General features: G+C 45.1%; 1 protein-coding gene and 1 long non-coding RNA gene across 5 annotated transcripts; one reads left to right on the forward strand and one right to left on the reverse strand.

Annotated features, from left to right (window-relative positions):
• Positions 1–13,339: 13,339 nt before the first annotated feature.
• Positions 13,340–91,657, reverse strand: SLC1A4 (solute carrier family 1 member 4). Of its 4 annotated transcripts, none has more exons than XM_075596115.1 (8): positions 90,912–91,657; positions 61,582–61,624; positions 49,796–49,858; positions 41,898–42,064; positions 35,089–35,322; positions 30,894–31,088; positions 27,666–27,800; positions 13,340–20,074 (listed from the first exon to the last, which is right to left on the reverse strand). In XM_075596115.1, exons 1-8 carry the CDS (start codon positions 91,445–91,447, stop codon positions 19,840–19,842), a joined length of 1,608 nt encoding a protein of 535 aa, XP_075452230.1. In that variant the 5' UTR covers positions 91,448–91,657; the 3' UTR covers positions 13,340–19,839. The 4 variants fall into 4 exon arrangements, with proteins under 4 accessions (XP_075452230.1, XP_075452233.1, XP_075452232.1 ...); XM_075596118.1 differs by lacking the exon at positions 90,912–91,657 and adding an exon at positions 66,594–67,071; XM_075596117.1 differs by lacking the exon at positions 90,912–91,657 and adding an exon at positions 62,054–62,316.
• Positions 90,647–94,949, forward strand: LOC142492903 (uncharacterized). The gene is made up of 2 exons (XR_012800933.1): positions 90,647–91,210; positions 94,289–94,949. It is a non-coding gene; the product is annotated as an uncharacterized LOC142492903 (long non-coding RNA).
• The last annotated feature ends 49,230 nt before the right edge of the window (positions 94,950–144,179 follow it).

Below are 144,179 nucleotides of genomic sequence, written 5' to 3' on the forward strand. Positions count from 1 at the left end.
CCGGCAGCAGAGCTTCTCGCTCTCCGGCTCGAGCGCCCACCGTCTGTCCGTAGGGGATCGACTTCCACTGCTCGACCGCAGAGGCGCGATCACCTCCCACTCGATGCCGCCCTGGTCGTCCGGAATCTCCTCCGTACACGCACGTGCTTCGACGCCATCTTGGGTTGGGTCCCCAATCGAGACCTCTTCCTCCACGAGGACATCCGGCAACGCCCGTCTGCTACGCGGTCCAGCCTGACCCTGGATCCGCTCCTCCTTTACCTCCACCCCCTCGGTCTGCGGCGAGCACTGAGCTAGCCTACTGCTCCGCATCGTCGGGGTGGATCGACCTCCTTCCGACCCGCTAGTCACCACGGCAGTGGGACTCCGGCGATCGGGTTGTCGCGGTATTGGAGACACTCGACTCCGTGTCTCCACACCACGAGGAATAGCATCTCGCCACGGGATACCACTGGTATGGTACTCCGTCAACAAGTCCTGTGCATCTGCCAGCCTGGCACACTCCTCGTCCGAGGACTCTAATTTACAGTTCGGGCGGGTTATTCCAGTAGGGGACCGTCGATGGGCTCCTTTCCGGTCACCTCTCCGATGGCTAGTTTTCTCTGGCTTGAGAGCCCGGCTTGATTCCTGCTCCGCGGGGCCTGTACTCTCACGCCACAGTGCACCCGGAAGCTCCGCTGCCGATATCGGGGTAGAATCCTTCATTCCCCCAGCTTGTACCGGCATAAACGTCGTCATGGGCCACATATATTGCAGTCCACAGTGAGGACAACGAGCCTCGCTGCCCACAGCTCCGCCCGGCAGTCTGCACTGCAGGCAGAGACAGACTACTGTCTCCACACCCTCTACTCGGATAATCAGGAAACCTCCTGGAACCGAATAGGGATGGGTAGATATCAAGGGACTCTGATCCACTTTCTCGGAATGTTCAGCCATAGTCACCAACGGAGGCACTCTTCGTAGAGGTCTGTATCGATCAATGGCTCTTCGCAACTGAAGGGCAGGGGATGGTTGAACAATCCCTCCCCCTACTTCCTCCATCGGCATCCGGTGGAATTGCAGACTACTCCCCCTGGTTGAAACTAGGGGGATGTCTCGTAGACTTGTAGGCTGACCCAGCACAGGGGCAGAGTGAGTCATAGTCCATGAGGGCGCGGCTCCAGCTTTCACGCCAAACTCCACAGCAGGGTGGAGTTTCCTCGTTGCCGCCAATCCTGGCCAACAATTAGCAAACTGCAAAGTTGCAAGACTTTCTGCAGCTGGCCCACGCGGTGTCCCGGGAACGCGGGAACCGCCATCTTGGTGAGTACTGTCCTTCTTCATATTTGAGGTAGCGTCTGGCTGTTTGTTTATTGGTGTATAACAAAGTCCATTTCGTTCCTCCCATCTTGCAAGGCTGTCGTCCTCACTAGTCTCGAGGGTACTTTCTCGAGAACACAGGCAGGACAGACACGGCGCAGCCACGGCTTTCACGCTCACAAAAGTCTCCTCTGTAGCTTGTTCTTCTTCCTCAGTCCGACATCCTGGACCTTCTGCTCTTTGCAGATCCTCCATTCTGACGGTTGTTTCTCGATCACTGTATACTGGGTTATTGTACATGGAGCTCCGCTCTGCGGGGCAGCTACCACATCAGTACAATAGACATGCCTTGTACACCACCTTATGTACCTAACGTAGATCTAACTCGTGTTTGCACTACCTCAGGCTAGGCTCACTCTCTCAGTGTCTGCTGTATCTCCTTCCTCCCAGTCTGTGCTCCCTCCGGTAAGTGATCTGGAATGGCTAGAGTACTCTGGGGCTTCCATGCAGTACTTGGGCGTCTACCCCTCTTGGTCAGCCTAGTGCAGAACCTCTCCAGGAGTCTTGACCTAGTTAACAGGCTATCCCTTCAGGCATCCTACCCCTAGCACGACCTCAAGGTGACTCGGACAGCTATAGCCCCTCTCCAGACCCACTAACTCCTCTCAGGTTCCCAGGTTACTCCTGCGGTTCCATCCCAACACAGCACAAAGTGGCAGCATACACTCTCCCTGTTTCCTAGTGTGCCTAGCAAAAGCCTGTCCTGTTAACAGGTCTCTCAGCAGCGCCTCCAATTGTAACGGGTTTCCCCCCCCCCAATCTCACATTGGCCCGGGTACTCTAATAACCAACCCCCATTACGTGTTAGTGTTTGGTGGTGCACCTGTAGGCAACAGGACTCCTGAGTCTCCCGCTTGATGGTATTAGGGGATGTCATCAGGACAGGTAGCTGAGGTAGTGGGTGCGAGTTCAACTTACATCATGTGCAGCGCCTCCACCTCATCAGGGTCTATGCTTCCACAGGGAGATGGTCCTGGTGAGGAACTCCTTCTTGGTGGTGACTGCCACTGCTGAGTAATCTCACACTCACACAGTGGGGGTTTCGTTAACAAGGTCATCTTTATTGCAGATTGGGATGTAGCAGACTGCCCCATGCAGCTGCCGGCTCTAGCTCTAGCTCTCCGTGCTGTCCCTTTGCCAGGTACGCCCTCCCAAATTGAAGTGGGATTCCCTCTTCTCCTAGGGAGATCCTCTCTGTGCCAGGTCCCTGGATACAGAATGGCTTAGACAGGCTTGATTGGTCAACCTGGACCGCTAGTTACTGCACTAGGTTCACAAAGTGTTCCTACAATCCCTTATGCAGGAAAATACAACTTCCCAACAACTTCCCACAGCTGCTGGAACACAACTAACTAACTGTGTTGTGCCTTATATACTTCATATACTTATTGTGTGTATATATTTTCATATAGAAGAGTTTAAATAAAATTTTATTATTTAGTATTTACCTCCCTGGTGTTTGCATTATAAATGCAGGATATTGCTACTACTAAATTGCTGAATAAACTGATGACACTAGACATGTATATGGGGGATTTCTGCCCTGATGAGCTTGCAAAAGAGATATTATGATTATATAGCAGGTATGTCATCTGTGCCAGTACTTCCCTGCTCTGTCTGTAAGTCCTGATAGCTGCAGGCATGACAGAGTTAACATGTGGGCAATTGACCCCCCTTGTGCTTCTCCTGGGAGTAACTAGAGGAGGGTGGTGACTCATGGCAGGAGAGAGATCCTATTGTGACAGGCCTGATGTCATGAGCCCGCCCTTGCTAGAAAGCTCTTAGCAGAATGCAACAAAACATACTGTGTCTTTGGAGCCCTGTTTTCCCAGCTAGCAGGACCTGCTCCAGAGCTGTAAGTTCCTCCCCATTGCGAGGGCAGGCATGCTCAAGCCAGGCCTGAGCAAGATCATGGACCCGCACCCCAGAATACCAGGGGGTGTGTACCACCCAGAAACTGTGATCTGCTGCTATACTGTGTCGCTGTGTGATGAGCTGCAGCGGATGCAATAAAGAATACCCTTTGACATATACCTGCCTGGATGTCTTCAGTGTGGAAGAAAGGAGGTATGTGTGTGTGTCCCACAGGGAGTCCCCTGATTCTATCAGGACCCATGGGACTGGAGGCGCTGTCACTGTGGAGTACATTATCAGTCTATACCCCAGGAGCCTGTTCTAATATCCCCTACCACCATGCGGGAGACTCAGACCAATTGTAAGCCAGCATGTATGCATCACCACACTCCATGTAGCAGCAACATCTCCCGGGGGAGGGGGGGGAGGATATGGTCTACAATTAAATGTAGTGTAAGTGTCAATTAATGTGTTTAAGGTCCTTCTACGGCAGTGGACCTACAGACCTTAGTTATGTTTGGCTAATAGGTCCATAGCTATTGTTAGGTGGAGGGGTTTAGGTTTGTAGCCACTCGTTATTTTCCCTGACTGATTGTATATATGCTAGGTCGGGGGCCCCAAGTCCTACTCCCCCATGTGAACGATATGCTGGGCAGGGGTCGTCAAACTGCAGCTCGCGAGCCGCTTGCGGCTCTTCGGGCACGACCGTGCGGCTATTCTAGGATTTGTGGCGGCAGGCGTATCATGCTGCAGCAAGCACGTGGATGAGGAGGATGCCGTGCGAGAGCAGGTAAGTTTTTTTTTTTCTATGTTGAATGAATGGATGACGGGGGGCGGGACTTAGAATGCCGGCCGGGCCGCAGGGGATTGGCTGCAGGTCAGAGGGTGCCGGGGGCGGGACTTTCACTTCCTTCTGCAGAGCACACGTGGTGTGTGTGTCTCTGCCCGCTCCTGGCTCCTCTGCGCGGTGTCTGCTCGCCCGGGCCGGGGTGATAGGAGGTGGGTTTTTGTGCCTTTGCCTCCTGTCCTGGCGCTCCCTTCCCCCCCCCCTCGGTCCCCTTGGTGCGGGAGATGGCATGAGGTGGGCAGTGGTGGCTGCACGGTGTTCCCCCATTCTGCCCCAGGAACCCGTGGCTGCCCGTCCGGGGGAGGAGGGGTGGCAGTTTGTACCTTTGCGTCCCGGCGCTCCCATCCACCCCTCCCTCCCTTGGTGCAGGGGGAGGCGGGGAGCCGCCTGCTCGTGGCTGCCTCTGTCTGTACTCGTGTGTGTGTGTGTATACCAGTGTACCCTCTCTCTCTCTGCCTCCCTCCTCTGCCTCTCTCTGCCTCCCTCCCTCCCTCTCTCTGCCTCCCTCCCTCTCTCTGCCTCCCTCCCTCCCTCTCTCTGCCTCCCTCCTTCTCTGGCTGCCTCCCTCCCTCTCTCTGCCTCCCTCCCTCTCTCTGCCTGCCTCCCTCCCTCTCTCTGCCTCCCTCTCTCTGCTGCCTCCCTCCTCTCTCTGCCTCCCTCCCTCTCTCTGCCTGCCTCCCTCCTCTCTCTGCCTCCTCCCTCTCTCTGCCTGCCTCCCTCCCTCCCTCTCTCTGCCTGCCTCCCTCCCTCTTTGCCTCCCTCCCTCCCTCTCTCTGCCTGCCTCCCTCCCTCTCTCTGCCTGCCTCCCTCTCTCTGCCTGCCTCCCTCTCTCTGCCTCCCTCCCTCTCTCTGCCTGCCTCCCTCCCTCTCTCTGCCTGCCTCCCTCCCTCTCTGGCTGCCTCCCTCCCTCACTCTCTCTGCCTGCCTCCCTCTCTCTGCCTGCCTCCCTCCCTCTCTCTGCCTGCCTCCCTCTCTCTGCCTGCCTCCCTCTCTCTGCCTGCCTCCCTCCCTCTCTCTGCCTGCCTCCCTCCCTCTCTCTGCCTGCCTCCCTCCCTCTCTCTGCCTGACACCCTCCCTCTGCCTCCCTCCCTCTCTCTGCCTCCCTCCCTCCCTCTCTCTGCCTGACTCCCTCTCTCTGCCTGCCTCCCTCCCTCTCTCTGCCTCCCTCCCTCCCTCTGCCTCCCCCCTCCCTCCCTCTGCCTCCCCCCTCCCTCCCTCTGCATCCCTCCCTTCCTCTGCCTCCCTCCCTCTCTCTGCCTCCCTCCCTCCCTCTCTCTGCCTCCCTCCCTCTCTCTGCCTCCCTCCCTCTCTCTGCCTCCCTCCCTCCCCTCACTGCCTCCCTCCCTCTCTCTGCTGCCTCCCTCTCTCTGCCTGCTTCCCTCTCTCTCTCATGCCTGCCTCCCTCCCTCTCTCTGCCTGCATCCCTCCCTCTCTCTGCCTCCCTCTCCCTCCCTCTCTCTGCCTGCCTCCCTCCCTCTCTCTGCCTCCCTCCCTCTCTCTGCCTCCCTCCCTCTCTCTGCCTCCCTCCCTCTCTCTGCCTCCCTCCCTCCCTCTCTCTGCCTCCCTCACTCCCTCTCTCTGCCTCCCTCACTCCCTCTCTCTGCCTCCCTCTCACTGCCTCCCTCCCTCCCTCTCACTGCCTCCCTCCCTCCCTCTCTCCATCTCTGCCTCCCTCCCTCCCTCTCTCTGCCTCCCTCCTCTCTCTGCCTGCCTCCCTCCCTCTCTCTGCCTGCCTCCCTCCTTCTCTCTGCCTCCCTCCCTCTCTCTGCCTCCGTCCCTCCCTCTCTCTGCCTCCCTCCCTCTCTCTGCCTCCCTCCCTCCCGCTCTCTGCCTGCCTCCCTCTCTCTGCCTCCCTCCCTCTCTCTGCCTCCCTCCCTCTCTCTGCCTCCCTCCCTCTCTCTGCCTCCCTCCCTCCCTCTCTCTGCCTCCCTCCCTCCCTCTCTCTGCCTCCCTCCCTCTCTCTGCCTCCCTCTCACTGCCTCCCTCCTCTCTCTGCCTGCCTCCCTCCCTCTCTCTGCCTCCCTCCCTCTCTCTGCCTCTCTGCCTCTCTCTGCCTGCCTCCCTCCCTCTCTCTGCCTGCCTCCCTCCCTCTCTCTGCCTGCCTCCCTCCCTCTCTCTGCCTGCCTCCCTCCCTCTCTCTCTCTGCCTGCCTCCCTCTCTCTGCTTGCCTCCCTCCCTCTCTCTGCCTCCCTCCCTCTCTCTGCCTCCCTCCCTCCCTCCCTCTCTCTCTCTCTCTCCTCCCCCTCCCTCCCTCTCTCTGCCTCCCTCCCTCCCTCTCTCTACCTCCCTCCCTCCCTCTTTCTGCCTCCCTCCCTCCCTCTCTCTGCCTCCCTACCTCTCTGGCTCCCTCCCTCTCTCTGCCTCCCTCCCTCTCCCTCCCTCTCTCTGCCTCCCTCCCTCCCTCTCTCTGCCTCCCTCCCTCTCTCTGGCTGCCTCCCTCCCTCTCTCTGCCTCCCTCCTCTCTCTGCCTGCCTCCTCTCTCTGTCTGCCTCCCTCCCTCTCTCTGCCTCCCTCTCTCTGCCTGCCTCCCTCTGCCTGCCTCCCTCTGCCTGCCTGCCTCCCTTCCTTCCTCTCTCTGCCTCTCTCCCTCCCTCTCTGCCTCCCTCCCTCTCTCTGCCTGCCTCCCTCTCTGCCTGCCTCTCTCTCCCTCCCTCCCCCTCTCTCTCTCTCTCTCTCTCTGCCTCCCTCCCTCTCTCTGCCTCCCTCTCTCTGCCTCTCTCTCTCTGCATCCTCCCTCTCTCCCCTCTCTCCCTCCCTCTGCCTCTCTCCCTCCCTCCCTCTGCCTCCCTCTCTCTGCCTCCCTCCTCTCTCTGCCTGCCTCTCTCTCTCTGCCTGCCTCTCCCTCCCTCCCTCTCTCTCTGCCTCCCTCCCTCTCTCTGCCTCCCTCCCTCCCTCTCTCTGCCTGCCTACCTCCCTCTCTCTGCCTGCTTCCCTCTCTCTGCCTGCCTCCCTCCTTCTACCTCTCTCCCTCCCTCTGCCTCCCCCTCTCCCTCCCTCTCCCCCCTCTCTCTCCTCCCTCCCTCTCGCTCTCTGCCTCCCTCTCTCTCTCTCTGCCTCCCTCTCTCTCTCTCTCTGCCTCCCTCTCTCTCTCTGCCTCCCTCTCTCTCTCTCTGCCTCCCTCTCTCTCTCTGCCTCCCTCCCTCTCTCTGCCTGCCTCCCTCTCTGCCTGCCTCCTTCTCCTCTGCCTGCCTCCCTCTCTCTGCCTGCCTCCCTCTGCCTCCCTCCCTCTCTCTGCCTCCCTGCCTCCCTCTCTCTGCCTCCCTCTCCCTGCCTCCCTGCCACACGCACACACACACACACACACACACACACACACACACACACACACACACACACACACACACACACACACAACTATGTAACAAGGACTAATGGTAGTAAAGTATAAGTGTACTACAATAAATAAACTGTTATGTAAAAAAAAAATGTGTCCCGGTTTTTAATTTTCAAAATCTGGTCACCCTAGAGGGGGGGGAGCAGCCTGATGTGATGGGGGGGAGGGGTAAGATGATGGGGTCCAGCCTGATCTGATGGGGGGGGGGGGCGGTAAGGTGATGGGGGGCCAGCCTGATATGATGGGGGGGGGGGGAAATAATGATGGGGGGGCCAGCCTGATGTGATGGGGGGGGGGCGGGGGGGAAGGGTGTAAAAAATATATGTATGGCTCTTTGAAAAATTCTAAATCGTTGTGCTACTCATATTTGGCTCTTTTGGACTAAGAGTTTGATGACCCCTGTGCTAGGGAGAGAGAGAGAGACACACACACAGAATGGGAGAGAGAGAGAGGCAGAGAATGGGGGAGAAAGAGACAGAGAATGGGGGAGAGAGAGACACAGAGAATGGGGGAGAGAGAGAAACAGAGATGGGGGAGAAACAGAGAATGGGGAGAGAGAGAAACAGAATGGGGGAGAGAGAGACAGAGAATGGGGGAGAGAGACACAGAGAATGGGGGAGAGAGACACAGAGAATGGGGGAGAGAGAGACAGAGAATGGGGGAGAGAGAGAGAGACAGGGAATGGGGGAGAGAGAGAGACAGAGAATGGGGGAGAGAGAGACAGAGAATGGGGGAGAGAGAGACACACACAGAGAATGGGAGAGAGGGAGGCAGAGAATGGGGGAGAGAGACACAGAGAATGGGGGAGAGAGAGGACAGAGAATGGGGGAGAGAGAGACAGAGAATGGGGGAGAGAGAGACAGAGAATGGGGGAGAGAGAGACAGAGATGGGGGAGAGAGAGAAACAGAGAATGGTGGAGAGAGAGACACAGAGAATGGGGGAGAGAGACACAGAGAATGGGGGAGAGAGAGACACAGAGAATGGGAGAGAGAGATAAACAGAGAATGGGGGAGAGGGAGACACAGAGAATGGGGGAGAGAGAGACACAGAGAATGGGAGAGAGAGAGACACACAGAGAATGGGAGAGGGAGACACAGAGAATGGGGGAGAGAGAGACACATAGAATGGGAGAGAGAGACACAGAGAATGGGAGAGAGGGAGACACAGAGAATGGGGGAGAGAGACACAGAGAATGGGAGAGAGAGAGACGGAGAATGGGAGAGAGAGAGAGACAGAGAATGGGAGAGAGAGAGAGAGAGAGACAGAGAATGGGAGAGAGAGAGACAGAGAATGGGAGAGAGAGAGACACAGAGAATGGGGGAGAGAGAGACACAGAGAATGGGAGAGAGAGAGACACAGAGAATGGGAGAGAGAGAGACACAGAGAATGGGAGAGAGAGAGACACAGAGAATGGGAGAGAGAGAGACACAGAGAATGGGAGAGAGAGAGACACAGAGAATGGGAGAGAGAGACACAGAGAATGGGAGAGAGAGACACAGAGAATGGGAGAGAGAGACACACAGAGAATGGGAGAGAGAGACAGAGAATGGGAGAGAGAGAGACACAGAGAATGGGGGAGAGAGACAGAGAATGGGGGAGAGAGACAGAGAATGGGGAGAGAGACAGAGAATGGGGGAGAGAGACAGAGAATGGGGGAGAGAGACAGAGAATGGGGGAGAGAGACAGAGAATGGGGGAGAGAGACAGGGAATGGGGGAGAGACAGAGAATGGGGAGAGAGACAGAGAATGGGGGAGAGAGACAGAGAATGGGGGAGAGAGAGAGACAGAGAATGGGGGGAGAGAGAGACAGAGAATGGGGGAGAGAGACAGAGAATGGGGGAGAGAGAGACACAGAGAATGGGGGAGAGAGAGAGACAGAGAATGGGGGAAATAGAGAGACACAGAGAATGGGGGAGAGAGACAGAGAATGGGGGAGAGAAACAGAGAATGGGGGAGAGAGACATGGAGAATGGGGGAGAGAGACAGAGAATGGGGGAGAGAAACACAGAGAATGGGGGAGAGAGAGAGACAGAGAATGGGGGAGAGAGAGAGAGACAGAGAATGGGGGAGAGAGAGAGACAGAGAATGGGGGAGAGAGACAGAGAATGGGTGAGAGAGAGAGAGAGAGACAGAGAATGAGGGAGAGAGACACAGAGAATGGGGGGGGGGGGAGAGAGAGAGAGACAGAGAATGGGGAGAGATAGAGAATGGGGGGGGGAGAGAGAGACAGAGAATGGGGGGAGAGAGAATGGGGGAGAGAGACAGAGAATGGGGAGAGAGAGAGACACAGAGATTGGAGAGAGACACAGAGAAGGGGGGGAGAGAGACACAGAGAATGGGGGGGGAGAGAGAGAATGGGGGGGAGAGAGAGACAGAATGGGGGAGAGAGAGACAGAGAATGGGGGAGAGAGACAGAATGGGAAGGGTGGAATGAGAATGTACAGTAGGGATGGTGGGAGAACGAGAATGGAGGGATATGGGGGGGGAGGGAGAGAGAACGGAGGGATGGGGGGAGAGAGAGAATGGGATGTGTGTGAGAGGAGGGTGTGGGGGGGGGGGGCGGAGAGACATAAAGCAGAAGGGGTGCAGTTGGTGATGTCATTTGTTTTATAAATATTTTTTTTAATGTGTCCCGGTTTTTACTTTTGTAAATCTGGTCACCCTATGGTAGACCTAATCTAGATATCTACAGCTCTCTAGCACAACATTTCAGGGTCCGTGCCCTTTTCCCAGGCCTTTTGTTCCTGTATGGTCTGTAAGCCTATTGGTGAAGGCAGTGGAACTGAGCACCAATGCTAATGGTGAGTGCAAGTTGTTTCTATTTTTTTTTTTGTCATGAACAATATAACATTTTCAGAAGTGTGCACTTCTTACAGGTGTCAATTGATCCTCCATAATGGGTACCAAGGAGCACCTTGTTTTGAATTACTTTTCTTAAAGCAGCAATCCCAACGGCATTTTTTAATAATTTTTTTTTACTCCCTCCTCCCTTTTATTTCACAGGATGAGAAGCTTGAGGTCGGAATTGCGCTATTTTCAGCTCCATGGACCCCCAGGTTCTAACCCTTTTCTTAAAGGGTGGGTTACGTAGGGCGTTTGCTGCTTTAAATATAAACAAAATCAACAAGTAATTTGGAAGAGATGCTAAACTTCTTGTCTGAGGTTTTTAGATCTCCAGTTTCAGGACCAGCACCTGCTCCGTGGTTTGAAGTCAGGACAGTCTCTATCCTCGAACATTAGCAACACATCACTGGGAAATTGGTATTGCTTCGGGTTGCTGGGGCAGCTTTCTTTTTAAAAGGATGAAGTTCTTCTTTTTTTTTTGTTGCAAAACTGCAACAAAAATACTTCAGATCAGATGCACTTCATGGGGGGTCCTCCCCGAGCAGTAACATGATGAAATAAGAAGCAGCCATAAGGGAGCTTTCCATCTGTCTTGCTTTTGATTTTGTTGCCACTAAATATTGAGAAACATTTTATTATAGTCTATGTTGCAAATATGTATAGATCTCTTTATAATTGCTGTTTTAATTCACCGGAGATTGCAGTTTTGAATAAATGATTTACCATGAAAGTTTTTCAAAGTTTTGTTTTGAGAACAGTTTTGTTTTGAGAACAGGGCAGAGTGAAGATCTCCAGAGTGTTAAATGTTTGGCCTTGAGCAGGACAGAGCTGTTATAGATCTTATTCTTCAATTCTTGGATTCCGCACATTCTGATGGTTTAGGCTAAATTATTTGCAAGTGCTTGAACCTTGAAAAAGTGTTTCAGTGGTGAAAATAATGTTTTCAAATTAAAAATAGTATCAAATAATGTTGTACACTGAATGGAAGATCGACAAAGCTCGGTTAAATCAGGGAAACTAACGTGTCAGTACCTAAATAGGTAATGGGCGTTACCTTCCTTGACATTAACGGTGATCCACAAAGCTAAGTATACGCAAAAACAGGGGCCCAAAGATCCCTAATTTGCACATGGCTAATGTTTTGTTAACCAGCTAATGTATGGATAAGGACACACCGGGTAAGGAATATGTCAGGTACTGTATATATTGAAATACAATTACAAATAATTAACACTTTGGAAGCCATAGTGGCCATAAGGGTATGAAATATGCATGCCATCATGGTCATTAAGGTAAACAAGGGGTTAATAGAAATACCCTACCTACCCTATACTACCCATTGTATGTCATAGTGGTACAGCCACTAAAGCAGGCCTGCACAACTCCAGTCCTCGAGGGCCGCAAACAGGCCAAGTTGTCAGGATACCCCTACTTAAGCACAGCTGGCTCAATTAGTGGCTCAGTATGACTGAGCCATGAATTGAGCCAGCTGTGCTGAAGTAGCGATATCCTGAAAACCTGGCCTGTTTGCGGCCCACGAGGACTGGAGTTGGGCAGGCCTGCACTAAAGCATACAAGGGGTTTACCATCCCCCTGGATGACCTAACCTCCCTTTCTGGAGCACCTACCCCATAACACACCCTCTCTACCCCACATCCCCAACAAACCTAACCCCCTATTTACAGTACTAGCTGTAAACCCTACTATCCAAAGGTGGATAATAGGGCTAATAGCCAACATAAGCATAACATACAATACGAGTTCAAGGCAACATATACCAACAAAAAAATAACACCACTACACATATTATGTCTGCATATATATAGCCAAGTGGATCCATCATTTCAAGTAGTATGATTATTATTATGAGTAATATCCTCAATTAAATGTGTGCTCAAATATATATGCAAAAAGTCCCCCAGCATGTAGAGAAAAGGAAGAGAACCCATGAGTGTATCTGCATGTTTTCCACAGGTCCTGCAAACCGACTTCATTGACCCCATTGTCACAGACAAGGATTCTGGGTAATGACATACAAATGAGCACACTTTTTGTTTTGTACATGTTTTGGAAGCCAGAGGTCTCCGAAACTGAACTGTGTTAATTTCAGCTCCTGGTTCCCTAGAGACATACCGTACGAGGTGCCACCGCTACATCATGGAGGTTTTAATTCCCTTCAGTCACATGGACCAGTGTAAGCCGAGAGATGATGTTGCAGCTTCTAAGGCTGCGGTCCCGCTGCATCCGACTGCGTGCGCGGCCGCGTGCGCATCACTCACCTGCTCATGACTTCCTCCCGAGTCGGCCCCAGTCCCTCCTCACTGCCAGGCTCACTACGCACTGTGACGCGTCAGCCGGCAGGGGATGCAAGAGGATTGTGATCCCGAGCGGTGATGCGTCACGTGGTGCGCTGGTGAGCCTATCAGCACCGGAGGCTGTACGGGGGGGGAGTGTGTATATATGTGCGTGTTTTTTCGCACAGCCCCAGTGTATCTCCCCCTCCTCTTTCACACACACACACACGCACGGGGGGGACACACTTTACAGCACCCGATCTATCTGCCCAGTGTATCACTCCCCCCCCCTCTCCCGAACCCACCACCCCCCCCTCTCCTGCGGACTCACAACCTCCTCCACCCTTCTCCCTGGTGCTCAATGGGCGCGCCCTCCCGACCCATTTTGGCCACGCCCTCTCCACACCTTAAAAAATGCTCCCTACGGACCGCAGATAGCGGTGAAGTGCCCCTCCACGCGCCTCCTGTATGCAGTGCGGGCGCGCTGTCGGATGCAGCGGGGCCTCGGCCTTATTGGCCCACATGATTCAAACCTCTAATTTGTTTTCCCTGGTGGGGGGCCGTACCGGCGGCATTTTCCCTGTTATCTCAGGAACCAGGGGGTCACCAGAGCTAAAATTAATCTGGTTCAGCTCTGGAGTTCCCCTATTTCTTATACATGTAAAAAAAAGAGGACTGGGGGCAAAAAACAGAGTAGGGGGAACTGCTCCTTTAAGAATGTTTACTCTTTGTGTTTGACCTAATGCATGATGTTTATCAGAAACAGACGCTGTACTAACAGCTCACAAAATTATACAACCTGCATGTAAATCCAACCTTCAAATGCTACACATCTGAATGTATTTTATTAAAACCCCCAAAAAAGGAAAACAAACCTAAAATCACAAACAGCTTTGAGTTGACTGATTTTACAAATGAAAACCCCCTTGCTCACTTGCAACTATAAAGAAAACGAGGCAGACAAAGGAAGTGTTCAAATCGTCACAAGGCTCTAAATCAGTGGTTTTCATCCTTGTAAGAACTGTGGAATCCCGTCACAAATGTGTCTCAGGCTGCGCTTATAGTGCTGGTGACTGCGACGTTGCGCAGCACCGTAGCAAGTACATGCAGTCCGTTGCCGGTCCCCATAGTGGGCGGCGCTGCAGAGCAAAGGAGCGGTCACGATGGCCGGTAGTCAAAGGACTTTTATGTTTTCGGCAATTGCGACGTGACGTCGGCAGCACTTGAGTGGTTCAGCCAATGAGGGCGAACCGCTCACGTCCACGCCTTCACCACGCCCCCCGGTCGCCCTCTCGTCTCCTGCACTATAAGCAGGAATCGCTATTACAATGGTGACAGCTGCCGTCACGCGGTTGCGTCACCGTCGCCGGTACTATACGTGTAGCCTTAAGTTGAACCCCAGTCATCTTATTCTGCTTACATAGAAACACCAGTGCTGTGGTAAGGCTTTCACTTTTAAATAAGGCAACAGCATTGATAACATTACATTGCAACAATGAATAACCTTCTTAAATAGTAAATAACAAATATGTCAAAAATAGAATTATTGAGTGAAAGAATAAAATGTTCCATTACCACATTTTTTTTACATGGAAACCCAGTAATCATCCCACAATACTCCAAGGTTATATGGGACACAGTGAAAACCATTGATCTGTGTGATTTAAAGAAGACATTTAATATAACTTTGAACTGTCTGATCACTTTCCTTCTCTAAGGCCGCGATTATACTCCTTGAGTTGTTGCTTGCGCGAGCGCGACAAGGATATACTTATGAATCCCTACAAGAGCTCCCCTAGTGCACGCGCACAAAGGAGCATGATGGCGCAAACATGTTTTGAAAAGACAAAACATTTTGGGGCCTATGCAGAGAGCAGCGAATTTAAAAATTGGAGAGTTTCAGAAAAAGTAGCTTTAATGGAGAGTTTTATTTTCCATATGCAGAAATGGGCAAAATCCGCTATTTTTAGCATTACTGCATGTGGAGAATTGTAAAGGAGGAGATTCGCGCAGCTGAAAGGGAGAGAAAAAAAAAAATCGCGCATTTTTTTTTCTTCCCTATAGCCGGCTTCTTGCCAACTTTAGTTGGCGGCGAAAATTGACGAAAATCGCGCCAAAAACAGCCGCTACATGGCGAGCGCGCCTTTCTGAATTTGGATATTTTTCAGACTGGCGAGATGTAGTTTCTCGCCAGCCGCGCGGCGAGATTTTCAATTGGGAAAAAAAAAATGGCGCTTTTTTTCCAAACTCGCCATTTTCGCCTGTTTTTAGCGAGATTTTCACCGGAAAATGGCAAGATTGTTCATAGCGCTGCTCTCTGCCTGAGGCCCTTTGTCTTTTCAAGTGACGGCCGCGTCACGTAAGTGTTTCAGCCAATGAGTTGTGAACCGCTCACGTGACATCACGGTCACGCCCCCCCATTGCCTGAACATCGCTGAATCCACAGTTCACACATCGCGCCAGGATGGAGGGTATATGCACTACACAAAGTGTAATAATATGTATCCGTTTCTCTTACATGGCAACCACTTTTTTTTTATGCCATCTGCATAAAAAAAAGAAATAACAGGTCCGTGTTGGAATAAGTCTCTTTGGATAACAGACCTTCATCCAATCCAAGAAACTTCATTAACAAGCTTTTTACTTTTGATGCAGATGCAAAAAGGAGAAAGATAAGATAATGTCACTTGATTCATGGCTCATTTTTCTGGCTCTTCACACGTATAGTCTACTACCCCTTTATTCTACAGATGCAACGGCTGTGAACAATATAAAGGAGAAGCAATCAATACACTACACAATTCAAACACATTAGCTGCACGTTTTATTACATATTACAAAATGAATATGTATTTGTTGAAAGACGTAAGTTAGAGGCACCAAGTGACTAGTGCACATACACAGAAATAACTAACACGGGCAAGCAAGTTGTTTTCATTTACAAGATCCCCGAAAAATTAGCTGACAAGTAAGGCATACTGGAGGTATTAGTGCTTCTTAAATGGAAAAGTAAGATAAATGGAAAATTAGCTATATACAGTACTACACCACAGTTTTAAGCTGGATCCATGTAACACTTACGATGAATGGGTGTAGCAAAATGCTACTCCAGTTTTTCTATAATACAAAAATTACCCATGCTTTTCTCTACTATTTTTATATTGTAAACAATAGCTTCATGTGATTATTAACTAATGCACTATTGTGCCCAAAAGCACAAGACTACTTGCTCACTTTGACAGAAGGGGAAATTATGTTTAATTACAGTTTTAATGTACGGCAACAGACTCCCAGATTTATTAATAAAGCTATACCAACACTGGGAAGAATTTAAGTGGAAAACTAAAGTTACGTGGAATCAATATCCTTCATTATGCCAGAGTCAGCCGATTTTATAAGTTTCTCAGCATACATACATTACGCCATGTTCTACTTCCATTAACATTGGAGCTTTGTAGAGTGAATGCATTATATGAAAGAACAGATATGGAAACAAGCCAAAGTTTCGATGCTGGGTTGAGATACAAATACATGGGTGCAAGTTGTGAAGATCAAGACATCCATAACTGTATCTCAGTGCTAAAATGGAAACACAAAGGGCTATATGCTTTAAACTTAAATCAGGGACAATAAAGTGACGTTACCTAAAACAGTAGCTGGCGTTATTTCCCCTGAAATTAAGGTGTATCCACAAAGCTATTATATGCAAAAACAAAGACTGCTGTATGTCTCATTATCATAGGCCTATCGTCACTTTATTGTAGCACAATATTGCGTGATCTGCTAGTAACGTAACGTAAAGACTGACTTAATGTTACTCCCATTCAGACTCTGAAATAGTGTCATGTCTCTCTTTCTTGCTTTCCTCTCCTCAAAAAACCTTATTTCAAGGTCTGGATGGGAGCAACACCAAGTTTCAATATGACTTAACTAACATAACGTGAAGTCCCTGCGTACACGTACGGACGTTAGTGGATAGGTGATGTTAGGTCAAACACCTCGTTTGCATCTAATTATCACTAAGGTCCGTGAAGCCTATCCTATTTAAATGAGTAAAACTGGGTTAATGTCACATTATTCACTTTAGTGGATAAGCATTGCTATTAACATTATATTAATTTAGGTTAACTTCACGTTAAATAGCCTAACAAAGATTCGTTTTTAGTTTCAGAATTCATGCTTCAGAATAGATAGTGAAGGACAATGGGACATGCAGTTGGATTCAGAAGTTGCCTGAGACCAAAAAGGTGTCAAATTTAGTTGCTACTGTACTTTGTAAATGTACATAACTTTCAGAATGCACAGGACAACTTTTTATACACAGCAAGTACTGTAATATAATAGTAATGATTAACTTAGTACATAGAAGTATGTGCATCAAGAGAGGGGAACAAGAACCCAAGTAAATCTCTACTAGCGCGCACACCAAGGGTGTGCGATGAATGAAGGTGCTTAATACTTAACCTTTAATTAATAAAATTAAAAATAAAGCAACAATTAAAATAATGGTTTAAAACTAGGGGAGGGGGGGTGGGGGGGAATGCTGTTAACAGGTCTGATAGGTAATCAGATCCAAGGTAAGCTGAAATAGCTGAACTGGTGGGAATTACTAACCAAATGCTGACAATTCTAAAGTGATTAAAGACAGAGATATATTCTATACAGATACCTCAACAGGAAACATCTCAGAATGTACCGGTGCTGTTAGAGATGCAGCTTATTAGCTACAACATGGGGGCAAAAATATAAGTGCTGTACATCTGTGGAAAACCACAGTGCTGCAGTATGTGCATTGCATACAGCCACAAAAAAGCCCCAAAGTCTCAGGATATCTGGACTCTGCAATTAATACAGATCACTGTCCAAAACGTATTGCAGTGGAATCCTACCCATCCGAGGAGTGAATAATATATAGCAGTGGTTCCCAATCTGTGCGCTGCGGCGCCCTGGCTTGCCTAGAGGGGCACCGCGATTATCCTCCCCACCATCCCTCCGATTATCCCTCCCCTCCCGACCATCCCTCCTTAATGCCGGCCAGGGCCGCAGGGGATTGGCTGCAGGTCAGAGGAAGCCGGGGGCAGGGCTTCCGCTTTGTGCAGAGCACATGGTGAGTGTGTGTCTGCCTTCCCGCTCCTGGCTCCTCTGTCTGCTGGTGGTTGCGCGGTGTCCCGTCCCCTTCTGCCCCGGGTGATAGGAGAAGGTATGGGGGGAATTTGTACATTTGCCTGTCCTGGCGGTGGGTGCAGGGGGAGGCAAGGAGCCGCCTGCATGGATCTCCTGCCTTCCCCCCCCCAATTAACTCACATCCGTCGCTGCCTCTGCTCTCGTGTGTGTGTATCAGTGACTGTGTGCAAGGAGCTGCCTGCACTGATCTCCTGCCTTCCCTCCCCACCCCCCAGTCACTCACATCCGTTGCTGCCTCTGCTCTCCACTGCGTGTGTGTGTATCAGTGACTGTTTGTGTGTGTGTGTGTGTATCAGTGACTGTTTGTGTGTGTGTGTGTATATCAGTGACTGTTTGTGTGTGTGTGTGTATATCAGTGACTGTGTGTGTGTGTGTATCAGTGACTGTGTGTGTGTGTGTGTGTATCAGTGACTGTGTGCAGGGAGCCGCCTGCACGGATCTCCTGCCTTTCCTCTTTCGTGTGTCTGAGAGAGTGAGAGTGTATCTGAGAGAGTGTTTCTGAGAGAGTGAGTGTGTCTGAGAGAGTGAGTGTGTCTGAATGTGAGAGAGTGTGTCTGAGAGTGAGTGTGTGTCTGTGTCTAAGTGTGTGTGTGTGTGTGTGTCTGAGTGTGTGTCAGAGAGTGAGTGTGTCTGAGAAAGTGAGAGCGTTTGAGTGTGTCTGAGAGATTGAGAGTGTGTCTGAGAGATTGAGAGTGTGTCTGAGAGAGTGAGAGTGTGTGTCTGAGAGAGTGTGTGCCTGAGAGAGACACCAACTGCGCACTGCAACTATTAGGTATGTATATACAACTTTGTTTTTACTTTGGGCGCCGCGGAAAAATCCTGATCGCCTTGGGGAGCTATGAACCGAAAAAGTTTGGGAACCACTGATATAGTACATTAGTGCTAGCTGTATATAGTGTGCCACGGCTCTTATCATAAAGAAATCATGTACTGGACTTGTACCCCAAGTTGCACTCATAAGCCAGAGCAAGCTGCCTTTAAATCCTCCACTATGGTAGTCAGACACTGCCCTGATAGTATGCAGCATTCAGAGCACAGACAGCCTCTCCAACCCTCAGTTCCACCCTCCCTGTGTCTGACTTCACTCCAAAAATCCCAGAACAATCGTTTTGTTCCAAGCAGGAACTTTTTCAAGGGTGACCTCACCCATTCATGATTTCAAGTATTAAGCACTTTCATTCATCATAACACACGTTTACCCTTGGTGTGCGCACTATTAGAGATTTACTTGGGTTCTTGTTCCCCTCTCTTGATGTGCTATCTTTGATTATTTATCTCACTAGTGGAGCATCCCCTATACCATTTCACTATTATCCTGAGCAGTCTGTTCTTCTAGCTCATAGAAGTATGTGACATGCTGATGACTGAAGTTGTACAATGCAGACATTTTTTTTCGTGTCTGAAATAAAACACACACACACAATGAAAGGGAAATTACTTTTGTCTATTTCACTGAAATGATTCGTTTCTTGAATTCGTTATTGCATTACTTTGTATGAGCAATTTTTCTTCTGGATTAACATCACATTTTTTGCCTTGACATTTTTTGCTGTTTCGCAGGTTTATTTGTGTCCAAATGGTATTGTATCAAATTTTACCAATACCGTCCGACAGATGTGCATTTATACTTTGAATTAGCAACACAAAACATATAGAATACAGATGTTCTGGGACAGATAGGAATGCAGAATGTTTATAACACAATTTAAACTGGTAAACAAAAGCAGGCAGACCACATTCCTTTGTCCTTACAAAACATTGCTTCCTAACCATATCTTCAAGGAACCACAGTAGGATCACACTTGAGATATAAATGAATGTGCAAGGTCCTTATCTAGGCACCTTGTAATTATACACGTGTCATTATATTTAGTATTGTCTTTTGTCTGGTGTATACTAATGCTCTCTGCAATATATTGCCACAATATAAACTAAATTAATAATATGTATAGTGAGCAAAATCAAGCTTGTTTGCCAAATGCATTGGTTTTCCACACAGCTTGAGTTTGCTGGGGCTCTCTGGAGGATATGGTTAAGAGTCACTATAATAAACTCTATAGTGGCTCATAATGGCAGTGAACAAATGCCGGTCTTAAGGATGACTAGCAGTCTTAAAGTAACTTCACAGTACAGATTCCTTTGATTCGGGCATAGTTATACTGGGAGGGTTTGACGTCTGGTCCCTGTGTGTTACAAGGGGAGAGGTTTCCTCTTCTGACTTGCAGTTTGGCACACCCTCAACATAAACATCATTCAGCTCCTGCTGGTTCTTCGCCATTTCCTTTTGGTTGAGGTGATGAAGAATTCCGGCTCCAAGAGCATCTCCTTCAACGTTTACAACAGTGGTGGTTCGGTCCCTTTTGGGATACAAAAAAATAAATAAAATGGATCCATGGAGGCGGTGATCATTATTATCATTTATGTATAACATGCAAACATATACTGTAGCGCTGTACAATAGGGTTGGAGGATGAAAACAATAAAATATAAAAAAAATAACACATTGTTACAGTAGGTAAGGAGGGCCCTGCCCCAATGCGTTATAACTAGAAGGAAGGGTAAGTGGAAACATAAGGCACAGGGGGAGGAGAAGTTTGGTGTGTTTGTTGGATAGCTGCTTGTTAATTGAAGGAGTTGGTGTTGGGGAAGCAGTAAGTGGGATTGTGCGAAGTTAAAGCTGTGGGAGCAGATAATGTGTGTTGAAGATGGAAATGCTTCAATATACATCTGAAATATTTTAACTTAGGATCATTAACAGAGTAGCTTTAGCATCAGCAAACAGCAGTAAACGTCTAACACCCTTTGGTTGCTGCCTTTGCTGAATCTCAGGTGTTGTTTCGAAAAGCATCTGAAAACAGTTGAGTAGCAAACAGACCACAAAGCAGAGATGCAGGGGGGAGGTGCTGATAATATACAGGTCTTTGAAGTTGTGTCTGGCTTTCCTCATGATGTTAACCCTGTCCACGCTGGCATAGTGGACCAGAGCAGTTAAAGTGAAGCCTAGTTGGAAGACTCTTAGGGGGCCGCCTTTGCTGTAACTTGGGTATTGTTTCTAAGAGCGTCTAAGGACCATGTTCAAATGCACCAAGATAATATTAAAAAAAACTTTCAATATTTGTAGTATTCCTATGGACTATATATTCATAGTCACTTTCACAAATCCTGTGTCATATTTCAATGGCCACAACATGACACAGAGGAATGCAAAACTGAAATAGCTACTATTTCACACTTTCATCATAATGTAGCAAACATTTTGCATGCCCTAGTGTCAAATCTGATGACAGTATCTACTAGAAGTTATGAAATTTGAAAGCTTTCATCACAATCACCCTGTAACCTGTTGCATGTAGATTCAGATACAATGCATTTCATTTTCTACAGATGCTAGATTATATTATTTAAAATATATATATATATACACCTGAATAGAATCCTAAACGCTAACAACATCTTTGAGTGTACACAGAGCACCAAGCATCCTCCCTTAGGTGTTAATGGTAGAATTATGCATGCAGTCCTAAAACAAGTAACTAATGCCAAGATACTGTAATCAGCCCATCGGGACAGTAACGTTGGATTGATGCAGGATTACGATGACCTTTTAGCACCGTGGGACTCTGTTATTGACAGCAGGTGACTTTCCAGAGTTGTATCCAAATAGGCAAAAGAGCATTATTATTTGCGTTGCCTAATTTCACTTGGACAAACTCAGACAAGGCAAGATAGGGACTTTCCAGCAGCTAGATGGATATATAGTAAATTGGCAAATGTAATTCATGAGTAAAATTCAGTGTGATTGCTAAATTAACGGAACACTCTTTAAAACAAAATCCACTTGACAAATCGCTACTGAAAAAAGATAGTATCACTTATAGTAAAATCCAAACCATTTAAATGGAAATATACAATATATACAACATACTTATAACACTTGTACACACACACACACACACAGTATATATATATATATATATATATATATATATAAGAAAAAAGGAAGAGAGAGCGCACGCCCATAGCGTAAAATAGTAAATTTAATGAGGGGGAGGAGGGGGAAGTGGATAAGAAATGCACTCACAAAAGTACAATAAAATCAAGCATTGCGTGATATAATCACCACCATCCGGTAAATATCTGCAGCGTCTCGGGGTAATTCCGGTCTTGCAGTATCAGGATAAACGTCCCAATAAATGTCCAGGGCAGGTATCCTCTGTAGAAATGTAATAGAGTCCTGGAAAGTGGCTCCGTGTAATACAAGCCTCTGCAGCAATCGCGCGGATCAGTCAATTCCAGCGCGCGGTGATGACGTCAGTGTCAATGCGTCTGATGTAATGACGCTCCCTGACGCGTTTCGTCACTCACGGGTGACTTTCTCAAAGGGAAGTAAGGAGAAGGGGAAGGTCCGGTATTAATATACCCGATCCAATGATCTTAATGGCTTAGAACGTCCCCCTCTCAGCTGAAAAGGTGCTTGGTGTAACTAGATGTAATTAGCAATGCCCGAAATACATATTAAAACCATAGAGTTGAATGGAGATGGACTATAGAGATAAACATAGAAATTGAATAAAGAAAAAATAAAATAAAACAAATGGAACCGCCACTAGTGCATAGAGAGAATAAACCTCTCATCAAACATGACAATAATTAAACAAATGATAAATAGTACTCACGAAGCCGTTAAAAAATACAAAATATGTATACATACAAATGTCTAACAATCACTCAACCAATCAGGTATGTGAAGCTCTATGGATCCAAAGGGGAGGAACCCCCCTTGTACTAATTTATAATAAACAATCTTACCAGTACCATTCATCAGAGCCATAACCTGTTACAAAAAACATAAATGTACAATTTAAACAGTTAAAACAATTAAAAACAACACAGTAAGAAAACCGTAGTAGCCAAATATTGAACCAATAGTGAATCAGTGTATTAATGTGAATAAATGATCAATTATAAATATATTTAATTGAAGTAATATATTTATAATTGATCATTTATTCACATTAATACACTGATTCACTAACACTATATAACATTCAGTTTATTCACATGAGTTGTTATGTCCTCCTGAGACCTCCTTTGTTCGTGGCTTATAGACTCCATAATTCTATATGTCTGTTTAATTACAGGACCTAGATGAATATGGTAATTATCCATTGTAAAGGATTCAATATTTGGCTACTACGGTTTTCTTACTGTGTTGTTTTTAATTGTTTTAACTGTTTAAATTGTACATTTATGTTTTTTGTAACAGGTTATGGCTCTGATGAATGGTACTGGTAAGATTGTTTATTATAAATTAGTACAAGGGGGGTTCTTCCCCTTTGGATCCATAGAGCTTCACATACCTGATTGGTTGAGTGATTGTTAGACATTTGTATGTATACATATTTTGTATTTTTTAACGGCTTCGTGAGTACTATTTATCATTTGTTTAATTATTGTCATGTTTGATGAGAGGTTTATTCTCTTTATATGCACTAGTGGCGGTTCCATTTGTTTTATTTTTTCTTTATTCAATTTCTATGTTTATCTCTATAGTCCATCTCCATTCAACTCTATGGTTTTAATATGTATTTCGGGCATTGCTAATTACATCTAGTTACACCAAGCACCTTTTCAGCTGAGAGGGGGACGTTCTAAGCCATTAAGATCATTGGATCGGGTATATTAATACCGGACCTTCCCCTTCTCCTTACTTCCCTTTGAGAAAGTCACCCGTGAGTGACGAAACGCGTCAGGGAGCGTCATTACGTCAGACGCATTGACACTGACGTCATCACCGCGCGCTGGAATTGACTGATCCGCGCGATTGCTGCAGAGGCTTGTATTACACGGAGCCACTTTCCCGGACTCTATTACATTTCTACAGAGGATAGCTGCCCTGGACATTTATTGGGACGTTTATCCTGATACTGCAAGACCGGAATTACCCCGAGACGCTGCAGATACTTACCGGATGGTGGTGATTATATCACGCAATGCTTGATTTTATTGTACTTTTGTGAGTGCATTTCTTATCCCCTTCCCCCTCCTCCCCCTCATTAAATTTACTATTTTACGCTATGGGCGTGCGCTCTCTCTTCCTTTTTTCTTTTAGATTCCCTGTGGATGTGGTTTGTCCACTTTGAGAGCAGCCGGAGACCCTCTACACCAGGACCCACATCATCAAATTGGACTTTTTTTGAGGACTGTTTTTTACACTCTTTCCCTTGTTTGGATAACATATATATTGTATTACCCTTGTTATTAATTCTTATGGTTTACAGGCTTTAATATTATTATTTGTGTTTGATATTATTTGCAATTTATCACCTTATTAGTTTATATAGTGTAGATTTTTACATTACAGCCAGTTCCATTGTACATATTTATATAACCGTAAGCAGAGGCGCAGCTTTTTTCTTTTGTTTGTTTGTTTTTATATATATATATATATATATATATATATATATATATATATATATATATATATATATATATATATATATATATATATAGTCATTGATATGGAGATTTGCACTCACGTTTATCAGAAGGCAGATGCTTGTCCCATAGTGAAAGTATAGACATGTATAACCAGGAAAATCCTGATAGCAGAAGGCAGCACACCACAATAGTAGTCCAAAAAATGTGTATTGTGAACACAGGGCTGCCAACGTTTCGGTCCTCGTAGAGGGACCTCCCTCTACGAGGACCGAAACGTTGGCGGCCCTGTGTTCACAATACACATTTTTTGGACTACTATTGCGATGTGCTGCCTTCTGTTATCAGGATTTTCCTGGTTACTACATGTATGTATGTATGTATGTATATATATATATATGTGTCTGTCTGTCTCTCTATCTATATATATCTATATATATATATCTATATCGAATAAGTGACTAGCACTCACCCGACTTGCAACATAAAAGCAGATTCTTTACTGGAAGATCAACATTTTGGTCCTGCTCAGAGAAAGATTCTGTGAGTACTGGTCACGTATTCGATTATACTCCTACTCACCGTGCACCCAGGTATGTAACCATTGATATGTCCATTAGTGCTCACCTGCTGTCTATAATATACAGCTGAACCCCATTATAACGTGGTGCTCGGGGTCCACCCGATGCAATCGCGTTATAACCGGATCACGAAACAAAATGGCCGCGATCAGGGGTTCCGTGTCCGCCAGAGGGGGAGAGCTGGGAGAACTCTCCCAGCTGTCCCAGACCCTGCGGCACCACCATGCAGGACTTACCCGGCAGTGTGTGTGTGTTCACACATCCTGGCTCCTGATCTCATGTTTCTGGCTCTTCTTCTCTGCTCGGATTTTCGGCATCTTCTTAACTTCTGCCCCCGATTCTACCCAGACAACAACGTGCAACGCAGACGTCTGACATCAGAAGAGTGACACAGAACGACCTGGCAGGGAGGGAACAGGATTTGCATGGTGGGAGTTGTAGACTCCAGACAGTAACCTGGGCACTAGAGAAGCGCCTGAGGCGTCGCGTGTCCCGATAGTTGTATGTCACAAGTCCCCGCGCAGGCGTGCTGATCACACTGTGTTAGAAGTTCTCGGTGTGAGTGATGCTGGTTGCGTTGCGTCCTCAGCTGCAGAAGCTGCATGGTGGTGCCGCGGGAATTAAAAAAGGTAGGAGATCTTCTAAATCGGGAGCCACGCTCAGACCGTGTTATAAGCGGATCCGCGCTGTATGTATGTATATATGTATGTAGATATATATATATATATATGATCAGCTCTTGTTGATCCACTGCTGGATGAAGGCTTCCCCAAGGATCTTCCAGGTACTGCGGTTACAAGCCTCTCTTCTCCACGTTACTCAAACAATTTTTCGGATTTCATCCTCCCATCTTACTTTTGGTTGTCGTTTTGGTCTTTTAATCCCTCTAGTCGACTACCATCTTTGTCCAATGCTGATAATTTCTTCTTGTGATATGTCCGGCCCACTGCCATTTTAATTTCTTCACCCTTGTGAAGATCTCACAGACTTGTGTTTGGTTTCAAACCCATTCATTCTTTTTTCCCATCTTTTAGAGTAATACCCAGCGTACATCCCTCCATAGGTATTTGCATTGTCTGAAGTTTTTGAATTATCTTTGAATTTAGAATCCAGGTTTTACATGAGCACAAGCAGAACACACTGGTCAAAACTTTCTTCTTGAGGCACAGTGGAAGGTTCTCTTGTTTCTTCCAAATGCTCCATCCCATCTTTATTCTCCTATTTATTTCATTGAAAAGGTTGAAATGATCGTTTGACAGGCCCTACTTTACATAATGTAGTAGATATTAAAGTTTGCCGGTTCTCACAACTCCAAAACAGACCTTACTGATTGGTCCAATATCGATATACACGGGTAAGAGGATGAAGCACAAACAAGCTTAGGCATATACATTTATTTTCCCAAATCCGACATTTCCATTGAACTGAGCAACTTTCATCTCATTGATAAAGGTTGCTCAGTTCAACGGAAACATCGGATTTTGTCCCCATTTGTGCCCTTCTCTTTATTCTCTTACATTTCATTTAAAAGGTTCCCATCTATTATTATTTGCCGGCCAAAATAGACATATTCCTAGACTTCTTTTAGTTCTATTCTATTTCCTTCGATCTTTGCATACTTTAAAGATTTGTTGAATATGACTGTTGTCTTGCTAAGCTTCATATGGCAGCCCGCATTCTTATTTGCTTTGACGAGTTCTCCAATTTGTTGCTGGAGGTCTTCTGGACTTGTCGCAAAAATAACAATGTCATCTGCAAATCGTAGGTGACTGAGTCGATTTTCATTTCTTTTTCTTCACAAGCAAATGTCTTAAACAATTATTATATACTGTAAATTTGAGCAGCAGTGCACAAGCAATTTTTATTTTTACTCACCTGAACAAGGGCCCCCCGAAGCTGATCAGTGGCCCCCCAACCTGCGGTAATCCCCATTTCCCGAGATGACTGCACTAGTCAAGAATACTTGCTTGGGCTCCAGCAGACAATAGACGTTGCAACTTCCTATTGGTGACCAGAGCTATATTTGTAGATTTTTTGTGTCAAACACTGACACAAAAAAAATCTCAGGCTCCTACTCACGTCTCCTTCTGGAACCTAACCTTCCAGAACATTTCCTCTCTCCTTTATATCTCCTGTGACACAGTACCCCTATGTCACCACAGAGCATCTCCTACTTACTATTAACCCATAATAACACACTAGTATCCTCAGGAGGGGCGGGGGTGTTGGAGGGTTAAACTTATTTCTTAAATAATAACTTAGATCCCTAAGTAAATATGCTGTAATGTGTCTTAGGGCTCCAGAAGGTGTCATATGATATAGAACTGCACAGTAAATATAGGCCACTGTGTCATATCTCACAAACATACCACTTTTGTCATAAAAACTGCATGCAAATTAGTTTTCAGTAGCTACTGTATATCTTTATCAATATAATTGTTACTGAATACAGCAAGAACTCATGATTTTTACAGTTACTAACATTCTTTATCAGACAATTTTGCAGATGAATGATTGCAGTTTTATGAGGAGGCCCCCACAGTATGCTTAACGTTTGTAACCTTTATTGTGTTAAGTTGTTTTCATTTTCTATTTACAGTTGACAAGTCATGATATCAAGTGCTGGTCATTTTCTACAAATATTTAACTATTTCCCCTATATCCTTGTGTAAGAGTACGACTGATGTGGTCCTCTGGCATCAAAAGCCTGATTCAGTATTGTCCAAAGATGCAGATTGTACCATGACTGGCTAAAAAACTGCCATTGACGTGAATGGTAGTGTTTTGCCCATCACCGTGCAATCGGCCACTTCGGACAATGTTGAATCAGGCTTTTGGTGCCAGAGGAGCACGCAGTGTGCTGCTTGTCTGTCTATCGGTCGTGCAAGTCAAAAGTCAAACTGCTGCGGATGATTTCATCAATACTTACACAATCCAGTCTACAGCGAGTATCAATGACAGGTCATTAGTGGGAAGTCCGATGGCTTCCAGAATAATGGCGATAGTGAGGACGCCTCCTGCAGGGATTCCAGCTGCTCCAACGCTTGATGCTGTAGCAGTCACACTGACAAATAACCATAAATAAAGAATAATTAGCAACAAGGTGTTATAACATTGAGGCACCTATTATTTAGCTATTACTAAAACATGATATATATATATATATGTGATGTCCTCCTGTGTCCAGTTTAGGCTTTCAAAGAGCAACTTGTATATATACTGTTTATTCTTTTCCCCATTTCCCAAGGTCACCTAGACTGGGGAACCCCGGAGCTCAACCTTACTAATTTTAACATCCCAGAACCTCCCTGTTTGAGAGATCAAGTTTTTAGTCGTCAAGATAATATTATATCCCACGGACAAAAAATTTCTTAACGCAGTGGTCAGCTTTAATTCAGAAACCAGCACAGAGCAGCAGCACTATCAGGATATGACATGGTGGCTTTCTATTCAGTGACTCCGGTGGATATATTGGAAATGTTTTTCTTTATCGGCACATTCAAAGCTTGATATCCCAGGAATTGCAAGACCTGAAGCTGAAAGTTGCATGAATCCGCTCTGCAAGACTCATAGTTCAAATAGTGTAAAAAGAATAAAAGGACAGGAGTTTGTTTCTGGTGGGGGAGGATGTGTCTGCTGTTTTAAGGGATCGGAGATTTCAGTCGAGTTCATTCAAATGCTTCCATGATCCTGTTTGTAATCTTATCATTTTAGTTCTAGGAGAGTCTCAGCACATTGCTCTTCAGACTGCTTTTTCTTTAATTAACAAATTAATTAAAGAAAAGAAAAAAACACAAAATCACATGCTTGTGTAATCATCATATGGAAATGTAAACAAAAAAGTTGGACGCAGGGGAAGATTTCTTTTTTCCCAAACAGCATCACTTCTGTTTTATAAGTCTGAAGTTGAGCACCCCCTGTGTTATTTGATACCTCTTAAATACTATTATCACTATTTTCACATCTACAGTACTGTATAGAGAAACGTGTCCCTCCATCCCTAGTTTAAAGACATATTTTACACATCATTTGCTCACACCCTGTTGGTGGCAGCCATGTGCTCTGATGCACTTTCTGTGATTGTCATTTCATTGCTTCTAAATTTCCCCTGAACTCTGATTTCTAAAAATGTGGCTTTTGCAGCAAAACATACTTTGTTTGTTTTATGTATGCCCCCGGTGACACTGCAATAAGAAGCAATTCATCAGCAACTGAAAGGGTTGAACAAACAAATAAAGGAATAAACAAATGATTGGATTTAGCAGTGTAGTCAATACTTGGATATAAAGCTATAAAGTGGGAAAGCCGAATCATAATGATTCTTCAAATTAACGAGGACGTATCCGCAATCATTGTTGTTTACTTTATTTGATGCTAGACGCAGCTATTTGAGAAACAAAGTTACAAAATAATTGGGTTACCAGTTGGAAAACATGAAAGCCTTTAGGAATTAAGTATGGGCTAAGGAGTACAAGGTTTAGTATACTATAGAGTTACTATAGTACTATAGATGGTATAAGGTTAATTAGTATAAGCAGTATGAATGTACTACTCTATAAACTGAAACTAATTAACCTTTTCATAAACACACGTCCCCTTTCATGAACATTCACCATCATGTTTGTTTTATATGGGAAATTGTAAACGACTAATGACTTTCTAACTACAGTAGCACTCTGTTAATGTTAATGCCCCCCGTAGTATACTATTAAAATGTAACCAGCCTCGCACTGATGATACCCAAAAGAGAGTAGGTTTACTGCAGGGGTGATTGACTCCAGTCCTCAAGGGCCACCAACAGGTTAGGTTTTCAGGATATCCCAGCTTCAGCACAGGTGGCTCAATCACTCCCGGCTTCAGCACAGGTGGCTCAATCACTCCCAGCTTCAGCACAGGTGGCTCAATCAGTGGCTCAGTCAAAGACTGAGCCACTGATTATGCCACCTGTGCTGAAGCAGGGATATCCTTAAAACCTGACCTGTTGGTGGCCCTTGAGGACTGGAGTTGGCCACCCCTGGTTTACTGGCTGTGCACTTCTTTAACCCCTCTATTCGCCCCTCACATTCAAAACATTTCTAAAACTTGTCGCTTTTTCCTCCGCAATATAACAAAGATACGCCCTTTCCTCTGTTGCTCGACTGCTAAAACTCTGACTCAGGCCCTCATTCTCTCCCGTCTCGATAACTGCAACCTCCTGCTGTCCGGCCTTCCTGCCTCTCACCTGTCTCCCCTACAATCTATACTAAATGCTGCTGCCAGAATCACTCTACTCTTTCCTAGATCTGTCTCAGCATCTCCCCTCATAAAATCCCTCTCCTGGCTTCCGATCAAATCCCGCATCTCACACTCCATTCTTCTCCTCACTTTTAAAGCTTTACACTCTTCTGCCCCTCCTTACATCTCAGCCCTAATTTATCGTTATGCACCATCCAGACTCTTGCGTTCTTCTCAAGGATGTCTTCTTTCTACCCCCTTTGTATCTAAAGCCCTTTCCCGCCTTAAACCTTTTTCACTGACTGCCCCTCACCTCTGGAATGCCCTTCCCCTCAGTACCCGACTAGCACCCTCTCTATCCACCTTTAAGACTCACCTTAAGACACACTTGCTTAAAGAAGCATATGAATAGAACTGTGGATATTCTGAACACATGATACATAAAGCTTGGCCCCCTGCAGACGCACTTACCAGAACTCCCTCCTACTGTCTCTGTACGTTCTCCCTACCTACCAATTAGACTGTAAGCTCCTCGGGGCAGGGACTCCTCTTCCTTAATGTTACTTTTATGTCTAAAGGACTTATTCCCATGATCTGTTATTTATATTATTTGTTATTTATTTGATTACCACATGTATTACTACTGTGAAGCGCTATGTACATTAATGGCGCTATATAAATAAAGACATACAATACAATACAACCCAGGCTGTGCTAAAAAGCTGTGTAATATGGCAGACATAAGCTTATGGGGTCCAATGTTAAAACAGAAGTAAAGAGTGACACACTGTGCTCATTCACGTCATTACCCAGAATCCCTGGGTATAGTGGAAGCACTGTTTGCTAAGAGATAATGAGGAAAGACAGGGTTGCAGGCCTGTATGAGACATGCAAAAAAACCACAAACGGTATATTTTATGCAATATGTTTTTCAGAATCTTACAGAATTGTGAAGATCTGTCCAGCGTTTAGATCGAAATTGTTCATTTGAGCAATGAAAACAGCCGCCATACATTGGAAGATGGCAGCACCGTCCATATTCACCGTGGCCCCAATTGGAAGAATAAACCTGCTAATCCGCTTGTCTACTCCGTTATTTTCTTCAATACACTTGATCATGGATGGAAGAGTCGCAGAACTAAACACAAAAGAGAACCAAGCAAGAATTGGTCATCTGGAACGTCAAGCGCAGAAGTAACATTACAATGGATAGTTTCCATACGACGGGGGCTTTGTATTTTTGTATCTTTTTATATAATGGGTCTATGTAATAAGAGGTGCAATAGACCGTTTTCCTGTAAAACCGATACGGAGTGAGATATTTTGAACTTGTGTTTTAAAGGAGCAATCCAAGCTGCTTTTTAAAAAAAAAAAAAAAAAAAACATATTTAAAAACATTTTTTACTTGGGATTGAAGCAGGGGGGTCTCCGGAGCTGAACTCCATTCATTTCAGCTCTGGGACCTGCTGCTTCCGGAGATACTTACCTCCATTGTAGGTGCTGGTAGCCGCTCTGGCTGAGCTTGTAAAGTTTAAAGCTCCAGCGTCAGTGGGCTAATAGGAAGCTCAACCTGATGATGTCATAGCTTCCTTTTGGCCCGCAGGAGCTCTGAACAGCAGCCATAAAGTGAACCCTGGTAACTGAGCAGGAATACCGGCACCTACTATGGATGTAAGTCACTTTGGACGCATGGGGTCCCCTGAGCTGAAAATGTTGGGGTTCAGCTTCAGAGACCCCCTGCTTCAATCCTGGGTTACATTTTTTTTTTTTTTACAAAAGAGCTTGGATTGCCGCTTTAAGGGAGATATGTATCAAAATGACGCAATTTGTCCCATAATGGGAAAGGTAATGGACGGACATTGAAAGAACATTATACCAGGAGGACACAATGCAAGAGAGAGAGAGAGGTAAGGGCCCAGTACTGCTGAAAACAGCATGTAACTCTGCATTATTGAGCTTTGAAGATACACGTTATCCCTTAATGAGGCGTTAACTTAAATTGCCGCCTCGCTAAGTCAATAACGGTGCTTCGTGGCCTTAGTGTTACCACGGTAACCAAAAGACTTGGGAAAGTGTTAAGAATCGTTATTTAATCTAGTGTGATAGGAATGCTTGTCGGTATAAGAATATACAGGTATAATTTCCGTTCTCTCCTTTCTCTCCTTTCCTTACGTTATCAGATAAGATTTACAGATCCAATAAGAATAAAACTTGATTCTTTTTTTCTAGGAATGTAATAACTAAAACTCCTAAGTTAGGACTTCATTCTGTAGGTTAGGGTTGCCTGGTGGCTCCTCCAAAAATACTGGACACAATGGTGAAAGGTGCGATGCGCACAAGAAAAGTCGGTGGGGAGGTATGGTATTTATAAATGATCATACCGTTATGTAATTTTTTCTAAATTTCACTCCAAGTGTATCCAATTTGTATCATTTCATATTCTATTTCGTTAAATATTCTCCCCTGAATTTTTTTCTGAAACAGAATATGAAATGGTACAAATTGGTACACACGGAGTGAAATTTAGAAAAAATGACATAACGATATAATAATTTATAAATAACATAACTGCATTGATACTCTCACCCCACCCTCCACTCATTCTCTCTCCCCCTACATCCCCTCACCTTATCATCTCTCACCCCACCCTCATCCTTTCTCACCCCCCCATCCCCTCACCTCATCTTCTCTCACACCCATCCCCTCACCTCATTTTCTCTCACCCCCATCCCCTCACCTCATTTTCTCTCACACCCCCGTCCCCTCATACTCTCTCACCCCCTGTCCCCTCCCCTCATCCTCTCAACCCCCATTTCCTGACCCCCTCAACCCATCTCTCACCACCATCCCCTCCCTCCAGAGAGGTAATGATAAGACACATACATGTCCGATATTACCTCTCATTTTTTACTGGACAGAGTGCCCAAATACAGGACAGTCTGGTTCAATACCGGACATTTGGTAACCCTGTAGGGGAAGTGACTATGATGAGATGTTTAAAATTATTAGTTTCCTGCTTTGGCGCCTGACAATTAAATAAAGATGTCCCTTAAACTGGTTGCTTACCGATAATTATGAAGCCAAACACTGCTAATTTTCTATAACCTTTAAACCAAATGTTATTGAATTATTTTACAAGAATGGAAGGGTACAGATATAAGGAAGGTTTAATTAGGGGAGTGGGATAGATAAGATGCATCAACAGATTTCATAGCATTTTTCAGATAACTATCATACACAAGAGTAATCCCCTCAACACAGTGTAGTATAGTATAGTTAGGGTGACCAGACGTCCCGGTTTATCTGGGACAGTCCCGGTTTTTCGGGTTCTGTCCCAACTTTTTGTGGCTCTGTCACGGTTTTCTGTCCTGCTGGTGAGCCCCAACTGCGTATGCGTGATGAGCGCTTGCCGACTGTGCACGTGTGATTGTTACTTCCCGGCTGCTCGTGCGCATGAGCGACCAGCAAACGCCGTTTCCGCATGCGCAGTCAGCAAGTGCCGATCGTGCTTGCACACAAGCAGCCAGGAAGTGATGATCACTCATGCGTGATCGGCATGTGCCCTTCACGCATGCGCAGTCGCTAGCGCCAACTACGCATGCATGACATTCGTCCCAGTTTTTGCCGGGACAAATCTGGTCACCCTACTGTAAGTATAGTAGTTGTGTAAAGAGAGTATGTTCAGCAGCTGAAAAATTAACGGTATGCAAGAGAACGGAAGTGGTAGGGAACTCAGATGTGTGTACGGTTATAAACCAGGTAAAGGGGGGCTAGAATTAAAGAGCATGAGGCATAAAAAAAAACGAGGAGGGGGTGAATAGGATGAGGACGAGGAAGGGACTAGGTCAGTGGTTTTCAACCTTTTTTTGGTTAGAGAATCCCAGAATTCGATTGTGAAATTCTGGGGAACCCCTACCCTCACCCCTGTCTCTCCCCCCCCCCCTTGGCTCTCACCCCCGTCTCTCATGTCTCTTCCCCCCCTCACACTCTCCCCCTTATACTTCCTCTCACCCACACTTTCTTCCTTATACTCTCTCCTCTTCTATATACACACTCCCCCTCTCACTTACACACACACTCCTCCCTCACACACACACACCTCCCTCTCTCTCACAAACACACACACACTCCCCCCACTCACACACCCCCTCTCACAGCCTTTCACACAAACACACACTCCCCCGTCTCACACACAAACTCACTAACAAACAAACCCCTCTCTTCCCCCACCACACACACTCTCCCCTCTCACACACACACTCCCTCACACACAGATACACGCTCTCTCTCCCCCTCTCCCATACACACGCACACACACACACACGGAGACACACACACACACTCTCCCCCTCCTCCACACAGACACACACACACACTCTCTCCCCCTCCCCCCCATACACACACACTCATCCTCCCTCTACACACCCTCCCCTCACACACACACATGCACACTCCACCCCCCACACACTCCCCCTCTCACAAACACACACACACACACTCTCTCTCTCCCCCACACACACACACTCTCACCTCTCTCAGAAACACTCCCTATCCCAAACAGACACACACACACACTCTCTCCCCCACACACGGAGACACACACACACACACACACACACACACACACACTCTCGCCCTTCTCCACACAGACACACACACAGACTCTGTCCCCCTCCCCACACACTCTCCCCCTCCCCCACACAGACGCACACACTCCACCCTCCCCTACACAGACACACACACACACACACTCTCTCTCCCCCCACACACAGACACAGAGACATACACACACGCTCTCTCTTTCTCCCACACAGACACATAAACACAAACACACTCTTCCCCCTTCCGCCCCCACACAGACACACACTCCCCCACACACACACTCTCCCCCCCCACCACACACACACACTCTCCCCCTTCCCCACACACAGACAAACACACACACACACACACACACACACACAGAGACACACTCTCTCTCCACCACACAGACACACACACACACACACACACACTCTCTCCGTCACACAGACACACACATTGTCTCTTTTCATTGTCAATTCTATTACCTTTTTAATAATAATATCACATCATCTATTAATAATTAGCAAAACACTGCATATTTAAAGGGAACTTACCTTGAGGATGTTGCAAATGCTGTTGCAAAGGGTGTGATCAGCCCTACTAGGAAAGTGTATGGGTTCTTGCGTGTAAAAGCAAAGTAAATAAGTGGGAGAACTATTCCTCCGTGAATAATGTGACCCAAAATGGATGCCATAATATACTTCCCAAGGCTGGTCACCAAGAGGACAACGTTACCCATTTCAACAATCTTACTTCCAACGAGAAACATGATCCCAATAGGGACATACCTGAATGAAAACAATGGAGAAAACCCATCAGCGCAATCACAAGTGTCCTATGATATGAACATTTCATCATAATATACTTTTATTTTTTATACCAAATAACATGTTCACTCGTCGTGTCCTTGATGTAATACAGTGGCTGTATTCATTTGTCAGACTGTAAGCTCTTTGGTGCAGGGCCGATCTTTTATCGTTATGGTCTTCGCACCCCATTGCCCTGTGCTGCTAAATATGTTGTCACATATATTTTTCGCGGTGGCTATTTTTTTTTTTTTACATTGAATGTTTTTAATGAATAAAATGGAGGGATTCTCATTTTAACGAGCATTTCACAAATATGATTTGAGTGTTAGTATAATTATTATTATTATATTCCCAACAGTACAATAATTTAACCTACAACAGTAATAATCCCATCAAACCAGGCCTTTGCATCAGGCCTTCCACTTCCCAACCGCTGGCATTAATGGCCAGGTACTGCACGATTATTATTTAGTTAGGCCTGTAGTCAGTATGTTTGTGCTGATATAGTTGTGTCAACAAGAGCGCAAATACTCCCCAGATATAAAAGACAAGAAAAAGCACACAATAGTGCAATTCTGTGCGAATAAATATGTAAAACACACACATTCCCAGCTAGCTCAAACTCCTAAACCCAGCACATCATGAATATATATTTATGTCAAAAAGAGTGCTACTGAGCGTGGCAAATGTATACAACAAAAGACAGGGGTGCCCAATGCTACATCCAATTGACAAAACATATATGGTAATAAGTATAAAGTGCTGCAAGAACAGGATCTACTATGGTTCTTTCCCCTCATACAGAGGTAAAAGGAAGGGTTCACAGTGTAGTGTAGGACCTGCATTAATTTGTTTATACCTTGACGTTTGGTATGCAGGCTTATGACGCTTTGGCCAAAGGGTTTAACTAAATAACCAAGCAATTATTATTATTATTGAAGTATTTAAACTTTATACTTATTACCATATATGTTTTGTCAATTGGATGTAGCATTGGGCACCCTGTCTTTTGTCGAATAAATATGTACAAAGTAGACTGAATAGGTATCTAACTCACAATGGTGGAGTTAGTAAAGGCAGTGCGGTTATTCGGAGTCACCAACTCATAGAGGATTTCTTCAGATATATATTGGAGGCCGACCCTCAGGAACAGGATAAGCGGACGGGGACATTCACATATGTGAAGAACAGAACAGAGGACACAGATAGTATAGATCAGGCCTGCACAACTCCAGTCCCCGAGGGCCGCAAACAGGCCAGGTTTTCAGGATATCCCTACTTCAGCACTGCTGGCTCAATTAGTGGCTCAGTATGACTATGAGTATAGATTGTTTTTATGATAGTAAAAGTACAAGTAATGCACTTACATAAGTGCTAAGGTGCAGGCATGTGCCCCACCTTGGGTCAAATTGTGTATTAGATTCTTGTCACTGCTTCCTGATGATATCACTTGTGGTGGCTGTCCACAGGGAATGATGTTCAGGTACAGGAAAGGGAAAACCAGGAAGACTGCGTCCAAGATCCTCAAGATAGTATTCCACGGGACTCATGGAGGCTCCAAAAGATCTGCATTCTCACCCTACACGTTTCACTCAAAGAGCTTCTTCAGGGGAAAATGTTCAACGTTTTTCCCCTGAAGAAGCTTGTTGAGTGAAATGCGTGATCATCAGGAAGGAGTGACAAGAACCTAATCAACAATTTGACCCAGGGTGGTCCACATGTCTGCACCTTTAGCACTTAGTAAAAGTACAAGTAATACACTTAAATATCATAAAAACAATCTATACTATCTGTGTCCTCTGTTCTGTTCTTCACATATGGGAATCTCCCCATCCCCTTATCCTGTTCCTGAGGGACGCCCTCTAATATATATATATATATATATATATATATATATATATATATATATATATAGTGCAGAATAAATGAGTTCTTCAGTATTAGGTGATACCTTTTTTATTGGACTAACAATTTATGTCATAGGACAAGCTTTCGAGAGTTCTCCTCTCTTCTTCAGGTCAGCAATATTGCAGTATTGCTGACCTGAAGAAGAGAGGAGAACTCTCGAAAGCTTGTCCTATGACATAAATTGTTAGTCCAATAAAAAAGGTATCACCTAATACTGAAGAACTCATTTATTCTGCACTATCGCAACTGGACTAACACGGCTACTTTCTGCTTTATATATATATATAAAAAATATAAAACAGAAGAAAAAAAGCGCCCAATCCTAGTGCATTACTGTGCAAAAAAGTATTTAATTCCCAATAAAGGCTCATAAAATGAACTCACAAACATAAAGGATAAAAAAGCATGTTATGAGTTAATACTCATGCTCCAAAGGATCTGGAAGCGCCGCTGCTCTGCTACACTGCTCCGTGACTCCACCGCATCCGGTATAGCCCTCGTGTATCTCTGCCAGCAGGAACCCACGACGTCAGGCTCTCCACAGTTTCCTTTCCCCGGGAACACACCTCCAGATGATCTAGGTTCCCACCAGGGACACTGTGTGCGGCGGAACGGACAGATGACGCCACTCAGTGAACGAAGATGTCGAGCAGGACTTTGAAACGACGCTGAAAGGATCCACAGCACACCTGGCCCTACGCGTTTCAACAGCTAAACTGTTTTCATCAGGATCCCCTGATGAAATCCGCTGAGACGGATGAAACGCGTAGGGTCATGTGGCATAGGAACTACGGTGGTCGAGCAGTCCAGACACCAGAGTGAGGACGTCAGTGAAGGATTCTCCTGGTCCCTGATTGGTGAGAGTTCGTTGGCGGCCGCACGGACCAGAGGCCTTCCGGTTTGAAGGAGAGAGATCTATACGGTGATTACAGCAGTAGCAACATCCATTGCAGTGATTTCAACCATATCCAAACGGAGGACGGCTGTGAAATCTGACGTCAATCTGGTGCATGGGCTGGTCCCATAACATGCTTTTATTTTACTGACAAAGTGTGAGTTTGCAATTGTCTGTCCTTGGAAAATTAAACCTTTTTATATCTGATTTTACACAAGGATCGGGCGCTTTTTCTTTATCTTTTCTAATAGGTTTCGTTGGGAGGTTGGTGAGCCCAAGAAGAAGCTGCCCGGACCATTCAATTTTCATGCACAAGGACTCATATGGACTTAAGTATTTATTCATCTATTTTGTGATTTTTATTTTTTATTTTTTCTATCTTTCAGAAATTTTTCCTTCATTTTTATTTATTTTTGCTCCATATGACAATACATTCATCTTATTGTGTTTTTACATTTGTTCATTTATTTTTCTGTTACACACACTTTATTTCTATTTTCATATACTTTTTTATACATTTTTTAACCTACAACATTAGTTTTTATCACACAATCACTGGTTCCTAACCACCATTAATATATCACTTCCCATTGCCATTAGGCATCTGTGCTGGGTGTGTCATCTTGCTGTGCTGGATCAGGGTTGCAGCAATTTGGGTGTATGCTGAGAAGGGCGCTGTCTTTCATATTTTTCCCCAATATATATATATATATATATATATATATATATACAGTGTTCGACAAACCTATACATTTGCACGCCCGGGGCGAGTGGATTTAACATCGTGGCGAGCTCCTATTGGCCCAAGCAGCACACGTGTGGTACTAGGTGGCGAGTAGATTTTTTTGTTCGGCGAGTAGATTTTTTGGTGATTTGTCAACCACTGTATATATATATATATATATATATATATATATATATATATATCTGAAGAAATCCTCCATGAGTTGGTGACTCCGAATAACCGCACTGCCTTTACTAACTCCACCATTGTGAGTGAGATACCTATTCAGTCTACTTTGTACATATTTATTCGGACAGAATTGCACGATTGTGCTTTTTCTTGTCTTTTATATCTGGGGAGTATTTGCGCTCTTAATCCTCTGCTCCAGTTTATCTGTTTGGACTTCGGATTGAGTCCTTTTCTGAAGCTGCACTACTCCCACAAAGTAATATTATTCCATTTGTTGTCACAAGTTTGTTCGCTTGTTATTAACTTTACGGTATGTGCGCTTGAACCCCCCTTTTATCCCCGTATAGTTATGTGTCAACTGAGCATTTGTTTAACCTTTTCAATGCCACAGGTTCGGCAGCACAAGAGTGCCACCGGATTAGTGTGACCAGACGTCCCGGTTTAAGCTGGGACAGTCCGGGATTTTAATGAACTGTCCTGGTGCCCCGACATTTAAAAAAGTCCTGGTTTTCCAGAGGAGGAGCAGGGCTGCATCGCAATGACTCCTCCAGCCATTAGGTGGCGCTACGCAGCTCCTCTCCCTGGCTGCAGCCTGTCAATGAAAAGGTAAGGTGCGTGCGTGTAAAGAGACTGGGGGAGGGGGGGGGGGGGTTAGGAAGAGAAGAGACACAGGGGGCGTGGGGGGAGGGAAGAGACACTGGGAGTGAGGGGGAGAGAAGAGACTGGGGGGGAGAAGAGACACTGGGGATAGGGGGGACAGATGAGACAATGGGGAGAGGGAGAGAAGAGACACTGGGGGGGGAGAAGAGACACTGTGGGGGAGAGAAGAGACTCTGGGGGGGAGAGAAGAGACACTGTGGGGGAGAGAAGAGACACTGGGGGGGAGAGAAGAGACACTGTGGGGGAGAGAAGAGATACTGTGGGAGAGAGAAGAGACACTGTGGGGGAGAGAAGAGACACTGTGGGGGAGAGAAGAGACACTGGGGGGAGAGAAGAGACACTGGGGGGAGAGAAGAGACACTGGGGGGGAGAGAAGAGACACTCGGGGGGAGAGAAGAGACACTCGGGGGGGGGAGAGATGAGACACTGGGGGCAGGGGGCAGAGAAGAGACACTGGGGGCAGGGGGGAGAGAAGAGACACTGGGGGGAGAAGAGACACTGGTGGGGGGGAGAAGACACTGGTGGGGGGGAGAAGAGACACTGGTGGGGGGAGAAGAGACACTGGTGGGGGGGGAGAAACACAGGGGGAAGAGACACGGGGGGAGAAGAGACATGGGGGAGAGAAGAGACACTGGTGGGGGGGAGAGAAGAGACACGTGGGGGGGAGAAGAGACTTGTTGGGGCGAGAAGAGACATGTTGGGGCGAGAAGAGACATGTGGGAGGGGAGAAGAGACACTGGGGGGGAGAAGAGACACTGGGGGGGGGGAAGAGAGACACGGGGGGGGGAGAAGAGGAAGAGACTGGGGAGGGTGAGAGAAAGAGACTGGGGGGGAAGGAGGCAAGAAAAATAGACTGGGATTAGGGAGAGAGAGGCTGGGGGGATAGAGAGACTGGGGGAAGGGGAGAGAGAATGAGACTGGGGGCAGGGGGAGAAAGACTGGGGGAGAGGGAGAGAGAGAGACTGGTTGGAGGTAGAGAGAGAGAGAGGGAGACTGGGGGGAGAGGGAGACACTGGTGGGAGAGAGAGACTTGGGGAGGGGAAAAAAGAGAGACTTGGGGTAGGTAGAGAGAGAGAGAGAGAGAGAGACTGGGGGCAGGAGAGAGACTTGGTTAAGGAGGAGAGAGACTGGTGGGAGAGGGAGAGACATTGGGGGAGGGGGAAAGAGACCTGGTGGGAGAGGGAGAGACTGGTGGTAGGCGGAGTGAGAGACTGGAGGGAGGGGGGAGTGAGAGACTGGGGGTAGGGGAGAGACTGGGGGAGGGGAGGGAGATAGACTGGTGAGAGGTGGGAGAGAGAGACTAGGGGGAGAGGGAGAGACTGGTGGGAGGGGGAGTGAGAGACTGGGGAGAGGGGAGAGAGAGAGACTGGGGGGGGGGGAGAGAGAGAGACTGGAGGAGAGGGAGAAACTGGGGGTAGGGGGAGTGAGAGACTGGGGAGAGGGGAGAGAGAGAGACTGGGGGGGGGGAGAGAGAGAGACTGGGGGTAGGGAGGAGATACTGGGGGTATGGGGAGTGAGAGACTGGGGAGAGAGAGAGACTGGGGGGGGGGAGAGAGAGAGACTGGGGGGGAGTGGGGAAGAAAGAGAGACTGGGGGGAGGGGGAAAAAGAGACTGGAGGAGGGGGAGAGAGGCTGGAAGTGGAGAGGACAACTGCCCCTAAAAGAAGAGCATTTGCCCATGATGTATTTGGTACATGACTTGGCAGGGACCATGATGTACCAGGTGCATCAATTGGGCAATGACAAGGAAAACACTTCTCCTTTTCAGAAGCGCATCACAAATGCGACCTGATTTGAAGGCTGCAAGTAGATCCAATTTCAGACAACGTTTTAAGAGGGACAATGTGAAAACATCTAAAATAGCAAACTTCTTGTCAAATAGTAACATAACTTTTTGTATGTAACAACACACACACACACACACTCATAAATAATACACCATCACTAACATAGTATATCAGGGGTGGGTAACTCCAGTCCTCAAGGGCCACCAACAGGTCAGGTTTCCAGGATATCCCTGCTTCAGCACAGGTGGCTCAGTGATTCTGACTGAGCAACTGATTAAGCCACATGTGCTGAAGCAGGGATATCCTGAAAACCTGACCTGTTGGTGGCATTTGAAAACTGGAGTTGGCCACCCCTGTAGTAGGCCAAGCTTAAACATCTGTAGTCACTTACCACATAATCCAAGACACAAGCACCATAGTGGCCTCATTAAATGCGTTGAAAAATCTTATAAGTTCTTCTCCTTCTGGTCCTAGCTTTTTCAAAGCAACTCCTAATATCAGCGCAAAGAGGACCAATCCTAGAATGTTCATCCCTTCAATCTCTGTACCTACGGGGACCTGCATAATGACATTATATATATACACTTACTCATCCCTTCAATCTCTGTACCTACGGGGACCTGCATAATGACATTATATATATACACTTACTCATCCCTTCAATCTCTGTACCTACGGGGACCTGCATAATGACATTATATATATATACTTACTCATCCCTTCAATCTCTGTACCTACGGGGACCTGCAGAATGACATTATATATATACTTACTCATCCCTTCAATCTCTGTACCTACTGGGACCTGCAGAATGACATTATATATACTTACTCATCCCTTCAATCTCTGTACCTATGGGGACCTGCAGAATGACATTATATATACTTACTCATCCCTTCAATCTCTGTACCTACGGGGACCTGCAGAATGACATTATATATACTTACTCATCCCTTCAATCTCTGTACCTATGGGGACCTGCAGAATGACATTATATATACTTATGTACTGTCCACCGTTAAAGTCTGCCAGGAAACAGTCCCTGGTCAGAAAAACCATGGATGCCTAAGAATGGACTGTATTCCTTTGATGCCAGAGGGGCTGAGTAACTAAGGCAATGTTAATAAATGAAGACAACACAAACCTTCTGAATATTCCTTGGTACTCATGTGTGTGTCCTGCAACTCCTCATCTCCCTCATCATCTTTTGCCTAAATTACATTGTCAAGGGTTATTGGTAGGGAAAGACACCAAAATAAACCATTGGACCCAGAACAAATCTAAGGAGCAGCCCCTTCACCCCCCCCCCCCCCCGGGCCCCTATAGTGCGCCTAGGGGGGGGGGTGCTCCTTATATTTGAAGGTATTGGCCTGGGGTGGACAGGTGAAAGAAGGAATGGGCTAGGTGAGGAGGGGGATGGGAGAAGGTATGGAATAAGGGGAAGGGGGATAGGTATTTGCCTGAGGGTATGGGGGACAAGGAGGGTCTGTGGGGATAGGTATAGATCTGGGGGATAGTAGATATGAGCCTGGGAGGCAGGGAAGGCCGCAGTAGAGGGGTTTTTCTGTGGCGGATGCTAGAGGCCTATGGAGGAGCCTGTCTGAGGGTGCGCGGATGAGGGCCATGGAGGGCTGGCGGTGGGGAGGGACCTACATGTTTGGGTCCCATACAAGGGGGCCCGGACCCCTTGACTCACTGGCCCTCGGGATGGCAGTCCTCACTGTCTCCCCATGTCAGCGGGCCTGAGGATAGACCAGAGTGTCTAAAGGAGAAGCCCAAATGATGTGTGATTAGTAGGATAACTAAGTACAGTAGGAAGCCTAAAGGATGTCAAGAATAGAGAGGGGGATTGTCAGCTTGCTTCAAAAGGGGCAGAAGTGTGGGAAGAAGCTTCCCGAAGAATGCATGGGAGCAGCAGGATGTCCTGGGAAAACCCACAAAGCTGGGGCACGGCAGACAAAATCAAAGCTGTGCCACTTCTAGGGGGAAACAGCAGTACGTTTAAAAATACACTGAAGGCCATCCACACTGCACAAATACATGTCCTAAGCATTGTGTTGGTGATGGAGCCCAGTGGATCAGAAAACAATTCCAAGCGTAAGGACCAAGGGTATTGTAACATAACAAACATTTCAAATGAATTAAAAAGGTAATTATGTCCCACCTTCACCATATATATTTGTTAGTTTAAAAGCGACTTTCAGTTACTTGCAGGCCAGGCGATGAAGAAATATTTATCAAGTCTCCCTGCTTCAAAACCATTGTAAATTATAATGTCAGATTTTGTGAATAATAAAATCCCACTTAAAGTGGTAATGGGTTGCGTAATTGTCACTTGCACTTTGAAAGGTGTCTCTTCTCATGATTAGTTCTGAAGTTTTCTACAAATGTCCTAATGTCTACAATATTAAAACTACTCGCAATTCTTTGGGGGATGTCAGAGAAACACATTACCAAATGACATTAAATACTTATTAATTCCCAGCGCCCTGTCGTGCTGCAGATGCTGGTTCATTAGCAGTAGCAGAGACTGTTCTAATTAGACGACATTGAGTTCTGTCTGCTCTATAAAATATATATTAGTATGCAGATACAAGCATACTCTTATTGAGATTAAGAGATAAGTCAAAAGCAAGAGGATCTCAAATGAGCTTTTATGGGAAGTGACTTCAAAGCAAAAAACATGCTTTGCATTCTGCAATAAATATAATGCTGATCACTGCTACTAATTAAAGAATTATATGAACACTGCAAAGTTTTAAATACAATGTACTAAGACATATTTGGAGGGTAATAACTAACACAGTGTTAGGTTGTGGTAAGATACATTGTCCGAGCCAGGGTAGCTTCTTTATACATTACAATGACATAGAAGAGGTTATCACCCGTGCAGGAGATAACAGAGAGCACACTCACTATGGCCAAGATCCACAGCGCTCTGTTAAAGGAGCAGAACATGTTGAGTTTTTTTAATAGGTGAGAAGCAGGGGGCCTCCGGAGCAGAACCACATTAAATTCAGCTCCGGGAACCCCTTGCTCCCCGAGATACTTAGCTCCCTAGTAGGTGCCGGTAGCAGCTCCGCCGGTTTAAAGGTCCTGGTCACCCGGGCCAATAGGAAGCCGCAACGGATGACATCACGGCTTCCTATTGGCCCGTGTGACGCAGGGCATTTAAGCCGCCATTATGTTCCCCACATACAGCCCCACCGGAGCTGCTACCAGCACTCCCCCACACTGAAATATTGGGGATGGTGGAGAGATAGCAAAGATAAATTAAAAAAAAAAAAAAACACTTCTGGGTACTTTCACAAACCTGCCTCTCCCCAGTCAACCAGCATACAATAGCTCCACTGCAGCTAAGAATTCTGGGTCATGATAAGCTTATGCCTCCTGTTTTACCCGGCTTTTACAGCACAGCCGGAGAGAGGCCCATTTTACTAGAGTTCCAAGTGCTGTATATACCACCCCAAACACACCTTAAGATAACATGTGGAGAAACACCTGTGCACAAAAACTAGCACCCCTGAGATACCTGGAATATAGCACTTGTGACTCTAGTAAAATATGACTCCAATGTCTCTGCTCTCTGTCTCTCTTCACCAGTAAAACCCATATTTCAGGGTCTGAAGGAGCTCATGCCACCTTTAGGTCAGTCCTAAATGACATCAGGTTAAATCCCTAAGTTAACTATAATGGAGTGAGGTGTTGTTAGAGGGAACACCTATTGCATAACATTAGCACTAATGGATGTTCTAGTTAACACGAGGTTCATTACAGCTGACAACAGCACTTAACACTGTGTTAGTGAGTTTTGAAGATACCTTTTAGCACTTAAGTCAATAACGGACCTCTGTGGATCTGGGCCTATGGGTTCACACTCAGATTCACCAAGCTCTGTTAGCCTATTTAACATAATGTTAACCTAAGTCACCGCCCATTGATCTTAACGCTGTATTCATTAACGTCAAACAACATAACGTTAACCAGGATTATAGTTATGTTTAAAGACCATTAGTGCTAATAAGACGTTAATGAGGCTAACAAAATACTGAAGCCCAATTCACTAAGCTCTGTTTTGGTTATTGCCAGGAAATAACGAAATACCTGGGAAATAGGCACATTCTAGGTTTGCCAGGTGTCCTGTATATATGCAATTGTCCATTTATTGAGCACCTTGTCCTGTTGTCTGGGAAACTCTTGTCGGGACACTGAAATGTCCCCTAGGAGGAGGCGGATGGCGGTGGCAGTAGACGGCAGGGGATGATGGCTGCCGCCTCCAGCAGAGCTCCAGAGGCAGACAATGGTGGAAGCAGAGGACGGTAGGGCCGGAGCCCGAACCAGTGGTCGGACCCGGAAGTCAATTTCTGAGTCTGCCAGCAGGACTGACTCCGCAGCATGCACAGGTAAGAGGACTTTTAGCTTGGGGGGAGAGAGTGAGAGATAGATACATTTTGGGGGGGTGTTGTGAGATAGATTGGGGTGCTGAGATGGATGGACACAGATTGAGGGGGGCCGATAGATGGAGGGAGCCTTAGAGATGCAGGGTGAAGAAATGAATGGACGGAGGAGGGGGTAAGAAATTGAGGGAGAATGATGGGAGAGAATGACGGGGGAGGAAAGAAGAAATGAATAGATGAAGTGAGGAGAGAAACAGATGAGGGGAGGAGAAAAATGGGGGGGGGGGGAGGGAGAAAAGCTGTGGGTTTTTGTCACTAAAACATATAGGAAATGTATGGCTTTAAATTACCTTTTCCTACTGGATTTCGGTGTCCCCTATTATAAAAACTTAAATATGGCAGCCCTAAATTCAAATATGCTAAATACAGTATGTTAAAATGCTTTACATTAGCATATTTCCTAGGTATCACAGGTGTGGGTATCTCCCCACGTGGCATATAGGTAACTCTATAATGGAGGTTTATAAATAAATTGGCCCTCTCACTTTCTCCACCTCTCTCTATTCCACTGTCTCTCACTCGCTCTCGCAAAAGCCCTATTCCATTGTCTGGATGTGAGTTATGTGAAGATGTTAAATAACTTCATGTTATGTGACGATAACACAGGCTCATCCTGAAATAACTTGAACCCCATGAGCCAATGAGCTCAAGTACGGTCGTTATTATTTTCTAAAGAGTGATCTTAGAGCTTAAGAAGTTAATAACTGCTGTTCCTATTTTAGGTCACGTCGTTTGCCCCGATTTAACAAAGCTTAGTGAATCTGGGCCATAGAGAATTAACCAAGATGCGCCATCTTGAAGGGGTAACCCCAGTGCGGATTTCTCATTAGGCCCGGGCCAAGGGCGGCAAATTTGGGGGTAGCAAATTTCCCTCCCCTCCCCCCCCTTATACAGAGGCCCCTCTCTCTTCCCCACTCATTGCCGGGGGAGAGTGTGGGGCCCCTGTAAAGTTCTTACCTCCTCCTGCAGTACTACCCTCCTCCTCCTTCAGCACATGGTGACGCATTGCCATGGTAACGCGACATTGTGGCATCATTTGACACAGTGACGTGATGTCACATTGACAAGGCAAAGCAATGCCATGTGACGTCGCAGCGTATTTTGACACCGGGACGCTGGAGGAGAGCGGCGCTACAGGCGGGGTCGACCAGGGCAGCACCAAAAGAGTTCCATTTGCACGGCATTAAAGGAGAATGCATATATGGTACTAATGAGGTGGTACCTCACCCCAGTAAAACTATCTAAATTTGTCCCGGGTTACTCTCCCTTGTGTCCTAAACAATTTGGAGAGCCAGCGGACCTGTTACACATGCTGTGGTCCTGCCCTCTAATAGCCCCGCTGTGGAAGCAAATTCATGATTGGTTAAAGAGGATTTTTGGCATTGAGATTCAGATGAACCCCTGGCTCTTTCTGTTCAACAAACCTGAACAAGAACTAGCCAGAGCGGAAAACAAATTAGTTGCTCATTTTGCAACAGCAACAAGGTGCGAGATCGCAGCACTGTGGAAACAAACTACAATTCCATCTATTGATAACATTCGGAACAGAATTTGGTGTGTTTGCCAGATGGAAAAGTTAACAAGTTTGGTTAACGACACTGGCACAAATTTCCAAAATTTCTGGCTGCCATTGCTAGCCCAGACAGACATCCAAGGGGTGAGCAATGCCACCGCGTGGATATAATAGAATCGGGTGCATTCTCCTTTGATTAATGCTAGAGGACATAGCGTCAGACAGTCCCCTCCAGGATACACGTAGGGACAGACATTGATCCGAGATACGCCGGCAGGGCCGCTGGAAAGTGGTTGGAAGGACTCAAAGCTCATCCGTGGTTGAAGAAAAGAGAAGTCGCAACTCACCCCCCCTCCCTTCTCTACCCCCCCTGGTTAAACGTGTTGTGTGTTTTCTGCCTCATGATGTATGATTCAGACATTTAGGTGAGGGAGTTAATGTGTTAAAATGTATAACAGTACTGTATGTAATGCCTTGTGGAAAAAACTCAATAATTAATTTGGTAAAAAAATTAAAGCAGTAAAATATTTGGTATTAGGACGGTTAGATTTGTTTAGTGTAGCCAATTAGACTGTTAACATCTTTACAGAAGGTTCTAGTCTGACTTGCTACATGTGATTGCAACTTTCATGGAACTGTAAAGACCTTGCTTATTTCAGTTTCTGCTGTCTCATAATGTCAGCCTGTTTGTGTTATGAACTTTTAGATCATCCGTGCAATTTGTTTGAATTTGGTTCATCAAAGTTGCATGACAAATGAGCCTAGTATCGTGTGACTTTAGTCTCTTTGAAGTTCAATTATCTTTTAAAAGAGTTTGGCATTAAACCAACACCCTGACATCTTATCATTCTGGCTTAGTTGGAAAAAGGATGATTTTATTGGCAGTATGGCTTTCTATTCCTTGGGGTTATTTGTTTAGATTTTGGGTTAAACAAAAGCTCACAATGGAAACGAAATATAATTCCCGAAAGTGTTGGCACCCCAATCCAGAATTACTATAACATAACCTTGCAAAAAAAGAAAAAAAAGAAAATGAACCTGGACAAATTAAGGAAACTTCATGGACATCTGATATAATATAAAGCACTGTCTTTTCAAGTTGAAGAGTTACAGTAGGCTGTCACTCTTATGGTAGCTAGTGACATATTATGCCTCTTAACCAGAACTGCTCAGATTGGCTTTTTAACCTAACATTAATCTTCAGTAAATAAACGTTAGGTTATTCATAACGCCGGTCCACTAACGAGAATAGCCGAATGTTAACACACTAGTGCTACTCCTTGAAATAATGTATGGTAAAAAAAATTCTGATGGTTCGTTATGACAAGCAAAAAAGGCGTTCCTACTAACATCACGTATCCACTAAAGGCCGTTCATGTTAGCACCTGGATTTAACCTGAGGTTATTTGAGAGAGAGGGAGGGAAAGAGAGGGTGTGTATGGGAGTAACTCCACCTTTCGGTAAAACAGGCATTATGGGAGCCTTGTTATTTGAAGATAACGCGAGCCAGTACTAATTGACCCTGATGTTCAGCCTATGCTAATAAGTTAAATATCGACCGTTGTTTTTGCATTCTTTGGTGGTTCTCGGTTATCCAATGGAATCCGTTCTGGAAAGTGGCGTTGGATAATGAAAGTGTTGTAAAGCGAGTCCCATATTAATCAGTGGCAGTGAGTGGCGGATAAGGAATTCCGGTGTCAGAAACTGGCCCCATAGGATTGCATTGTGACGGGTCTGATATGCCGTCCGTATTAAGTGAAACGACGGATAGCGAGGTCCTTCTGGAATTACCTTTGTAGATACTTGAACTCAGGTCAAATAACTGTTGCTCATCTGATACTAATTTAGGTAAACTGACGGTATTTGCTCTGATTTAACAGAGTTTAGTGCATATGGGCCATTGGGACTTTCAGTTCAATTACTGTAACTAATAAAGTAGATCAATTTAGCACAGTTTTAAATGGGTATTTTCTTTATCTATGGGATATTTTCCCAACGTTTGTGAACTGTATTATACACGTTCAAATAGGCTAGAAATGGTTTAAACTCAATACAAAGCTACATAAAAGATGTTCATTAATAAACGTCCTTTAACAACTATATTTGCTGCGTACCTACGTAAAAGTTAAGTATTATTTTATACTGGCTATTATTGTAAAACAAAGTGTGGCTCATCAAATATTAATCTTGTTTTGATTAGATAAATATCTCATTGGTACTTTTTAATTAATGTTATTTTGTTCTACACCCCATTTAACATATTTTCCTTCCTAAAAAATGTGTTCCTTCATCCTGCCCCAATACAGAATAATCACTTACCTTTTCAGTGGTGACATTTCCATTGGTGGTATTCTTTGTGATGGTTATGTAGTCAGTGGCATACTGTAAATAAAGAAAACATTGTGCATAAGGATATCAGATGCTGTTGGAAGTGGAAATATTCTGCACAATCGCAGCAGAGATGCATCCAGGCATGAGCTAATTGTATCTGTAAAATGTATCTTTCAAATCTTTATAGTTAATATAGAGCTCTGCAAACCCAGAACGAACCAAACCTAGCTCTTCTAGCACAGAGTCACATGGTTATCATCATTGCCACTGAACATACCTGGCCAATTCTTTTTCTGTATGTCCTTCAGGTTTTAGGGCCCTAATAATATTGGATCTGAAAACGTAACTGGCTTCATTGATTGTTGTATGGGGGAGAGTGGGAGTGCACTTGAAATTACAGAGGAGGACCATGAGATTGCTATAACGCTAAACTAAAGAGAATAAAATCATAACTGTGATCCATGTAATCTAATTACAATGTAATTTGATTGCATTTTTTTCCCATGAGTACTTAATAATAAAAACAATATAAAATATAGTTGTGACTTGGGGCCTCCAGGGATTGCTTGGTCCCTAAGCAATTGTCTAGCTCTCTTATACCTAGCACCTCTAATTTGTTGACGCTGAAAGACCTGAGAATGGGGTTGGTTGCAATGTTAGGTAGTCCAGACATGAAATAACATGGATAGGTAAGTAGTGTATTGGTGCATCACCATGAGTAGCTCATTATTATTATAATATTTCCATATTCCATAATAGATCCAAGTTCAAGGACATAGAGTATAATTCATAACATCCCAGGGTGAGAAACTAGAGGCCTGGTGGTCCCCACGCGTGTACCCCAAAATAGGTCTCCTAATAGTAGTGTACTATACCCTGGGGAAATAACTCAGTCAGTCCAGCACTGGATGGTAATAGTATAATGGGCCGAAGCCCTTTACCTTCCTTGGTGGTGTCCTTGATTAGTGGATCAGTTCCAGCGTGCTGTCCTCTCAGGGTAAACACAAACAGCAAGGATGTAGAGGAGCACAGCAGCGTTTCTCAGCAGTATACCAGCTAGTGGATCGCCAAAAAATGAGGGTAACTCCAAACAGGGATAAGTATTAAAAAAGTGATTTAATGGTCAGTACAAAAAACAAACAATGGTAGGAACGCACCTACGCGTTTCGTCTGTAAAGGACTTTCTCAAGGTGTTGAGAAAGTCCTTTACGGACGAAACGCGTAGGTGCGTTCCTACCATTGTTTATTTTTTGTACTGACCATTAAATCACTTTTTTAATACTTATCCCTGTTTGGAGTTACCCTCATTTTTTGGCGATCCACTAGCTGGTATACTGCTGAGAAACGCTGCTGTGCTCCTCTACATCCTTGCTGTTTATGAAATAACATGGAGACAGCCACCAGTCACTTCCTGTAACTCAGAGCTGCTTTGCACTGTGACTGCTCTGTGATCTTTAAGTTAACCTATTTATTGTATGATCTGACACCTGTGCTTTCATTTTTCTTTATGTTCTTCTATGTATTTATTTGGTTCAATGAGTTCAACTATATTGAGTTAACAAGCCTAAGGCACCTAGTGACTGGAATGGTGAACTGGTGTCAGATCCAACATGATTAGAACCCACACAACCTTGGTTATTCAGGACAGCAGCTCTAGCAGTGTGAGCTAAACTAGCTGATCGCTAGCACCAGTCACAGCATATGTTTGCGCTCTTCTTCTCACTGAGTGCTCATATCTGGACAAAGCATGTTACCCTCTTCTGGGATAGAGAACCATATACCAGCAGTCTTCTGGTGCTTGAAGACATCTTACAATCCATTTATTTGAATAAGCTGTAATGTATTCCAGCACATGAGGACAGACAAACAAGCAATATCAACAGTTACACAAGTCAAACAACCTTTGAAGTGCTTTATTATTTGTCTTACAACATATGTGGTATATCTAATAGATTGCAGCAGTGGGCTACAATACATTGAGAAGACCAAGCGCCCATTAAAATCAGAATATTAGAGCACTTAAGAAACATTAAAAACATTCCAAAAATGATAGAGAAGAATTTACCACTGACTCCTTTATTAAAGCACTTCAAGGAAATGCACAACTGTGACCCCAGTCAAGTTAAATGCATGGGTATAGACCACATACCGCATGCATTGAGACAGGGGGATAGAGACCTATGTCAAATAAAAAAAGAACAAATCTGGATTTATAAATTTAAATCAAAACATCCGGAGGGTTTCAATGAGCAAGTAGAACTCACACCGTTTTTAAAATAATGGTTTGGTTCTCTCTCTTTTTTAACGTTTACACTAGCAAAATAGGTCCATTCAATATTTTCTGTTCTCTGCATCTGAGTTGTTTTATATTCCTACTAGCTGAGAGACCCGGCGTTGCCCGGGATGTAAATGCGTAATAGGTAGTATTATTTATAAATCGTGGAACAATAGGTGAGTATTTGTTGTAAAGGTTGGATAATAATGTTGAAAAGAAAGATGGAATAAAATGTAATACGATGTTGTTTAAAAATGGTTTATTGTAAACACACCACAGTACAATGTATATTTTGGTGACATAACAGATGTAAAAATGTGAGGCGTGTGTCCTGCTAGGGTGTGAGGCGGCAGGTGGCGCGTGGGTTGTGAGTGCTGTCTGTGAGTGGGGGTCCTGCTAGGGTGTGAGGCGGCAGGTGGCGCGTGGGTTGTGAGTGCTGTCTGTGAGTGGGGGTCCTGCTAGGGTGTGAGGTGGCAGGTGGCGCGTGGGTTGTGAGTGCTGTCTGTGAGTGGGGGTCCTGCTAGGGTGTGAGGCGGCAGGTGTCGCGTGGGTTGTGAGTGCTCTCTGTGAGTGGGGGTCCTGCTAGGGTGTGAGGCGGTGGGTCAGTGATGTCGGTGCGTAGGGGCGGGAGGCAGCAGGTGTGTGTGGCGGCAGGTATGTGTCGAGTGTGGCGGGAGTCTGTTGAGTGCATGCAGCGGCTGTGAGGCGGTGGGTGAAAGGCAGAGGCGGGTGGGCGCGAAAGCAGAGGCGGGGAGGCAGGAAGGCGGGCAGGAAGGCGAAGATTGGTGGGAAGGGGGGAAGGGTGTGGGAGGGGGGGAAGGGTGTAGGGGGTGGGAGGGGGGAAGGGTGTGGGAGAGGGGAAGGGTGTGGGAGGGGAGGAGGGGGAGGGAAAGGGGAGGAGGATGGAAAGGGGAGGGAAAGGGGAGGAAAAGGGGAGGAGGGGGGAGGGAAAGGGGAGGAGGGGGGAGGGAAAGGGGAGGAGGGGGAGGGAAAGGGGAGCAGGGGGGAGGGAAAGGGGAGGAGGGAAAGGGGAGGAGGGGGGAGGGAAAGGGGAGGGGGAGGGGGAGGGGAGGGGTGAGGGGGAGGGAAAGGGGAGGAGGGGGGAGGGGAAAGGGGAGGAGGGGGGAGGGGAAAGGGGAGGAGGGGGGAGGGGAGGAGGGGGGAGGGGAAAGGGGAGGAGGGGAGAAGGGAGGAGGGGAGAAGGGAGGAGGGGGGAGGGGAGAAGGGAGGAGGGGAGAAGGGGGGAGGGGAGAAGAGAGGAGGGGGGAGGGGAGAAGGGGGGAGGGGAGAAGTGAAGAGGGGGGAGGGGAGAAAGGGGAGCGGGGGGGGAGAAAGGGGAGCGGGGGGGGGAGAAAGGGGAGCGGGGGGGGGGGAGAAAGGAGAGCGGGGGGGGAGAAAGGGGAGCGGGGGGGGAGAAAGGGGAGCGGGGGGGAGAAAGGGGAGCGGGGGGGGGGGAGAAAGGGGAGCGGGGGGGAGAAAGGGGAGCGGGGGGGAGAAAGGGGAGCGGGGGGAGGGAGAAAGGGGAGCGGAGCGGGGGGGGGAGAAAGGGGAGCGGGGGGGGAGAAAGGGGAGCAGGGGGGGGGGGAGAAAGGGGAGCAGAAAGGGGAGCAGGGGGGGGAGAAAGGGGAGCAGGGGGGGGAGAAAGGGGAGCGGGGGGGAGAAAGGGGAGCGGGGGGGAGAAAGGGGAGCGGGGGGGGAGAAAGGGGAGCGGGGGGGGAGAAAGGGGAGCGGGGAGGGAGAAAGGGGAGCGGGGGGGAGGAGAAAGGGGAGCGGGGGGGGAGAAAGGGGAGAGGGGGGGAGAAAGGGGAGCGGGGGGGGAGAAAGGGGAGAGGGGGGGGGAGAAAGGGGAGCGGGGGGGGAGAAAGGGGAGCAGGGAGGGAGAAAGGAGAGCGGGGGGGAGGAGAAAGGGGAGCGGGGGGGGGAGAAAGGAGAGCGGGGGGGGAGAGAAAGGGGAGCGGGGGGGAGAAAGGGGAGCGGGGTGGGAGAAAGGGGAGCGGGGGGGGGGGAGAAAGGGGAGCAGGGGGGGGAGAAAGGGGAGCGGGTGGGGAGAAAGGGGAGCGGGGGGGGGAGAAAGGGGAGCGGGGGGGGAGAAAGGGGAGCGGGGGGGAGAAAGGGGAGCGGGGGGGAGAAAGGGGAGCGGGGGGGAGAAAGGGGAGCGGGGAGGGGGAGAAAGGGGAGCGGGGAGGGGGAGAAAGGGCAGCGGGGAGGGGGAGAAAGGGGAGCGGGGAGGGGGAGAAAGGGGAGCGGGGAGGGGGAGAAAGGGGAGGGGGGGAGAAAGGGGAGGGGGGGAGAAAGGGGAGCGGGGGGGGAGAAAGGGGAGCAGGGGGGGAGAAAGGGGAGCGGGGGGGGGAGAAAGGGGAGCGGGGGGGGGGGAGAAAGGGGAGCAGGGGGGGAGAAAGGGGAGTGGGGGGGGAGAAAGGGGAGCGGGGGGGGAGAAAGGGGAGTGGGGGGGAGAAAGGGGAGCGGGGGGGGAGAAAGGGGAGCGGGGGGGAGAAAGGGGAGCGGGGGGGGAGAAAGGGGAGCGGGGGGGGGGGAGAAAGGGGAGCGGGGGGGGGGAGAAAGGGGAGCGGGGGGGGAGAAAGGGGAGGGGGGGGGAGAAAGGGGAACGGGGGGGAGAAAGGGGAGCGGGGGGGGAGAAGGGGGAGCGGGGGGGGAGAAAGGGGAGTGGGGGGGGGGAGAGCCGGCGTTGGCCGTGAGTTACATTTAGCGCTAGGAAAAGGGGGGGGGGGCAGGGGGGGAAAAGGAGGGGAGGGGGACGGGGGAAAAGGAGGGGAGGGGGAAAAGGAGGGGGGACAGTGGACAGGAGGGGGGGGACAGTGGACAAGAGGGGGGGGGACAGTGGCCGGGGGGAGGGAGGGGGACAGTGGAAAGGACAGTGGACAGGAGGGGATGGGAGGGGGGGCAGAGTGGACAGGAGGGGGGGGAGAGTGGACAGGAGGGGGGGGGAGAGTGGACAGGGGGGGACAGGTGAAAGGACAGTGGACAGGAGGGGATGGGAGGGGGGGAGAGTGGACAGGAGGGGGGGAGATTGGACAGGAGGGGGGGGAGAGTGGACAGGAGGGGGGGTGACAGTGGACAGGAGGGGGGGGGTGACAGTGGACAGGAGGGGGGGAGAGTGGACAGGAGGGGGGGGGTGACAGTGGACAGGAGGGGGGGGCAGTGGACAGGAGGGGGGGGGCAGTGGACAGGAGGGGGGTTGGTTTGCTTTAAATTGACGGGTCCCTCCTCTCCACTCCCCCTGTATCTTTCTCCGCTCCTGACACCCCCACCCCCCCCCCCCCCATGTGTAGCTCCGGTCCCCACTCTACAGTGTCTGAGACACAGTGTAACACACACACACACGCACACAGACACACACACAGTGTCCCCCACACACACTGTCACGCTGTGACACACACACACACACACACACACTCACACACACTCACCTCTCCTTCTGGCCGCCGCCATGTTAGTTAGTCCGCAAGGGAGGAAGGAGTCCTTCCGTCCGCCGCCATCTTAGGTGCCACGTGGCAGCGGTAGGCTGCCCTGGCCAATGCCTGTCCCCGCGCCAGGGAGGTGAGCGGGAGGGAGGTGAGGGGAGGTGAGCGGGAGCTGAGGGGAGGTGAGCGGGAGGTGAGTGGAGGGAGCGGGAGGTGAGTGGAGGCAGCGGCAGGCTGCCCTGCCCACTGCCTGTCCCCGCGCCGGGGAGGTGAGTGGAGCGGGAGGTGAGTAGAGGGAGCGGGAGGTGAGTTGAGCGGGAGGGAGGTGAGTGGAGAGGGAGGTGAGTGGAGCGGGAGGTGGAGGGAGTTGAGCGGGAGGGAGGTGAGTAGAGAGGGAGGTGAGTGGAGCGGGAGGTGGAGGGAGGTGAGTAGAGAGGGAGGTGAGTGTGATGGGGGGGGGGAGAGGACAGAGAGAGAGGTGTGTGTCCCTGTGTGTCCTTTGGCCCGTCACTCCGCCTCAGGCCAATGAGAGGTGTGCGGGGGCGGGCCAAGGGACCAATGAGATTGCCGCTAGGGACGCAGACATACAGTGCTTTCAGAAATATATAGTAGATAGATACCAGTTTTTAAATGTTATATAGCATTTTTAAATACGGGTATTGGATAATATTCTAGTTTAATTCATTTTATATGATGAATCCTCCGTGGATTATCAGTTTACAGATTTTAGTAGTACACTAATGTCTGCATGTATTTGTATTAAATTGTATTATTGTTTCATATGCATAAATTATATGGTTTTTGCTTTATAGTATACTATAATCAAATTGACTCCCTTTGATCACCTTTCTATATTGTTTATTATTTTATTATATATTACTTCTTAATATATATTATTATGAGTCATATTGGTTGCTTCAGTCAATATTCAGAGGCAATTCAATATTGTATCACTTTATATCACTTTCATATAGAAAATTATATACTTGAGAGTTAAATGCATTTTTATACATGATGTCTTTTTTTATATAGATTATATATTTGTAGTGCACATTGCATAGCATTATCTAATCATGTTTCACTCATTGCGTGTCATAGTTTTCAGAAGCAACTTAGCACGTGATTATTTATTTATATTTCTTTCACCATTACATAATATTATTATATCGGGATTTGGGGGTTTATGTTATTATGCATATCGCTATGTATTTTTATTGGCTGATACCTGCGCCAACCGTGTTACACAGCTCTGTGGAATTGTAGGCAATTGGAGATTTGGTCACAATCATTGGTTGGCAAAGGAGTTAAAAGACGCGCGGACAGCCTCCAACGTGACCCGCGGACGAAGCACGTAGTTGTGAAATGCGTGGAGGTCTCATGAGGTTGTTCAGCACGCCTTCCCATTGGCTAGTGCCAGAGTGCCGGGGAGTTGTAGCGGGTAGGAACATAAGCTGCTTGATCGGTGCAGTCAGGACATTAACATCGGCGCTGATCACAGCAGTCCCGCTTGTTTACTCTTCCCGGTCAGCATCTTGGCTCCCCCCTCTGTGGTTTGTTTGCTACGTCTTTTTGTATGCCGTCAACTGAGTTATTAGTTAGTTGTTATTTGTACTCACTGTAGTTGTATTATTGTATCCAATTGTGTGTGTATTTTTACAAGGGTTGTGTTATTAGTGGTTATCACTCATTTACATCTCCTTGTGTGTGTATTTTTTTTTCCATAAATATTGAGTTATACTATATATAATTATATATTTTTTGGTCATTATTATTGAGTCTTAATTTTATTTTTGCCAATATTGTTCATCTATTATTCACAACTATATAATCTATTTGTGAATACACATATTTTTTTACGTTATTTTTCATTAACCCCCGGTGCGCTGTGTGCACCTTTTTTTCCCGTTACATCTTACAATCTATTTATTTGAATCAGTTGTAATGTATTCCAGCACCGAATGTGCCTTATGGCAGAACACTCATTAGTAAATATGGCCCACTGCCTTTATCCTTTTAAGATTAAAAGTACTAATTCAAGTCACCAGTGCACTTTGTTGAATGACTTTCTCTCTGTATATGCTTTATCTGCCGTGCTTCACCTTGCTTTTACTTGTGTGTGTTAGAAAACCAGTTTTATTGAATGTCACCTGGTCTTAGTAACTCATAGCCCTCAGTGCATATTACTGTGTGCTTGAAGTCCTTTCAGGGTTACACTCAACAAAAGAGTTATCCCTTGGAGGTATGCTGTCCCAGCAGTTGGTTTAGCTCACACTTCTAGAGCTGATGCCTAAATAAAGAGTGGCTGTGGGTCCTAGTCCCGTTGACCGAGTCTGACACCATTATATCATTCCAGTCACTAGGTGTCTTAGGCTTATCAACTCAATATGTTCTTATGGACAGCCTTTTAGGAAGTGTGGGATGTGACTCATTTAAATATACTTTGCATAGCTCCCAGAGTACCTCAGGTGTGCTCCTTTTTCAGCACAGGCATCTCTCCCTAATTTATTTCGAGGGAGGATTGAGGTGACACAGCCCCCCCCCCACCCCACAAAAGTAAAGCCTTTAAATCTTATTTGTGTGCTGAATAGACAGGACGGCACTGGAGACTCTGCACCTTTAGGACACTGGTACTTCGAGTGCTAGGCCGCTGACTTCACTACTACGCACCTTTGACAAGGAGGTATAGCTTCCATGAGGCACAAAGGACATGGTGTTAGGAACCAGGATACGTCAACACGGGATCAGAGCCAGCAGCCAAGTACGCGAAGTACCATCGTCGTGAAAGTGCAGAATCTCTGGTGCCCTCCTGTGTACAGATAAGATTGAACAACTTAACTTTTGTGAGTGAGTAAAGCTCTGTTTGTTCTTCTTTTCTTTTCTCCCTATCTTGGTTCTCTCATGTCCTGAGGCTCTACATAGCCCTGTGGTTCTAACGAAGGGAATCAGCATTTATCTACTAAGTTCTCTCATGAATCATACTGATCCAAATTTCAAATTTGTGAGTGAATTATGCATATATTAGTTTTTCACTATGTTTTCAGAATATACTAAGCTACATTCTCCACTTTCCTTTTTGCACTCAGTGTACGTGTTTTTTTGGTGATTTGTTTATGAAAATTATTTGGGGGTCTTTTGGACTTTTAGTGGCTGCGGTGAATTGGTGGCTTATATTTTTTCCCAATATTTTCTCATGTTTTGCCCTTTTTTCCATTGGTAGCTATTTAACGTGATTATACACGCATTTTGTGCTCTTTGAAGTAATTAGGAATTGGCACGCTTACACTCCGCATGTCGAGTTGTTCTATTAACGAACCCAACACAAACTGGCTTTTGCACCTCTTTTTGGGCAACTCTAAATTGGAGTCTTTTTCCCCCGCAAACTGGCCATTTGCGCCCCAGCGCTGAGTTTGGGATACAACTCCCCTGTCGAGAGCCAAATCTAAATCGGCCCCTTAGAGTTATTCCCACATCATCCACAACTTCTGTAAAGACTTTGGGGCGTATTCTAGTAGCCTTCATTAAAAAAAAAAAAAAAAAATCGCTGGGCCGGTTACGCTGCCAGATTTTTTAGCGTTGCGATCATGGTTATCAGAAAGCCTGGAATACCTGCGATAGCAAAATACCCAAAACTGGCGAAGAGCCAGCGACGTGATGTTCCCTCTCTCTAAAGGGCTGACCGGGCGATCTGGCCCTGCTGCATACAGAGCTGCACAGAGAGAGACGCCTCTCCCTGCGCATATCTCACCAGCAGGCTTTTAATAATTTTTTTAATACTAGTGTACGTGAGCAGGGGGTCTCAGGAGCAGAGTTGATTTCATGTCCGGGGACCCCCTTCTTTCTGAGATACAGGCCCCATTATGGGGTGCCGGTATGTCCTATGCATTTAAATGTCTCGCGTCACGTGACCCTGGGATTTAAATGCATAGGAGATACCGGCACCCCATAACGGGGCCTGTATCTTGAGAAGCAGGGGGTCCCGGAACGGAAATCAACGTGGTTCAGCTCCGGAGACCCTCTGCTCACACACACCAGAATTAATTTTTTTATTAAAACAGCTTCATTACCTTTGCGGCTAGCCGCTAAAGCAATGAAGGGGTTCAACCTCAATGGCCTGTTTATTGGGGGCAGAGTGGGTGGATGAAGGGGGTAGTAGCCTCAGGGTGCGTGGTTAGGGCTGCCGGGAAGGTTGCGGGAGAAGTCAACCCCTTCACTAACATAGCGGTGGGAACCGCTATGGTAATTAAGGGGTTAACTAGCCCTGCTACCCCCCGGAAGGACATGGACCTGGAGTATGCTGACAAGGACGCCCTTCATGATGGCAGGGGTAAGTAGAAAGTTTTATTTACTGTATTTATGCTGGCTGGCTAACGTATGCTTTTAGAATGGGCAAATTAGCTATTATTCATATTTGTATATGTTTCCATATGTTTTGGGGGGCGGGGGTTGTTGGATGTAGTGGGATGTTGGGCTAGAGGAGGCAGGTATTAGTGTTGTTGTGTTTTTGAATGTTTATTGTGGGTAGCGAGGATGGGTTTAAGTTGGTATTTGGCCCTTGGTGGGTGGGTTATACCCCTTCATTACCTTAGCAGTATTAACCGCAAAGGTAATGAAGGGGTTAACTCAACCCACAAACCCCCTCCACCCCCCACCAGGCCTAAACACCCACCAAGGGCCAAATACAACCTTCACCCACCCCCGATACCCACAATAAACATGGCACTGGTAGTTAACCCCTTCATTGCCTTAGCGGTCAGCCGCTAAGGTAATGAAGTTGCCTGTAAATGCATTTTTATTGCATGGGATTCATGCCGGGGGTCTCCGGTGCTGATATTAATGGGTATCAGGTCCGGAGACTCCCGGCTTCAATCCTCTGCAGGAAAAAAGCATTTTTTTTCTAAGTCCTCTCTCGCCGCCTTCTCAGCAGCTTCTCCCCAGCCTCGCGCCAACCTTTCGTGGCGTGAGGATTTTGGGAGAAAATCGCCATTCTAGAGCCGCGAATAGCCTCGAGAAGCTAATCGAGGCTACTAGAATTGCACGAATTTTAAAACCTGCCGATAAATGGCTTATCGCCGCTCACCCGTCGATGTCTTTTGGACGGCCCCAAAAAATGGCAATTCATGCCTTTATCACCCACTTAGAGACTTTCTGAATAGCAGTAGGCATTTTGGCCGAAAAACCCTCGATAAGTGGGTTATTGAGGCTACTAGAATAGGCCCCTTTGTCTCCCGGTAGTTTTGGCTTGGCAATGACAGTACTGGCATTTATATTGTATTATATAGTATACAGAGCAACCCCATTCATAGAATTGCTTAGAAACAAAACATCAAGTAGAGTAGGTAAGTACCATTAAGGTGGCAAATTCATCTGCAAAACCCCTTTTTAATGTAGTTGAGTAGATTTGATGATAACATTCTCACCCCCTGTAATTTCTAGTTTCCAGGAATAAATATCTAGGGATAATTTAAAAAGGTACTGTATTTATATACTGCAGCGCCCCGCTTCTCGGCGCTCCGCTGATACGGCGGCAACGAGAAGGGGGCTGCCATGTTAAATCGGAAGTCGCGCATGCGCAGAATGGGCGGGGGCGCCCGGCGCACATGCGCACACCGCAGTTTGCGCGTGCATACCACAGTTTGCGCGCGCAGACCACAGGTCGCACATGCGCAGAACGGCGAAAATGCCGGATCCGCTTTCCAGAAATTTTCACTATACGGCGGGCCTCTGGAACGGAACCCGCCGTATACCCGGGGCCCTGCTGTATATATACACAGTTATTTATTAGGTCTCCTTTTTAGGCTGCAAAACTAGTGCAAGAATTTTTATTTTATTTTTCTCTCTGATAAATCATGTCCTCTTTTAACATCCGTATTGCAACTAGAAGTCTGAAAAATAGCTCTGTTGATGTCCAATAATATGCATATATACAGTGGGCTGTAATGTGTCTTCTGGCGCCCGCACGGGGTCCTATGAAATAGAAGCTTAGTAAACATGGCCTTACTGCTGAAAATGGAACTTGACAAAGTGATTCACATATTTTGTTCTACCATTCCGAAGCCCAAGCATCTCCTCTTTCTTACCGATCGAAAAGCTGCAGCTACGAGGTTGGAAGGCATCAGGTTTCTATGAATAAAAGTAAGAACACATTTTATTAAGAGGAACCAAAATGTAGCCAAGAAAAACATTTGTATATCAACAAATGGAACTAATTTGCTTTTCCTCTCGGTTTGTATCTGAGTCAGTCATGTGCTTAATAATGCTCTGAAACGCATCTTTAACGAATCAATTAGATCAGTTTTTTAATCTGCTTTTTCATCTAACCCAAGACATTCTGGCCTTATTCAATAAGCTGTAAAGACGATCATTCCCTTGCGTGGGAAATTTGAGTTCCAGTACACAAAGAAGCCCAAATGCACATGCAATATGACAAATTATATAATCTATATATATATATATATATATATATATATATATATATATATATATATAATATATATACATATACATATATATTCTCTCATAAGTGTGGATTATTTATTTCCATGTCTTTACCAAAACATGTTAAGCTACATCCACATCAAGGAAACTCTTTCAGAAGGTTCCTAAACTGTTACTTTGTATATGGTCTCATTTGTATTTCCTCCACTGCATAGAGAAAAGAGGAAACAAAACAATTATATACTCATCAGCATGGGGTGGGTGCGTGACATGTATGGGACCGAAATGCTTTTAAAAAAAATAATTATTATTATTCTTCATTTGTATTCCACACTATTATAACAATTAACATATACAATACAATGCAATACAATACAACTTGAAAACAAAAAACATCTCAGTAGAATACACAATAACATACTGACAATATAAATAATAAATACAATCACAAAACAAAAGATTTGATCAAAATAAAATCTAGGAACAAGTCAAACCCATATTTAGTAATCCAAATTGTCCCTATTATTCCTACTTTGGCAGATGTTTCCTCTATCAAATCTTTTCACAGTTTTCTATTACCAGTGAACTCTGACCATGGCAGCCAGAGGTGTTCAAATTTTAAACTTGTGTCCGTGGTTATGTATGATAGTTGTCCTAATAAACTCCCATATTATCAACTCCCATTGTTCCCTAGTGGGTGCCTCCAGCTTTTTCCAATTGGCAGCGATGGCACATCTTGCTGCATTTAGCATGTATATTGATAGAGATTACCTAATTCTGTGTCCCTTGACCTCTTCTCTGTTTAGTAATATAATACTCAGGTCTTTTGGGATTCTAATCTTGGTAATATTGAAAATCTGCTCCACTATCATATCCCAAAAACGCTTTATTTTCTTACACTTCCACCAAATATTGAATCATTGTTGCCACCTCCTCACAACCTCTCCAGCACGTATTAGAAGTTCCTGGATAGAATTCTTTCAGTTTTTGTGGTGTATAATACCACCTGTACATTATCTTATACACGTTTTCTAAGATATTCATTGACATCGAGGAAGATCCGGCATTGCTCCACATTTGTGTCCATTCAAGTGCAGTACTCTGCACTCCCAGCTCCTTTTCCCAAGCTAATACAAACCCTGGCTTAGATTCAGCATTGATGTCCATGTCTCGTGCCATTAAGTATTTTAAATGAGTTCGAGACCTGTCCATTTACCTTGACCTTTGCCGATGGGTTACTATATAATGCCTTTATCTAATGTCTAAACATATCCCCCGTTCCTATTCGCTCCAGCATTTCAAACATAAAACTCCATTGCACTCTATTGAATGCCCTTTCTGCATCTATAGACAATAATATCATAGCTGGAGTCTGTGTTTTATTAATCTGGTTCAGTATAGTTATAATTCGCCTAGTGTTATCTTTGGCTTCCCTTTTTGTTATAAACCCAGTTTGATCCCGCTTTACCAGTTCCGGGATATATTCATTAAGTCTGTTCGCTAATATTTTTGCGAGAATTTTCTACATCTACTGTACATTTATAAGCAATATTGGACGATAACTTGCACAATTGAATTTGTCCTTGTCTGGTTTAGTGATAACCGTTATATGAGCTTCTGACATATACAAGTTTCCCATATAATAATAATAATAATAATAATAATAATAATAATAGCATGTTCTTGTATAGCACTGCTAGTTTTATGTGAGCGCTTTTCAGAGACATTTTGCAGGCACAAGTCCCTGCCCTGTGGAGCTTACAATCTATGTTTTTGGTGCCTGAGGCACAGGGAGATAAAGTGACTTGTCCAAGGTCACAAGGAGCCGACACCGGGAATTGAACCAGGTTCCCCTGCTTCAAACTCTCAGTGCCAGTCAGTGTCTTTACTCACTGAGCCACTCCCTCTCCCCTATATCTTTCAAAGATACCCTGAATATATACTATCAGTTAGCAAAGGTTTTATAGTATGTATGCGGCAGTCCATCAGAACTTGGACTTTGCTGTTACGCTTTGGGACTTTGTTTGCCCCTTTACGGACGAAAACACTTAACACAGCGTTAGTGAGCTTTGAAGATCCCGTTAGCACTTAATACCTCATTAAATCAACAATGGGGCTATGTGGATCTGGGCCTTATTGGGGTGTATTTTTTATAAGGCAATAATTACCCCATACATCCCTTTATTTTCACCTTACCTCGCTCAGGGTTGAGTTGTGCAAACTGTCAAGGTTCGGTTTGCAAATTCCTTTTGCAAAATTTCAGGAAATAACAAAAGGTTTGTGCAGGTTTTTTTTTAAAGAAAAGTGTTGTCCCTTTCTTTAACAACTAGTCAAAAGTGCACAAAATTGTGAAATGTCACAATTTTTGGAAAAACATTGTTAATTTCATAGAAAAGAAACTAGATCACATGTCAGATGGGATCAGGGACATGGGACCCTGCAAAATTTGGGGGGGGGGGGGGGCGAACGGATATTTGTTTTAGCAAAACACAGCAAATATTGCTGCGTTCACGAACTATTGCAAACAGTGCATACATCTGTACCTGGAGCTGGTATATGGTCCCCCAACCTCAAGGGATTCCCCTTGTTCACAGGGTCACCAATAGAAAGCCACAATGTTTTCTTCTGATGAGGTGGCTTTATACTGGTCGCCAGGCAACAATACCTTTCGTCGCATGGGACCCGGATTGCCCCTCACAGATCAGCCCTGAGGACACCCCGCTTTAGGTAAGTAAAAAGTAAAACCAGAGACAGAACATAAAACACAGACAGAGCTCAGTGCACATCCAGTGAAACTCATACACGGTACAGTGCCTTAATATATATGTATAAATATCTATTAAATAAAATGGTCTTTTAGTTTAACATTTTTGTGGTTATTTTGGGGGTTCTGTAGGAGCTTGTTAGGTGTCCAATAGGAGCTTGTTAGGTGTCCAGTATGTTTTACAAGTAAAAAGTAAAGTAAATAAACGTTGAAAAGCACAGGTTGAAAAATCAGACCACGAAAAAAAAAAGATATACTCTTCAAAAACACCCCTCACCAAAAGATTTCATGAAACCCTTAGAGGGAAATTCTGTATCGGACGATGTGACTTCAATTTTGGGCAAAAACGCCAGGATCGGCCACTTCGACTGATATAGAACAAGCCCCTTAATGTCCCTCACTGAAATCTCAGAGTTTCATGGAACACAGGTTAAGAGAGTTGAGAGTTCAGAGATCTGCATCTTTATCCCAAATGTGTGAAGGAGAAACTATTTTATTTTTTCTCTTGGAGAAATCACATTTATTGTCTAAATGTGCTCCCCTCTGCCTCAAGATAATTATCATGATTTTCAGTGTAGGAGTTTACTTCAGAGCAAGTGCTTTGTTTATTAATATTCTTTAAATAAACAGTATTTTACCCCTACCGTATATCGTTTAGCTTTATATATTTTGATAACTTACCATGAAAGAAGGCTACATTATTACTACACCCAATAAAAATGTTCATTGGAAACACACTGCAAATTCAACAAAATAAAAATTCTGCTGTGGGTTATATTTACCATAGCCATTATTTATAATTCAGTGACCACATTTAAGGTAACAGGCAATACACACACACACACACGCACACACACGCACACACACGCACACGCGACTAACCTGTATTACTTTATCTACAGAATTTATTATAATTTTTAACAAATGACAACCAACAAACATAAACCTTCCAAAACGGTTCTTGTGTGAATAGTACCATGTGCAGGAAATTGTTCCCTAAAAACGGTGGGGAACAACACCTGTTTGCTATAGCCTGCTGGTTTATCATTTACTTATAACCTTCATTTCAAAAGAAATAAAAGCAAAACAAAAGTGCTGTAGTAAAAAACAAACAGTGGACACATTGGCATAAAGTCATGTTAGAGTATTAATATATTTCTCTCCTGGAAAAAAATACATTAATTGCAGGCAGATTGTAGTGTAGTGTACCTATATACAAGCTTTTTAGGTGTAGATTAATATTAACACCTGGGCCACGCAATGCAATGAACCTGTGCTGATTAGTTGACACTAGACTCTAGATGAACATTGATCAGCCTCTGAAAGATCTCACAAAGTGGATAATGACTATCATAACATTCATCTGATTTAGCTGTAAAAATGACACCACAGAATATCACTAATGTTTTCATGTCACCAGTCCTACAGTACTCAGATCCCTCCTGGTGGAGCAAAACTCCAGGACCGTTCCCCATCAATATTTCTGGGTCTGTTTAAACAAAAGCACTCTTTCTTGTCAGTTAACTCACAAAGAGTTAAGACCTGGGAGTTAAGACCTCTACTGCTGAGGCCTGAGTCCTCCTTGAATATACCTTACCCCCACACGTGGCCGCAGGTCAGACAAAAGGGAGGCAGACTACAGTAATGTTTATAACACAAGGGTATTTATAATGTAATTATCGCTAGGCCCCAATATAATACCATGATTCTCATACACAATGCAATTAGGTATAAACACTTCACACAAATAGCTGCGCAGGTGTATACCCGTGTCTCTCCCCGTGATCACCCGACCCTGCGTGTAAGGGCCTGTGCACACATGTTAGAGCTCTTAGATTGTGTATGAACGTAGCATGCCTGTACTTCACAAATACTTTGGTACCCTCTTACTTGGCTTGCGATGAGGATCCCCGTGCCTCCTGCTGTTGTCCGATGGATGCTCCGCTGGGCTCTATTCCCTCTTGCCAGCATCCGCTAACTCAGGCGGATCACCGGCTGGGCCCCTGGTGGACCCTCAGATATCTCAGGGTGCTTTGCCACAGCCTCCCAGGGATTTCCTCCCTTAGCCCCGCCTCTCCAGAGTCCAATCTCATTGGCTGAGGCCCTGTCCATAACAAATCCCTCCTGCATCAGAAGTGGCTCCCTCATTCAGCAAAGCAAGCTGGGAGTTGTAGTTTCCTTAGGAAGATACTGTGGTCTTCACTAATTAATTACTGGCATACACAATCTTAATTGATCTATGGATTAGATTCATATATGATATTCTTTTAATCTGGAGTTGCAACCAAGAGACACTATTGGAGTTCATTGAGATTCTGACTAACTTGAATCTGGCATCTTAAACTTGCATACAAATTTAATACAGATTGAATAAAGTTTCGAGACCTAACGATCACAAAAGATATGGAGAGCAACATACAGACCTCCGTGTTTTGCAAGAAAACATATACAAATAACCTACCAACATCTACAATCTCTCCTGACCGATATCCCGACAGGTGAGTACCTGAGACAGACGAATTTGCCCAACTCAAAGTGAGATCAGGTTTACTGTCACTTACAACAAGAGAGCTGCAGAAAATAGAGCCATTTTTGAGAAACGCTCGCACATATTACTATCTGACAAAGATCTAAAGGAAGTATTGGGAAAACGATCAATCATCTCCAACAGGAGGTCTAGAAACATAAAAGATACACTGGTTCACAGCCACTACAGAGAAAGGAAATAGATTAATTGGCTAGTAGACAGAATAAAGGGTTTATATTGCTGTCATTTTTGGATTCCAATCACACACGGGAATATCAAATATTTTTTTTTATTAACTGCAAAACCACCGGAGTGGCCTACCTCTTCCATGTAAATGCAGCAAGCGATAAGTTGGTAAGATTTTCAGAGAACTGAGGAGAGTAAGGGAACATGTCAACTCAGTAAGCAATGAACAAGACACACCAATAACCCGTCATGTAGATCAATTTCATAATGGAGGCAGCAACGGTTTGAAATGTATTGATGTAGAATTGGTCCCGACAGCTTATACCATTGGCTGGTGGTACACCGACCCCGGAGGGCTTATCTGGGACCGAGGCGGACGATCAGCGGAGGCGGGGTGGTGAGAGAGTAGGCTGCGTGGCTTCTCCTATACACTTGTTAATGTGCCCTTTTTATACTGCATTTTTGTAAGTGCGTTTTTTATATCTTTAACATAAACTTTTTATACTATATTGATCTGTGCTGTGGAGCTATTTGTTGTCTTTTACTGCTGAGGTTCGTCTCTCCTGAACTCTCTGGGTGGTGATACAGCTCTACGTGATATACAGACAGCAGACTGCCACAGCTTTTGTTTCTGCTTGATTACAACTTACATCTTGTAAGTAGGCTGGACATAGAGCCAAGATAAAAGACTGAAATTAACTCGGCATTTATATTACACCTGCATTTAGATTGTTTTGTGTTGTTGTCTTCTTTTCCATGTATGCTCCCCCTGGATTGTGAGAATATAGAATTGGTCCCTACAGCAGCCAAACAGAGGGACTCCAATAAGAAGCTACAGTACTGCAAAAGGACCCCCGTGGATATTCAGACTAAAAACACGATATCCAAGGCCGTGCTTATAGTGCCGGCGACGTCACCCGAAAACAAATGCATTACCGCCGCGTGCGCGCATAGTGCGCTCGACGGCGACAAAGCGACGGCAAAATTTGATTTTTCAAGGGCTGTCGCGTCACGTGACGGCCCTTGAACCAATCAAATAGCCGGAAACATGCGCCGCCGCCCGGCGAAATGTAACTTTCGCCGGTGGTGACGGCACCCGTCGTCGTCATCGACGGAACTATTGGCACGGCTTTAGGATTAAATGAAGGATTTACCAATTGACCATTTATTTAATAAAGCCACATATCCCTCAGGTTATGGATTAAACATCTTTACTACATAATAACTTAACAACAAAATGTGCTGATGAGCATAACATCACTATGTGAAACATTGCATTTTATGAGTCCTCTTTTTGAGTCACTTACTGAAGATATGAATCTAAACAGGTTTTTAACAATATCAGTTTTATTAATGTACATTTTCTATGCTTACCACATATCTACATATGAGTATTCTCATCACCATAGTATAACAATCATTATCCAAGCATGGGACTAGAGAATGACAACTTATACAATAATTGATTGGTTGCCATAGCCCGCTAATAACCGCCCGCTATTTATGCTGTAAGCAATGTGTCAGTGGTGACCCATGTACCTCTGATTGTGGGCAAGTGGTGCACGTCTGATTTACTCGCAGCACCAGCATTCAGCAGTGAGGTCTGGGGGTCTGAGAAACCTGTGTGGTACAAAGGAGGGGATTTATAGAGTTCTAATCTCTCTTCCTAGCGCCAACAGGTTAGCTACAGGGCTCCTTTCACTATTTTATACTTGATTACCTATACTATAGCCAATCTAAGGTATCCCTCTACTTAGAGGTATAGGTACAAGTATATACCGCCAGTACTAATCTTAAGGCAACAACCTTTTTCAGGGAGCTCATTTTTTATCGTGGTAAACACTACATACAGCCTTATTTGTTCCTCAAACATTGGAGGGAAGAACAGGCTGTTTTGTCCATAACTAAGCAATCCAGGGCTTGTATAGTTGGCACAGCTCCCTGTTGTATACGTATTTCCCAGACCCTTGCTCATCTGACTCATCTCACACTGCATGTGATAGGGATTTAACCCCTTATACTCCATTACCCCCCCTTCATACCATTTAACCTTCTCAATCGGAGTGCTGTTATGCAGCATTTTATTGTTTTATTGTGCATCAATTATCACCTATTTTAAGTTGTGTATTAAAAGTTAAGTGTTATGGACTCAATGTAATTTCAATGCATAACCTTTGCATCTTTAGCCCACTTGAGTGCATCTCTATAAATAAGTGCCTTTCCGTTTTGCACTTTGGTCTCATATTATTTCTCACCTATTGAGTTGTACCTCCCCAGCACTGGGGATCTAAGTGGGGATCAGTACCATTAAAATGAATTAACTTTTGTAAGACCTTGATTATAGTTGATGCGCGCAACCTGCTCTGCAAGCAGGAGGCATCGGGAGGCGACGCGGAGACGTGGCGTCACGTGAGCGGTTCACCCTCATTGGCTGAACCGTTTCATGTGATGCTGACGTCGTTCGGCTGTCGCTTGGAGACAAATTAATTTGTTTCTCCTGGATTCTGCCTCTATCGCGCGCACTATGTGCACCTTGGACGGATTGCAGGTATTTGTTATGGGGATGTTTGCCTGCTTAGAATAACATGAAATTATCAGTTTAGTGTGAGACAACAAACATTCAGATTATTTTCATGGTGACATCACTTCCTACTATTAAAACATGCGTCATATTGTAGTTTGCATTAAAAGGACATTAACAAATATTCCTACTTATTATTACAATGATACTGAAATAGAATCAAATATCCAAAGAAAGGTGAAAATGTATTTTATAAATATATATCATATTATTATAGAAATGCTCTGATGAATAAGATAGAAGGTTTGGTAGTGCTAGTACTCAATAAGGTGTTGTCTATGTAGCTTAGATGGTCAAAACTGCCTCTCTGCCTCCTGTCATAGAAGCCGTGATAGACCTGCAGGCTGTGACAGGTTAATCCTAGGGCTTTAACCCCTCCCCCTGCCCCCTCAGGCTGCTCTCTGATTGATAGGAGAGGCGGTGTCATAGTGGCTGTGTGTAGCCAATCGTGGTACAGACGCTATGCCCTCCCCTCCTTGGTGTCAGGGAGGAGTGCCAAAGTTAGTAGTGACTGCACCGACACACTTTATTCGAGCAAATACCCAGTATGTACCTGGCAGATACCTGGAATGCGCCGCTCCTCACCTCTGACAAGCCCCGTTGCGTTTGCCTTCCCAGCCTGGGTTCATGCCTGGCTGACGGGCGGCTGATCTGTTAAATGATAATGATTAGGATTTAATAGGCTGCAATGCTTCGCGTGTCTACCAGATGGCATAAATTCATGAATTGTAATGCAGTATATATATATATATACTGTGCAGTATTGCAGCCAGCAGGAATAAAATGCTTCAATCCCTGCCTGGAAAATACCTCAATGCACTCGGGCAGAAAACAGTCACAAACCTCAATACACCCGGGTATACCCGAATTCGTGGGACTAGCCGAGCTCGAATAAAGTGTGTCGCCAGTGTGAGTTCTGGTCTGGAGGTTGGAGGGACTTGAAAGGCTGTGAGTCTCTCCCATCAGGGATGAGCGTGCCGCCCAGCCCTTTGAGTGCTGGGAGAACACCTAAATTCTACCTATGCCTATCACTATCAGACGTCCCGCACCATCCAGAGTCTGGGGAACTTTCTATTCATCTGCACGCTGTATATACCATCAAAGTGACTTCACCAATAAAGCATCTGTTTTATATACTCCTGTCTGGGTATCAGTCATTTGGGCAGGTAGTATGGATGAATTATGTTCCAGTGGGGACTGTCTCCATGAAATCCTGGAGCCACTGGAACTGGAGGCGCTGACACCTTGAAGAACTACCAAAAGCCTGTCCTGATCTCCTTACCAAATCAGACATCTCAGCTCTCCTGACCCTCACAGGTATGCCAGCACCACAATACCTTGTAGCAGTCATAACATCTCCCAGAGGGTGGGGGAATCAGTGCTACAATTGGAGGCGCTGCTGAGATCAGGACAGGCTTTCAGGGTGTAGTCACAGCAGCAATGCAGCCAGTAGACTTCTGCTTGGGCAGAGACAGAAGTAAAAGAGGCCAGGGCAACTGATGGCATGATACCAGGGATCCTTGGGTACCCATACTTCAGTTCACTGTAACTGAGGGCCACGGGTAAACCTCACCATGCACTGTGGGGAGCCCCTGGGTACCTAGCACATAGACTGTGCGGGGAAGGGGGTGGTTTCTCCCTGAAATAAGCGGGGGAGAGGACTGCCTGAACCCTTCCTTAAAGACTGTGTTGGGGCATAACCTGAGGGCATGTTTCCAGGGAGCATGCTAACCCTTCACTGCAGCTCAAGACAGCGCCAGGGGGTAAACCTCACCACGCATTGTGGGGAGCACTTGGGTTCCTAGCACATAGACTGTGCGGGTGGGGCTTACCCTGAGGGCATGATACCGGGGAGCGTGTACCCATATCTGAGAAAGGCACATATACTGTGCTAGTTGGCGCGTACCCCAAAAGAATGATACCGGGGACCGTGTACCCATATCTGAGAAAGGCAGATATACTGTGCTAGTTGGCGCGTACCCCGAAGGTGGGCCAGGGTCTCCACAGTGTACCGTAGGGAACCCTGGGTACCATAATCTCAAATACTGTGCTTTTGGGGGCTTCCAGTTGGAAACTTATCCTGGGCGCGTGTACCCCAATTCTGCTATCAAGGGACAATCCGTTGCAGTGCATGTGGGGATTTGTGCACCTGGCAGACTCCTGGCCTTTTAAGAGGGCAAAACGGGAGAAGGAAATGTTCAGGACTGTGCTGTGGACTTTGACATCTGGTACTGCAGTATGGACTGATCTAAACTGGCAGCCACCACGTTGTTGCCTGTACAAGTGTTCTAAAATGGTGGACGCCGCATGTCTGCCTGCTCTCCTGCTTCCAAGATGGCGCTCCCGCCAAGAAAACGGGACCGCATGGGAAGCTCCACCAAAGTTGCAAGTTTTTGCAAAAGTTAAATGCATGCTTTCAGCGCCATGCACTGGCACCGCCCAATCAAACTACTGGCTCAGCCGGAGCCATGTCTATCCTTGAACCCACAAAGCCCAGCCTCTGAATCCCATCCAGGGGAGGGACTATCCACGTTCAGCCAACCAGAGACTGTTCCATGCTGGGAGGAGACAGCAGTGCTGCTCCAAGTATTTCATTCTGTTTGGAGCTGAGCAACAGTAAGGAGTGATAACCAATTGCTCTAACTAAAACCACAGCAATGGCTTCTCACCAAGAGTCTGAGGACTTGGAAGTCACCAATTATCTTCTTCTGATGGTCCGTGTACATGGTCAGATCCACCTGCGGTCTATCTGCCAACACTGCCAGCTACCCGGAGGCACTGTCGGCCTCGAGGAGCGGTGCTTGCACTGTGGCACCTTCTACTTATGGCCTGCTAGCCCAGGGCCTGAAGAACAGCTTGTGCCACGTCCAAGAGCCTCCACACCAACCGGTGCGCCTCCAACTAACATCTTCGCTACAGAAGATGTGGGCCCATGTGCCCTTATTATTGCGCCCGGATGCCCACGTAGTCCGGTGCCAACACCCACTGTCTCCGCGGGATCTACCGCCGCTGAGCCTGCTGCGGGCCCGTGTGCCCAACAACCGTCGTTCCCAGGACTGGGATCCGTGCATATCCAGGTTCCAGATTGTGAGTGGACTGCCTCAGGGGTGTCGGGAGTGAGTCTCCAGGTGACCGCGGAGCATTGGAGCTCCATAAGTATGGTCGCCCGGGCGACTGATTCACCCTGGCATCGCGTCCTGGCGGAAGTGTCCCCATGCGTGGCTGTCTATGATGATATCTACTGGACGGAACCTGAGGAGAAGAGCCAATCTACTACTTACCATGTCCAGCGAAGCTCCGGTCCAGAAGCGTGCATCCGAGAAGCTGCGGAGGTTCCGAACCCCCAGAGGAGCTCCACGGTCCCGGATGACGTCAGCGCTGTTCCGGACCTGCCTGTCTGTGGAGGAATCCGGGGACATCGCTTACCTGCAGCCTGGTGAGGTTCCCGCTCCGTCCGCTTTGCAGGGTCCCGTTGCGCCCTGCCTGGAGGAGGCCCCGGTTGTGGCCTTGTCCGGTGCATCGTGGGGTGATGAACTTTCGGTTCAACCGGATGTGACATCATCGCCACCGGACTTGAGCCTGCCCGGTTGTCTCACGAAACTGTCGATGGCAGATGATGTCACCAAGATGGCGTCCGAAGAATCTATGGAGCCAGCTGCACACCGCTAGAGTCAGCAGCAGTGAGTGAGAGTCCGCTCTCACCAAGTGCTTCCTGCTACGTGGCTTCAGAGTTTGCAGACTATTTAGTCCTTTAACATTATGTGATAGAACTATTAGACTCAATGTGTGATCATTTTGAGGTCCCTGTATTGAGTATAAAGGTGAAGAATAGTTCTGGCCCTCTTTATTATGGGGCAATAGCACCGCCTTTCTCTAATAGTGTAGATCAGGGGATGCAATCTTTTTTCTTTGCGCCCCCCTACGGCAGTTTCCCTCTCTGCGCGCCCCCTCCCCTCTTACCTCGGGTCCGGCGTCTGGGTATCATGACGGTGCCATGGCACCGTGACGTCACATGACCTCGCGATGTCATTTGACGCTGCGTCTCCAGAAGCTGTCTGAGCCAAGGTAAGTGCTATTTACAGAGGCCTTCGCCGCTTCCCTGGCACTTAATTTAAGTGCGTTCGGGAAGCACGCGGGGGCTCTGTAAACCCCGCGCCCCCCGGAGACAATCTCCCCCCCAGTTTGCCAAAACTGGTGTAGATTAACTAGTTTTCCTGTATGTGATGTAACAAAACCATTGCAAAACTTCTAGATTTTCGATAGGATTAGATGGTGCCGGGGACATACAGTAGGGAAGACATAAGGGGTGAGCCTAACATTACGGCTTTAATAATTTCGCCCGGGGTTTGATTGGGCATAGTGAGAAAGCCGTGTGAACCTTGTTTACTCTTTGGGGGGGAGGTAACAAGAATCCACAGATTAGTCCTATTACAAGAACATTATAATCGCATAAAAAATACTCAGAATAAGAATGAGAAAGTATCTTAATTAACAACACTCCTTTCAACTACCTATTTAACTGTTGTTTAATTGTTAATCTTGACCACCCCACAGCGGTATGTATATACTGTATGAACATCAATTATTGTTTATCTTGACCACCCCACAGCGGTACGTATATATGAACATCAACATTAATATTAACACATCTGTAGTGTGCAACATGAGAAAGTAAATCCCAACTAAAGGAATGTTATATATTCCCAAGTGTCTGTGCACCTTTATGGGTTTTAAAATAAAAGATATTACCAAAATGATGGAGTTCTGAAAAATGAAACAGCTGCAATTACCAATATTTTCTGTGGCACCCATATCTCTTGCAGGATCCAAGATGTCCACAGAATAATTGTGTCGGACATACACCAGATTGCTTATGGCACCAGCTATTCATTTTGAGACCAAGGAATTGAATTCACTTGTAATTGAGGTGTTACGTAGAACCATATCATTTGGAGATGAACAAATATGGGTTATAATCTGATGGTTTCCACTGTGGATAAAAATAAATGATAAATCAAGGTTTACTTATTTAAACCTCAGTAAAGGAATAATAGATTATGAGATATGAGATTGAAAAGATGCTAACATTATAATATTCCTGCTAGAGACTCCCAAATATTCACTGCTAATGCTGATCAATGTGGTGAAGTCCTATGTAGGAGTGAATGGGTTAACAAACAGCTGAGTTCAATGAGACCCTTTTGTGTCAGTGTTTTATTTATGTTTTAGCCACACATGCATTTTACTGACAGAAATAACTTCTGTTAGCTCTAAATATCCTCTGTGCAAGTAATATTACGTCATGCCCCCTGTACAACACATCTGACGATTAATTTGTTCAATCAAGTGCTTTCTCAATTAGCAAGACACTTGCATGCAATTTATCAACAATAGCAACATGTTATACATGTAATAGCTTACTACTGTATTTCTCTTTATTGACACAATTAGCAGATGGTACCGTGTTAGCCCATTAAGTAGCCAGACAAAGGGAAGATACCTGAGTGGTCCTGAAAGCTTCCACTCATTAAAAAAAATAAGTAATTAAGGATACAGCTTCACTTTTACTCTATTGTTCTTTTTTTTTATTGTCACAAAACATTTGTCTATTTATCCTGTTCTCCAGCAATGTTCAGTGTGCAAGACAGCTAAATATGATGTAATGGGCTATAACAGATGCATTATGAGATATAATCATAATGGGTTAAGATTTTCTTTTAAATAACTTATTGTGACCCCTAGTCACCCAGAGGGCTCTGCAACATCTCAAGCAACTTTATCTATATTTTACCCAGAGATGCCTTTTTGGACAAAAAAAAAACTAATGTGCTAAGATTACTTTAAGCAACAAAGATTATGCATACTGTATGAGACACGGAATGGGATTCTGGGCAATCCACTGCTGGAAGCATATACATCATTTAGTACTACTGTATGTAAATATGTGGGATTCCTGAACTCAGCATTCTGTATAGCTGTATGTTGGTTCAATTGAGAAAATCAATTACTGGGTAATGACTTAGCGTATAGTAGAGTAATTAACAAAATTCCATGAACATTACAGCCATTCATTTTCAGCAAATGTTTCTCACCATTACCGCTGTGGTAAGCAGGGTGTGCAGGGTTACTAGGACAATAGGATTTCAACTTCTGTATTATTACAAGTCAAAAACGTCCTATTACAATAAAAAACACTGGTGTTTTGTGCCAAACCACAACAGTGTACATGCAGAAAGAAATCAATTCTAGGGAAGTTATATATTCACAGCTACATAAAATACTAAGTAGCTGTGAATATCTACTACTTCCATTGCAATATCAAACTGGAAAGATACTTTCAATGCATTACTATGCAATTCCTTCTTCCCCTTTTATGTTACTGTAGCTAAGGCCGCGTCCACACTCCCCGCGCCCATACGCACGCGTGGCGTGAACAAAAGGCTGTACCTCTGTGAGGCAGGCCACAGAGCGCGCAATGAAGCGCGACGGTGCTCGCAATTTTGTAGGAGAGAAATAATTTTGATTTGGTCGCGCGACGGCCAGGGCACGTGCGCGGTTCAGCCAATGAGGGCGAACCGCTCCCATGACGTCACAGCCACAACTCGCCTCCCCATCCCAAAGGCCACTGGTCGTCTCTGGGGCAGGCACGTGATGCCATGCGCTCAGTCCCGCATGCACGCGCCTACTATATCCGCGGCCTAATGTATAACAAGCAATGGTTTTACTACACACTCAAGAGGGTGTAATGTCAAGAGGATGCACTGACAGACAAAACCCCACAGTTTCACAGGGTATTAGTATACTGGAAATTCTGTGACGCACAGATACTCACACTAAAGCTACCCAGAGGTACAAGTCTTCCAAAACATTTGAGGAAATAAAGTTTTTTTACATTTTACACTCATTTTTCATTCGCTTCTAGAAATATTGTGTGGCCATGTCTCCCTCTAGGGTTCCCCTTGTCCCCTTACCTCCTGTTGTGGTTGCGGCTGTCAGCGGAGGCTGGGGCGAGTACTGGTGGGTGCTTGTTGGTGGCGAGCGGTCGCCGGAGATCTGCGGTGGCTCCCGTTACGGGGGGTGCCATCTTGGCTATAGTCGCGCATGCGCAGTATGTCTCGCGCATGCGCAGAGATGCCCCGAGTTGCACCGTCCATTGAAGGAGCTTTGCGCATTGGATAGCGCAAGCGGTGGCCAATAGGGAAAAGGCTCTATGCAGGGACTACATTTCCCATGAGCCCCTGGGACATTGGACACATGGCACGCACCAGCCAAGAGGGCTGCAGCAATCCCCTGCTCCAAGAATGTTACAATTGGTGCACTTGGACAGCGAGGAGGAGTCGGAGGGTGAGGGTGTGTTCAGGGTGTCTGTGTGTAACGTATGTGCTTGCCACAAACTGGTAACGGACCGCGGGGCTGAGGTGGGGATGTATAAGCACCGACCTTAAGCCACGGAGTCAGGTCCGGAGTGCGGATTCCGTAATAAGACATAGCCAGGTCAGGATTGGAGAAAGTAGGGTTAACGTTATCCAGGCAGGGGTCAAGGCAGGCGGCACAGGAGCGGTGGTCAAGGAAACAAGCCGAGGTCATCAACAGGAAATCTTGGGTAAGGTACTTCAGGGATAGGAACAGGAACTGGAAATCCAGTGCTACAGCACAGAACGGCACCCCCTAGCCAGGTACAGCCGAGTGGTGGAGAACACTGGGAACAGGAACTGCAGAATCCAGTGCTACAGCACAAAACGGCACCCCCTAGTCGGGTACAGCCGAGAGTGGTGGAGACCACTGGGAACATGAACTGCAGGATCCAGTGCTTCAGCACAAAACGGCACCCCCTAGCCGGGTACAGCCGAGAGTGGTGGAGAACACTGGGAACAGGAACTGCAGAATCCAGTGCTACAGCACAGAACGGCACCCCCTAGCCGGGTACCGCCGAGAGTGGTGGAGACCACTGGGAACAGGAACTGCAGATTCCAGTGCTTCAGCACAAAACGGCACCCCCTAGCCGGGTACAGCCGAGAGTGGTGGAGACCACTGGGAACATGAACTGCAGGATCCAGTGCTTCAGCACAAAACGGCACCCCCTAGCCGGGTACAGCCGAGAGTGGTGGAGACCACTGGGAACAGGAACTGCAGAATCCAGTGCTACAGCACAAAACGGCACCCCCTAAGAGGGCGTTTGTTTTTCCCTGACTCCCCTGCGGATGGACCCCTCAATTGGAAGATCTTTACCCTTTGGACATTTTACCATCACAATGTGGCATGGATGGTCTCATGGACTATGGTAACTGATGTGAACTGTTAACCATTGTTGATCCCATACTAACAGTCTCTTTTTGGTACTGTGCCGGTTTGCCTTGATTATACCAACTGCATTTACGGTGTATGTATATAATATATGTATTTGACATCATCATGTATTAGGCAATTTGGTGCATGTGTTATCTATGCTTGCTGTGTGGTTTTATATTTACTAGGGGTGAGGCCAGCCTTGTAGGTTCAAGGGGTTATTGTTAACCCCTTGTTCTACATATATTTTGTGCTTATAGGCTTTTTTCCCCTTGCCTTGGGTATTAGGGGTCCATTAGTATATTCATAGGGGATTTCCCCTGTCTGAAACATATTTTATCACAGGAGGATGTCAGGATTTGTTTTAATATTTTTTGTATTTTATGTTTGATTATTTGTGCTGTTAAATAAATCATAATTTTCTTTGATATTTGTTCTGAGTATACTTGAGTGCTGAGTTGGGACGCTTTTCTTTTCATTGTTATATTACTTCTAGTCCCTAGCACCGTTAGTGGTTATTATATTACTAATTTAAGTACTCATTATTTGCTTAGTCTGTTGCAGGCAATTTGTCTTGTTGTAATATATAATATATATATATATATATATATATACACACACAGTATATATAGTATACTCAGTTCAATAACCAATGGTGTGTTCAGTCCATACGAGCTAGAATTCCATCTCTCTTCCAAGCTCCCTCCAAAGAGGATACTTGGAGAAAATGAGAGAGAAAATAGACAAGCATAAACACAAATTAATATCAAAATATATTGAAATTTTAAAAATAGCGCACAATACTCACTTGCACAAAAAAAAGTGACAGCGATCAGCAGCTCCTGGAAAAGCGTTACAGTATATTTGGTATGGCGTAGTCTCCACTAACCGTTTAGAAGTAGAGAAGGTTCCTTAGACTGGGAATCTCGATGTAGAGTATCGGAGTCCCGTTTAGCAGCCGGTAATCTCAGCCAAGTACCTGCATGCCGGCTGCTAAACGGGACTCAGATATGTCCAGACTCCCAGTCGGGGTAGCGGGGACTACGCCATAACAACTATAAAATAACGCTGTGGCAAGGCATAGAATGATGTCCTCGGGATTGGAAGCTCTGAGTAGTAGGACCCTCATTACCTTCTGTATCTGTTTGCGCATGTTTGTCCTTATTTGTATGTCCTTCTGTTTATGTAATTGATGTCACTCTGTACCCCCAATGTACCGCGCTGAGAAAAATGTTGGCGCTTTACAAATAAAGGATAATAATAATGTATCATACTATGTTTTAACTTTATACGGGCACATTTTTTCTTAGATTTTGAATCTGACACCGATTGGCCAGGTCCTTTTGGTCGCGAAATTCCGCAGATAAGTCTCAAAAAGTCAAATCCACTGTTTTTTTCTATCACTAAAATCTGAGCAGAGGACTTGTTCTGTTTTAGTAGTGTTTTCAGTTGTATATATATCCCCTCAAACCTCCCTCCAAATAAATTAGGGAGAGATGCCTGTGCTGAAAAAGGAGATATGCTCAGTATATTTAAATGACTCACATCCCACACCTCCTAAAAGGCTATCTATAAGAACTATGAGTCATGACTGGACTTGTGTCAGACCCAACAGGAATAGAACCCATAACCTCTGCTCCCGGGAAAAGCCGCAGCTCTGTGAGTAAAGACACTGGCTGGCACTGAGTTTGAAGCAGGGGAACCTGGTTCAATTCCCTGTGTCAACTCCTTGTGACCTTGGACAAGTCACTTTATCGGCCTGTGCCTCAGGCACCAAAAACATACAGTAGATTGTAAGCCCTATGGGGCAGGGATTGCAAAACGTCTCTGTTAGACTAGCAATGCTATACGAGAGCAAACAATTATATTATTATTACACTGTCACAGTAAGCTTAATACTTTTCAGCTTTTCTTCTCACTGAGTGCTCATACCTATACAAAACACTTTATCCTCTTCAGGGGTAGAGCACCATATACTAGCAGTCTTCTGGCACTTTCTGGCGCATGAACACACCATTTATTTGAATAAGCTGTAATGTATTCCTTCCTGCCTTATGGCAGAACACTGCTTAGTAAATATGGTCCACTGTCTTTATCCTTTATAAGATTACAAGTAATAACTCAGGTAACCAGGTCACTTTGTTATATTACTTTCTCAGTGCATATGCTTTATTTGCTGTGCTATCCCTTGTTTTTACTTGTGTTTTATTGCATCTCACCTGGCCTCAGTATTGTATAGGCCTCAGTACATATTATTACTTTGTGCTTCAAGTCCTTTCAAGGCTATAATCAACAAAATAGATATCCCTTTGAGGTATGCTGCTAGTAGACATTTACAGTCTACCCCAGCAGCTGGTTTAGTTCACACTCCTAGAGCTGCTGCCTAGAAAAGCAGTGGTTGTGTGTCTAGTCCTGTTGGGTCTAACCCCAATATACTATTCCAGTCACTAGGTGCCTTTGGCTTGTCAACCCAGTATAGTTCTTATGGACAGCCTTTTAGGAAGTGTGGGATGCAACTCATTTAAATATACTTTGCATTTCTCCCAGGGTACCTTTTTCATAACAGGCATCTCACCCTAATTTATTTGGAGGGAGCTTTCAGGGGACATACATACACAACTTGACACATTATAAAATTGAAATCCTCCTACTCACAAAAGCTATGTTACAGGTATGCAAATTAAATCCAAGTTCATCATTCTTAAAAATCCAACCACGGATTGTGAACCAATTTTGCGGATACTGTATGTTAAGAATCCAAAGGACAGATTTTCAGTAATAGAAAAAATCTGAGCAGAATATATTTAATGGTGGATTCGGATGTATCCGCTCTGGTTTTTTAGTACCCTATTCACAGACGGGTTTTGGTGGCGGGATCAGATTTGGTCTCAAAGATCCAGGAAAATACGGGAAAGGGCTTTAAACCAGTCTGCCCATCTTTAGTTTTAACCCCTAACAAAAGCAATATTCAAAACTATTTCTGAAATTGGGCAGAAGTTTTTCCTTTAGTGTTACATAGTTACATAGTAGATGTGGTTGAAAAAAGACATACGTCCATCAAGTTCAACCTATGCTAAATTTAGACAACAGATACTTTATACTATATCTATACTTATCTATACTTATTGATCCAGAGGAAGGCAAACAAAAAACCCCAGTGTCATATCATCCAATGATATCTCATAAAGCGAAAAATAAATTCCTTCCTGACTCCAATAATTGGCAATCGGATTACTCCCTGGCTCAACATTCTTCCCATGTACAGTATACTTATTTGGTATACAGTATGCCTGTTTACCTTCACTTTCTAAAAAGATGTCCAACCTTTTTTTGAACAAATGTATTGTATCTGCCATCACAGTTGCCATACGTAATGAATTCCACATTTTAACTTTCCTTACTGTAAAGAACCCTTTCCGTTGTTGCTGGTGAAATCTCTTTTCCTCCAACCTAAAGGGTTTCCCCAGACTCCTTTGTACTGCCCTTGGGATGAATAGTTCTTTTGAAAGCTCCTTGTACTGTCCCCGAATATATTTGTATATAGTTAACATATCCCCTCTTAGAAGCCTCTTTTCTAATGTAAATAAATCTAATTTAGCTATCCTTTACTCATAAGTTAGATTGTCCATCCCCTGTATTAATTTGGTGGCTCTTCTATGCACTCTAGTTCCATAATGCCTTTTCTAAGGAGGTGTGCCTAAAATTGTACTCCATATTCAAGCTGTGGTCTTACTAATGCTTTGAATGGGGCATAATTATGTTTACTTCCCTTCCATCTATTGCCCGTTTAATGCAAGCTAAGATCTTGTTTGCCTTTGCAGCTACTGCATGACATTGGGCACTATTGCTAAGCCTGCTGTCTACAAGCCCTCCTAAATCCTTCTCCATATTCTATTACCTTACACAATTTAATATCATCAGCAAAGATGGAGACTTTGCTCTCGATTTCAACCTCAAGGTCATTAATAAGCAAGTTAAAAAGTAGGGGTCCCAGCACCGATCCCTGAGGTACTCCACTCACGACCTTAGCCCAACCCGAAAAAGATCCATTTATGACAACCCTCTGTTGTCTATCCTTCAACCTGTTTTCAATCCAGGTGTATATATTTTTACTGAGTCCAATATGTTTTATTTTGTACACCAACCTCTTGTGTGGAACCGTATCAAAAGCCTTTGCAAAATCAACTACATTACCCTGGTCTACAGTAAATTCCTACTTACCTCCTCAAAGAAACAAATAAGGTTAGTTTGGCATGATCTATCCTTCATAAATCCATGCTGACTATTACAAATAATTTTGTTTTCCATTAGGTATTCCTGAATATTATCCCATATTAAACCTTCAAGTAGTTTCCCCACTATTGAAGTCAAGCTTACAGGTCTGTAATTCCCCGGTTATGATCTAGCTCCCTTTATAAATATAGGCACCACATCTGCTTTACGCCAATCTTGTGGTACTGAGCCTGTGGAAATGGAGTCCTTGAATATTAAATGTAATGGTTTGGCTATTACTGAACTTAACTCCTTGAGAACTCTTGGATGTATGCCATCGTGGGCCTTATTTACTTAAATTTTTTCAAGCCACCTATGAACTTCTTCCTCAGTTAACCAATTGTTCATTAATATGGAGGTTGTGGCTTCCTCCTGCGGCACTATAATTGAAATTGATTCTTCCCTGGTAAATACGGAGGCAAAGAATTTGTTTAATACCTTTGCTTTTTCCTTATCTCCAATAATCTCCAAAGAGTTCATGTGCAGGTCAGATTCTCTGACAAAATAAAAAGCAGCAATATAAAAATGAGCAGTTATTAGGCTATGCTTATAGTGCCGGCGACTTGACGGTGACGTCAGGCTGCGGTCTCTGAAAAAATCAAATTGAGATGACTTCCAGCAATCGCTACCAAGCCGTCGCTCCGTCGCGTCGCGCTTACTATAAGCACATGCGACGGCGGCAACGCATTTGTTTTGACGCGACAAGACTATAAGCCTAGCCTTAGCTGTTTCCCCTACTGAAGTTAGACCACTCAAGAAACGTGTAGGGATTCTGGAAAAATCTCTGAGCACAGGACATTATGCTCTGTCTCCCTGGACCTGCTGAAAGAGAGTGTGCACATGCAGCGAAGTCACTGAGGCGATGGCTTGGTCCAATCAGCTGGGAGAGAGCTGACGAGCTCCACAAGGCAGACACATGGGCTCCACACTTCCCATTAGGCCGCGTCCAGTCTGAGAGCGTGCGTGAGTGAGTGCGCGCGATCTAATCACATTTTTGGGTCCATGCTGCGCGCGTACGTGCACGTGAGCGTGCAGCGGTGCGATGCTTGGCGAGACAAATATTTTTGTATTTGTCGCGCTTGCCCTTGTCACGTGCTTGGTTCAGCCAATGAGGGCGAATCGCTCACGTGATCTCACGGGCACGACAAGCCCCACCCCCCCTACACGCACAAGTAGCTGGCCAGGAATCGCCCGATCAGCATGAGCGTCTGACGTCATGGCGCTCGAGCGCCAGCACGCTCACTTCTACCCTGGACGAGGCCTTAGGCCTTGGCCAAGCTCCCCGCTGGCGTGCAGAGGCGCGCTGAGGCTCAGGGAAAGCGGGTGCTTTCCCTGGCCTTAGACAGCGCGCCGTCAGGGGGCGTGCCGGGGGCAGGCCTGTGATGTCACAGAGCTGGTTCGCCCTCATTGGGCGAACCGCTCACGTGATCGGCCCTGCGCTCCGGCGAGCGCTGAAATTTAAAATTTCCTAAAGACCTACGCTTCCGTGCGCTTGCGGAAGCGTAGGCGAGCCCCTACTAAAGCCGCTCTAATTGCGGCTGTAGGGGCTCAGTGCTGGGCGGAAGCGCGCCTCCGCCAGCAAGCAGTAACCCTGGACGAGGCCTTAGGTGTGAACGCTAATTTTTTACATACACCTTTGAGTCGATTACCACTTAGATTCTATGTTTTTATTCATTAAAACTGTATTACACTATGAGCAGTTTTGCGCTTTTTTTTCCTGCTATATATGCGGTTTCCTGTAAACTTAACTTCTTTCAACATTGCTCTGGCAGTGTAAGTGTTATAATGAACATTTAAAAAATGGACGGTCCAATATGGGAAAAAAGAACTGCAAGCTCTTTGAACAAGAACAATCCTAAATGACTCTAAACACGTTGAAGCAGGGGAGCCTGGTTCAAGTCCCAGTGTTAGCTCCTTGTGGCTTTAGACATGTCACTTTATCTTCCTGCCCGTCATGCACCAACATTAGGTTGTAAACTCTCCATGAGGCAGAGACTCAATGTGCCTGCAAAATGGTATGTACAGCGCTGCCTATACTGTCTGTGCTATATAAGGAAAAAAATGAAATATTAAAGGACATATCGTTCTTACAGAAACATGGCTATCCCCTAAAAACCCTGATGCAAATATTGCCATTCAGGGATACTCCATTTTTAGGAGAGATAGGTCAAAGAGAGGAGATGGGGTGTTATTTTACATTGCAGACACATTACACTTTACACTGTTAAATTGCCCACCAAGCCCACCCTCTTTTGAAATTCTAGTTGGCAAAATCTGCCTCCCCTTTTCTAAGCCCATCTTGCTTGCTGGCATCTACCGCCCCCCTAAAGCCCCTCTGCAATCCTTGACTGATATCACCCAATTTCTTGGCTCCATTTCCTCTCTGAATGAGAAGAGTGAGCTGCTAGTTCTTGGGGATTTCAACTTCAATTGGCTTGACCCTAAAAACCACAAAATCCAGATACAACTCAAGTCACTTAACCTATCGCAACTCATTTCCCAACCCACACGGATAAACCTGAAATCGCATAACCATTCCTTGCTAGACTGGATTCTCTCCTCAAACCCCAGCAGAATCCAATCCTCTGGCATCCTTCCTGACATTTTCAGTGACCATGCAATAGTGTACTGTGTAAGGAAAATTAAACCGCCCCATTCAAGCCCTACAGTTCTCCTCACTAGAACATTTAAAAACTTTAACCCACAACAGTTTCTGGATGACCTTACCAACTGCCCATGGCACAGAATCGATTTAATTCCTGACCCTGATTCTGCGCTCGACTATTTCCAATCCGAGTTCTTAAAACTCTGCGATACCCATGCTCCACTACGCAAAATAAGGGTACGGGGGGCCCACCTTCCATGGGTTACACCTGACCTTATAGCACTCTACCAGTTCAGGGATGCCTTGTGGAAAAGCTACAAAGTAACTGGCACTACCAAGGATCTCAATCACTACAGATGCCTGCGGAACATGTGCACAAGGCAAACAAGGCATGCAAAAGCACAATATTACTCTGACAATCTCCACCAGAATACATCAAACCCAGCTAACTTCTGGAAGGTTATCAACCATATATTCCAGCCTCCTAACCATCAACAACCAAGTAATATCACTAAGGGGAATATTACTCTGACAAACCCCACTGACATCGCAAATGCATTCAATGATTACTTTGTGGGGTGTGCCACTAACTTATTAGCGAAACGCAGCACAAACCTCAAACATGAATCTCATCCTGGGAGTATCCTTACAGTCCCGCACCCTCCCAACACTGCCCACAATTTTCAATTTGGCCCAGTATCTGAAGAGGAGATGATACAAGCGCTCCTCAAACTAAAACTAAGCAGCCAATGTGGACCCGACTTACTACAATCTAGGTTCCTACGACTTGGTGCCCCAGCCATTGCCAAACCAATTGCGTCCATAGTCAACTCTATCCTGTCTGCAGGCCATATCCCTAAGACCTGGAAAACTGCCAGAGTTGTCCCAATCTTCAAAAGTGGGGACAAAAACACTGTCTCAAACTACAGGCCAATCTCACTTCTCCCAATTCTATCCAAAGTCATGGAAAAATGTGTCCACTCCCAATTAAGCGATTTCTACACCAAGACAAATTTCCCTAGCCAATTCCAATCTGGATTTCGCCCCAAACACTCCACCGTAACTACCCTGCTAAAAGTTTGCAATGAAATCCAGTGTGGAATGGAACGGGGACAACTCACTGGTGCAGTATTCCTAGATTTTGCAAAGGCTTTTGACACAGTCGATCATGCTATCCTGCTTAACAAACTCCAGAGCTCTGGAATAGGGAAACATGCTTTAAACTGGTTTCAGTCCTACCTATCAGGAAGATCCCAACATGTGTCCATTTCAGGCTCTAACTCCAACCCCCTGGATATCACCTGTGGTGTCCCGCAAGGCTCTGTTCTGGGGCCCCTACTCTTCTCAGTGTTCATTAATGATCTTCCCACAGCTTGTAAGGAAGCCTCAATACACATAAATACAAGAAAGACACAGCGCACAACGCTCATAGTGCAATTACAAATTATATTGATATAAACAAATTAAAGGGTGAGTAATGTGCATACATCAATGCAGTGATAACAAGCAGTTTCGGGATATGTTACCCAACGCCTCAGGTGACCGGAACAGATGTCCTCACAAGGGTAAAGACGCTGATGTCTCTGGGGCAGGATCTCAGTAGGATAGATGGAAAGCCTCTGTTTGTCCTTGCTCCCCAGAGCACGAGTGGAACGGGAGCTGCTGGCCCATGCAGTGTTTATTCAGAGCAAAGCTGAACACCAGCTGGGTACTCTCACTCCCCTCCGTGTACACCGCTTCCGGGTTGATGACGTCACCGCGGGGAATCGCCGATTTCAGCACCGTTCCAACTCAGTCAGCTAATGGATCAGCTCAGTCAGCTTAGTAGTATAAGAGTGACTGTCCCAGTCTTCCAGAATCCACAGGAGATAAGTAAAGGTCCCAAGGAGGTCCAGGCAGGTATGCGATGAGTACTAGCAGGCACCAGGGCTGGTAGCAAAAGACTAATAGCTCTAGTCTAGCTCTAGCTATTAGTCTTTTGCTACCAGCCCTAGTGCCTGCTAGTACTCATCGCATACCTGCCTGGACCTCCTTGGGACCTTTACTTATCTCCTGTGGATTCTGGAAGACTGGGACAGTCACTCTTATACTACTAAGCTGACTGAGCTGATCCATTAGCTGACTGAGTTGGAACGGTGCTGAAATCGGCGATTCCCCGCAGTGACGTCATCAACCCGGAAGCGGTGTACACGGAGGGGAGTGAGAGTACCCAGCTGGTGTTCAGCTTTGCTCTGAACAAACACTGCATGGGCCAGCAGCTCCCGTTCCACTCGTGCTCTGGGGAGCAAGGACAAACAGAGGCTTTCCATCTATCCTACTGAGATCCTGCCCCAGAGACATCAGTGTCTTTACCCTTGTGAGGACATCTGTTCCGGTCACCTGAGGCGTTGGGTAACATATCCCGAAACTGCTTGTTATCACTGCATTGATGTACGCACATTACTCACCCTTTAATTTGTTTATATCAATATAATTTGTAATTGCACTATGAGCGTTGTGCGCTGTGTCTTTCTTGTATTTATCTGTTAGCTCCAGGGGGTCCTTGAGCCCCCCCTTTCATCACAGCTGCAGACGCTCTGCTCAAGGTCACGTAATTAATTATTTAATTACTTTATCACTGTTTATCACGTTGTTTATATTAGCTGCGCACTTTAACCTCCCTTTTTTACCTCAATACACATGTATGCAGATGACACAATACTATATGCACACAGTCATAGCCTCTCTGACCTTCAACACATACTTCAGTCTGACTTTTTGAGACTCGAAAACTGGATTTCCCAAAACAAACTGTTTTAAAACACTGACAAGACTGTAACAATTGTATTTGGGACCAAGACTAAATTTGTAAAGCTTCCAGTGACTGAGCTCCTGATTCGAACCAACGCTAACACCACCCTAACACCTGTCACTAGTTTTAAATACCTGGGCTTATGGTTTGACTCCCACTTAACATTCGGGATGCACATTGATACCCTGACAACCAAGACCTATGCCAAACTAGGGGTACTTTACAGGAACAAATCCTCCCTAAGTCTCCTGGTCAGAAAGCGTATCGCACAGCAGATGCTAATGCCAATTATTGACTATGGAGACATAGTATATGGATCGGCTCCTCAAACCCACCTTAGCAAAGTTGACACCCTCTACAATTCAATTTGTCGTTTTGTTCTCCAATGCAACTACAACACACATCACTGCGAAATGCTCAAAGAACTAGATTGGTCAACACTAGAGTCTAGGCGCAAAGTTCACCTTTCCTGTCTTGCCTTTAAATTCTTCATGGGCAAGCTACCCAGCTACCTGAACAAGCTCCTCACCCCTACCACCTGCAGCACTTATCACCTGAGATCAGACCCCAAAAGACTATTCATGGTCCCAAGGCTCAACAAAGTATCCGGACGTTCCTCCTTCTCCTTCCGTGCACCCCAAAACTGGAACAACCTACCAGAGACTCTCACATCCACCACCAGTTTAAGTTCTTTCAAATCTAAGGCTGTCTCACATTTTAACCTGGTCTGTAACTGTTTCATACGCTCATAATATACATTTTCTTTAACTGTGCACGCAATGTCTTGTATATAATGTATACCCTGTTCATTTATGTAACTGTACTTGTAACCATGTACTATTTGTTTTACTCTGTGCCCAGGACATACTTGAAAACGAGAGGTAACTCTCAATGTATTACTTCCTGGTAAAATATTTTATAAATAAATAAATATTTTACAGGGGTCAAGTATAAACATTTATTTGGTGCAAATTAGCAGCAAAGAAAATGCAACAGATCAAAGAAAAATCCCATAATCCCATGACCATTAAAAAGGGATTCTTCTTTGTTACTGTATATATCTACTTCAGTTTTATCCCTCAAAATTACAAGACAGTATTGAGCTCAGTTCTTTATGTCCTGTGCATAGACTGTGTATGGCTGTGATATACAGAGTAGTAACAACTACTGTACAGATACTGAATGCACAATAGTCATGTCAAGCTATGGGAAGTATTGCTCAGATGAGAAGAGATGGTGGGGCTATGAATGTAATGATCCCTAAACACCTTCTGTCGTTTCTAAAATGTGTTTGACATGCATTTAGCGCTTCTGGTGCTGATAGTGTACAGAGCTGCCATAATAAAGTAGTTGTACTGTGCTTGAATGCAGGAGAGCACAATCCCTCCAAACATCATTTGAATAGGTTACTGGTAAATAGCTGCAGTAGGAAAATAAGGGAAGAAAAGTTTAGTATGGTAATTAAAAATTACATGAGCAGTACTCTTTTTTTTATGGCTGCGGCCCCGCTGGCGCTGACCGCGCTCATGCTTGAGAGCGGTGACGTCACCAGGACTCCAAGCATGAGCGCCGGGTGTCCTTGCTATTTCGACGTGCACATAACGATTTGTGTAACTAAAAGCGGCAAGCAAAGCGCGCTCAGCGCGGTCAGCAGCCCGCTTTCAACATTGGCTTGTGTTGAATTTTCTGGCACAAAGAATTCCTGCCCTGAAGAGCTTACACTCAAATTGTCAAATTACAGGACTGTGTGGAGATTAGCAGAAATCTTGAATTTGGCACTTAATAGGCCTGGAATTACTTATTTTAAGTGTTAGGCCTCGCTCAGACAGGCCGCGTTGTGACATGCGTGCGAACGATGGTCACTCTTTGAGGCTAGTGGATGACAGTTGTCACACTAGAAAATGCTTGTGGCGGCAAACTACAGCGTTGACGCTGCGACATTTTGCCGCCACAGCCCAAATTGAAATGTGCGAACCAGCTCCGTGACGGGTTTGTTACGCCCCCCCGCCACGCCGCGACCCAGCTCCTGAAGTTTGAGCGCCGATCGCTGGGCTGCAGGGGAGCGCGGCGGAGGCGCGCACGCAAGCGCGTGGATGTAGCAGCCTGTCTGAGCGAGGGCTACGTCATTTAAATATTTGAATGCATTGCATGATGTTATATTAACATTACTCAAATGCAGTTCATGTACAATGCTTTTACATGCTTCATTGTATTTAAAGCTTTCATTTTAAGTGCACATACATGCAAGTTAATTAACAAACGTGGTCATTTAAATACACTTTAATTTGTAGGAGTTATAATATGTTCAGTAGGGATCCACGTAATTTTCTTGATGGTTCACAGTAAAATGCCTGCAACCGATGGCATTTAAATTTCCATAAGCTTGAACCAATTTCGCATTCCCGCTGAATTATTGGTATCAGAGTGTCTCTATCACGCCGATCCACATAAAAATACCGACAATCAGAGCCTTGCTTGAGACCAATATGCACAGTCAACTGACTATAGGAATTCAAATGAGGGTTAAACTGACAGAATGCACGTGAGGGTTAAACTAACAGAATGCACGTGAGGGTTAAACTGACAGAATGCACGTGAGAGTTAAACTGACAGAATGCACGTGAGGGTTAAACTGACAGAATGCACGTGAGGGTTAAACTGACAGAATGCACGTGAGGGTTAAACTGACAGAATGCACGTGAGTGTTAAACTGACAGAATGCACGTGAGGGTTAAACTGACAGAATGCACGTGAGGGTTAAACTGCCAGAAGTGGACCACAGATCCCTGGTTGACTGCACACTATAGTAGCACCGTTCAGTAAATATGGGAATAATTTGCTTTTCTTTGTATCATAGTGGTTTATTGGTCTCACAAATATAATAGGTAGTGATTATAAAAGTTTGCAACGGCCTACAGGCTGATAATAAAATACAGAAATATACAGGAGATCGTGCTTACCTTGCCAGGTCTAAGAAGGAGTCAATCGTTTCTTTGTTAGTGGACACTGTGCCATCTATGCCCAGTGCATCCGAGTTCAGGCCACCTGCCCCAGCACCTGGTTTGATGATGAAGCCCAAGGCTATGGCTAAAGCGGAGGCCAACAGGGTGGTCACCAAGAAGTAGCCAACAGCAATGCCACCCAGCTTCCCCAAGGACCTGGTGTCTAGACTGGCAGCCCCGGAGATCAAGCTGCACACCACCAAGGGCAGAATAATCATCTTCAGCATCCGCAGGAGCAGCTCCCCGGGGAAGGCGAAGTAAGTCACTTGAGCCTTGGTCAGGTTCATGCTTCTCACTGCTGTACCCAAGCCCACCCCAACCAGCACCCCGGACACGGTGAGGATCACTATAGCATTCTTCCTGAGGAACTGGGCGCATCTGTGCTGCCCGGCTCTCTGCTTTGCAGCTTCGCCTCTTGCAGCATCATCCACCTCGCAGACTGTGTAACTTTGGTAGCTGTCAATGTGGCCGTTTGTTTGGCAGGGTTTTTCCATAGTTAGTTTTTTTTTTACCCCCTGCCCCCCAGTTTGTGTGGCACGGTCGGGTGGAGGATGAGTTGCAGGAGGACACGCTGTGCTCCCACTGTACTTGCAAAAATGGGCGTGTGATGTGCCACAGACAGTGAGCTGGTAACGGTGCTATCTGCTTCTCCAGCTCCCGCTCACTGCTCTGGGGGCTCACTCCTGCTCAGTGAAGAACTGCAGCTCTAGCTGATGCAACTGAGCCTCTCTTTCCCCTCCCTCTCCAGCAGACACTTAACTGTGTCATTCCCGGCCTCTGCTGCTGCCAAGTCGTCATATTAGTGACCCCTCTCTCTCAATCGTATGTACAGTGAGCCAGCAAACAGCTAACCAGGTGGCCACTTGATTGCACATGACAAAAAGGGTGGCATTGGGCAGGCAGGGCAATTCTGGAGATTGATTGATGTCAACTAATAACTCAATTAGGGGGTATTGAGGATCTTAGCTTTTATGCTAACACAAACTGCAAAAACCTGAAAGCTAAAGAGTATCAGGGATGAAAGGCTTAATGAACATGTGCAGTACTGTTTGGGGTGTTTTATGTGTGGTGTGTGTCATGTGTGTGTGTGTGTGTGTGTGTGTGTATATATATATATATATATGCTTATCCCATATGCACACATGAACAAATAAATTTTACCAGATGGAGGTCTGGAAAAACGAGACAGCACACAGCCAGGGAAATCCACAAACACTGTATTCAACAGAAATACACGCCGCAGTGTTTCGAAACGCGTAGAGCTGTGACGTCATCGCGTTTGTGTTGGTGTATTTGGAGTCCCTGGCTTCCCTGCGCTCCGGCTGGCGGTAATTTCAAGTGTTAGCAACCATTGTATGAGGGAGCAAAGGACGTGCAGGCATTGGATGCCAATTTGGGATAGGAGAACCTGGCCTGTTTACATCCACTCTGCAAACCTGGGACTCACCCTACCACCGCAGATGACCACAATAGAGATTTCTCTCCCACGAATGGTTCTGTTTAAAATCCTGTAAGTGCACATTCTTATGGGTTGCTGATTTTTAAAATAAATGTACTTTATTTTTTACTCAGTTAGGCCCCGGACACGCTTACCGCTGGCGCGCTGAGGCTCAGGGAAAGCGGGTGCTTTCCCTGGCCTTGCGGTGGCTTACCGCAAGCGCTCTCAGCATGCTGTCAGGGGGCGGTCCGGGGGCTGGCACGTCACTGGCCGGGGGCGGGCCAGTGACGTCACGGAGCTGGTTCGCCCTCATTGGGCGAACCGCTCACGTGACCGGCCTGTCTCGCCGGCAAGCGGTGGAATTTTAAATTCCCCCACGACCTGCACTTCCGTGCGCTTGCGGAAGCGCATGTGAGCCCCTACTAAAGCCGCTCTAATTGCGGCTGTAGGGGCTCAGTGCTGAGCGGGAGCGCACGTCAGCACGCTTCCGCAAGCACGCAGGCAACATGTCCGGGGCCTTACGTGCTATGGAGCTTGCGATTTTGTTTGTTTTTTGTTCATAGATTCCAAAAGTGGTTGGCTATACTGTACCACTCCCCTTAAAGCTGCAAAGACGCTGCCTGGATCTTCTATTGGGACTATATTTCTCTCTGGATTTTTTGTTTGAGTGGAACATTCAATTTGGATTTTCCTTTTTTTTTCACGATCACGTTATGGTTTGTAGATATTATTAGGTTAAATTGTGGTAATTTTAATTTATTTTAATATTTTAAATATGTTATTATAATTATATAAAATATGTTATTATAATTTATCATTTATTAGGGTTATTTCACATCCTCTTTAGCGCTACTTAATTTTTGTGTTGTCTATATATATATATATATATATATATATATATATATATATATATATATATATATATATATATATATATATATATACAGTGGTCGACAAATCACCAAAAAATCTACTCGCCGAACAAAAAAATCTACTCGCCACCTAGTACCACATGTGTGCTGGTTGGGCCAATAGGAGCTCGCCACGATGTTAAATCCACTCGCCCGGGGCGTGCAAATGTATAGGTTTGTCGAACACTGTATATATATATATATATATATATAGGCATACCCCGCTTTAAGTACACTCACTTTAAGTACACTTGCGAGTAAGTACATATCGCCCAATAGGCAAATGGCAGCTCACGCATGTGCCTGTCATCACGTCCTGAACAGCAATACCGGCTCCCTACCTGTACCAAAGCTGTGCGCAAGCGGGGAGACTGTAGAGACTGTTACAAATGCGTTATTTACATCAGTTATGCACGTATATGACGATTGCAGTACAGTACATGCATCGATAAGTGGGAAAAGGTAGTGCTTCACTTTAAGTACATTTTCACTTTACATACATGCTCCAGTCCCATTGCGTACGTTAATGCGGGGTATGCCTGTATAATTATAAAAAAAAAAAGCAAAAACTAATAGACGGTACTGTTCTGTGGCTAACGAAATGCTTTTATTTGTGTGAGCTTCCGAGATTCACTGATCTCTTCATCCGGCAGTGTGTTTTATATACACACACACACACACACACACACACACACACACACACACACACACACACACACACACACACACACACACTCACTGTATATAATATACATATAGATATACATCTCATGCCCCTGTACCCTGTGTTTCCACTTACCCTTCCTTATAGATTGTAAGCTCCTTGGGTTGGGGAAGGCCCTCCTTAACTACCGTTATTATGTATGTTAATATTTGTTATTTTATTGTTTTTTGTGCTCCAACCCTATTGTACAGTGCTACGGAATATGTTGGCACGTTATAAATAAATAATAATAATACAATGTATTCTTATTTTTAACTTCCAGCTTGACCCTAAAATATAACAGCAGATTCCTGAAGAGTAGCCCACAAGTAGTCTTCTGGCCACTAAGGACTATTTAATGGTAACAACTGCAGTGCCTGAAGCAAAACAAAGCCAGGAAGGGAGGAGTAATGAAGCTGTGCTTAGCTATTTTCATTTTAACAGGTTTCCTTACTATATATATCTGTGTATGGGCACTGTAAGGTGAAAGAAACATACATCAATAATTGTGGACGATGCTTTGATCATTCAGCTATAACCCAATCATTAGTGTACAATTAATTCCTAATTGTACTTGGTGTTATATAACTGTTAATTTGTCTCTATACTTTCTTACTCTCTCTTTCACTCTCACTCTTTTTTCTCTTTGTTTGTCTGTCTGCGTCCCCCAGTCCCTTATCTCCCTGAAATGTGTTTGGAAGTGCCTCTTGCTTTGCTCTGTATGGTGGTTAAATCCATAATTGAAATGTCAGTAGAGATTTATGGTAACGAAGAAGCATTGTGCTCTGTAGGAGAAGAATACAATCCAGCATGGCCGCCCTTCTGTTTCTGTGTCTCTGTGGCAGCCACTATTCACTTCCCCTGACAAGTGAACCATGTTTATTGTTGCTGGCATATTTGCACTTTCCTTGTAAAAGTAAATATATAGGACACACGCTGCAGTATATGGTGTGCATGTGTATTTTATTTGCATAGTGCTCTCTTAATTATGACTGGGTAGCTCTCTTTGTGCCACACTAAGAAAATCCTGAGGATGGAGAGGGAGAGTATTTTTAGGTTTCAACAATACAGTTGTACCACTTACAAGGTAATGTCAGGCACACATTTCCATTTTGTGTCACTTCTATTATAATAAATGGCCCCATTAACCTATTCTAATGCCTCCCTTAGCTCTAACTACTGATAGATTCTCTGTGCTCTCTTTATGTGAGCAGTTTTCTGCAAAGCAGCGGTGCGCAAACTGGGGGGGCGCAAGAATTTGTAGGGGCGGCGTGGGTGGTTACAGAGGCCCTGCGCTCTTCCCCACGACATTTAAATTAAATGCCAGGGGAGGCGTGAGGCCTCTGTAACTCCCTTACCTGCTCTCTGCCAGGTCTTCGGCGATGCGTCGCCATGGCAACGTGCCGTCAAATGACGCCGCGGGGTCATGTGACGTGTCGCCATGGCAATGCGCGTCAAATGACGCGGTGGGATTACGTGACGTCACATGACCTGCAGCGTCATTTGACACTGAGTCCTTGGAGAGGGGAGGCGCGACCGCTGCGGCTGCCGGGCAGGGGGGCGTAGCTCAAGAAGTTTGCGCACCCCTGCTGTAAAGCACTGTCATAAAGGGGCAATCTCACATAGCTGGACAAAAAACAATCCCTTTGAAACAATGTAACAATTGATTTGGCTTCCTTAAATGAATGTAATCATGCCTGAGAAAAATATTTGGATTATTTTGTTTATCTGGAAAGTAATTACAAATTGCCTTTCTTCATGGCCTATGGATGGGGGGAATGTTTGTCAATGAAGTGTTTTCTTTAGCTTTAGCCCACGCTGTCCTTATTAGAGAACCAGCAATGATAAGTTGAGAGGAAAATAGGGGGCTCTGATTGTACAAGCACTTGTTGAACACACAGTAACATCAGACAAAAGGGAGCAGCCCGAGCACCTCTCCCAAGTTTCAGCTGACCCTGGCTACAAACTAACTTGAAAAAATGATTTTAAACATTTATAGTTTTTAGGTTTCAAGCTAGCCAGCTCTAGCCCCTCAAACATGTCACTGCCGACTTCTAGGAGGCGTTTTTACAAGATGGCTGCTAGTTCTTTTTGCTCCTGACTGGGCTTTGTTTAATCGGCGTATTATCTGGAATTAAGATCTCCCCCCTACAGAGGCACATTGCCTAGATATCTGGCAAAATTTTAAGTGGTATATCGACCAACTTCACCCTTATCCCTAGAAGTCCCGTTAAAAAAAACAAGCTTGCGGGAGTTGGTAAGTGCAATGGTTGCCTGTTGGGCGGCTGTCACAATCAGGGGTTGATCAGACTACCATGTTCGTTTGGATCGTCAGACAAAACACAGGAGTTTAATACAACAGGGTTATTTAGCAAATGCTAACAGTGAATCAATCACAACATAGATACATACAAAGGTAACTTTCTGTGGGGAATTGTCTCCCCGGGTACCCGGGGAGACAATGGGAGGTGTAACGGGGGGAAAGAACAGCGAGGTCACTCACTGCAACATTACCGCCAAAGTCCTCTTGCCTCTAGGAGTTTGCCACTAGGGCCAAGTAAGTCACAGTTCCTTGAAAGTAAGAGTCCTCAAAGACAGGGAACAAATGGGGAAAGCCTCTGGAGCAGGAACCGACTGGTTCTGTAGTCTGTAATAGAGTCAGCTAGCCGGACACAAGGTAGGAGAGATGCTGCCGGAGCGAGCGGGTCTCACACAGGGTTCCTTGTCCGTAGTGCTGAACAGGTTTTCTCTGACCGTGAAAACTGTCACTGTGTCCGGGGAGCAGGCATCCATGTCGGCAAGCAGAGTCAGTTACCCCAAATCAATTCCAATAGCAGATCGGTCTCCAGACCGAGTAGGATCTGAGTAGGATCCAAAGGTCATGTACACCTCTGCTGGCTCCGCAGTCTAGGAAGACTCAGGATGTCCATGGACTCCCCATTAGCCATAGTTACATGAAGTAACTTACCAGGGAAACTATCTTCTGGATCAATAAGCCCCGGGACGTACCAGGGCTCCTGAATCAAAAAGCCCGGCCACCATTGACATGGGATGCAGGTGTATGTTTGAAACATCCTCAGGATGACTTTGGACTGAGGCAATGTGATGCATGTTGGCCAGGGCTGGAAGGACAAACGAGGTCACTTGCTGAACAAATATATCTTCTCCGCGCTTCTCAGTGTAAGGAGCATGCTGCTGGTGAAAGGATTGGCCATTCATAAGTGGAAAAAACAGAATGTGAATCCCTGCGCTTCTCCCATTGGGCTAACAATAAATGGGGAAATAAATATACATAGTGAGAACTAAATCTGTAAGACAAAAGAGACTTTTGGTTACATCCTTTGATCAAATAATGCCAAGCCTGCTAACCAACGTCAAGGTAAGTATCTTCACTGGTATATACCAGTTTTTAACTGCACTAAGTTACATAAGCTTATGCTTAGTTTATTAACCCCTTCAGGGTATATTTCACCGAAGTTTTCTATGCATTTAGCAGAGGGACCTGTTATTGAGACTTACCTTGACGTTGGTTAGCAGGCTTGGCATTATTTGATCAAAGGATGTAACCAAAAATCTCCGTTGTCTTACAGATTTAGTTTGCACTATGTATATTTATTTCCCCATTTATTGTTATCCCGATGGGAGAAGCGTAGGGATTCACTTTCTGTTTTTTCACTTGCTGAACCTGCTGGATAGCATGCAATAAATAAAGTACCCGCAGCACTCACATAAACGACTGCCACACAGTAATGCAGTATCAATAATGCTCTCATTTTATATAGTGAAAGCATACCAAAGAATTGTAATAAATACAGGATACTGCAGACAGGCACCCAACCAAACACTCTCACTTGTGTTTTACCATTTGATTTACAGGATATGGCCTTGTCATAGAGGTGCTTTTATGATGCAAATTAGTGTAAGTGTTTCAGATATAACTATTCAAGTATTGGATTTGAAACGTTTACATTTTCAGAGCAATTTAAATAATATGAAGGAACAATTAATTAAATAATGCTGAAATACATGATGTAAATTAGATTTCATGAACAAAGTTTTACTCTTCAGAATGCTTTTGTTTAACAAGTATCTAGAGAAGCGTGTTTAATATTCATTACAAGAGAGGCCACAGAACATTTCATTCAGCTACAATAATATTTGCCTGTCGACATAATACCCTTCACTATGGGGTTTTCCTACATCAGCAAATATGCAGACTAGCAGGAAGCTTGGGAAAAATGTATTTGCTTTTTATAAGGATCAAACTAAAGAAACAAAGAGCACTGACAGTATGGACAATCAAACTCTCACTGTTGCCCATGCCAACTCTGCAAGGACATAAACTTTCTGCTGTAGTAGACTGAAAGTCAGTGGACCAGTATTATGAAAATTGCATACATTTGAATCATTATGCAATTTTGACATTATCATACGACTGTCACTGTTTGCGATCGTCTTAAGATTGCTTAGAGATGATGGGTGTTCACCTTAGGATATCGGTTATGATATCCTGATCTTGGCATGTCAGAGTGTCTTGGAGAAAGCGACGAAGTTGGTGGCGGTTCGCCAAGCCAGTTAAAGCAGCAACACGAGTTTCACTTAAAAGTTGTTTTTACATTTTGTTACAGGATTGAAGCAGGGGGTTGTCGAAGCTGAACTGTGTTAATTTAAGCTTCGGAGACCCCCTGCTTCGAGAGATACCTCCGTAGGGGGTGCCAGTATCTGTGGTCAGAGAAACTGTGGGCCTAACATAATGGCGGCGTTTAAATGTCCCACATCATGCGGGTCAATAGGAAGCTGAGCCGTCATCTGGTTGACAAAGAACCAACAGGCACGAAACGCGGCAGAGTGACTGCAGGGATGTTGTGCCTTCAATAAACCTTTTTTTACGGCTATCCTCTTGTCCAGCTGCCTTACTAGCACTTTGCAATGCTCCGCCTATTTTTTAATTTTTTACACTTTTTGGTGCGGCTTCCTATTGGCCCACGTGCCTAGGACATTTACACTTGCCAAAGATACTGCCACCCCCTATGGAGTAAAGTGTCTCTGGATGCAGGGGGTCCCCGGAGCTGAAATAAGTCAGTCCAGCTCTGGAGTCCCTCTGCTTCAATCCTGTAATAAAAAAATAACATAAAATGAAACCCGTATTCCTGCTTTAATGTCTGTTTAATGACCTTACTAGTGGCTGCATAGTAGTGTGCCACGGGATAGAAGAAGGGGGTCGAGGAAGGGGGGTGAGGACGGGTTGACTCGGTCAGTATTGGCTCGTCTAAGTGAGGTGTGTTGGACTTCTTAATTGGGTTTGATATGGAAGACGGTGTCATGACTGGCTTGGGCGGCTGGGATGATAGTGTCCTCACGTGTTTAGCTATGTGACATGTGGCTTGGGTGACTAATGGCGATGTTGGTACGAGTTAAAGGTATACCTCGGCTCATGTGTACAGTATGTGATGACGGAGCAAGCCTGCTGGATACCTGTGTTCTTTTAATTGTTATATTTAATATGTTGACTTGTCTCTAATAAAGCTGTGACCGGTTTATCCTCTGAAGAAGTTGTGTGGCGTGATTTTTGGGAACCTGGGAGAGGGACCTTTTTCGAGGCATAGGTAAGCCAAGAGAGCCCTGGATTAGTAGGGGAAGGAGCGACATGACTTAGGTGCCAAAGGGCTCCTCCCCTGGCGGTTGTGAGATCAGGATAAGGGGTAGGGTCACAAAGTTATTTAAGGAGGAGCTTTGTCTTTCTCCTCCTGCTTACTCACAACCAGAGAAGCCACCCTCTTCCCACCCTCCCTTGATTTACTTATTGGGTTGGGGAAGGGATACTGGGGGTGAAGGCGGGGTATTGGAGATGTAAGCCTCCTTACACAGCTCCAAAGGTGTTTTCATCAGATTGAGTATTTACATGGCAATGTTCAGTCTCTCATACCTGTTCAGGTTGTTGGGTAGGTACAGGCTGAGCATGGATGCTTGAATGTAACAAGAATGAGTGCCGAGAACTTTAATAGTGTATGTATGTATATCTTTATATAGAAAATACAGATAATAGCCTTGCACAACTTAAACTACTAATATAAGCAGTATACTTGCTATTAGTGAACCGGTGCTCCGTGGTTCAGGGAAACAACCTGTCTGTTGTAGTTCCAGAGTATATGAAAGAAAGAAGAGACTGGCCAGTCACTTGAGAAAGAACTTAGCATGAGTTCGAAACGTTGTGTGTGCAGCTAAAAGAATAAATTTCTTCTCTGCAAATCCGAAGTGCCCTGGATCTTCCTATTTCTTTCATATCTTTATATAGCGCCATCCATGTACATAGCGCGTCACAGCAGTAATACACATGATATAATAATATAACACATAATGGGAATAAGCACTTGAGACATAAAAGTAACATTAGGAAAAGAAGTCCCTGCCCTGAATAGCTTACAATCTAAGTGGTAAGTAGGAAGAACGTACAGGGATAGTAGGTGGGTGTTCTGATCAGTGCATCTGCAAGGGGTCAAGGTAGATATATGAGGAATACAGTATCAGCATGGAACTATCCATATGCAATGTTAGAAAAGGTGTGCTTTAAAGTTGCAGACCAAGCAATATCCTACATGTGTGTTTTTTGTAATAAATCAGTTCTGTAATAGGAGAAAATACTTGTAGCATTTTGTTTTCTTTTTTTTTAAACTCTGAAATGAAATGTTTAATGTATTATAATGTAACAAGCATTTGTGTTTCTATAGCAACCATTTACAAAGTCACACCCCCTTCTTCTTCTGAAACAGGTTCTGGCACACCCCTTTTTGAGCCCTGACCTCTCTCTTGCAGTGCCCCAATTGTATCTAGTGACTACCTGGTCACAGGATCTTCTCTACAGAACTTTGCATCTTTAATCCTCTTCTGCTGCACTGATAGCCATTTAGTGAACCCCCGAGTTGAAAATTTGCCGATCGGTCAGCAACTTAGCTAATTACTTATCATTGTGTGGATTGTGTTGATGCACATATTAAAGGGGAAAAAAAACAAAAACAAACAGCAGCTTGGACTGCTGCTTTAAGATGGGTCTTAAAGGTGGATAGAGATGGTGCTAGTCGGATATTGCGGGGAAGGGCATCCCAGAGGTGTGCGGCAATGAGTGAGAAAGGTTTCAGGTTTGAGAGGGCTTTAGATACAAAGGGGTAGACAGAAGACAACCTGGGCTGAGATGTAAGGAGGGGCAGAAGAGTGTATAACCTTAAAAATGAGAAGTATTTTGTGTGTGATATGGGATTTGACAGAAAGCTAGGAGAGGGATTTCAGCAAAAGAGATGCTGAGACATATTTAGGAGAGAGGAAAGTAATTCAAGCAGCATCTTGAAGGATAGATTGAAGGGGAGACAGGTGAGAGGTAGAAAGGCCGGACAGTAGAAGGTTACATTAGTCGAGACACGAGAGAATGAGGGCCTTCTTCTGGGTTTTAGCAGTAGAACGACCGAGGAAAGGGTGTATCTTTGCAATGTTACAGGCGGACAAACTACAGGTTTTAGCTACATTGTGAATGTGAGAGGAGAATGTGAGGGAGGAGTCAAATGTGACCCCATGGCAGCATGCTTGTGATACTGTATGTATTGTGCAGCCAACAGTAATGTAGAAGGGAGCTGTAGGGCCAGGCTTGGGAGGAAGTATGAGGAGCTCTGTATTTAACATGTTAATAGCGTTTATAGCGTGTATAGTCGAGGTGGGAAACCCTGTGGCCAATCGCAACAAGTGGCGAATTGGGCATGAAAGTGTGGCGAATTTGAGTTTGCTTCCAGTCAGCTCCCACAGTAAAATAAACTTTTTCCTGACGGCGTGTGCTGGTTTCCGTTTCCGCTTACTGAATGAGTCATTAATGCAACACAGCCATCCAATACCCCCCTCAGCCTTCAGTTGGAGTCTAGACCCGACCTTGAACTGTTATCTTTGAAAAAAAAATCAAATGTTTCCCTGAGAGATGGATAAGTGGGTGATTCGAAATCGACAGGAACCAGCAGCAGGTGATAGTGCTGAAGTGAGTGCAGCAGCAGGTAATAGTGCTGAGGTGAGTGAAGCAGCAGGTGATAGTGCTGAGGTGAGGGAAGCAGCAGCAGGTGATAGTGCTGAGGTGAGGGAAGCTGCAGGTGATAGCAGGGCCGTCTTAACATATGGACACGCTGGGCAGTTGCCCGGGGGCCCAACAGCAGAGGGGGGCCCCACTGCGCCCGGCCCATGCGTGCCCACCATAGGGTTGCCAGGTGTCCGGTTTTCACCCGGACAGGCTGGTAATTCTGCTGCCTGTCCTCTGGTATAAAATTGTTGCGGCCTGCTGCTGCTAGTGAGCGCGTGGGAGGCTGGGAGCGACAGTGTAGGCAGAGCCCCGTGCACTGCTTTGCCCGGGGGCCCCTAATGTTGTTAAGATGGCCCTGGGTGATAGTGCTGAGGTGAGTGAAGCAGCAGCAGGTGATAGGGCTGAGGTGAGTGACGCAGCAGCAGGTGATAGGGGTGAGGTTAGTGAAGCAGACGAACAGTGTGTGTTGTTTTAAATGTTCGAATGAGCAACCTAATTTCTCAATTTTTACATGGTGTGGCAATTTTCCTTCTCATTCACCACACATGTGGCTACATCGAAAAATAGGTTGCCCACCTCTGGTGTATAGCATTATAGAACATATGGTGCTTTATTGGTCATCTGTCAAAAATGCTTCACAGATATTAACATATTTCACACTTGACTGATAACTCATGGCAAACAATAATATGCATGACTTTATCCCCTTGGTAGATGTCACTCCTACCCTGGGGAGGTACTTGGCTTGTTACCTGCCGTAAGGGTTAAACTGGCAGTCTCTTGCATAGAGTTAGTGATGCCCCATGTTAAATGGACCTCTCTAGAATACACTTTAGGCTACTGAATCAGGAACATGCTACTGTGTACCACATACTTCTTCCATACCTATCTGATCAGAATTGCACTAGGCACTTTGCTGTTGGGCTGATCCCAACACTGAGAACTCCTTACTACTATGCTTCCTCTCGTTTAGTAGTGGGAACAATCTCAGACCCATACTACTTGCATTTAATTGAAGTGGCACGTTCCTTAACTGAAAACAACACATCGGTTTGAGACATGCATTTTTGTCCATACAAAGTTATAACTACGCACCATAAAAATGCCCCATGGGTTTAATATTTCTAATATATGAGTAACTGAGTAAAATTATAAAACATTTAGCCAAGAAGTCCATTACTTATACTGTTGAGGTCTAAAAATCTTCTGTCCCGCAAATATTTCCATAAATAAATATATATTAACTCAATGAAAGGGAATTCTTCTTCTTCTAAGTGGAAACAAATGTGTCAGGAAATGAGAGCAAAATATTAAATCACCAAAAGAACAAAGGGTTACAGGACACACTTTAATCTATACAACAAACCTATTGACAGGACCCATGGTGAGGCCCCAGTCTGAACTCTGAAGAACTTGCTTCTAGAACATTGGGTGGAGCTGTATATACCCGTCTATCTCCCTATGGTGACATCACTGGTCACAAGACATACAAGGCTGTGGCTTCCTTTCTGCATAGTCATCCTACATCACATGATGGGGAGGCAAGCAACCCGAGTGATCCCAGACAGTTATCCCATTAAGGGCGTAACTCCTTAACTGAAATAGTAGTCCCAAAGGGGGGCTATATAGGTATAATTGTTGCAGCCTTATATTGATTTTATGGCAGGAGTAGTGGGACACAGGGGGATGGGAACATTTAAGTGAAGTGTCATACCTGGCATGGGTGACCAGAATGATTGTGCCCTTCCATATTTATGTAACTACAATGCCATAACCATGTGGTTTGGGTGATGTGAGTACGAGTTGTGGGTATCCCTTGGGCTCTTGTATATGTGATGACCGGAGCAAGCTGGCTGGGTCACTAGATTCTGTTAATTGTTATGTTTAATATGTTGACTTGTTTCTAATAAAGCTGTGAACGGTTTATCCTCCCAAGAACTTGTGCGGCATGGTTTTGGGGGACCACGGGGAGGGGACCGGTTGGAGGCATGGTTAAGTAAAGTATTTTTGTCTATTAAATGTGATAACTACGCACGATAAAAATGCCCAATGAGTTGAACATTTCTAATATATGAGTAACTGAGTAAAATAATAAAACATTGAGCCAAGAAGACCATTACTTATATTTCCAAGGTCTAAAAATCTTCTGTTCAGCAAATATTTCCATATATAAATATATATTAACTCAATGAAAGGGAATTCTTCTTCTTCTAAGTGGAAACAAATGTGTCAGGAAATGGAGCAAAATATTCAATCTGTAGTTGGGAAAAAGGAGACAGACGTTCTTTCATGAAGTATCTCTGCTGTTATAGTTCTCATAGATGCCGTGGTCCAGCAGAATTGTTTTTATTGTAGTTACTGTATTTGTTATGTATTATATTTAGCAATGTATTTGTGGCTAAGTTTTGGACACCTCATCGATTTTTTTTTAGATGGGAAAGAAAGATTAATGGAAGGAAACTTTTGCATTCCCAAATTGGAGGGATTTACTAAATTAAATTGTAACATATAATATATAATATCCAATTTATAGGAGCAATCCACCCTAACTAACCTCCATTGTTTTCCCAGGATTGGAACTCGGGTGTCCTTCGGAGCTGAATTGAGCAATTTTCCGCTCTGTGAACTTACTGGTGAAGTTGCCGGCATTACATCCTGGTTTATAAAGGGGATTTAAATGATTGTCCAATAGAACACCACAACGGATGATGTTGCCATCATTTTGTTTCCCCTTGAGGGAGATTTAAACCTGGTAACATCGCCAGTAAGTATCACTGAAACATGGGGGTCACTAGAGGTGAAACAGCGGCGTTTGGTACAGTGGAACCCCCTAGTTCCCATCCTAAAAAAAAATGGGTGTTAACAAAATGAGTTTGGGGGGGGGGGAGGGGACGGCTGCTTCTTTAGCACCTGTTGTAGCCAGGTATTTTACCTTCTGAAGTCCAATGGAATTCTTCATAGCCTTTCCCTCCTAAAGCTTCTGTTACTGTTTAAGTTGGTGGGGTGTCTGTTGGTGAAGCCGGTAAGTTGATAATCTGCTGCATATTACTTTTCCCTTTAAGCAAATGTTCTTTTAGGATTTCTTCATGCTTATGCTTGATTAAGAAACCAGTATCTTCAAATGTTCTAGAAGCAGATACGTGTAGCTCAATTGACAGATACAGCGTTGTATAATTTGGGTACCATATAACATTCAGTGCTATTCGGATGACTAATTACGACTTTCTGTATCTGTTGCATATGCATCAAATGCAAGAAACTTGTAGAGCTAACGTGTTAATTGAGCAGTCCTGTCTTGGACCACAGCTTACTAATGACAGTGACATGTTTGTGGTTAAATCGTGGTGATTGATACCTGTTTTCGCACAATTTGACACCTAGAAGTATTTGAAATAATTGTTAAGTGTTTATGTTTATACGCATGGTGAGCTGAGACTTTGGAGGGTTTCATTTTCTGTGGCTTCTCCCTTTTGTCTGAGGCACCTTTAACCAGAGAGGTTTGTGAAACATCAGACTTGGCAGATTTTTTTCCACACTAAAGAAAAAATGACAGCCTGAGCTACATACATTATTACATCCCATACAAATATCTATGCCACATAAATCCTCATTCATTTATCCTACTGATACTCCTCAATTGCCATTTATTTGAGTTGTCCATTTTGCGGGATCCAGAAGCAGATCTTAGTATTTACTGTATATTCTAATCAGACAGCATAACAGTCTAAAAAGGAGAGGACAGAAGCTGACACATGAAGACAAAGCCGCATACAGTAGACTCTTTTTTGTATTTGCTTATACTAATTGCTCTAATTTACAATAAGAATTCATTGCCCATGTGAATCTACCAGTAGAAAAGAAGCAGTTTGCTGTTGGAATTTGGGAAGGAGGCCAGGCCTAAAATGTGAAGACAGAGACAATGAAGCCGGCTTTCACTAAAGTAGGACCAAGAAAGGGACAGCTTCCAAAAGGCTGCATGTAGCGGTTGAATGGAGAATTTGTCATTTGTTATTATGAAAAGACAAAAAAAAAAGGTATGTTTTTTTCTAAAGAAGGGTAAAATAAAGGGAGCCATTTTACTACAGTACTGTATGTGTTAGTTCTGCAGGAGTGTGACTTAACTAGTGCATAGACTGTTCTCCTACTTTCATCATACAGTAGATGTCAATATTGCAACAACAATTCCAGGCACACACTGGAGACTGAGGGACACTCAGCTCTCATTTTTCCTACCTGACTGTAGCAGGCTACTGGCAACTATTGCAGATGGAACCATATGTATAAGTAGGATGTTCAAATGAACAAATAAGAGCGGATGAAGAAGAAGATGAAGTAAATGTAAGAGTTTTAGAGTGTTTCCATGTTTTAGATCCATTGGCAGCTGGGAAAAAGCTGAAAAACAGAAGACTGGTTGAAATGATACAAGCAGATATGAAAGCATCCTGAGCTAAACCGCTGAGAACAGGGAAAAAAACACAAAACAGTTACAAATACCGTTAAAAACATTTGCAGCGGCCCGGAGGACAAATAATGTTACATATATTACAAGTATTCTTGAGATAAGATGCTATAAAACCTTTCTGTTTAAAGTGAGCAACCAGACTGCATAAATACGTCAATATTTATAGACAAAGAGCATCACGGCTACAGTATGATCAGTTCTTATTTAGAGAGGGGGCGCGATAAGCACGAGGATTTAAACAGAACTGCAATAGTTACAATTCACTCCCTGCCCCACATGGCAAATGCAGGATTTAGCCCTTGAAATATCACTTACATCCAATAAGAGTTGATGAAAATAGGCTAAAAATAAACTGACCTAGTTCTGTGAGCAAACAGTAAACGAAAGGTAAATATGCTTGATATGTTTGCCTTGCTTTAGACTTAGACTGTTCTCAGTTTACTTAGTTCAGTGCTTTTCAAAAGTGGTTATCAAAATAAAAATAAAATCACGTTTTAGAAAACACGATAAATACAATGCATAGGGGCCTATTCTAGTAGGTTTGATAACTTTGCTGCATTAATATGGGCACGATTAGCCACTATGGCAGTCAATGGCTAACGTAAAAAAAAATTACAGCACCAAAAAGACAAGCACCTAAACAACACAACAATTAAATAAAAACAAGCCCTATAAATACATAACAATTAACTAAAAACAAGAAACAAAAATACAAAACATAACAATTAAAAACAAGCATTTGCCAAAAAATGCATTGCCTGTCACCTTATTTATCTATAGCCCAAAATGAGCATTGATAGATAAACACATTGGCAGTCAATGAGCAACCTAAAAAAAAATCAAGCATTAAAAAAACACAATTATAAAAAACAAGCATAAAAATACAGATTCAGAAAAAAACAGCATAAAAAAAACACAATTAGAAAATACAAGAATCCAAAAAACAGAATACAAAAAGGCAAGAATCCAAAAAATTGAATAAAAAAACAATCAATGTTTTTCTTACTTTTGACGTCTTCACCATCCGATTCCGAGTCCATCAATGAAACAGGTACCTCTTGACACTCGATGCAATGATCCTCAGCAGCCAGTTAGTCCATCTTCTTCTTTATCTTCTTTATTGTATTGTATGTCTTTATTTATATAGCGCCAAATGTGTACTCAGTGCACAAAGAATACAGTACAGGGAATTATAATACAATAAGCACAGCAAAATCAGACAATATGAAAGGATATCTCTGCCCCGAAGAGCTTATAATCTAAGTGGTATGATGGGAAACTTACAGAGAGCAGGCGAGGGAATAAGTGCTGTAGATGGCAGTGCTTTGTCACAATGGTTGGTAGGAGTGACTGAGTGTGGGACAATAGCCATGAGTTCAGGCTATTGGGATGTCTGATTTGTGAGGCGAGTTTTAAGGTTAGTCAGTATTAAATTAGATCCTGTAGCTTAATACCATTAGCAAGGGAAGAGGTGGCAAGGAGGCATGGGTGAGAGCAGGTGTGTACATGGCTGGGTCCATGTCACGGGAGACCAATGCTTTTAACACCAAAATACCCGAATCCTTTGATTGAGCAAAGCAGAAGATAAAATAAATTGTAATTTGTTTACACAATGAACACAGACAGCTTGATTTTCAAAATACTACGAAAATACACTTACTAGTTACAATGTTAAATCTGGTTACAGGAAAGATCTTAGATGGAACTCTTTACCGCATGATGAATCTTAGATGGATGTTAGGTGAATCTCAGATGGAACTGTTACCTGAGAGGTTGCACAGATTTTTAAACCCTCCCAATCCCTATCTGTACAGTTTGCAGCAAACCGATGCGTGGGAACTAAATAACCCACCTATCGTCAGGTTTTGCCAGTGTCTTACAGAACCTGGCAGAGAGCTTCAATATAGCAACTGAGCATATGCAAAACGCCATCTTCCCCTACTTGTCATGCGAGACCCCCTGCCGGATCAGCGACGGATAGTCTGGACCGATTAGCCATTTGACAGGATGGCTTATTGAACTTCTCTTCCTTTTCTCCTACCTGCTACCAAATGGTTAACACCTCCATATCCTTGCTAACCCATGGTTAACACCTTCTTCCTGGGTGGCCTTTGAAGCTGATTCTTTGAAGCTCAGAGGCAGAGTAGCTTCCCCTGCTTCCTATGTGAATGGATTTTTATCCATACTAAATGACTTCCTCTGAACAGTACTGGAATAAAAATATAAACTTTGGGGATTGTTAAAAACCATTTTCTTTTCCCCTTATACGAAAAACATTGTTACAATAACCCATACCTTTAAAACAGGATATGATTCTCGCCCCCTTAGTCCTGGTGGGAGACAAACAGATGGTCCCCTATACAATTACAGTATTACAGCCCTCACTGGGTCGCAGAGCTGACACTCTACACTTTAACTTAAAACCCCTTGGTCTGAGCTTGTCAGACCTCAGGATTTCTAGCAGGCAGCTACCGGGACTGCTTTGTCTGCACCACGCTACCTCCGACTACTAGGCAGATTGGATCCCTCTGTGTGAGGCTCGGGGAGCAACGCTGCCGTCGGCGTGCTCCCACTTACCCTCACTGCCGCAGGCTCCGCCGCTCCGCTCGCTCCCGGCTCACCCCATGCTGCCCGTCCGCCGCCGCACTTACGCACGCGCATGCCAGCGCCACCAAAATAGGGTCGTCCCATGACACGCACGGCGCACATGCGGTCACGCACACGGAGGTGCGGACATGCACACGGAGGTGCCGTCACACGCACGGAAGCGTACCTCAGCACCTAAGCCCTGCCTTCATACTCTCTAGGTGCTCCCTGCACCTGCACTCTGCCCTATGGCAGTCCTTGCTGGACTCACAACCCACGCTGCTGCTTTCCCATTGGACTTCCTTTCCTTCATATGCTCAGCAGTGCCACTTGCACTTTGGTTGAGCATAGTACCAGTTGCGTTGTGTTTACCTATCTTTGCCTCCAGTCTTGCCTTGCTTTGCTGATCCTTTCTGTGTACTGAATCGGCTTTCCTCAACCATCTGCTATTCTCCTGCCTTGACCTTGGCACCGGGAACTCGATGACTCTCCTCTCTCCAAACCCGACCTCGGCTAGCACCAGCAACGATCCGTACCTCTCCTGCACCGACCACTGGCAAGTATACTAACTCTCCGTATCTCTCCACTCCCGACCAGGCTGCCTTGACGAACCCTACAACTCAGATGCACCCTCGTGGCTGTGGGTGACGTTTTATCCAATTCCCACCTCAGCACCGCAGGTCCGCCTTGTTTGTGGTGAGCACACCGTGACACTCTGCTCACGTTGTGAGCGCAGCAAAGGAGGACAAGCCTTCACGGGGCAGCAGATGGTTGGCGTTGATATTTTATTCCCATATGCTGATTTTAAAGCTCATTCTTGTAAGTGCGCTTGTTTCCCTGCCCCCCCCCCGTCTACCCCTTTAATATTATTATTTTTCTCTCTCTCTCACTCATTTCACTGCTACCTGGTGTTGTTGTGCTGCTCACCTGCTAGGCTTACATGTTACTTAATTTCCGCCGGTGTTAGTGGGGAAGACAGGACAGGCTTTAGGGATATTCTTAGCTCTTCACTCGGGGCAGGGCCTCCATCTCCAGCAGACTGTCACGATGTGCTCACCACAAACAAGGCGTGACCGCAGGGCCGAGGTGGGGATAGATATAAAAACCACCAACAGCCTCGTGGGCGCGTCTGGAGTGTAGGTTGGTCAAGATAGCCGGGTCTGGGTTGGAGAGGTACGGATAGTCAATATTGTTGCCGGCGTGTGGGTTGGAGAGGTACGGATCGTTGCAGGTACTATTATCAGGTTGGAGAGAGGAGAATAGTCGTTGTACAGGTGCCGAGGTCAGGGTTGGAGAGGTGCGGATTGTCGTAGATAGCCGGGGACAGGAATAAAGAAGAGCGGAATCCAAAACAAGCCGGGTCAAAAACAGAGAACTGCGAACAAGAGGACAAGACAAGACAGCAAGGCTAGGAAGCAATGAACACAACGGAACATTGAATTATGCTCAGCCAATGTGCCAGTGGCACAGCTGAGCTTATATATGAGAGAGCATCCAATGAGAAGAAGGTGATGTGGAGATGTGTCAGCAGTGGTCGCCACCATTGGCTGCCCAGCTGCGCAGGGCAGGTGTGGGGAGGTGACCAGGTGAATTATTGACGGCTTGTCTCCTGCATTTGCTGGTCACGCGCTGCGCGTGTTCGTTGCACCCCGCTGACGGTGCGGCATGGGTGGGGTCCAGAGGCGGGCCGGGGAGGGAAGCATAAAGCATGGCGGCCAGTTCCTGGAGTGGGGAGAACACGAGTGGCAGGTGGAGCGAGAGAAACAGGACTCCCGGCAGTAGTGGAAGGTAAGCCGGGAGCGCGCCGGGGGCGGCGTGACTCCCCGATCTTTACACAGGCTCCAGTAGAACTGGGTGCAGTCCCTGCTGGAAAACACTCTTGCACTCCCCCTGATAAACTGCAGTCTCAGGCAGGAGTATATAAAAACAGTAACTGGTCTTTATTCTTCAAACAGAATACAGAATACAACCGGTACACTTCTTAGGATGTCCCTGGACTCAACCCCCAGTGTTTGAGCCCCTAAAGGTCTATCCTTAGCTCCCTTATTCCCTGGTGGAATAAGGGGTAGTATCCCACTCCCCGGCGGGAGGGGAAGGAAGGTGGCCAGAGCCCTGGCTCCACACTTCCAACCCTCAGCACAGAACTCAACAGAACTGAACTTAATTAAGCTCTGCAGCCCCTTTTGTACCCAGGGGGGAGGTCTTAGGTCTGAGCCACTGATAGGGCAGAACACAGACCCATGGCCCACCCCCTGTCACTCAAGGGAGCTGCTTACTGCAGGGGAAAACCCGGATAAACTCTAACACTGCCTGAACTGGTACCAGGGCTTATGCGCTCCCCCTGGTGGAAGCTCACAGACCCCGCTGAGAACTCAATTTATACATCATCCCTAAATTGGATAACATGGAACAATGCATAACAATTTATACCATACATTTTACAGCATAACAGTTCATAGCATAAGCAATGAGGTACACTACCGACACACTTTATTAAAGTGTGGCCGGTATCGCAAGCCGGGATATTTCCCGGCTTGCTTGTGGCTGCCCCTCGGCGTGCCGCGCGTCATAGACGCGCGGTCACGCGTCTTCGGGAGCCTGCGCCCCCTGCACGCGCGTCCAGGGCTCCCCGAGGGAGCCCTGGTGTCCCGCGATCTGCGGGACGGCGGCAGGGGGTTCCGGGGGACCCGGCGGACCCGGTAGCGGTAGGGAGAGCGCCCCGATCGGAGGGCGCTCTTCCGCTGCTTCGGCGCGCCCCCGTCACACTCGGGCGCGCGCCAGGCTACTGCTGCGGCCAAGAACGGGCAAATGCTCGAATAAACTTGGCCGCAGCAGTATGTCTGGATCCCTCCCTTAACATGGAGAACCAATACCCATTTAGTAAAAAAACTAACTAACCTGCCCTCCTGGTCAGGAATGGTAAGAGTACATCCTCTTGGGACCCCGCTCAGGAATATAGTCTAACCGGTCCAGGTAAATATTTCTCCCTACCCGCTATACTCGCATTAGATAACAGATTTTCTCTTCGGTTAAGTACTTAGAGATACTACACCTGGAGGCTAGGTATTCTAGGACACCTTCCCGCAACCACATGTAGTTCCTCGCGGAGAACGGAGCACAGCAAGCCAAAATAAGGGGGCTAGATACCGGTATATAGATAAAAATCCTTTATTCCATGGTAGACATCATGGCATGGGATGTAAAAGCTTCTTACGCGTTTTGGGTCGTTGCCCTTTGTCAAAGAGAATGTTCCCGCAACCACTCCTCTTGGTTGGCCTCTATCTCTCTCATTATGGGCTCAGGGACATAGGGGTTGTCATACCTATGGGACTGATGGTACCTCTGCACTATCAATCAGTCAGCTTGGCAGAGTTTAGATAATTTACGGCCACATGCCTGGCTCGGTAGCACCCAGAATAGTGGTTCATGACAGGGCTGTTCTTGGTAGGTTAGGGTTAAACCGGTTGGTTGAATCTACCCTAGTTTAATTTCTCAATCTCTTTTTCTGAGGGCCTCTGCCGTCTCTTCTGCAGAGAGCTCTCCTTCCTCCCACCAATGATCCACAATGTCCCTGCTAAGCAGCAAGAACCGTGTCCGGTTCATATGATGCACCACACCTAAATAATGGAAGGCGCTCCCACACTGATCATACAAATTAATAAGAGTGGATAGAAGAAAATAATTATAGGTAATAGATTTTAGATGTGAAAGTTGCTCAAAAGCCCTGGTGAGGACTTGTTTCCAAAAGTCCTCCTTTTCAAACGGCACTCGCCCAAAATCCAGATGGAGCAGGATCACCCCAAAAAAGAGAAAATAATATAGTGTACACTGTGTACACTAATGAAGATAATGTGGCACTATTCTCGGCTCATATGTTAGCCCACTTACTAGAAGGTAAGAATAATAAAACTCATACAATCAGTGGCTAGTGTGTTTCTTGTTTATGCAGCTAATACTTGTGATTCCCAGGGGTAGAAAAGTACACAGCTTTCTCCAAAGTAGGTTTCAGCGTTTCTACTTTTATAGATGCATATGGATATTCCCACAAAATAAGAGAAGAAGAGACGTAGTGCAATCCAGTATAGACAACTTTTAGTATAAAACATGTACACCAAGTACTTACACTTTGTACATGTGTAGCCCCTGTAAGTAAGAGCGGGCTACTTATCCTTCTCCTACTGGAGAAGCCCTGGTAAGGGCAGGCGCCAGTAGTAACCATGGGTTTTCCCCCCTCACCAAGCCCTGCCTGGAGTGATAGAGGTAGGCCCCTGACTCTGTAGCAGGCCTGAGACAGAGGGGAGGTTCTGCTGACATCACAAGGGGCAGGGCTGGATCTATTTAGTGGGCTGTCCTGTGTGTGTCTGTGTCAGTCTGTGGAAACTATAGAGGTGGACCAATGCCCCTCACCCTGTTCAGGGGGTGAGGGGAAAGACATCTAGCCTCACCCATAGTGCCTACCCTGGGGGTGGAGGCAGGGGTATTGCAGCCCCAACCAGGCCATCCTGCAGGGTACATTCCTGGAGGATAAGGAGTGGAGGAAAAGACCCTGGCGTGTTCATACAGTTGGAGTTACTGCTGCCAATGAACTGCTGCTGTGTGTTTTCTAACAGACAATAAAGACACTGCTGTTTTACACAAAGAGACTGTGTGAGAGCTGGATCATTCGCCCTGGGACCAGGGTTTTCTCTGTAAGTGTCCTATCCCACATCCCTGGGACTTATGGAGATGGAGGCGCTGCACCACAACCACTAAAGAATGGAGGCATATACCCCAGAAGCCTGGCCCTGTTATCCCCCACACCAACGCGGGAGACTCAGGCCCTCCTGTTCCAAGCAGGTATGCACCACCATATACATGTAGCCAGCCCTCAATACACCCTATAGGCACGATCTGTGTCTGGGGGGGGGGGGGGGGGAACATGGGCTACACATGTATAACAGGCAATGTATACAAGGGAAGCAGCTGGGCTTGAGTCTCTGTTGTAGTATCAGGGCTCCGGACAAAATCTAGCTGCAGTCCTGCATTCCTCTTGGTGGTACGAAGATACCCCTTCTGCAATGCCTTACTCACTCTCCTGTAGTGCTCCCTGTCTCCGGTATCGTCAGCTCTGAGTGAGTGATGAAATTTCAGATGCTCTGCCTCTAACCACACTTCCCCCAGCAATCTCTATGCATTTCACAGCACAACGCCACTTCTTCAAGCGTTATTGGGGAGCGCTGCAGCCCCTGCAGCTGCCCGACCGAGGATTTTAGCCAGGATCAACCTTGTAAGTCACTGACTACACATATTATACAATATATATCAATATCATGTATACATGTAACTTTATACACAAATATGTGTTGGGACTTAATAAGTTATGAAATCGGAATACCTAGTTTTTTCGTGCCTTAGTTACTATAAAGCTCATGAAACACATGCCTTTGGGCAGGATTTACAGGAAACAGTAGCTGAGCAGGAGTGCAGACAGTATAAAGATTCCTCTATGATCATTTTATATAACCGACACATGGTGGGTTTATTACACGTTTAGTTGTAAATCATTGCCATAGGCATTTTTATTATACGTCTCTAAATGCATCAAGATATTCTTTTACCTATTTTGCCCTCTGTGCATTAGTCTGCGTTTTACGGCCACAGGAATAATTAGAATGAAGGTACCTAGTACACATATTATTATAGGATATGCACAGTTATGCTTCTGCATTGATTCTATTTTTACCCTATTCCTAGCATCAAAAAAACACTTCCCATTCTGACTGCCTGTAAACTTGCCCGACCAACAATACACATAATGCCCCTCTCTCGTGGCCATAGGGCCACACTCGATGTAGGTGGTAGTACTTGGCAACTTGTGATGCAGGGATGGGATTTTTTCACTCTACAGCAGAGCCTGTGAGGCAGGGACTAGTGAGCGTAAAGGGGACTAAAAAAGGATATTGGGAACGAGGAATTTATATACAGGCATACCCCGGTTTAAGGACACTCACTTTAAGTACACTCACGAGTAAGGACATGTCGCCCAATAGGCAAACGGCAGCTCGCGCATGCGCCTGTCAGCACGTCCTGAACAGCAATAATGGCTCCCTACCGGTACCGAAGCTGTGCGCAAGCGGGGAGACTATAGAGCCTGTTACAAATGCATTATTTACATCAGTTATGCACGTATATGACGATTGCAGTACAGTACATGCATCGATAAGTGGGGAAAAGGGAGTGCTTCACTTTAAGTACATTTTCACTTTACATACATGCTCCGGTCCCATTGCGTACGTTAATGCAGGGTATGCCTGTAAATAAGAAATAACATTTAAGGAACAGTCTCTAGGTGACACAAACAGTGAGTTTCTTTAACACAGGCAACTTTAATGATATTAACATCTCCCTTCAGTAATTCCCAAAACCAGAGGGGGCACTTGTCTTTTTTCTGACAGTGGATAATAAACTCATGGATTTCTGCACTAAACATTAGGATTTAGGCATCGCTCAGGTTGTTGGTTGCATGAGTTACTCTCCCCTTCTCACTTTATTCAAACCCTAAGCTGGTCAGCATCCATCTGGAAATTGTTGCAGCATTCACCAACAGGAACATTAACTCATAACTTGGAAAACTGACTGGCACCCATCAGCCGGATTTGAGGGCTGCAGATGCACTCCGATACTGCTCCCGTTATCCCCAGCGATCAGAGAACCTCGGATCCCGACTCATCTACGGAATGGTGGGGACCCTATGACATGCAGGGGATTTTTTAAGAAATGCTCTATTCTATTTGAATTACAACCGTCCATGTTCACCACACACCAAGCCAGGGTGGTCTACATTATTTCTCTTCTCACTGACGAGGCACTGGCCTGGGCCTCTTCGCTCTGGGAGAGGGATTCGCCCCTGATCAGCGATTCCCCTGCCTTCATCCATACCTTCAATTTTGTGTTTGATGCTCCAGGACGTGTTTCTTCAGCATCAGCTTCACTCCTGCTGATTCGCCAGGGAACTCGCATGGTAGGCCGTACGCCACTGAGTTTCACACTCTCATGGCAGAGAACGGCTGAAATAATGAAGCTTTAGTAGCGGCATTTTGAGTTGACCTGCAGGGACCTCCCTAAGGACTTTGAGGAGTTCATTTCTCTCAGCGTATGGATCGATCTCAGAATGCAGGAACGCCTGTCCAAGAAGTGCCGTGCTATTAGAAACCCAACTACACGGGTGGCTCTAAACTTAGTTTCTCCGCCACCTCCGGATGATGAGCGTATGCAGCTAGGTAATACCAGATTGTCAGAACAGGAGAGAAGCAGGAGGCATACTTTGGGCTTCTGCCTGTATTGTGTGTCCCAGGGCCATCGGATCCATGACTGCCCAATTGTTGCGTGTTCGGGAAAACGCCCGTGTCCAGTGAAGTTGGAGAATTCACTGGACATCCCTCTTCCCTCTGTATCTTCCCGGATTCTTCTGCCGGTTTCCCTCTCATGGGGTTTGGTCTCAGTCTCTATTCAGGCCTTCATGGATTCCGGAGCAGCCGGTAATTTCCGCAATCTTTCGTTCGCCAAGCAGGATGCAGTTCCCTTTCGCTCATTGGAGATTCCGTTACAGATTGTGGCGATCGACAGAAGACCTCTAGTACCCGGGACAGTCACCCAAGAGTCTATCTCCCTAGTAGTGAACATCGGAGTTCTACATAAGGAGCTACTTCCTTTCATGGTAATCCACTCACACTCAGCACCTGTAGTATTAGGTCTTCCTTGGTTACGTTCCCACAACCCTAGAATCGACGGGGTAACGAGACAAATGATTGCTTGGGGCCAGCGATGTCACGGAACTTGCTTGTCTATACCTCGTCCTAGCTCTGACTAACCACTGTCGTCTGTGTCTCTCCCCACTAGTCTTCCCCTGGTCTACCAGGATTTTGGGGATGTCTTAAACGAGAAGCAAGCTGAGGAGTTACCACCACATCGACTTGCTCCCAGGAACCATTCCACCTCGTAGGCGAACTTATCCCCTTTCGGAGTCGAGACGAAGGCTATGCGGGAGTACATAGAAGAGAATTTAAAACGTGGATTCATCCGCAAGTCTACATCCCCTGCGGGAGCGGGTTTTTTCTTCATGGGAAAAAAGGACTGGTCTCTGTGCCCTTCCATAGATTATCGGGGGCTGAACAAAATCAAAGTAAAAAATAATTTTCCTATCCCTGTCATTCCGGAGATATTTGACTGACTCCGTGGGGCCTCTATTTTCACTAAGTTGGATCTCCGCGGAGCCTACAATTTGTTCAGAATTAAGGAGGATGAATGAAAGACGGCGCTCAATACCCGAGATGGACATTATGAATACTTAGTGATGCCATTCGGTTTGTGCAACGCTCTGGCCATGTTCCAAGATTTCATAAATCAAGTATTCCGAGATCTCCTCGATCAATTTGTGGTCATATATCTCGACAACATCCTGATATTTTCTTCTTCACGGTCCGAACATCGGATTCAGGTCAGGAAAGTGCTTCAGAGGTTACGTGAACAGGCTCTCTATGCCAAGCTGGAGAAATGCCAATTTGAACAACCGAAGATCTCTTTCCTCGGATGCATGATCTCCGCCCAGGGCTTTGAGATGGACAGAGCCAAGGTCTCAGCAGTGTTGGATTGGCCCTTACTGGAAGGTCTCAAACCCACTTAACGCTTTCTCGGATTTGCTAACTACTACAGAAGGTTCAAAAAAACTTCTCCATGGTGGTGGGCCCCATTACAGCTCTTACGAAACAGGGGGAGAATCCCAAGAAGTGAACACCTGAAGCAGTACAGGCCTTCGAGAGACTGAAGTCTGCTTTCTCATCCGTCTCGGTACTGGTTCACCCCGTCCCCTCTAAGCCGTTCTTAGTAGAAGTGGACACATCCGATGTGGTGGCCGGGGCCATTCTATGCCAACAGCAGGAGATGCAAGGGAGATTAGGCACCTGCGTCTTCTTTTCCAATAAGTTTTCTCCTGCTGAGAGAAATTATGATGTTGGGAACCGGAAATTACTTGCCGTAAAATTAGCTTTTCAAGAATGGCAACATTTTCTGGAAGGTACCACGCATCCCATCACTATATTAACGTATCACAAGAATTTGGAATACATTGAAGGTGCAAAGAGACTCGGGACTCGACAGGCGAGATGGGCTCTCTTTATTTACACGCTTCAATTTCATTATCTCCTTTTGACCAGGATCCAAAAATATCAAAGCGGACGCTCTGTCTCGACAATTCTCTTCGGAGGACTCTGAAGAAAGGGATCATGGTTCCATCATTCCACCATCTCAGATTATTTAGCAGTTTCATCTGCTCTATTATAACGGATATCGCAATCATAGGTGGAGGATCCTAGGCCTACGTCTGTGCATAAATCCAAGTTGTATCTCTGCAGTTTCGTAATGAGGTCTTGCAGTGGGGTCATCAATCAAAAGTGGCTAGTCACCCGGGAGTTAGGAAGACTTGGGATTTCATAGAACGCCTCTTTTGGTGGCAAGATACTCGCAAGGACGTTAAGGATTTTGTAGCCGCCTGTGCTGACTGCACTCAAACAAAGGTACCATGGACTCTGCCTTGTGGGTTGCTTTATCCCCTGCTGGTACCTACTCGATCATGGATCACTTGTCTATGGACTTTTTCGTAGAATTACCACCATCTAAGGGTATGATGACCATTTTAGTCATAGACGACCGCTTCACAAGACAGGCACATTTTGTACCACTGAGTAAGTTACCCACTGCCTTCGAAGTTTCTGAAATTTTCACCAAGGAATATTCCGTCTTCATGGCATTCCGACTGAGATAGTCTACGACCGTGGTTCCCAGTTTATTGCCAAATTTTGGAAAGCATTCTGCTAAAAATTGGGGATCTCACTCCACTTCTCGTCTTCATACCATCCTCAGTCCAATGGCCTCACGGAAAGGACTAATCAATCCTTGGAGCAATTTCTACATTGCTTTGTCTCTGAAAGTAAGGATAACTGGCTGGACCGTCTCGCTTGGGCAGAGTTTGCACAGAATTCGTTGAAACACGACTCTACACAAGAGTCCCCGTTCTTCTGTGCCTATGGGTACCATCCATCTGCTCTCCCATTGTCCATCTCAATTTCTGGAGTTCCTGCTATGGATGACAAGGTCCATGAGCTACAGTCTCTGTGGAAGAGGATTCATTCCAACCTATCTAAGGCCTCCCTTCAGCAGAAAAATCATGCAAACAAGTGTCGATGGCCAGCTCTGCATTTCCAGGTGGGAGACCACGTCTGGTTGTCTACTAGGACCATCCATTTGAAGATTCCTTCCCTGAAGTTCGGACCCACGTTTATAGGTCCCTGCAGGATTGCGAGACAACTAAATCCAGTCACGTTTAAATTGGAGCTACCAGATACTTTGAAGATTCCTCCGGTCTTCCACGTGTCTCTACTAAAGGCGGTGGTCCGTAACAACTTCTCTTCTGCTCCCACCTTTCCAGGACCTGTTCTGGTGGACGGTCAAGAGGAGTATGTAATTTGTCGAATTCTGGATTCACGTAGATCTCAAGGCAGTCTCCAGTACCTGGTATCTTGGAGGGGATATGGCCCAAAGGAGAATTTCTGGGTGAAGGCTGGTGATATTCACGCTTCCTCCTTGATCCAAGGGTTTCACCGGAGATTTCCTGACAAGCCTGTTTAAATCGTATGGAGATCGATTCTGGAGGTAGGAGGGGGGGGGGGGGAGGTACTATGAGGTTTGGCAAAATAAAATTATTTCCGGGTTTTCAAGTTCCGGTCTGGGATTTTGCTCTTGCTCGCCCTCTGTGGCTGGATCGTCCATTTTTGCTTCTGGCTACTTCCTTTAAAAGTGTATTGTGAATAAAGTGATATAAGGCGCAAACAACTATAAATAATAAGAATGGTGAATATATAATAAAAAGTGATGTGTGATGAAAATAAGTAGATACTCCAACCACCCAGCTCAAACCTCACTGGTGGGACCTGTTTCACGGGTTCCAAAGATTTAAGCAATTTTCTCAAACATCCAGGGGGAGCATATGGGGAAAAAAACAACAAAATACACAAATATAAGTGCAGACGTTTCTGGAATGTGGAATGATAGATTGTGTCTTGGCTCGTATAGATGTGCTACTCACAAGATTTTAGAGTAAATCAGGCAGCTGGCAAATAGGGTTGCCACCCATGTAGATAGCTTAGATCTGGACCCCCCTTGTTGGAGAAACTCTGAGCGACCCGTAGCTGACCAACTCTGCAGCCGTGACGTCACCTTCCTAGCCGGGCGCTTTGAGGGAGGCTCTGAACCGGCACACAGACCCGTGGAAGAAAGCCAGACACCCGAGGGAGGCGGTGAGCAGTTTGGGGAGCTTCTACTTTCTCCATTTGTGAGATACATGCTTGATTTTTACTGGCACATTGTAAGTGCGCATTTTATAGACCCGTTTTTTAAATATAAAGTTTACTTTTTTGATCGCACTATGTAGCTCTCTCTCTCTTTGCATACATCACCTTTGCTGACGGAGTTTCTCCAACAAGGGGTGTCCAGATCTAAGCTATCTACATGGGTGGCAACCCTATTTGCCAGCTGCCTGATTTACTCTAAAATCTTGTGAGTAGCACATCTATACGAGCCAAGACACAATCTATCATTCCACATTCCAGAAACGTCTGCACTTATATTTGTGTATTTTGTTGTTTTTTTCCCCATATGCTCCCCCTGGATGTTTGAGAAAATTACTTCCTTTAAAAGGACAGCCCTGTGAGCAGGAAGTTGCAGAGCAAAGTTCCAGTTTCCTGCTGTGTTCATGCAACGCGTTTATGCCCATTGTCCTTCACGTTACCTGATCCGGCTCATGTACCTCGACTATCCTTGTCTTCAGCCCGCCCGACTACTGCAAGTATCTCGATTATCCTTGACTTCAGCCTGCCTCGACCTCTGCTTCCACACTTACTTGGCAACTCTACTGCCAGCCCTGACCTTCAGCCTACTACACACTACTCTATCAGGACTCTGTCCCTCGGCTCAGGTCAGTTCTTTCACCTTACTACCTCAGCCCTGCGGGTCCGCTTCCTGTTTGAGACGAGCATCGTTATACTAACCTAGGGAGCGCAAACTTTCTCCGCTGCACCCCCCTGCTGCTCTCCCCCCCCCCTGCCCGCACCCACCGCCTTACCTTGTCTTCGGTGTTAAATGATGGTGTGGGGTCACGTGACCCTGCGGTGTCATTGCCATGGTAATGCTTAATGAGAACAACCCATCCTTGCGCTACTAGGTGGATATCACACAACAAGATAGGTATCTCCAATATTAAAAGTATCTAACCACACACCATTTGTGAAGTAATAAAGAGGGCTTCAATACATAGTATATATGGAGCTCAATATGAATATCACAGATCTGTATGAACACTGCCACGCTAAGGCCGCGGCCAGGGTGATGAGACGTGCGCTCACTCGGCGTGACGTCAGCGTCTGCCCAAGCAGGAGCAATTGGCTGTCCTGCTCACTACATGCTCACGCGAGGGGGGAGGGGGGTGGGGTGTACCACATCCTCTGTCACAGTGAATTTGTGTTTGTGTTTTATGAAGGGAAAGGGAACACCTTGGCATAATCTGAGGTTTATTAGGGTGACACGGCTGGTGTTCTAAAAGCCGTACCTTGGATCTCTCAAAAAATTCTAAATAACGTAATTTCCACAGTGGTTGGATTTGATTGGATGTCTTAATGCTAGATTTTCATTGGTTTTCCAGTCTGCTGTAATTTGATTGGCTTTTCCCTTGCCATGTGATCAGCCATCGCGCCGGAAAAACAAATTCTACTGTCTGCCCAAGCATAGCTCCAGTCCAAGCACACGTGCGCGCAAGCAACAGCACTTAGGACGTGTCCACCAGGAACAAGGAATTTAAACGCATCAAGCGTGCATGCGTGCGTCTCTACACCCTGACCACAGCCTAAGGGTGGAAATCAATCCAAGGGATAATGACTAATTGGGGCTCCTAATCACGTTGATCAGGGATCAGTACCCTGTATTGCTTTAAAATATAAAAACACTCATTCAATATAATTCACAGTATGTTACCAAATAGGCTTCTAGGTATTGATATGAGTTAGGCACAGTGAGATGGTTGCCTGTCTAATATTTGGCTGCAGCAGACCTCTAAATGCTAATAGGGATTAGTACCCTTTACACTATATCAAAATGGTATCAGAGCAATCTCAAATAGCCAGCTATATATTACAGGTACTAAGTCAGCTGTATGATAAAGCAGATCCGGATAATGTATCAAGTTTAACAATATTGGTGATACAGTGGTTAGTTTATGCCCCTAACTGCGCTCGCTTAGACCATCTGGTCTGTATGCTGAGCGGAGGAGACGTGCAGGGAGCCGCAACTATGTAACAAATATTTGAGTGCGGTTAGAGGGAGAACCCTCCACGTGCATGTGTAATTTGCCGACGCTCGCGTTTCGCGTGATGACGCTTTCTCAAGGCACGGTAGCCGAGTGCCCATACTGGGTTTCTTTCTCTTGTTTAGTGTTCAAGTCACTTTATCTCCCTGTGCCTCAGGCACCAAAAATATAGATTGTAAGCACATCTGGGCAGGGACTGTCTGTAAAAAAAATTCCTATGTGCTGCGTACTGCGCACACTACTGTAATTGTGAAGCACTTTGAGTCCCATTCGGAGAAATGCGCTATATCTCCTAGATCGGCGTATATTACGTGTACAGCTAGTTAGTCTTAAACCTTCATTACTAGAGTGAAGCTGTCACTTTTGTGTTTGTGGACCAATGTTGACCTCTTTTTAAGACTACGTTGCATTTATTTCTCAACTGGTGGAGTATGGAACTCGAAGGGAAAATGTAGAACAAAGATAAGTGTGAGCATTTATTACACTCATTGCTGGGAATGTTATCATGTTACACAACTCATACTGCCTTACTATGATAGTTCTGCCACTAGAGGGCAGTGCTGGTTTGCATATACAGTAGTCACAAACCTGCTACAAAATGCATGGTGGAGTCAGCCAAGGCCATATAGCCATTTTTATTTTCTTCTAAACACTTTAACCACAAAGAGGGAGATATTATTATTATTATTATTATTATTATTATTATCATTTATTTGTAAAGCGTCAACATATTCCGCAGGGTGGTACAGTGGTGTTACAGAGTGACATCAACTTCATTAAAAAAATGACATACAAGTAAGGACAGAGAAGTGCAAACAGATACAGAAGGTAATGAGGGCCCTGCTCCTAGTAGTTTTCAATATAGAGGAGATAAGGGGCAATATTGAAGCACAAGGTAAAGTGGCTGTTTATTGTGGGACGGAGTATGCCTCAGGGTTGAGTATAGTCCAGCTGCAAAGCTGATCTCACGACATTTTTGGGGTGAGGATATTAGGGGGTGTTAGCATGGAGTTTGGCCCAGCCGCACAGCTGATCCCTATGTGGTTGGAGGGAGGTGGAGGTTAGGGGTTATGATAGATAGGCTTCTTTGAAAAGGTGAGTTTTCAGGGAGGTTTATTGAATGTCTGGAAACTGGGAGAGTGTCTGATGATGAGTGTTATGGAATTCCAGAACGAGAGGGCAGCACGGGAGAAGTCTTGTAGGCATGAGGAGGTAATAAGGCAGGATGAGAGGTGGATGTCGTGGGCCGAGCAGAGGGGGCGTTTAGGGATATATTTGGGGATAAGGGCTGAGATGTAAGGGGGGGGGGAGCAGTGTTGTTGAGAGCTTTGTAAGTCAGAACTAGGATTTTACCTTTGATTCTAGAGGATATGAGAGGCCAGTGTAGGGATTTATCAGTAAAACATCCCATGTGCTGCGTTCCGCATGCTTTACTGTAAATGTGAAATGCTTTGAGACCCATTGGCGAGAAAAGCGCTATATGAAATAAAGTAATTATTATTATTATTATTTATATTATTATTATTAAGTGGAGTGGTGAGTGAGGTAGATGAGTCTGGGGGCAGCACTCTGGATTATTTATCTATTTATCTATACAATGTTTCACCTGGAAGTAATACATTGAGAGCTATCGCTCGTTTTCAAGTTTGTTCTGGGTACAGAGTTATGATGACAATACATGGTTACATGAAATGAACAGGGTTATTATACATTGCATGAACAGTTAAAGATAATATATGTTATAGGCGGAATGAAGTTGGGACAGGTGGAAGAGGGGAATGCCAACTGGGAGAATGTTGCAGTAGTTAAGGCAGGGCAGGATAAGTGAGTGAATTAGGATTTTAGTTGCGTCACGAGTGAGAGACGGGCGTATCCTAGTAATATTTCTGAGGTGGCAGGACTTAGTGAGGGCTTGAATGTGACGAATGAAGGGGAGGACAGAGTAAAAAATAATAGCAGCTTTGGCAGGTTACAGAAAAATAGGTAACGGCGCTTCTAAATAAACACTCAACAATTAAGTGATATACACAAAGTGAAACAAGGACTGTTATCAGCACCGCAAAGAGTCCAGAGTCTATGAAATATAATAGATCTACCATACATATGGGCCCAATCTGGTGGGTCCGGATTGTTCTCAGATGCCCACGTAGACTTGTCTCAGAACATGTGGAAAGAAACGCATGGAACAATCATAGTGTATACTGTTAGCACATTGACATAGACAACACAAAATGACAAACAAAACAACCACAAATGAACTAAACACATAGAAACTACTAAAACAATGACGCTTAATTAATAGCTAATTTGATAAAAAATACTTGTGTGTGATACAATATAAAACACATAAAAAGACAAAATATGTCTAGGGACACAAAAGACTGCTGGCTGACGATCTCCCGGGAGGGTGGGAAAAACTGATGTTCTACAGTACTTACAAACAGTAGGATAATAACAGGCACACAGGTAGAAATCCGGTATGTAGTGACTGCCTTTCAGTTTCAATCAATCCTTGAATCGGTGTAACTCAGCAGCTACAATGTATCCTTATATTGCTAAGGTAGCATTGCTTAAAGTTAGTTTCCAGCTCAAAAAGCTGGGAACATTGGCAACAAATGATCACAAATAGGAAAGTGTTGCAAAGGTCTTGCACTGCCAGAGATGTGGCCTAAAACCTGCTATAGAATTCAAAGGATGCAAAGTATATTAAAACTCATTAAAAATGGCATTAAGTTTAATAATAAAAAAAAGGTACTAAGTATTTTCTACTACTACCAGGGTTGCCACCTCTCCGGATTTGACCCAGGAGACTCTGTGTTTTGGGCGCTTACATCAGGGCTACAGGTTTAGCCTGTCAATTTCCAGGTGACGACGGAGTGCGGTGTGGTGCGGCGGCGTCTCCGGCATTCTCCGGTTATTCTCCTGCAATTCCTCCTCCAACTGCAGTGAACATGGCTGTGCAGCATCAAATGACGCCGCGTTGTCATGACAACGGGACGCTACGTACCGTCACTGCGTCATGTAGCGTCCCGTTGTCATGGCAATGCGGTGTCATTTGACGCCGTGCAGCCATGTTCACTGCAGTTGGAGGGGGAATTGCAGCAGGATGTCGGGAGATGCCGCCGCACCAAGTAAGGGAATTTTTTTTTTGCATTTTTTCCGGGTTGGCATTAAGTAGAAGGTGGCAACCCTGAATACTGCAGAACTGATTTATTAAAAAGAAACACACATGTAGGATATTGAATCGATTGCTCCAACAGTAAACCTACTCACAGGCAGCAGAGCTGTGGCCTTTTAAATCTCATCAGTGTCAGAATGGTTTACTGGTTATGCAATGTTTATCTGGTAGTGGTTACAACCAGGCACAAGGAAAGTTATGGTGAGTGCAATAATGTAAAAAAAAAAACTCCACTGTGCAGTGTGCAGCAAATAAAAATACCATGTATGAGCACATTCACATCTCAGACAGGTCAACAACCCTGCCTTTCCCGATTACCTCGTAGCATACAATGCTTCCACTGCAGCTAGGAATTCTGGGTAGTTACATGCAAATGAGCACAGTATTTCTATTACTATTTCTATAGTACTTCCAGATACTATTAAATAACTAAGTATATTATTACTGTTTTGAACTTTACCTCACCCTCCAATTCTCCCAATTTGACCAGTAAAGTATCAGTTTGGCAGGGACCCCTAAGAATTGTACCAGCTTGTACTGGTTTCTGCTGCTGCACACTCTGACCGCGATCTGCGACCACAGGCCAGAATATTCGGAGACACTGATTGGCAGGCTGCGCAGCCTCACTACATGACCAGCCTCGCTGAAAGTACTGAAAATACAGATTGGACCATGGTCACAGATTCAGATATAGCGTCATTTACTTTCGCCGGGGTCTCACAGATTGCATCTGATCTCTCGAGATTTTGTCGGCTGCTCGCAGCTGACTCACGATTGCGTCACGGCCAGGAAAAATGGAGTTTTAGCGTTGGTTGCAATACACAGCAGTAGAGATAGGGGGTACTAGTGTGCTAGTGTGTCTTCAAATCTAAATGCAATGTAAGCCACCCATTATTTCCGTTCATTTCGTACGATATGATATCCCATATATTTAAATGTAACCCACCACTTATTCCTCCAAAAACTTTACAAAGAATTTTAAAATATGAATTTGTTTGATTAGATAACAGTAAATGACAGTTTAGAGATAATGTACAAAGACTTTGTGTGAAAATACAATAGTACAATTTTGTTCGGTCTTCTTCCAAATGTACAATCTTCTTCGACTGGCATCTTCTTGCTCTTCGATACTTTCACCTGTAAAATGAGAGTCTTATATTTTAATAATGAAGAAGAAATAGATGCATGAATTACATTGTGTGGTACGTGTGTCTGTATGGAACCTGGTTGAAATGCACATGTGTTTAATTGAATTTCTGCGCATGCGTGTTTCTATGTAACCTGGTTGGAACGAATATACGTGTCATTGAATTTTTGCACATGCGAGGTGTACAGTATGTGAGAACTGAATTGAACGTATGCCTAGTATGGGTATGGACAAAAAAAGACGCATGAATTACATAACATTATCTGACAATATAGCTGGATGTGTTTCCTGCATGAACACGCTGTTGATCCTCACCTGCCCACCAAACCTGCAAAACATGAATGAAAAAAAGAATTAAACAATGTCTACTATGTGATTTTTTTTTTAAATAATACAATCTTCAACGGACAACCTACATATTCTTCTTGCAGTCTCTTTTACATGTTCAAATGTTAAATCATGGTGAGAATGTTATTTAGAGAAGAGTACCATAGATGCATGAATTACAGTATACTGTAATACATTTTCTTACAGTATCGCTCCATGTGTTTCCTGCATGAACAAGATGTTGACGCTCATCAGCCCGCCAAACCAGGAAAACAAGAATTAAACAATGACTACAAGAAAGTACTTAATTAAAAAAATCTGTAAAACTGTATTTATTAGATTTTAAAACTGTATTTATTCAGTTCATAAATTCATCTTCATGACTGGAAAGACAACAGCCCAGAGTCCTCTGATGCCGTAAAATTGCATTGATGGTGTCTTTGATGGTGTTGAATTGTGTAGTGGTAAGTTTAAAACGGCTTCTTCAGTGTGTCTATAATGCATCTCCTCAAATTGTTAGGAATCACCCTCTTCCCCATCGTGCTGTCAAAGTTCACTTGTCTTGGCCACTCGAAATATTGCTCAAAATTGACATGGTCTTTGAAGATTAGCAGGGCATATCGATTTGGCTGTCCTGCGCAGTTTGTTAGATCTGACAAAGTTATTTGGTATAACTTAAAGCGGGATGTCACCTACTGTATTCCCATTCCCACAGATCATCTGTGGTTTCTGCCTCTGTGGTGCCACAGGTGTGCTTTGGAAAGCAGGCACAGCTAACTGTTCTGGGATGACACGTTCCTGCAGGTCTCTCACTCGTAGTCAAAATTTCCTACCTGTCTGTCATGTTCTGTAACATCCCCTATAATGTGGAGGAGGTAAGGAGTAGCTCCCAAATAATGCAGGTTATTTTTCTGGGGTGGAGGTTATTATAGTAGTGGGGGTCATTATTGTAGTGGAGGTATATTAAGGGTGCAGTGGTATATGAGGTGTTTGTGGTCTATGTGAGCGCTGTGGAAATTGTGATACCCATGTCAAGTCGCAGGATCTTTTAGTCCCAGATTAAGGCCGGAAACATTGTATTTCTCAACATGGGGTTTATTTACCGGGAAGTAATAGAAATATGCAATAAATGCAAACAGTGGATGGCGCAGTGATTGTGAATAAATATATAAAGTGATAAAAACACAAATAAGTGATTAGTGAAAAGAATGCAGCTCAAAAAAAACCCTTTAGTGGATGATCTGTGATTTCCACTTCTTATTGCAGCACATCTTGGGAAGGCAGGGGAGCGCTCCCCTGCCTTCCCAAGACGTTTATTTACCGGGTCAAATAATACACCAACAGGCCCACCGTCCCTTTAAGTCAAAACAAATCATAAAAACAACACCCACTCCTTCATAGGAGTCTAACTACACATGTAGCTTCAGCCCTTATTAACTGGCTGGCCAGCTAAACTGGTTATCACCCAAAAACAGGTACTATTATATCTAAACATACACAGTCTCTGCACACAGCAATATAGTGTTTCTCTTATCTGTTTCTGTTGGGGCTCCAGGTAGTTCCCTCTGGACCCTGCAAGAGTTCAGAGAATCCCTCCTCTGTAGTTCCAACTTTATGAACTGGACATCCCCGCTTCAGCATGGTCTCACGTCCTTCATTCTTAGGGGAGCTCAGCCCCATGAGTGCTCAGAGAATCTCTCCTCTGTAAGTCCAATGTTAAGGACAGGACATTCCCTACTTCAGCACAGTCTCGAGTCCTTCCTTCTACCTGGGGTTAACAACCCAGGCAGTCCCAGCAGGCTCCGCGACCACTGTCTAGCAAGCCTAGGGGACTGTATCATTCAGCTTCCTTAGCTGGGGAAAACTCTCTCTCTCCCCTTTCTCTAGGGAAAAGCAGTCTCTCTCTGTGTAGTTACTTCCTGACTTTTAAAACTCATGTTGATTCAGGAGTCCAGCCTGATAAGCTGCAGCTAAAATAGCTTCTCTAGGGGAGATTAACTCCCTGTAGGCTGGAAAGCATACTATCTGCAACACTCCAGCCTATTCGATTTTAACCTTTTCTGTGCAGGGGTCTCTTTACCAACTGTATTAGTCCGTGATAACGTACTGTATTATATGTATTGTATATCATGTTATTTATTACTGTGTCACCATCTGTCTGCCTGTTCCCATTGTATTGCACTGCGAAACATCTTGATGCCTTGTAAGTGAACAATATTAATACATGCCCATTCTTATTTGTGACTGTTTTCAGTACTTAAAGCTGCTTGTTTAATCATAAATGATACATAATTTCAAATGAAAGATTCAAATTAAAGTCTGAAAACTATATTCTGTGCCATATGTTAGTTATTCCATTTAAATCCTTTCACCTCATTGAAAGCTCTTTTTCCATTGTACATTACACAAAGAAGGGTGATAAATCCTAAGCCTGGGTGGATTAGGCTGCATGCAATATATATAGTATACAATATATATAGTGACATAGTCACTGTCTCTGTATGCTGAAGTGTAGTGCTGTAGGTGTGCTTTCCAGCATTCAGGCAGATAAATTCCTCCTGGAGAAGCTAGCTTCAGGTGCAACCAATTAAGACAGAACTCCTGAATAAACAGGGGGTTTGAAAGGCAGGAAGGAAGCTGCCTAGAGAGAGATTGTTTTTCCCCAGCCATAGGGAGAGCGTCTTTTCCCCCAACCAGTTGGACACTGGTTGGTCTGGTTCCCAGGCCTACAGAGAGCTGGGTCTTGGGGCCATCTGGGAATCACACCTAGGAAACAGAAGCGCCATGAGTGTGAGCAAGTCACTGGATGCGGCTCTGCTCCATGGAACCAGCGTTCCAGACCTAAGGATGTAGCAAACCTCTGATGTGACCAGAAGGGTTACCTGGACTTGCACGGGACACAGTTCCTCATCTAACAGATAAGGACTTTTAGATTGTTCACTGATATTAATTAGATTGTGAGCTCTTCGGGGCAGGGACTCCTGTTCCTAAATGTCACTTTTATGTCTGAAGCACTTCTTCCCATTATGTGTTATTTGTATTATGTATATGATTGTCACATGTATTACTGCTATTATGTCTCTAAACATGAGGTTATGTTTTGGGGCTGGTAACTAGCTTAGCTGGCTAGCCAGGAAGAGAGGGCCTGTGCGGTCTAGTAAGTCTCCCAAGGGAGTAGGGTTTTATTTTATGGTTTCTATTTTTCCTTAAAGGGACAGTGTGCTTATTCTTCTGCTATTATTGTAGAGAATAAACCACTGGAGTTAAAGCCTAATCTATTGTTTGGCCTCTTACTGACCCCTGCCGCAATGCCGTCCTGCAACAATCTCTCTCTCTATATCTATAGCTATATACACATACATACACATACACACATCAGCAAAGACAGCATACTTACTTAGTTTGGGTGACTGCCTAAAACATTGCCATATAATTCAGACATGAGAGGTTTTGAGAAACATATGTTTTATTTCTGCTGATCAATAGTTGTCTTGCAATAATTTATTATCACTAATGCCTGCCAAATTTGAAGCTGGAAATGAAACTAATATTTTTAATTCCTGGTATTTAGTAGAACAGAGATCTATGGTGCAGAAATATATGCAATGGCATGCTGCAGTTACATGTGGGCCTAATTAAATGATAGACATTCAGTATCACATTAAAGACACAAATGCTTTTGAAATGTAGAAAAGTGTCATAAAGCAGTTTCTAATGTGCTGCAGGGTCTTTTTTGGACCTCAATAAAATAAATACCTGGCAAGTTTAGAAGTACATGTGAATTAATGTAACCCTTTCAGTGCCACAGAAAACCAACAACAGGCCTTGGTCGCGATCCACCGCCGGTCAGGACCAGAAGAGAAAGTTGTAATTTTCCTGTCCGATTACGCCTACGGTTCTCAAAGCGACACGGTGGCAGTAAACCTAGAAAGGAGAGAAAAAAGCAGGGTGCTTGTGGTTAGAAATTTGTGAACCTGGCAAGGATTTGATTCGCTGCAGGTGCGATCAAACTTTTGAAAAGGGCAAGATGAAAATGCAATGTCCAATAACTTTTCGGCATTAAACGAATTTACCACAAACGTCTTCGCCGAATCGAATAAGATGATATCCGCAAACTTCGACTAAGCAGACGAAAACAAATTGGCTCATTTCTACTTGTCATAACAGCCAGCTCTGTATTGGCCGTTGTAGAGTTCAGTGAACATCATTAGGGGACTTTAAGAGCTTATCCCGCCACTGTCAATGCAGCCAGCAAGGTGTTGCCCTGCACTTTTTCCTACAGGAGTATGTTATGTGAGGATAGTATATCTTTTAAAAATTTTAAATCCTCCTATTGTACCATGATTAGTAATATGTATGAGTGTGTAAGCAGCTCTGCACATATAATTTTGCAGTTACACGGTAAAGAATAACCCCTATTGAGACCTTAACCCAAAAGCTTACTGATTTTGAACTGCTTTGGTTCTGAAGGCACTGACTTCACCAACGAGTTAATCCTGCGATCTGTAAAGATGAAGTAAGCAAATGAATCATACTAGTGTACAGTGTTTTGTGCAGTGATTGTTTAGCGTGTGATGCTTAAAGCAGCATTATGCAATGGGCATTGCTCTTCTCTTAGACTTATTTAACCTACAGCCAGTCTGGCAGTTGTGGGGTTAACCAGTGTATGATGTATGGAGGTCCCAAAACAGCAAGTTTAATAAATAGAGGTGGCTCTCGCTCTTTGGACCAACTCTGGTCCACTCTGTTTTAAAGCTGCAGCTCAAACTGCCGTTAAAAAAAGAAAATTCTCCATTCAATATGTGCATCAATACAGTCTGCACACTGACCAGTGATTAGCTAAGTTGCCGATCGATCTGTTCTCCTGTAATCAATCGCTGAAGATTCGGCTGGGGGGTTCTTTATAGCACTGTTATGTGACGCACACATCTCCACTATATGTAAAATAACAAAATGTTATTTATATGTAGCCATGCTGTAAAATGGACTGCAGTTTCCTCTCCTGCTGGCAGTAAGCCTGGTAAGTTACAGGGATGCCAGCAGTAATCATGGAGGGTTTCCCTCACACCCTGGTGAGGTGCCCTATGTGTGGATGGGAGTGGCTACATACTCTGAGCCCACCGTTAGTGACATCAGAGATGTGCCTGCCTCCTGAGAGATATAAAGGACAGCACTGCTCAAACTTAGTGTTGTTGGAGTAAGGAGCAGGTCTGCGTTGAGACCTGGGGAAAGAGGTTCACTAGTGCTGTAACTAGTGGCCCCATTCTATATCATTCAGCATCAAGCTGTCAACGCCATACTGTGTCCAGGGACCTGGCACAGGGGTGATCTCCCTGAGGGGAGAGGGGATCCCACTCCATTGGGAGGGTGTACCTTTGAAGGGATCACATGGCGAGATGTGCGGCTGAGTCAATAGCTGCGAGGGGCAGCTAGCCCATACCAAGCAACAATAAAGAATGACCTTGAATAAAGACACTTCCACTGTGTGAGTCTGGAATTACTCAGCAGGGGAAGGCACCACCAAGAAGGAGTTCCTAATCAGAACCATCTCCGTGCGGACACAGAGATCCTGATGAGGTGGAGGCGCTGCACTGGATATAGGTAGGACTCGCACACACTACCTCAGCTGCCTGTCTGGGTTGGCAATCCCCACACAACATCATGCGGGAGACCCAGGAGTCCTGTTGCCAACAGGTGCACCACCAGACACGACCATGTAATGGGGGCTGGTTAGACCACAGGGGCCAATGTGAGATTGGGTGGGTCAGGCTAGGCCAGAAAATCCGTTACGTATATTTGAAAACAAACTCAATTAAAACCTAAAGAGTAGTGTTAGCTGTGCTATGCTACCAAGTGTATGAAATTACTGTATACGGAAAGTTCACTCCAATAATTGAAGTTACACAGACTGCCAGAAATAGTGTGCTTACTGTATGAGTAACAAGTAACAAGATTCATGCACTCTGAGAATAGCTATTCTCCTAAAAACGCAATTCATGGAGGTAAGTAAATAATATTGTGCATCCTATGATCTGTGTGGGAGCAGGGGTATACAGCTAAAACCTCTATAGTTATAGGATGTACCTTAATGATGTGATGATATGTTTTGTTTTTCAGGTATGTAGGACATGGGCAATGCTTTCTCTCACATTAGATCATTGCTATGTACTGATTGAATTCCTAAGATATGATCAGAGATGTCAAACTCAAAGGGCCTAAATCCGTGATATTTGGAGGTTCTGGACCAATAAAATCATGTTATTATGATAAAGGTCTGACTTCCACCAGTGTCCTTCCAGTGAAGTTTGTGAGACTGCTGAGTGCTGATGCAAAAACTCAGTGATATGAGCTCAAATTAAGTAGTACTCTGAAAATCAGTGAGTTGACATGTCTGTATGCTTGCTACTGTAAGGTGATATTGACTACAAATAGAAATTGAATAGTTAGTATTTATAAGAGCGCGTCTATTTCTTCTGTTTATCTCATGAGCATTTTTGGGGAGGTTGCAAACGTAAGGTAGTAGTACAGATCTACTTGTCCACACTAACAGTATGTAAGGGGGTCACCCCCGGTTCCCCTGATCTTTCTTTGCCCCCTGCCTTACCCCTGTGGCAGTGGGGGAAGGGGACGGCGACTTCTCCCGGCGGGCACCGCCATCTTGGTTGCGGCGCGAGGTTCGCGCAATGCGCAGAGGTTGGCCAGGGTAGCGGTGGCCATCGCCTACCGCCTTGAGCTCAAGTCTGTGCTAAAGAGACAGAGACTATCTCCAGGGTGGGATCGCCCCTGGCGGACTCTCGTGCGAGGAAGCATTGGATGACAGACGGGATCACCAAGCGGCAGATCCTTTTCGAAGTTGCTTGCAGGCCCGAGTGCAGGAGCGCTCGGCAGGTACCTTCCTAAGTGCACCAACGTATCCTATACATAATATCATTACACATAGTGGCAGCGCTGACCACGGGACAAAGGGGTTAGGCTGTGGACACGGTGTGGGGGGTACACGGTGGTGGGTAGGTACTCTCCTAGTGGAGTGAAGGACACTTGTGACTGAGTTATATTGTGGAGTTACCCTCTAGGGGAAGTATTAGAATTGTAAGTGTGTGATTATTCTGCGTTACAGTAACGTGGTTATATACATTCCTGTGTATGTGGTTATTGTATATGCGGGTCCTGTGTAGGCAACCTTCTACATCCCTAGAACCCTACACAGGTGGAGGCGCTGAAACCGAGAACGTTCCAGAGGATTCACCCCAGGCTCTCACTGGCGGAGGCTCAGACCTCCTGTGAGCCTGACAGGTACACTGCACCACACCTGGTAACACATAGGTTTCCACCCACACACACGGTATCTGTGATTGGGATAGAGGGAATACCCGTTACAAGTACATAATAATAATGTTGTTCTTACATAATATAGTAATGCAGCATAAACTGCCCAGAATACAATTGCTCAGACACAAGTCCTCGCACTGTTCAGAGTTTACAATCAAATTTTTAGTGTCTCAGGCATAGAAAGATATAAAACCACATTTATTAAACAGTGCTAAGTCATGATGCACCTTACAGCCCATGTGTTTGAATGGCTCGCTGATTAGCACTGCTTAGTATATATATTGGCCAAAATGACTTGTACATAATCGCAAAGAGCTGACACTGTGATGAGAGACAGTTTACCCGTTTAAAAAACAGTAATCTTTAGTGCCTAAACCACTGGTAAATACTGTAAAGAGATAAACAGTGCATAAAATGAGTTCTTTACATTAGACATTTACATTAGACGTTCCAGATGTGTTCCCTCTATTCAAACCAGCTAAGGAGCTTTTAGGAAGCCCCCTGTTGAGAGCTTGGCTGAAGGGCCAGCCTGCCATTGGCGTGTTCGTCATACCAAGTGCCACTATTAATATGCCCATATACAGTAATGCTAAACAATTATCTTAACCAGAAGGGCATGCGTTTCTTTTCTTTGCATTTTGCTTTGCTGTATAAGGAAATTATATGAGGAATAAAAAATCCTAAAAGCTTAATATTAAGAGTCCTTTGATTTCCTCTTTATTGTTATTGCAGATTTCACCCCTTCATTGCCAGAGAGTCCCGCAAAAGAAAGTTCTGATGCCCCTGCTGGTACTGAACAGAGTAACGCATAGTAAAGGTAGATTGTTCACAGATTCAAGCATTCTCGGCTAGTGCTTGGAACACTCTCCTGTTGGAATCTTACCTTAACATGTCACCATTCAGTGCCAGAGTGGCCTCCAGTGCATTGCAACCCTGTTCCAGTAATTTTCTGGAAGCAAAATGAATACTCCAACTAATTTCCACACATGGTGCATGGTTATCTGTATTGTTTATTTCAGCGAGAAACTGAAGCTTGTTCTTTTTTCCCTTTTGCAAGTTAGACTTTTTTATGTGTTGTGTTTGTAGCACATGTACCCCCATCCTCTATGAGAGATGTGTCTACGGTGTACGTGTGGTGCAATACCTGTAGCTCTCAGGAGGTCTGAGCCTCCGCTGCAGGGAGCCTCGGGTGTATTCTGGAACAATCTTCGTCAGCGCCTCCACCTGTAACGGATCCTACTATGTGGATCTGCCCGTTAAAGGACCCATATACATATATATAGGCATACGATCACACAATGAAAACACAGAGCAACACAGAATAACAGTTTACTGATAATAATATATGTATTATGGCTACTGGTTACAGCTACCCACTTGCCATGCATGGGTGTAACCAACCCCCACCAATGTTCTCACTCTGTACACAGTCCGCACAGTGCCCTATGAGGCCCTCAGGCACTTTACTGCCTTAATGTCCCCAAGGTTATAGCCCAACCCTATATGTGATCAGCGCTGCCACTGTACTATAATATGGGCATGATTTAACACTATGGCAGTCAATGGTCAACCTAAAAAATAAACAACCACAAACAATATCAAATTGAATCTAAACAATCAACAAATAAACAACAATAAACAAGTAAACACAACAAAATTACCAGTAATCAATAAAGCAAATACAAAATAAACATCAGAATTAAAAATCAGAACACCAAAAAACATCAATAAATAAAAGAAAACTCCAAATAAGCATCATTATTAAAAAGCAAATGACCAAAAATAAGCCACAATTAAAATTGGATATTGTTGGTGGTTGTTTATTTTTTAGGTTGACCATTGACTGCCATAGTGTTAAATCATGCCCATATTATATGGGCATGCATTAACACTGTGCTAATCAATTGGTATATTGGCATTTCTAATATGTTTATTTTTCTATGTAATGTGTTTTTTTTTGGGGCTGTTTTTTTTTTTAGCTTCACCATTTATTGTCATAGTGGCAAATCATGCCCATATTATATGAGCATGATAAACCCACTGTACCAATGAGTGGGTGGAGGGTGAGATTAGTTGCCTGGGGAGGGTGGTTAGGCATCCTGGGTGGGTAGTTGGGGAGGGTGAATTAACCCCTTAATTACTATAGCGGTTACTAACCGCTAAGGTGATTAAGGGGTTAAGGGCCATTAGATTGTATTTTTTATTGTATTGTTTCTGGCAACGGAGGACATGGACAGTGATGAGGATAAGGACGACCTTCATCGTGGTAGGCTGGCAGGAGTGAGTGCAAGTTTTATTAACTTTATTTCTGCTGGTTAATGTTTTATTTTCAATGGGCAAATGCACTATTATCCTTATCTGGATAATAGTAATTTTGCCCAATACTGTACTGTATGTATTGGGGTGGGGGGGGGGGGGGGGGGGTGAGGGGAAGAAGAAAGAAGAATTTTGGTACCTATTCCGAATTTTTAAGGTGGATGACATCGCGGTACGAGAGCTTCCTGATACCCCAGGATTTGGATGGCCAACGCTTCTAAAGGTAAGAAAAATATTGAATGTACTGTATGTTATGTTATTTTTACAGGTTTTTTAATTGTATTTTTTCTTTTAATGTTTTTCATTGCCCATTGACTGCTAATGTATTAATCTGTGCCTGTTTAGGGTACAGATCAATACAGTGATAGCCAATGCATTTTGTGGCAAATACTGTACTTGTTTTAGATTGAGTGTTATTTTTTCTATTTCTGTTGATTGTTTGGATTAAATTGTTTGTAATTTGGTTGCCTTGTTTTGATTTATGTTTCCAATTGTTTAGTGTTTTTATTAATTAATTGCTTTGTTGATTACTAGTTAAAATTATTTAATTGTTTTGTTGGCTAGTGCTTGTATTAATTTAATTTGTTGACTAGGGCTTTTATTGATTGAATTGGTTGGCTAGTGCTTTTAGTTCTTGAATTGTGGTGCTTGTGTATATGTTTTATTATTGTGTATTTTGGGCCTTCATGCTTTATTATTAGGGTGACCATCAAGTGATATAGTGGCATATCATTGTATTGTATTGTATGTCTTTATTTATATAGCGCCATTAATACATAGCGCTTCACAGTAGTAATACATGTGGTAATCAAATAAATAACAGATAATATAAATAACAGATCATGGGAATAAGTGCTTTAGACATAAAAGTAACATCAAGGAAGATGAGTCCCTGCCCCAAGGAGCTTACAGTCTAATTGGTAGGTAAGGAGAACGTACAGATACAGTAGGAGGGAGTTCTGGTAAGTGCGTCTGCAGGGGGCCAAGCTTTATGTATCATGTGTTCAGAATATCCACAGTGCTATTCATATGCTTCTTTAAGCAAGTGTGTCTTAAGGTGGGTCTTAAAGGTGGATAAAGAGGGAGCTAGTCGGGTACTGAGGGGAAGGGCATTCCAGAGGTGTGGGGCAGTCAATGAAAAAGGTTTAAGGTGGGAGAGGGCTTTAGATAAAAAGGGGGTAGAAAGAAGACATCCTTGAGCAGAACGCAAGGGTTGGGATGGTGCATAGCGAGAAATTAGGGCTGAGATGTAAGGAGGGGTAGAAGAGTGTAAAGCTTTACAAGGGAGGTGGAGTGTGAGATGCGGGATTTGATCGGAAGCCAGGAGAGGGATTTCATGAGGGGAAATGCTGAGACAGATCTAGGAAAGAGTAGAGTGATTCTGGCAGCAGCATTTAGGATAGATTGTAGGGGAGACAGGTGAGAGGCAGGAAGGCAGGACAGCAGGAGGTTACAGTAATCAAGACGGGAGAGAATGAGGGCCTGAGTCAGAGTTTTAGCAGTCGAGCAACAGAGGAAAGGGCGTATCTTTGTTATATTGCGGAGGAAAAAGCGACAAGTTTTAGAAATGTTTTGAATGTGAGGGGCGAATGTGAGAGAGGAGTCGAGTGTGACCCCTAGGCAGCGTGCTTGGGCTACTGGGTGAATGATCGTAGTTCCAACAGTAATGTGGAAGGAGGTAGTAGGGCCAGATTTGGGAGGAAGTATGAGGAGCTCTGTTTTAGCCATGTTGAGTTTAAGGCGGCGGAGGGCCTCCAGGATGATATAGCAGAGAGACATTCAGAAACTTTGGTTTGTACAGCAGGTGTAAGGTCGGGTGTTGAAAAGTATATTTGTGTATTGTCAGCATAGAGGTGATATTTAAACCCAAAAGATGTTATTAGGTCACCTAGAGAGAGTGTGTACAGAGAAAAGAGAAGAGGTCCCAGGACAGAGCCCTGGGGTACCCCCACAGAGAGATCAATAGAGGAGGAGGAGGTGTTAGCAGAAGAGACACTGAAAGTACGATGGGAGAGGTAGGATGAGATCCAGAATAGAGCTTTGTTCCGAATACCAAGAGTATGGAGAATATGAAGGAGAAGAGGGTGGTCCACGGTGTCAAATGCTGCAGAGAGGTCGAGTAATATGAGCAGAGTGTAATGACCTCTGTCTTTGGCAGCATGGAGGTCGTAAGTTATTTTAGTGAGGGCTGTTTCCGTGGAGTGAGCAGTGCAGAAGCCAGATTGTAGAGGGTCTAGGAGAGAGTAGGTGTTGAGAAAATGGAGCAAGCCAGAGAATAGATGCTCATATTATATGGGTATGATGTACCACTATGCCAATCAATGGGTACAGAGTTGGTATAGTGGTTCCGGGGTGGGTGGTTAGGCCTCCCAGGTGGGTATCGGGGCAGGGTGGGTTAACCCTTAATTACTATAGCGGTTATTAACCGCTAAGGTGATTAAGGGGTTAGGGGCCATTAGATTATTTTATTTCATGTATTGTTTCTGGTAACGGAGGACATGGCCCTGCAATATGCTGACGAGAATGCCCTTCATGATGGCAGGGGTAAGTAGAAAGGTTTATTTACTTTATTTATGCTGCCTGGCTAATGTTTTATTTAAAAATGGGCAAATGAGCTATTATCCATATCTGGATAATAGTTATTTTGACCAGTATGTGTTGGGGGAGTGGGTGTATTTATTGCAATGTATGCCAAAATGTTTTATTTATTTTTTTGCTACAGGATTGGAACCGCAAGCCCACGGACACCTGCGGGGACCACCTGAGGACTCCCAGACACCCACGGGGACCACCCAGGGACCCCGTTGAGGCCCTTGGACACCTGCCGAGACTACGTGGAGGCCCATGTACACTCACGGGGACCACCCAGGGACCCCCGCCAGCCTCTGGTATCAATACTGTGTATAAAAAAAATAATTATGGTGTTATGTGGGGGCACAGGGAGTGGGTTGTGTATTGGTGGTTAGTACATAGTGTAATGTTTATTAGAAGCAGAGGGTGTGAATGAAGGGCCAAGTACCTGCTTCACTCAACCCCTGTGCCATCAATAAACCTGCTATTGTGCCTTTATCCCTTCATTGCCTTAGCGGCTATCTGCTTAGGTAAGGAAGCTGCTTTAATGTAATTGTTATTAATAGTGTGCTTCCCTAATTACAGGCCAAGATATGGGGTGCCGGCATCTCCTTCATTATTTAAATCCCCCAGTAAACTGACGCGGATGTTTTAAAAATGGCGGTGATACTGGCACCCGATGACCTATACCGGGGCCTGTAACTCGAGAATCAGGGGGTCCTTGAGGCAGAAATCAAAGCGGTTCAGCTAAGGAGACCCCTTGCTCCCGCACACTATTAATAAAATTTACATTAAAGCAGCTATATTACAATAGCAGATAGCCACTATGGTAATGAATTTGCTTAATTGTTTTTATTTGGGTTTTAATACTAATGTAGATGAGCTGGGGGTCTCCGAAGCAGAACCTTGTTGATTTGAGGTCCGGGGACCTCCTGTTTCCCGAGATATAGGCCCCGTTATGTGCTGGTATCTCCTATGCATTTAAATGTCCCGTGTCACGTGACCGTGGGAATAAAATGCATAGGAGATACCAGCACCCCATAACGGGGCCTGTATCTCGGGAAACAGGGGGTCCCTGGACCTGAAATCAACGCGGTTCTGCTCCGGAGACCCCCTGTTCATCTACACTAGTAATAAAATGTAAATTAAAAAAACATTAATTTAGGGCGAGATTTGCGCAGGGATAGGTGGCTCTCTCTCTCTGCAGCAGAAAGAACACGCCGGGTGAGCCCTTTTCAGGGAGACGATCATCACGCCGCTGGCTACTCGCCATTTTTGCAAATGTTGCTATCACAGGTATTCGGGGCTTTCTGCATACCGTGATAGCAACGCTGTCAAAAATTACAATTGAAATAGCCTGGCGATTTATTTTTTGATCCGCGCTTAGTGCATAGGCCACATAGTCGGACGCAAAAGCACTGATTTTATCACTGCTTTGTGAATAGGCGCCTTGGTGCTGAACAGTCAAGGAGCACATTGCAGAACACTGAAGAATTCATAATTGTATTAAAATGCGTCAGGGGCTATCGTAAATGTGATCTTATACTATACATTCTATGCATATATGAGGCCTAGATCATCCCTTTAATGTGGCCCTGTGTTCTGCTGTTCAACATCCTTCCCCTATTTTCTAACGTACAAGTTACACTCATCTTGTTATCTTTCACAACCACTTACATACAGATGCACTTCATTCCGTGCTTTGTCTGTCACAGTGTTTTTTTGTTTTTGCTTTTTACAAGCTGCTCTTTGGATAGTTTTTTTTTTTTTCAATGGCTTTCTTTGATTTTACAACCAGTATGTTCTTTGGTAACTTGGCAGCGGCAGTGACTGCTTTTTTCCCCCTCTGCTCTCAGCCTCTCTTTTATTGCTTGGCTGGGTTTCCTCCCTCCTCCCTTATTCGGGTAATTTGAGGATAAAGTCTCAGCTCCGTCTCCAACTATTTCTTGCGTTATTGGTAAAAAAGCAGGAATGAGTATAAACAAAGAAAATGTGAATGGGCGTACCTTCAAAGACAATTTTTTTGTTCAATCCGGAAAAATAAGTAGTTTTCTCTTACAGATAAAATGTAAGCTTGACAATATTTTGTCATGTATACAATTGGTTTGGTTGATATTCAGAACTACAGTTTCACTGCTTTTGTGGGTATCATTTTCACCTGAGCGTTAAGGAATTAAAACATAAGCAAGAATGAAATCTTTAGAGAAAATAATAACAGGTAATTGTAACCCTCTATTAAGTTTATGCAGCAGAGACACACACTGCCCCCTGCCTGGATCCTCTCCATGGTATGTTCGGGATTTACCTTGTTGATGGGCATGGCCTCAGCCAATGACATTGGACTCAGCCAATGACATTGGACTCTGAAGAACAGGGGGTTACAAAGGGAGAGTCTTTAAGAGTCCGTGGTGGAGCATGAGGGAATCGGGGGATCCTGAGGGAACTCGGCGCATGTCATAGTGATCTGGGAACCAGTTCATTAGCAGTACAACTCAGCACATACTGGGTGACCATACCATGGTTCCGTCCCATAGTGGAGTCAGCGCAGAGCAGCGATCTACTTGATAAAGGGAGGCAGGTTGTAGCTACCGCAGGGATCCTCAACACTGACAAGTAAAGGGTACCTAAGTCTTTGTGAAGACGCAGGTTTAAATTCTGCCACAGCCAGAATTAACCCCTTCACCCACCCCCCCCCCTTCCCTCAGGGCCAGTTGATTGTACTATATCATGCCCCCTCTTTCCACAGAGGGGAAGTGGGGGCATGTACCCACCGAATAGAAGGGGAGCCCTTTCCAACCAGTGTTATGGGAACTTCAGAGGCAATTTGTATTGCTAACCTTTTAGGGTGATGGCAAGAACTTAAAAAATATAAATATTTAAAATAAATACAGTACATTGAACTCACATAAATGAACATATTTCCCAGGTATCTTAGAAGTGTTTACCGATGTTTTCACACATGGATTATACTGTATGTGGAAGTATGTAAATCAATCTCTCTCTCTCTCTCTCTCTCTCTCTCTCTCTCTCTCTCTCTCTCTCTCTCTCTCTCTCTCTCTCTCTCTCTCTCTCTCTCTCTCTCTCTCTCTCTCTCTCTCTCTCCCTCTCTCCCTCTCTCTCTCTCTCTCTCTCTCTCTCTCTCTCTCTCTCTCTCTCTCTCTCTCTCTCTCTCTCTCTCCCTCTCCCTCTCCCTCTCTCTCCATTAACCTTAACAGAGAGCGTAGCGTAATAGTCTTTGCTTCAGCAAATGCTGCTTTATGATTAACGAGCAGAAACTTAGGTAACATTACCTTAAATAGACTAATGGAGATTAGTGACTCTGGGCCTTTGATGACTGTAGCAGTGGCTCTCAATGCCAGTCCTCAAGACAAGAGCCCCAAAAAGGTCAGGTTTTAAGGCTATCCCGGCTTCAGCATAGGTGGTTCGATCACAACTATAGCATCTGTAGTTAGCTAGTATGAGCCTCCTGAGGATTTCAGTAAGCACTTGTCACACAGTGCTGTTGTCTTCATGAAGATGCCCTATTTTCAGCTACTACAGGTCAGCAGAGAGAGGGATTAATCCTGACTTGATGCCTGGTTCAAGTCCCTGTCAGTTGGTGGGAGCGAAGAGAAAGTTGAGCCGGAGCAGTGATACACTCATTAGAGCTCTAGCAGCAGAACTAAATATGATCTTGCTGTCTGAATGCACTCTGCACTTCAAGTGACAATGTTAAAGGCCTGTGATTTTGTCGACTTGTGAATATTTGCACTAGATTATGATACTTTGCACTGATGACTTTACCTTGGTAAACCCTTGTACCCTCATCAACAATGCCGGCTGTACCCCTTTCTCAGCTTGAACATTTCTTCACCGCTTGCCTCGTTTTCCTTTCATGGTTTCCTTTATTCTCTCCACCCTAATTTCTTTACCCATATTTCTGTTCCCATCAGCGTTATTGTTTCCTGCATACACCTCCAATCAGAACTCTAGCTATCACCAATCCCTTTCTGATCCTACTATTCCCTCTCCTCTCTCTCTGGATGTGCCTGCCATTTATTGCCCTCCGATCTGCTCTTTATCTAACATGTATGTATGTCTTTATTTATATAGCGCCATTAATATACATAGCGCTTCACAGCATTAATACACATAACAATCATATAAATAACAAATAATACAAATAACACATAATGGGAAGAAGTGCTTCAGACATAAAAGTAACATTTAGGAAAAAGAGTCCCTGCTCCGAAGAGCTTACAATCTAATAGGTAGGAAGAACGTACAGAGACAGTAGTAGGGTGTTCTGGTAAGTGCGCCTGCAAGGGGCCAAAGTTTATGTATGAGGTGTATAGTATCAGCCACGGAGCTACTCATATGTTTCGTTAAGCATGTGGGTCTTAAAGGTGGATACAGAGGGTGCTGGTCAGATATTGAGGAGAAGGGCATTCCAGAAGTGTGGGGCAGTTAGTGAGAAAGGTTTAAGGTGGGAGAAGGCTTTAGATACAAAAGGGGTAGAGAGAAGACTTTCTTGAGCTGTCATGGAACAGGAATACTCCTGTCTGCACTTCTGTTTCACCCCCCCCTTTCCTCGCAGCCCTGTTTGTCAGCTTATTAGTGCCAGCTGTATGTGTTTGGTTCTGCACACAAACACAGTGATTGTGTGATAAACACAGTGCCATTTCCCCTCTCCCAGCAGCTTGCTGTATTAAAGATGCAACATTATTGCTACATGTTGTACCTCCCCTAGACACTCCTGTGAGTTGCCATGGCAGCCCCAGCTTTTCTCTCAAATGGGCTAGTCTGCTTTCTCCCCCTCTGCTCTGCCCACAGATGGTC

The sequence above is a fragment of the Ascaphus truei genome, chromosome 4 (assembly GCF_040206685.1).
Source record: "Ascaphus truei isolate aAscTru1 chromosome 4, aAscTru1.hap1, whole genome shotgun sequence".
Taxonomy (NCBI): domain Eukaryota; kingdom Metazoa; phylum Chordata; class Amphibia; order Anura; family Ascaphidae; genus Ascaphus; species Ascaphus truei.

Coding starts and splice junctions, on each gene's coding strand:
- SLC1A4 (XM_075596115.1), bottom strand. CDS start 91,447: ATGGAAAAACCCTGCCAAACAAACGGCCACATTGACAGCTACCAAAGT. Junction 35,323..41,897: donor CTTGTGTCTTGGATTATGTG/GTAAGTGACTAC, acceptor GTTTTCATTCAG/GTATGTCCCTATTGGGATCA. Junction 27,801..30,893: donor GGACAGATCTTCACAATTCT/GTAAGATTCTGA, acceptor GTTATTTGTCAG/TGTGACTGCTACAGCATCAA.